This window comes from Euprymna scolopes, chromosome 12 (assembly GCF_053919585.1).
Source record: "Euprymna scolopes isolate OS-2025 chromosome 12, ASM5391958v1, whole genome shotgun sequence".
NCBI classification, from domain to species: Eukaryota; Metazoa; Mollusca; class Cephalopoda; order Sepiida; family Sepiolidae; genus Euprymna; species Euprymna scolopes.
Window position 1 is genome coordinate 152,741,591 of NC_136493.1, and position 135,750 is coordinate 152,877,340.

At 34.7% G+C, this 135,750-nt stretch overlaps 2 protein-coding genes across 2 annotated transcripts in view; one reads left to right on the forward strand and one right to left on the reverse strand.

Annotated features, from left to right (window-relative positions):
• Nucleotides 1–10,271, reverse strand: part of LOC145291561 (snRNA-activating protein complex subunit 1-like) — a 46,157-nt gene extending 35,886 nt beyond the window's left edge. Inside the window, exon 1 of the mRNA XM_080137624.1 lies at nt 10,026–10,271. Coding sequence (XP_079993750.1) covers nt 10,026–10,223 — 198 coding nt within the window. The 5' untranslated portion in view covers nt 10,224–10,271. The remainder of the gene's footprint in view (nt 1–10,025) is intronic.
• Nucleotides 10,272–21,724: 11,453 nt separating this feature from the next.
• LOC145291562 (integrator complex subunit 4-like) lies at nt 21,725–121,403 on the forward strand. Its single transcript, XM_080137625.1, has 19 exons — nt 21,725–21,858; nt 26,998–27,307; nt 29,792–29,898; nt 35,728–35,898; nt 40,889–41,028; nt 44,535–44,655; nt 48,023–48,094; nt 52,606–52,780; nt 54,318–54,523; nt 66,564–66,706; nt 67,907–68,022; nt 80,363–80,496; nt 90,348–90,502; nt 93,992–94,085; nt 96,944–97,015; nt 98,757–98,944; nt 112,813–113,110; nt 118,065–118,185; nt 121,209–121,403. Exons 1-19 carry the CDS (start codon nt 21,805–21,807, stop codon nt 121,349–121,351), a joined length of 2,820 nt encoding a protein of 939 aa, XP_079993751.1. The 5' UTR covers nt 21,725–21,804; the 3' UTR covers nt 121,352–121,403.
• Nucleotides 121,404–135,750: the final 14,347 nt, after the last annotated feature.

Consider the following 135,750-nt stretch of genomic DNA (forward strand, 5'->3'; position numbering starts at 1 on the left):
TTTTATATTATTTTATTATATTATTTTATATTATTTTATTATATTATTTTATTATATTTTTTTATTATATTATTTTCTTATATTATTTTATATTACATATTTTAGGGGTTAAAAGCCATTAAAAACCCAAGGCACTAGTATCTAATAAATCATAATTTTACAATAACAGATTTTTAAATTGATCTTGATATTTTAAAAATATGGTCATTTTTACATTATATTAGCCATACTCGGCCATACATTGCTCAGTTTGTTTAAATCGAATCCCTCTCTGCCAAAAATATGCAAAATTTATGATTTTTATGGGAAGGAATTAGTGTGGCAAACTGTTTTTTTTTTTTTTTTTTTCATTATAAAAAAATATCCTTAAGTTAATAAATAAATGACACAGTTTATTTGCGGACTGTTAACCTCATTTCTTATAGTTGTTGATTCATGACAATCTTTGAATATGTAAATAAATGCGGAATGTAAATTAGATTGATGAATTTTTTTTTTATTTTGTTATAGCAATTTATCATAGTGAGCTGCATGGTAAAACAAACACACAGACACAGAGACACACAACAGAAATAATAATCGGAGTGAGAGAAGAGCAAGCGAACGATATAGAGAGTAAGAGAAAGAGGAAAAAAAGAGTGTTGAAAAGAATATATATATATATATATATATATATTCTTTCTAAATAGAGAGAGAGAAAATAAAAACTTTGTTAGACAGTGTCAACGCCATAAAAACAAAAAGAAAGCAACACCTTCCTCTGAGTGTAGAAGCATTCATTTACTAAAAATAATGTGTTTTTTTATGTTTTCAGCATAAAAAGAAATCTAGAAAAGGTTTCATTTCCGCTCTCTCTCTCTCTCTCTCTCTCTCTCTCTCTCTCTCTCTCTCTCTCTCTCCCTTCCTCTCTATCTTTCTCTCTTGCTGTTGTCTCACACTGGTGTTTATTTCTCTTGCGTATTTCTGTGTCCGTGTGTTCAGCATCTACCTAAATTTGTCACAGTAGATGTAAATAGCGAAAAATCACATAAAAACAAAAAGAAGGCAACAATTTATTTTGAGTGTAGAATATTTAAAATAATGTTTTGTATTATTGTTTTCAGCATTTATTCCCCCCATCCTCTCTCGCTCTGTCACTCTCTCTCTCGCCACATGTCTTAACGTTCGTTTATGATGCGAATGCCGTTAATCCTGAATATAAGAATGATCAGAACTTAGCCAATCAGAATGGATGGATTCAGGCTAGGGTGACTTTATTATTTGTGAATCGGAATATGGAAAGAGTATATTATGTGTATGTATGTAATAACCAGTTAATGGCGGTGCAAGTACAATATTGTCAGAAAATGTAGAGTTTGTCACAGTGTCAACTGGTAGTGGTAAGAGCACTAAATATTGAAAGAGAAAAATAGGAACTTCTTCCTCTGTAGATGTGATGATTGTGATGGTGTTGCTCATTGGATGAAATGTAGCATTTTATTATCACAAGTGAATGTGGCAGAAATGGTGGTTGCAAGCTACATAAGATAATGACTATCAGGGTAGATGTATTGAATTTGTATGTGGCATCTGTTGTTGCAAAACTCTAGTACTTTGGTCCAGAGGGGAATTTCTGCAATCAAAATATTATATATGAAGATTATATGTGGTTAGAAATTCTCAGCTTAAATCAAAACTATATATATATATATATATATATATATATATATATATATATATATGACTTGATGCCATCATCTAGAATCGAGACCACAACATACAACTCTCCACTTTCATTCTTTAGTCTCTGAACCATGCACAGATGTACATATATATATAAATTCACCTGTAATCCCTTTTTTAAAAGATGGAATCACCCGATTGTTGGAGACAAGATGCAAGCAAGTAAGCAAGCAGGCAAAGTTCAAAGAATTTTATAATTATATAGATTACGATTTCAGACACACTGGATCCAACTGTGGAACTGTGGACTTGATAGCACTGGAAGGTTCAGTGTTTATAACAAATCCAGAAATAATAGTTTCAATAATAAATGTTATGGAAGGTTTTCCTTTTTTACAAATACTGAATGTTTTTAACATACATTTTTATTAAAGAAAACCTGTATTTGTCTAAAAAGTGTCACTTTTTCGTGCTTGTTAAGATAGAGTTGACAGATCGATTTTTTAAATATATCGTTTTAGGCAAAAACAACAGTACTTACTTGGCATGTCGAAAATTGTAATATATCCAAAAATTATAAAAATTCATCAAGTAGAACAACTGCTATTGTATTTTTAGTGAAAAAAAAACAAAAAAAAAAAAAACAGTGTATCCCTATATCTACAAATGTTGGAAGCCATTAAAATGTCAAAAAAGGAGATAAGTATGTCCCCTGCATTTGCAATCTTCAAGGTGTTTATATCTAGGGAAGATGCAATTTCCCCAATTTTCTGCAAAATTGTTTTAACTATAAATAATTTTCTACTTGATGTATTTTCGTAATTTTTGGATATAATACTATTTTCGACATGACAAGTAAGTAAATTTTTTGATTTTGCGTAAAACCACATCTATACAATAAGCACTTTTTTTTAAATTAAAAAGCTAGTATTTTTTTTTGTTGTTTAAATGTCACAGAATGTTTTCTAACTCAAGTGAATGTTTAACAGTGACTAGATAGAATGTGATATAGCAGGGAGTCGGGGTTCATACATTCAAGTTATATCGGTGAGGCATTCCAACATTTTTCTCAAGACATTTCATTGTTTCATTACTTCTATTATCTTCCAACAGATATTTTAACTGAAGAAATTTATCCCATTTTTAGACAAATTATTATTATGCTTACTATTATCAGTAGTATTAGTAGCATTCGTATTATTATTATAAGTAGTTCGCCGTAAAAAAAATATGCTTATTTACTTTTAAGAATGTTTCCCATAAAAAACTAAACTTAATTACAAGAAATAAATATTACACGTTTATTAAATAAAAATAAGAATTGTTCACATTGTTCCAATTATTTTTATATAAAATGTTAAGAAAAAATAATATTATATTACATATTGTGTATTACTAGCAAGACGCCTAGCATTGCCCAGTCTTGAGGAGAGAAACAAAACTAGAATCAGATGACCAGGCTTTTATGTGCTTCAGACTTAACATGCAACATAACATTAGCTACTTATATTTTCTCTACCGCTCTCCTTCGACCCAGGACTGTACCCTAATAAACAAAGTCTCTGACAGCATAGATATAGCACTCACCTTCAATACTAGCACACAAGTACATATATTTGATGACTTCAATGTCCACCACAATAATTAGCTTGGATTCTCTACTTACTCAGACGTAGCTGTTAGCACAACACATAGCTTCTCTATATCTCATTCCCTATCACAGACGTTTACATTTCCAACACATTTCTCAGACCAGCAAGATCAACATGCCTCACTTCTAGATCTATTTCTGACCACAGTTCCTGATGATTGTATAACGAATGCCCACAGCCCACTCGGGAATGCTGATCACGCTTTGATGATGATAGAAATCACCCTAAATTCTCAACCCAAAACTGAAGAGCCACTGCTCAAAACAACAAGGTATTACAAGATAATATTTCCCTAGATGAGTTCGTAATTAAAGGATACTCTAACTTAACTTCCAAATCTGACCCCCAAGATTGCCATGGGCATGGATTATGTGCCTATATTAAAGATAGCTTTCCATGTGGTAGGGGCATCTCCAGAGAAGATCCTAACTTACCCTATATGTGCTTCCGGGTTGCCTTTGCTCACACTACTGCATTTATATTTACTCTCTATCACCCCCACAACAGTAGAGTTACTATCTTTAAGAGCATATCTGAGAAACTTGACCACATCCTGTCTGCTTAACCTTCAGCTAATATTCATGTCTGTGGAGACTTCAATGTTCACAATGTGGAATGGTTGACCCACTCAAACAAGACCGATGATGAAGGGAGATTCTGTCATGATTTCTCCATTGCTTATGACCTCACTCAGATTGTTCACGAACCCACCTGTGTGCCCGACAATGACGGCCAGTATGCGAGTCTCCTAGACCTTTTTCTCACAACTTGTTCTGAACTATGTTCAGTTTCCATTCTGTCTCCTCTTGGATCTTCCAACCACTCTATTGTATCAATTAGGATAAAAATGAAATGTAATAAGTCTTCAGATGTACCTCTCCATCTTACAGTATATCGATACACTATGGCTGACTGGGATAGCTTCCGTACATTTATATCAGATCTACCTCTGTGTTCCATGTTTAAAAAGGATGTGTCTTCTATAGTATCAGACCTGACAGAATGGTTAATAGTAGGTATAGACCATTTCATACTCTCAAAAAAGTTCCAGCAAAAACCTAACAGCCAGCCATGGTTCTCTCCAGAATGTGCTGTTGCCATTGTGCACAGAAATCACTTTTTCCACTGCTTCCAATGTAATAGATGTATGGAAACTAAAGCCGCTTTCAGGACTGCCAGCAACCATTGTAAGAAAGTAATAAAGAACGCAAGAGAATTGTATGCTCAGTCCGTCAAGTCCAAAGTAGCTGAGCAGCGGCTTAGTTCCCACCAATTTTGGTAAATAGCAAACAGAATCCTGAGCAGAAACGTGTGCTCTATCCCAACTATCATCAATGGACCTGAGGTAATCTCGTCAGCATCAGACAAAGCCAAACTATTTGCCAAGAACTTTGCAGCTAATTCTACCCTTTGCGACCAAGGCCGCCAACCTCCAATATTTCCTCCTGTATCAGAAAACACACTATGTAATATACAAATAGCTGTATGTGATGTTGCCAAGCTAATCAAAAAACCTTGATTCCAGTAAAGCAACCAGCCCTGACGGTATTCCAATTATACTACTCAAAAAACTTCAACCAGAAATAGCGCCCTTACTTACAAAACTATTTAAACGTTGCCTTAAGGAGAATTGCTTCCCATCACACTGGAAAATCTCATCAGTATGCCCTGTATTTAAGAATTCAGGTGATCGTTCATCCCCCTCTCAGTACAAGCCAATAAGTCTCCTGTGCGTCATGAGTAAGTTGCTGGAATCTGTGTTAAATAGAGAAGTAATCAACCATCTCAGCAAAAATAACATTCTTAGTGACTCACAATATGGTTTCCTTTCTGCCAGATCTATAACAGATGTGCTTACAGTTATATATCATAGGATTAGTGAATCTCTCAACGGAGGCAACCTTTCTAGGGCAATTGCTCTTGACATATCAAAGGCCTTTGATAGGGTATGGCATAAAGGTTTACTTCACAAGATCTCTAGCTATGGTATAGCTGGAAATATCTTCTCAATTATTAAATCATTTCTCTCTGATAGGTTCATAAGAGTAGTAGTTGATGGGCAAAAATAAGAAGCTCACAGTATTAATGCTGGAGTCCCTCAGGGGTCCATCCTGGGCCCAACTCTCTTCCTGAACTACATTAATGATCTTCCAAATCACATCCTTACATCATTCGTAGACATTTATGCTGATGACACTAACATCTATGGTAGCACATCTAAGACTGTAAAAGACCAAGTTCTCTCCAATTCTCACTCCTCTGATCTTGGGCATGTGCTACAATGGGGAAAGGAGTGGCTGGTTACTTTTAACGCATCTAAGACGAAGCTTCTATCTTCACATCATCAACGTTATGATCTCCATCTGGCATTAATTGAAATGAATGGCTCTCATCTTGGGGAGGCCTCATGTTTTGACAAGCTTCTGGGCTTGACCTTTACTCCTGATCTTAAATGGAATACGTACATCAAATCTGTTGCCAAGGCCGCTGGAAAAATGGTAGGATCTTTCTATTGATCCAGTAGATATCTCACTGCTGATGCTATTCTCTATCTATATAAGAGCCAGGCACGTCCAAGGATGGAGTACTGTTGCCATATCTGAGCAGGAGCTGCTAGAAAGGACTTGTCCTGCCTTGATAGAGTTCAAAATAGACTTCATAGCCTTGTAGGAGATGTCCTTTTCTCTTCCCTGCAACCTCTTTCTTTATTGTTATTTTCATGGCAAGTGCTCGACTGAGTTTCAATCTATGGTCCCCCCTTGCCAAACTTTCACAAGAAACACTTGTCTAGCTGAAAACACTATCAATAATTCCCCCCCACTCTTTATCTGTGCCTAAACTTAAATGTAGATTCCATGAACAAAGCTTCTTTCTTAGAACCGCACGCCTGTGGAATTGTCTTCCGTTTTCCTGCTTTCCAGCTGATTACAATATGGTTGTCTTCAAGTCCAACGTAAACAAGTTCTTGATGAGCCGTTCCACTTAAGTTAACAAATTTACCGAAATTCCATTACTAACGATTACTATATTGTCCAATTGACTACTGTACACTCTTAACCCTTATCCTTGAGTGGTCTCTAGGCCTTGATAAGTGGTTATGCCTATGTAAAAAAAAAAAAGGCTGACTGGGAAACAATTGGGATCTCATCAGAGATGCCCCGTGGAGAAATATCTTTTCTCTTCCAGCTGAACAGTGCACAAATGAGACCACTGAATGGTTCAAAACTGCAATTGAAGCACATGTTCTCACAGAAATTCTATAGCAAGCCCCACTCTTCCCAATGGTTTACTTCTATTTGTGCAGGTGCCATTAATCAAAGGCAGCATGCGTACCGCAGATTTAACCGACATAAGTCCAGTTCAAACAGACAGAAGTTTATAGAAGCTAGAAGTAATTCTAAGAAAGAAATAGCGACAGCTAAGACAGAATACACTGAAACCACCAGATTTAACCGACATAAGTCACAGAAATTAGGAACCCGTGATTTTCGGAAAATCTACAACACTGTAGTTAATAATGGGCAGTCAACGATTCCTCCACTACCAAACAATCGTGAGGTTGTTTTCACGGCAACCGAGAAGGCTAACATGCTTGCCAGTCGGTTTGCCTCAAACTCCACATAGGACCCGGTAAACCACTCCCTCCTTGACTTTCCTTTGCGGACTGACACCACACTAGATGATTTGAAAATCACCCCTTCTCAGGTACATGGTATCATAAAAATCCTAGACCCCTCAAAAGCATGTGGACCCAATCTCATCCCGGCTGTGCTATTAAAAAAATGTTCCACTGAGGTTGCTCCAATTCTCTCCAAACTTTACAAAAAATGCCTTAACAAATCTTGCTGTCCTGACTGCTGGAAAACTGTTTCAGTCGTACCAGTTTTCAAGAATTCTGGCGAAAGAACTGACCCATTAAATTATCGCCCCATTAGCCTCCTCCTGCTTTTCGCCAAAATATTTGAGTCCATAATTAATCAAGCTTTAGTCCATCACCTTACAGCTGCTAAACTTCTGACCAACCAACAATATGGATTTAGAACAGCCCATTCCACAGCAAATATCCTAACTGTAATCTATGAATGTATATACCATTCACTTGACAAAGCAAGGGAAAGTAGAGTGGTAGCCCTTGGTATATCTAAGACTTTTGACAGAGTATGGCATGATGGTCTTCTCAGGAAAATTAGATCATATGGTATCACTGGAAGAATACTTAACATAATTAAATCCTTCTTACATCTAAACAATATGATATAAATGCAGAAGTACCTCACGGATCTATCCTTGGACCTTCATTATTTTAAATATTCATAAATGACCTCACTGATAAAATTGTTTCTGAGATGGGCATATATGCTGATGACACCACACTCTATAACAGGCACGAAGAGAAAACAAATGAACACATTTCTAAAGAAATGGCAGAAACACTAGAGGATGACCTCCAATCTGTAGTAGAATGGGGACAAAAATGGATGGTCACATTCAATGCTGCCAAAACTAAGCTTGTTTCCTTCAAGAAACTTTCTCTACCACCAATAGCAATGGCCAAAAACACATCATCTGAAAGTACTTCTTTTAAACTCCTCAGCCTAATGTTCACAAGGAACATGAGTCGGAACAGATACATTGAGAGCATTACTAATGCTGCTGCAAAGAAGGTGGGCTCTCTCTACCGTGCTAGAAAGCTACTTACGTCTGAAAGTATCCTGTACCTCTATAAGGCCACTATTCGCCCATGTATGGAGTATTGTTGCCATATTTGGGCTGGTGCATCTGCTACTAGTCTCTCACTCCTGGACAGGGTTCAAAAGAGAATCACCAATCCGATAGGTCCTGAACTGACATCTCATCCCCTTTCATAATATCCCTGCAACTCATGTCCCCAATAGTAGCCCCCTACTTCAAAGTGGCACTGTGCCTTGTTTGGGGTGAAAATTGAATAAAAAAAAAATTCAAACTGACATAATAAGTTGTACTGATAGATCGCGATATCAGTTTAATAGAATATCAGTTTAATAGAATATCAGTTTAATAGAATGTTATAACTGAAAAGTGACCCCCCCCCACGTTAAAAGTCATTAAATAAACTTTTTAAAAACATTTTCCTGTTAATAAGAAAGTTAAGTCTGTTATCAACGATAATCCGCAGAAAAAAAAAGAAGAAAGCGTGAAAAGGAATTAATTTTACGGGGGGGGGGGGGGGGTAGGCTCATTCAATCCGTTAATTCGAAATACAAGTTGGTAAGTTAAACCGATAACATGTCGTCTTCAGAGTGTCAATAATGGCTTAAAAGTCGAAAAATAAACAAAATACTGATAAAAATTCACCCAATATGTGTCAGTGAATTTTTTTACACATTTTTTCGTTTGTTGTTGGTTTTTCATACGTTAAGAATTTAAATTAGGTATTACTCTCTGATAAAATTTAATAAATATTAAATTTTATCTAAATTATAGTCGCATTTTTAAATAGTCGCATCTTTCTTTTGTTACAATGCCTCGAAGTTGGTTTTCTTAATAAAAATGTAGTAAAAAAAAGTCCTCAAAAAAGCTGTTACTGAATACTTACTGAATAATAATAATTTTTTTAAAAATTGTATTTCTTCAACTGCACGTTAATTGTTTGATACTGAAAGTGACTATTCTGGGTTTGTATTACTGTACACATAGATTCGAAAAAGTTGTCAAAAAACAAATATATAACAAATAAATGTTATCAAAGGCAAGATAAGTTACTTTTCTACCAAACTGGATATAATTTTCGTGTTTTTATTCAATTTAACATGTTTATTCAGCTCGAAAAACATGCAGTGTTTACCGATGTATTGGAAAATTCAAAATGGCGCCCGACTCTCTCTTAAACACGGTAAGTTTGGGAAAAGGTGTTATAAATAATAAACTAGACAAAATACTGTTAGAAATTCGCTCAATATATATTACCGTGACATAGGTTGACATATATTCGGTGTTTTCTTAATAGTATTTTGTCTAGTTTATTATTTATAACACCTTTTCTCGAACTTACCGTGTTTAAGAGAGAGTCGGCCGCCATTTTGAATTGTCCAATACATCGGTAAACACTGTATGTTTTTCGAGCTGAATAAATATGTTACATTGAATAAAAACACAAAAAATATATCCAGTTTGGTAGAAAAGTAACTTATCTTGCCTTTGATAACATTTATTTGTTATATATTTGTTTTTTGACAACTTTTTCGAATCTATGTGTACACTGTACAGTAATACAAACCCACTATTCTTTCTAAAATGGTGCTTCTACAGAATTGGGACGAGAATTTGTAGTCGATAAATGAAGTTTTCAGATTAAAAAAAAAACAATGGTTTCAACTGATTACAGTGGTAGCTTCCAAATTATGCAGTCGAAATTACCCGAATATTACTGAATTATTAAACAAAATAACTTTAATCATGTTAGCAGGTGAAAGATTGCCGCCATCTTATTTAAATTAAAACGGAAATTACCGCTCTTGTCTTACGATTGTTTTCATCGATTTTTTTTTGGGGGGGGGGGTTCTTTGATAATTTTCTACCTATCGATTCTCGTAATTTTTTAATATAATCATCTTAAAAATACGAGGAATACATAGATACCATTGTTTTCATGTGAAATTCAGTTTTACGATTTCCGAAATTTCGCCCCAACAGTGTAGAAGCACCCAATGTTTATCCTCTGAAAATACAAACCTGTCTGGCTTCTCTTTCGGTGATTTTCCCAGCTGAAATCAACGACATTTTCATTTCACGCCATACCTGAGAAAAAGCCGGAAATTCTAAAGAATCGCATGCTTTAAATTTTGTCAACAAGCAATCAAAATCGGCTTTTACACAATGCTTAGTACTATCAGGTGCATCAAAAAGGTGAATTAAGCTAGATTTCTCCATCGTTTTGTCGTTTTACTCTCCGTCAACAAATCGATAGAATTATCTCCCTTGCTTACGCTAACAAAACCTAAGCAAAGGGAGATAACGATCGTTTTTTCCTTGTTTAGTGAACAGGGGAATTTCAGAATTTCTTCATGCGGGAAATTACGTTTGAGTTAATTTGAAGTTTATATGTATAAATAAATAAATAGGTAAATAAAAAAAATAAGACCAATATCTTTAGATTGACACTCTCCACTGAATACGCCCATCAAAAAAAAAAGAAAAGAAAAATGAGATTCTACATTTTTAGGGGTATTACGTGTAAAGCACCCTCGAAAATTAGTCAGAAAAAATAAAAACAAATAATAAACGAAAAAAATAAATATTTTAAAATTAAGAATGATAAATGAGCTTTGTATATAAATTTGGTGTAAAATGACCACACATTTTCTGGCCAGTGTAAATTTTTTGGAGTTAACATGTGAATAGGAACATAGAAATAAGACAAGACAGGTTGGTTTGGCAGGCAGGCTTTAGAAGATTAAGTTCTGGAATTCCATCTTGTGCTGAAAAGGAATGAGGAAATGATTTTAGCATCTTGTCTCCACAGCATCTGTTCATTAATTTTTCACGCACACACGGTTGGCATAAACAGAAAATCATGATGTGCAGAAGGGTTCAAATTGCCCGATGTATTTTTTTATCATCAGTGTTTATGTACAAAATCAAAATATATTGTCTACACATATGTCGTGGTTTCATCAAAAGAAACCGCTTATCAAAAAAAGATCCGAATTCCAAACATAAACACCACAGCTGACGACCCTTCGACAAGCACTTTGACGTGAATAATTATCTGGTGAACACTATAATAGTACAATTCCCGCTAGAATAATATTCACAACTTTCCCAAATTCAATTTGATATGACACATGAATATAAACCTCAAACAGATGACTTCCTACAGTACTTTAAAACACACAAAAACAAACACAAATCAAGAACGAAAACGACTACCAGCGCTACAAACTACATCTGCTGGATGAGTATAAATACAGTGAGTTATTTCAACCAGAGGCAGACCAGCCTGGCTCGTCAGGCAGTGAGGATCATCCCCACCAACAGCTCAACCCAACGCAGCATCAGCAACAGCCAAACCATTATAGAACAAGCTTGGCTAACTCCCCAGTTAGCTGTGCTAGTTCAAACACCAGTTGGACTCCAACCCTCAGCCTGAGACCTCCTACCACCATTCAATTTCTTTTTGTAAACTAAACCTGAATAGATTTATGTTCATTCATGACGGTACCTACTGCATTTGTCATCTCTTCTTTGCTATTGTCGTTTTTCATCTTTTTCTTGCCTGTATCATCTTTTAGTTGTAGGGTTAATTGCCACATATTTGGCTCCGCAACGCATACACTATCCTGAATAAAAACAAGTAATTATATTTTAGACCAATCTGAAAACTTTCTGAATTGATTTGAAATGGTCTTTCTGGAAAATACCCAAAGTCTTCAAAAGCCAGATTTTTCTTCAATAAACTAGTGGAACCCAGTTGACCCGAATTGAAATATTCTTTCATTGTTAAGAAGAAAGAAAAACAAGACGCTTGATATAGTCAAGGAGTCGTGAGATGACCTCCATTTTTATTTTTCTGTAACCCACCCTGAAAGGGTTGTATATAATAACTTCTGTCGATTAGAGAGTTCTCTAAGGGGAGGTAATGGTTACATACCATCAAATGAATCTGTAAATCAGTGTTGCTAGCATCCCATTTTGAGTCTCATCTTTGCAAAATTCCCTTCACTTGCACACACAAACATTAATGAACACACTGACACACACATAACTCATCAAATATTGTCTGTCAATCTATTAAACCTTTCTACTGAAACTTATTCTGTGGTTTATAAAAAATTGTCGGAAGTAAATAACCTGAAAAAAATGACAACATGAAATAAAAGGGGGAGGTAAAGAATAAAATATAAAGGTCTTGCTTTGAAACGAAGAAGAGATTTTATTCACAATAAAATTAGTTGCAAAGTTTTCCCTTTGAAGGCATTAAATTTAAAAAACGCCAACGTAACATATAATGAAAAAAATAACACGGGTTCTCATAATGAAGATGTCGTATCCATGAACAAATACAATAATAAGATGACAAATAGTATCTCCTAATCACACTCTCATATGTAATAAATTTTAGGAGCGTACTCACAAATTGAAAGCCAGTCAGGCACGTGCCTTTTTCTTTTTTTTTTCATTTAAAGTCCTTTTAGAATTTTCTCTCCTCCATTTGTGTGCAAACCGTAGACACGCAGATGGATTTCAGAAGTATGGCCGCGTCGCATGTCCGGGGTATTCTTGCTGGGTTTTCTTCTTTGTAAGAGGTTCCAAAATTCCTTGTCACATAAAATAAGGTCTTTTCTTAAAATAATTACTCTCCTTCAAATTACGTGCAAAACCGTAGCCACGTAGATATTTTTCAGAAGTATGCCTTGTCGCATACCTGGGGTATTCTTGTTGGGTTTTCTTCTTTGAAGGAGGCTCATCAAAATTCCATTTTCAGCGCCAGGCAATGAAACGAACGTCCAATCTCCACGTCGGCTGAATTTCAAAAGAGACCGAAATCTGCGCTGCTGAGCTCGTGACATAATCACAGAGCTAGCATTTCCCTTTTCTCCAAATTAAAGGGAGTTTCGTACAAACCCAAAATGTACGAAACTAAGAATCAAAAAAGATACGAAATACAAAAATCGAATACAAGAACCAGATAAACAATAATAAATGTAAAAAAGGAGGGATGCACCATTATTGGTACAAAAAAAAATTCCAACATTCTCCCTCAACAGGAAATGACAGTCAACCTACAGTTGGATGACACCTGTAAAATTTACAATACAAAAATTTTTTTCTTTTTATATATATATATACCACACAATGTATGGTCAGAAGAACTCCAGGAAACACATATCAGAACAAAAAAGCAGAAAAATTCAAATAGGTTTATTCTATAAAAATTCACATGAAAACCTTCATGTTTTAGGTTCGAACAGAGGAGTACCTAACCAGATTCATAAATTTAAAACTAATGATCAGATGCAAGGTTGCAACAGAAGTTTGAACTGAGAATATTTCGCCAGATAATTAACTATTTGCATATAAAAGAGTGTAAAGACTTGAGAAGTTCACATAATTTACCATCCAACCTCCTCATCCCTATATTATCTCTAGCAAACACCAAAATATCTCAGCTCCCTCATAACCACAAGAGCCCAGTGAGATTAACACCGGTGCTACAAGAGGGAAGAATCCAATCAACCCTATGTTTTGATGAGTTCTTCAACTTGGTGGAATGAAATAAAACTGAAATCCAAATCCTGCACAAATTATGCAAGGTAATCACAGTTTTAAACGTTTGTATAGCTATATATATATAGCCAAACAAACAAAGTTGAGTATAGGTGTCAGAAACACCCAGGTAATACTTATGAAAGACCCCTATGAAGGAGAGATTCAATCTTCTTGAGTTCAGCATTGCAAAAAACATCCCAGCATCAAAAAACTCACTCCTAAGTATAAGATGGTCCTGAGCGCCTCAGAAACACCCCTGGACAAATCAAGAGCTTGACTTCAATAGCTCTTGCAATACTGCCGTAAGTTATGCCAAGGCAGAACTTCACAAAACATTTAAAAACAATAACACCTGCATGTGACTCCAAAGCAGGAAGTGCTCTACTTAAAGGAACAACTTCATAGAATGAATGTTCTACAAGCGTTCTCTGCACAACATATCCTACATTCTCCTAGGAACTCAGAGAAGCTGAACTACACACCATGTAGTCAGCAAATTCGACAGGCTCCCTCATCGGATTGTTTATCGAGTTACACTCAACCTGAATCTGGACGCCCCAGTCCAACTTGAGTTCACGTAACTCTTCAAAACCATTCTCCTCTTGGTTTTTACATGTTCACAGGTGGATATAGTGCTTTCTGCCCTATACCCTTGATGGAGAATTTCTCTCCCAGTGCTAACATTAGCACTTAAAGAAGTGCACAAAACTTGCACTTTCACACAGGATTGACTCTTGTCCTTCAACCACTGACCATTGTCAGAACTACATAACTTGAGTAATATCCCCCAGTCATGATTAAGTTCCTCCTTATTCTGACAAGGTTGTGGTAGATAACCACACATGCAAGTTTTCAAACTCACATGGTTAGAGGGTAAAACAATTCCAACATTCCATGGAAATCCCTCCATGAATTTTACAATATTCATGCCCATATTTAACAAGTCGTGGGCACAAGTGGTATCATTCATGATACCTAGGAATCTCACTCCCAATACATTTTTCTTTAAAATATTACTGGCAAACTGCCTGCCAGAAAAATCAAACTTTAGTGCCTGACTACGCAGATCCTCTGAAGTGGCACTTGACACACTGCTTTCAGACCGTGATGCAACATTTTCCAAGACAAACTTGCCAGCACTCAGCAAACAGTTTTCAGAGTCTGGACGTTCTGGCTTAGTAGTTGGTAACTCGCCAAGCATCTCCCTAGGGGTTTCGAATATCACAGGGTTACACAAGGAATCACACTCCAGTAGTCATCGCGTTTTAGGGGAGCATAAACAGATGCACTAAGTTACAACTTAAGTGGGAAGGGAATTTGGTAGCTAACTTGAAAGAAAACGAATTAAAGCGTACCTGGATTAGAAAAAGGTACACTTAATTTTCAAAGTGTCCCAAATAAGGGACAAAAATTTGCCAAACGTATTTAATGGGGGAAAACAATTTGCAAAATGCATTTAATATAGGGAAAAAATTTGCCAAGTGCATTTACAGAAAGAGAATTAACACATATCTCGATGAAAAAGGAATATACTTCATTTTCCAAGTGTTCCGAAAAAGGGAATAAAAATTTGCAAAATGTCGGAATTTTATCTTGCTTCCAGATAAATTTGATGCTAAAGTAACTAACATTAAAAAATGACAGCATGAAATAAAAGGGGGGGGGTAAAGGATAAAATATAAAGGTCTTGCTTTGAAACGAAGAAGAGATTTTATTCACAATAAAATTAATTGCAAATTTTTCCCTTTGCGGGCATTAAATTTAAAAAACGCCAACGTAACATGTAATGAAAAAATAACATTGGTTCTCATAATGAAGATGTTGTATCTATGAACAAATACAATAATAAGATTCAAAATAGTATCTCCTAATCACACTCTCATATGAAATAAATTTTAGGAGCTGCGCGAGCCTTTTTCAAGTCTCACACAAAAACACACGTTCACATTTCAAGCTATATTACTTGTCGCATACTTACGCGCACACAAACATATGCGCCCACATCCACACATGTACATATATTCACGTTCGCGTATATACACTCACATTCACGTGTATATACACACGCGCTAATGTACACACATGTACTCCACATGCACACATGGATGACGTCACTTCCTCTTTCAAAGGAAATCCACACATGCGCAAAAGACACTCCGGAAACGAGTATAAAAGAAAGAGCAATAAGCGGCTCCTTCTTTTAGGCCCAGCTTTCGAGCTGGTCGGTCTACGGACCGACCGCGCGTACCTCAAGCCATTTACTACTATGTGGGACAAAAAGCTAACAGACCGTATGTACACCTTTACACTCTTTCTCTCTCTATCTACCACTGTTCCCCGAGACCATCTTCGCGTAGCTGACTGCTAACTGACGTCAACCCTCTATCCTTTTCTTTGTCTACACGATGGACTGCCATTTCTCGTTCTATTACATTACTCACTTCAATTCCTATGCGCGAACAAACGATAGTGACCCAAACGTGAGATGAAAACACATTTCCTTTTTCCTTCTATAATACCAATCCCGCAACAAACGATGGTTACACCCGCACAGACATGAACACATGTCATATACTTAAAACATCCATTCTATCTACAGGAAAATGAAATGGATGAGGTTGAACGAAACACGCATACACACACTCACTCTCTTTCTCTACAAACTATACACTTTCCCTCTCACCAGCTAACAACAAGAGACGCATGCCAAACTTTAGACCTTCCTCTTCACCAGTTAACAGCAAGAGACGCACGCCAAACTAAACACGTGTGGTACCCTTTTTTTTCATTTGTTTCTTTCACGAAAGAAATTCCTGTTCGTTTAATTCAATTTAACACGTACTTCGTTCGTTTCTTCCTCGAGACAATTCATTTTCCCTATTTTGCACCACCACCACAAAATGGTAACAACCGAACGCAAAACGAACAAGCATTGCCTCCTATGCCACAAGTCCACAACAAACTGGTGCCCAACTGACGCAAAACGAACAAGCATGGCGACCCTACCGTTTTGAAATTAATTGTTTTGAGCGAGACGCGCGTTTTATTTGATAAAGAAAAAAACGAATTTTTCAACAAAGAAAAACAAGTGAACTACTACCGACAGAAATAACAACTACGAACTACAATGCCGAAACCCCTCGTCAGACTCGGCAGAAAAATAAACACGGAGCTCTCGACTTCATACCGAATTTAAAGAAAAATTCGAGCTTGACAAACATTTTTCACGGTTTCCTGACATTACCCTGCAACAAACGCGAGGAGCAAAATCACATAGGCCTATACACATTCTCTCCCGCACAGCAGACGCAACAAAAAAGTAACAATAACAGGACATCCTTATCAACACATAGGAAGAAGCTGAATTAATAATGAGTTGAGATGCACCACGCACACGGATAAACTCACAACTGGAAGTTTCGTTGACAGCGGCAACTGGAAACTCGTTCAACATGAACGAATGCACAACAAACGCCTGTACAGACAATGTACACACACTACCGCAGACTCACATGCGAAGACAAGGCCAACCAAACACCTCGTTCAACAAGAACGAATGCGCAACTAGCGCTCGTCCAAACAATGCACACACTTCCGCAGACTCACATGCGAAGACAATGGCAACTGGACACACGACGTCACCACGAAACAAAAAAAATTTTCCTTCCAAACAAACAATTCACTTCTCTGTCCAAGCAACTCATTGCACATGTCAGCACACAACAAAAACCAAACAAACAAATGTCAGCCTAAAAAAAAAAAAAAGTAAACGCTTTTCCATGCGTAAGTAAATACATTCTTTTACGAACACACTCCGTTTTTGACATTCCGTTTTTTTTTACGTTTTTTTCAAACAACCACAACAACAGCAAAAAAAAAACAGGACGAAAAATCAATTGCCGAAAACATTACTTACAAAAAAAAAATATATATATATATAAATATATATACACTGCATATATTTTTTTTCCTAGGAAGGGGAGTATTGTGCGAGCCTTTCCTAGTCTCACACAAAACACACGTTCACATTTCAAGCTATATTACTTGTCGCATACATACGTGCACACAAACATACGTGCCCACGTCCACACACGTACATATATTCACGTTCGCGTACATACACTCACATTCACGTGTATATACACACACGCTAACGTACACACTTGTACTCACACACGCACACATGGATGACATCACTTCCTCTTTCAAAGGAAATCCACACATGCGCAAAAGACACTCCGGAAACGAGTATAAAAGAAAGAGCATTTCTACTATATTACTTCTTTTCCCACGCACGAACAAATGATAGTGACCTGAACATGAGATGAAAACACATTTCCTTTTTCCTTCTACAATACCAGTCCTCTACAAACGATGGTTACACCCGCGCGGACATGAACACATGTTATATCTAAAACATTCATTCTTTCAACAGTAAATAAACGACACGTTTATCTTATCCCTCAATTGAGTCTTTGTTTCCTTCAATTACATTCGTTTCATTATTTTCTTTTGTAACGGGATTAGGATTTATATGTCCTAGTCCCCTACAGAGCATACTCACAAATTGAAAGTCAGTCTGGCACGTGCCTTTTTCTTTTTTTGTACTTTCAACTAGCAATTTCATTTTAAAAAGATATATATTTAAAAAGATAATTTGAATTTAACTTGAAGTATTACGGTATCTGTTCAGTGCACGTTTACCTATAAGTATGGCAAACAACTTATAATTCAATGGCTGTAAGTTTTTTTTTTTTTCAAAAATAAACAATTCTAAACAGAACGACTTATAGAAATCTGTCTATAGTCTTTTTTTATTTTAATATATTTTCATAGAAATGTTTGTGTTACGTCACAAAAATCTATTTTCTTTACGTCACAATATATATATATATATATATATATATATATACTTCGGAGTAGTTTTTATTTAACAATCAGTGGTTATGTAAACGTGAGATTGTAGGTTTACAAAATATTACTGGCAGTAATATTCTATAAGTTATCCCATCACCCCACCTCCTGCCACTTACCATTGCCTACTCTCCCTAACACTTCCCCCCCCCCCCCGCTAAAATAATATAAGCTTCCAATGAAAAGGCTTCCACCAGACTTTGAAATTATTTTCGGCTGGACCCAAGACAAATTTAAACAAGCACTTGCCCGATTCGGATACATACACAGCTATGCGGATTACCCAGGATATAACTTGGAAACTATTACCAAACGGATGTAAAGAACATATAATATGGATTTTACCAAACAAGTTGGATCAACAAAAACATTCATATCCTTTTTCTACAAATACTCCTGCTACAGAACTTCTGATAAATATATTATTTTCACTTTGACTTTTCATGTCTCACTGACTTTAGCAAATAGGGTGCATACCTTTATAACTATTTGCTAATATTTTCACTCCTCTGATGAGATGGTAGACATCGAAACCCTATAGGTTAAGGAGATAAACTTTCTAAAACATTCTTTGTCTTGCTTAGAATAATAAAAATTCTTTGATATGAAACTCAACCACTTCCTTTCATTTCAATGAGAGTTTTTTGAAATTCATTGAATTACAATTTAATATATATATATATATATATATATATATATATATATATATATATATATATATATATATATATATATATATAAACAAAAAATAAATAAATAAAAATTTGAGGTTGCTGTGTTCCAAAGCTAGGGTAACCAGTGAAATGAATTTAGGAAAACTTGTCCCGGGGAAAACTCGACCCCGGAAAACTCGTACCCTTTCGCTAGGTAGGAAAACTCGTCCCTTATTGAATAAATATCGATTGAAAACACATTTTATAATCGTTCTTGAAGGAGATATTGTTTTTTAAAATAGACTATAGCCCCCATAATATTTTTTAAAATATTTTTACATGTTTAATGTTTTTTTTTGTTTTTGTTTTTTAAATAAAATCGATTTTCTAAGTGTCCGTTTTCTATCTAACTGGCTAAGTTCTTTGTGGTTTCACTTATTTTAAAGCGTTTATTATGTTCATAAATGAGACCGCATATTTTTTTTATATTAATATAAAAAGAATTTACTGTTGTTTATAAAATGGTAAAATCGATTTTTCTACCTCGCCGACTATGTTGTTTAATTTATTTGGAATCGTTTATTCGGTAACGAAAAAAAAAAAACACAGCATGTCGATTGTTACGTGAGAACGAGAAATAATGTCCGGTATGGTGCCCGGAAAACTCGTCCCGGGAAAACTCGTCTCGGGAAAACTCGTCCCGGGAAAACTCGTCTCGGGAAAACTCGTCTCCGGAAAACTCGTCTCGGGAAAACTCGTCTCCGGAAAACTCGTCTCCGGAAAACTCGTCCCCTTTTGCTAGACTGGTCCCGTATTGAATAAATATCGATTGAAAACACATTTTATGATCGTTCTTGAAGGAGATATTGTTTTTTAAAATAGACTATAGCCCCCCATAATATTTTTTAAAAATATTTTTACTTGTTTAATGTTTTTTTTTTTTTTTTTAAATAAAATCGATTTTCTAAGTGTCCGTTTTCTACCTAACTGGCTAAGTTCTTAGTGGTTTCACTTCTTTTAAAGCGTTTATTATGTTCCTACAAAGTTAATTACAAATTTTTTGTTTGTTCTTATTTTAACGATGTTTTTGGAGTCATAAAAACAATAATAAAAAACAAAACCAAAAAATTAAAAAACAGGGAGCGATTCGATTTTTCGTTACTTTTTGTTTTGGTTTTTTAATCATGATAGTTTTTTGTTGTTATGTTTTTTTTTCTCTCATACCAAATGCACTCATGCGTTATTTAAAATTATGATTTTATCAATTATCGACATTTATTGTTGTCCTGTCAAATTTTGCAAAAATTAACTAATAAATTAAAAACGAAATATTTTTTGGCGCGAGAGATGCCATGTGCTAACAATCTCTCGTTAACTCATTTTTAATTTTTTAAAATTTTTACTTCAAAATTCTAAAATCAATCATTAACAGAAAAAGTAATCACTAAATAAATTTATTAATCAATTTTATTGAAAACTCCACTATCGTTTATCAAGAATCTGTTTAATTTCATTTTTTGTTGGTTGTTTTTCGGAGGGAGATATAGTTTTATCCCCCCCCTCTCTAAATTATATTTAAAAAAATATTAAAATTTATTATTTTCTTTTTAATTAAAATTTATTATTTTCTTTTTAAAACCAAATCTCCCTCAGTAATTTCTTTAATTTTCTATTTTTTAGCGATTATCAAGACCCCTTACCGGATATTATTTCTCATTTTCACGTAACACTCGACATGTTTTTTGTTTTTCTGTGTTTTTTTCTTTACCGAATAAACGATTCCAAATAAATTAAATAAACAACATAGTCGGCGAGGTAGAAAAATCGATGTTATCCTTTTATAAACAACAGTATATATATAATTATGCGGTCTCGTTTATAAACATAATAAACGCTTTAAAATAAGTGAAACCACAAAACAAATAAAAACATTAAACAAGTAAAAATATTTTTAAAAATATTATGGGGGGGGGGCTATAGTCTATTTTAAAAAACAATATCTCTTTCAAGAACGATCATTAAATGTGTTTTCAATCGATATTTATTCAATAAGGGACGAGTTTTCCTACCTAGCGAAAGGGGACGAGTTTTCCGGGGGGTCAAGTTTTCCGGAGACGAGTTTTCCAGGCACACAGTGAAATATAACGAGGTTCATACAAGAGTGCTCAATACAGAAGTAGAGCAGGGTACATTTGTCTTTACATAAGCAGTAGTTTGTTGCTACACAGTCATGAGCATGTTTCGCTCTACTAGTATTTACTAACTAGAGACCTCATCGGGCAACAACCCTTATTTTCGAAAACGGAATTCTTCGAATTTTTCGAAAATAAGGTTGTTGCCTGATGAAGTCCCTAGTTAGTAAATACTAGTAGACCGAAACATGCTCATAACTGTGTAGCAACAAATTACTGCTTATGTAAAGACAAATATATATATATATATATATATATATATATACATATATATATATATATATATATATATATATATATATATATATATATATATATATATATATATATAGTTTTTTTTTAAAGTTGCTAAGGGTTTCTTTTAAAAAGGGACATATTTTATAAACACCGTTTTTTTAATTATATTGCAGTAAAAAAAAAAAAAAAAAGATGACTTCCGCTTCCGGAATTTCTTTATCTTCATTGTTTGTATTCTAAACAAACATGACGGCGCTTCTAAAGAAACGCGCTTTGGCTGAATATAGCCAAGTTATTCAGGTAAAAGGGATTATTTTTCGTCTGTAATATTTTTTATTTCCCTTTGTGGCTTTAATAGCCCGTACTATAAATTAACTTGAAATAGTTCTTTGATTTGAATTTAAGTCATGAAAGTATCCTATTTGTATTATGGTAACATGAACTTGTTTAGTTTGAGAAATGTCCATATTTACTTGCCTCCCAACGAGGACAGAGTCAGACACAAAGTTGGTTTTTAATGTGTGATAATTCAACTGCCAAAAATATAGCATTATGCACGAGGCAGAAAATTATTAAAAAAAAAATTATTTCAGTCTAGAAGGATTGTCTCCTTCACTGATAATGGCCATTTACAATCGACATAAGCACGAAAAAGTTGTCAAAACAAGGTATTTATACACTTGTGTTACCGTGCTGAAATAATGACGTTATTATTTTGAAAGCCATTCTTAACATGTGGGAGCTTGTTTTCTAACTATTCTGTGCTTCCACCTAACAATTTAATAGGGTTTGTATTACTGTACACATAGATTCGAAAAAGTTGTCAAAAAACAAATATATAACAAATAAATGTTATCAAAGGCAAGATAAATTACTTTTCTACCAAACTGGATATAATTTTCGTGTTTTTATTCAATTTAACATGTTTATTCAGCTCGAAAAACATACAGTGTTTACCACCGATGTATTGGAAAATTTAAAATGGCGACCGACTCTCTCTTTAACACGGTAAGTTCGGAAAAAGGTGTAATAAATAATAAACTAGACAAATTACTGTTAGAAATTTGCTCAATATATGTTACCGTGACATAACTTGACATATATTCGGTGGTTTTTTAATAGTATTTTGTCTAGTTTATTATTTATAACACCTTTTCCCGAACTTACCGTGTTTAAGAGAGAATCGGCCGCCATTTTGACGGTAAACACTGTATGCTTTTTAAGCTGAATAAACATGTTAAATTGAATAAAAACACGAAAATTATATCCAGTTTGGTAGAAAAGTAATTTATCTTGCCTTTGATAACATTTATTTGTTATATATTTGTTTTTTGACAACTTTTTCGAATCTGTGTACAGTAATACAAACCCATTTAATATAAAAAAAGATATCGTGAAACTTGAATTTAATCTGAAAAACTATTTAAAAATTGCGCGGTAACAAAAGTGCATAAGCACCGAAAATATATAACAAATAAATGTTATCAAAGGAAGTTACTTTTCTACCAAATTGAATAAGTTTTTAGTGTTTTTATTTAATGTAAAATGTTTATTCAGTTCGAAATACAGCTAACATTAAACGCTACCGGAAAAAACAGAAAAAAATGACAATTTTTCTTACATCTGCGGATTGTAATAAAACCCCAAAAGATGAAGTTTTATTCCTTGCCATGAAATTCAATTATCTATATATTAAAAAAAAAAAAAAGTATATTTTAGCTTTATGTTCGGCAATCTTTGTTTACTTCCGTTTTCTGCTGACATAAACGAAAGATGCCAACGCTCGTGGCCAATCAGACGACAGTTTGCAATTGTAATTTGAGAAAATCGCAAAATTTATTAATAACGAATTTCTGTGCTGTTTTACAATTTGTCACTATGCAGAGGGAGACAACTCTCGTTTACTAAAAAATTCGTTCATTTTTTTTCATCTCATAATTTAGGACGCGATATTTTTATTAAATCAAAACATTAAAAAAAGAAAGATGCAGCGAATTGTTTTTTTTTTTTTTTTTTAATCTAACAAAGTTATTAACATTAATAATACAAAATGTAGTCTTTACGCGAATACGAAGATAAAACCAACGATATTTTCATTAGATGAAAACATTTAAAAAAGAAGTTCGGCAACGTTTTCTTTTCTTAATTAAAAAGTAAATGTTGTGGTAAGGTTATTAAGAAATTAGTCTTGAACCTTAAAAAAAAACACCAGGAATGAAACTCTTTAATAAAACAGATGAAATTTTTAAAGCTGCAGCGATATTTAAATTTTTTTTTTTTGTTTTTTACTGTAACAAAGCTTATAATATTAATAACACCAACATCTCGTTTTTAACATGACAAAAAAAAAAAAAATGAATATGAGACGATAGTTGTAAGCTGTGATGTTTAATAAAAAATTAGAAGACCTCTACAACTATCGTCGCATTTTTATTTTAATAAAAGAAAATATATACGCGCTTGCACATACAACAATGGCCACCACTTATAACATAAAATATTGCATGTAGATTTTCCGCAAGTAAGTAGTTTTATGGATATTAAGTAATATAATTCTTTGTTATAAGTGGTGGCCATTGTTGTATGCGCAAGTGCACATATTTTTGTGATATTCGTTTTTAGCATACCCGAAAACCTTTAAAAGTCATTTTAAAGGAAAACGTTAAGGTGGAAAGCAAATAAAATTTTACGAAATGGACAATATCTCCGCATTATTACTACATGAAACATGCGGAAAAGTATCTTTTCAGTATCGTAAAAACTAGTTGCCAGTCCCAATTTCAAATGCGATATTCGTTTTCAGCACACCCAAAAACCTGTAGAAAACAATTTTTTTTAAAGTAGGTTTTGTGTTGGTCTACCAGGTCACAATTACCAAAAAATGTAAAAAGCTGTTTTTTTATTCTTCACCTTAAACAAACCAAACTGTTCTTTTTCACCCTTCTCTACATAACAAATATTAACAAACAAATAAAAACAAAACCGAAAATTTTTTATTCTTCCTTTCCCTAGCCTAGTAGGTCTGGTTTAAAAGCTATACCCGTACAAATGTATATATATAAAAGCGAAAATGTGTGTGTGTATGTATGTTCGCTTTTTGTGTATGTCCGCTAAAGGCTTTTTTCCGGTGGGTTCTCGGGGGGGGGGGAATCGCTCATTTTAAAAACTTTTTATATGCTATCTAAATGATAATATCTACAAGTTAACAACGGGAGTCGCCTGTCTATTTAATTTGCCCGACTTTGAAACGTTAAATATTCCACATTTTCGCATCGCCGCATGTTGCTTTCATTTTTCGGTATAAAAAAAATGAAAATCGATTTGAATCCCTGGCCCACAGGCAGTGGTTTCCAGAAAGCAATGTAATGTTTGGTCAATATCGGCTTATCACTGTCATATCAGACGGTTGCTTTCATTTCTAGAACTGTCCCGCAGAAAATGTTAACTGCTGAATAGCTATTGCTTACGTCATAACGCTTGCACAAAGTACGACTTCCACTTGACGTCATTAAGTGTGGGCACCTATCAATTCTCTTCTTACTTAAATAAATTCAAACAACTTTCAGTAACTCATACTTGCTGGCCGAGCGGTTAACATGTCATGTTTTTTTCACATTTTATTTGTCAACTTCGTGTCAGGGCTTCAGGGTCGATCCTACCTACTTACCAAAACTTTTTTTAACCCCCACCCCACCCCCCGGTGTTTCTTTTTGATTTAAGAGCACACACACCTCGAAACACCCGGGTACCCCCGCTAGTAATAAATAAAAGCAAACCTGAAAAATCTTGCGCGCACACCCCCTCTCTATTTTTTTTTATTTTCGTCTTTGTTTCACTTTTTTCAATGGTTTATTATCGAATGTCTACCAGATTATCAAAAAATAAAAAAAAATTGAGAAAAAAGATCAATATTTAAATATTTTGTCGGGGGTACTCAGTTTCTAATACGTTATAATAAATTGATTACCCATCTTATACCCACTCAATGTTTTTAGGCCAAATTTAGTCTTTTTTATGTAGTTTAGCTTCTTTTTTTTTTAATTTCGCTTTTTAAAATAATCTGACAAAAGGCTAAACTTGCAAAATTTGGCCTAAAAACGTTGAGGGGTTATAAAATGGGTGATCAATTTAATAGAATGTTGCATTAAAAACTGAGGATCACTTACATTGATGCAAACATCATATGGTACATATAGAGAATGCCTAAGGTGTTTCTTTTACAAGGAATGACATATCTTATCCAAGTCACAAAAGACGTCACTCAATGCAACATCGAAATTTCAAAGATTCTGCAGATTTTCGAATTATTTCCACTTTTTTTTCTGTATAAATAAAAATATTCCTTTTATCTCCCTCACTCTCTATCTGTGCCTGAAACTAAATGGAAATTCTATAAATAAAGCTTCTTTCCTAGAGCTGTCCGTCGGTGGGACACAATATTGTGGGCTGCTTCCCAGTTGTCTATAAAATGGTCATTTTCAAGCTGAATATAAATAAGTTCTTGTTGAGCCATCCTCTTATATAATTAAACCCTGTTCCACCATTACTGATCATCACTGTGTTGTCTAGACACCTAACACTTCTTAACCCTACAGTGATCCTCGGGCTCTGATAAGTGTTGACTCCCTAAGTAAAAAAAAAACAACTTATTTATTTGCAATAAATGTAAAGATTTATTATTTTACATATTTACTATTACTAGATAAATTTGCTGCTGATGTCCATTTGAAAAATATTCCTAGTTGGATAAAGTACTTTTTTAAAGAAACTTAATCAAAAAAACACTTTTTTGGTTTCCCGACAAAGGAGGGATTGGACCTAGTAATTCACTACCGTTCGTCTGTTCATTTGTTCTCACTTTTCTCAATAACCAGACCTTGGATATTTTAAACATATTGCACAAACATTAGTCATGATGAAAGTAAATTTTTACCTGAACAGATTTTCCAGGATGACTCTAGTTGCTCTCCTCCCACTAGGGAGCTTTATAGGGATAGAATTGCCCCACAATTGCACTTTTCTCAATAACCACTCTATGTTTTTAAAAGATTTTACACAAATATTAGTCATGGTGAAAGAAAATTTTTGACAGAACTTTTTTCTGGGATAACTTGGGTTGTCCTCCTTAAGGGGCATAATAGAAGTAAAATTGCTTCAAATCGTTCATTTGTTCACACTTCTCAATAACCATGCCTTGGATTTTTTATAATTTAACACAAACATTAGTCATGGTGAAAGTAAATTTTTCACTTGTGCTTGCTTCTTATTTAAAAAAAACATGGTTGAAAAAATAAAAGTAGAATCAAATATCGATTTAAAAAAATTTTTTTTAGGTGTAATGTTATCACTGCCTATTTTCCAGAATTCAACGGATTTAGATAAATTATTTAACTCTTATGATGTTTCCACATATTACAGCAATATTATTTCTTTTTGCAGGAAGACGCCAAGCCATTGAAACGCCTTCGTTTGGTAAACAAAACCGTCAGTCCTTCTATAGAACTTAATTTTCAAGCAGCAACAAATTCGCAAGAAAGTCTTCAAATTCTACTCAAACTCGAAGAAAGCCTTCCTATCGATGGTGAACATGTCTGCGCCGTTTTACGAGAACTACTTGACTATTTCTCATGTGAAAAAGAGGCAATGGTCCGTTGCAAAATTGCCAATATAATTCGAGAACTTGCAAGGATTCCTGGTTTTAATCATGATCTTTACGCTAATGATGTCATAAGCCTGCTGAAAACAGAAAGTAAGGCTTTTACCATATTTAGCCCATTAGAAGTTGCAATAGGTCAACATCTTGGCTTTAATATCTACCTGGAAAATATTAAAAATATTTGGCTTTCTAAAGTTTCAAATTAACCTCATGAATAATGTTTTAAAAAATGTGAGCAAACATCTTTTATTAAAACTTGTGTCATCACGCAAACATGCACATCTTTTTCAAACTGACAACAACTGGACATATCCTTTTCTCTCTATACAAGGGGCTGACCCCTTGGGGTTAATACCACTAGCGAAATGCAGAGAAAAAAGAAAAGTAAAACATAAACATAATCTTCTTTGAAAAGGTTACTTTACACTGAAAGTCTCAGAAAAAAACAACAAATTGATTTTAATCATTTTATCCAATATATTTAACATAATTTGATTTTAATCATTTTATCAAATATATTTAACATAATTTGATTTTAATCGTTTTATCAAATATATTTAACATAATTTGATTTTAATCATTTTATCAAATATATTTAACATAATTTGATTTTAATCGTTTTATCAAATATATTTAACATAATTTGATTTTAATCGTTTTATCAAATATATTTAACATAATTTGATTTTAATCGTTTATCAAATATATTTAACATAATTTGATTTTAATCGTTTTATCAAATATATTTAACATAATTTGATTTTAATCGTTTTATCAAATATATTTAACATAATTTGATTTTAATCATTTTATCAAATATATTTAACAGAATTTGATTTTAATCGTTTTATCAAATATATTTAACATAATTTGATTTTAATCGTTTTATCAAATATATTTAACATAATTTGATTTTAATCGTTTTATCAAATATATTTAACATAATTTGATTTTAATCGTTTTATCAAATATATTTAACATAATTTGATTTTAATCGTTTTATCAAATATATTTAACATAATTTGATTTTAATCGTTTTATCAAATATATTTAACATAATTTGATTTTAATCGTTTTATCAAATATATTTAACATAATTTGATTTTAATCGTTTATCAAATATATTTAACATAATTATTTTCTAAAATTTCACACATTAACCTTTCAAAATAACTTTTTCAAAATAATTTTTTCAAAGATTTGCTCAGACTATTTCTATTCAATCATCAAAATATTCTTGCTATTTTCCATGAATTGTTGCAAGTTATCCTTCTCACTACATGGGGTGAGGGGAGATTATATAGCAACCGTGTTAGGTGTGTGATGCTGTATGGAAAATGTTGGTTCCCATCAAATCCTTAGTCATCCACCTCAATTGTGATGGCAAAGCAATTGATCAGATGAACATGTTTGATCTCATTGGATCAAACTCTGCACCTCAGTTTTGATAGCCTGTTGGTTGAATATACCAATGCTTGATGAACTTCTAACAATAAGTCAACTACTTTGATAACAAGATTTTTACATCAGACCAATCCTGAACGTCCAAGCAAAAAATAACTTTTGCTCAATTAAATTATAAAGAGATCAGCACACATCTTTGTAGATTTCATTCACTCTGATGAGTTGGAAGAGCCAACAGAATGTCCACCTAACGCACTACTGAACTCTAATTGAAAAAGGGGAGGGGGCAAGCTAGAATGTGTGGGTGCCATAAGTTCAACAAATTGAATTTTTAAACCAAAGGCTAATGGGCCAATTAGCTAGTAGCACCTGTCTATTTACATCAAGAGTAAAACAGATGAAAACAGGCGACTGCTACAGTATAGAGAGATATGTGCAGAATAATTAACCAATGGGTTAGTCATGGTAAAAGAATGAAGAATAGTTTTTTAAGTTTATAGATGTGGCAGAGTAAAGATACCAGGGTTAGTTTACAGTGCCTGGCAAGGAAAACTTTGGAGCTAAGTGAGAGGAAGAGAGCTAAATAAAAATCTGACTAGAAATAAGTTCAGAAGTCCATTTTTGAAAGTGCAGCCTTATAAGTTGGCGTTGTGGTTGAATAACTGCAGAATTGTTCATTGCTAATCCATCTTTCCCTTTTCCATACATATACAAGCAACCTCTCTCTCTGATGTTTTTTAAATAAACCTTTTTAGAAGCATTTGCCTCTGAGGGAGTTCATCATCAGAGAAAAAACCAAAATTGGGTTCATGGTGACAACACAGGTGTATATCACTTCATACAACCATTGGTAATGGGAAAATGTAACAGCATTTCTTTAGTAGCATATCTTTGTATTTATGTGAATGAATAAGAAAGAGCTTAAGTTTGAGGTAACAACAGTTTTATCTTTTTCTGATTGATGAGTTTTGTTTTAGGTGGTGAGTAGGAATTGCGAAATCATGTCGATTGGGCAAAGTCATTTCATAAATAAACACGACTTATTATAATATTGTGTTTTTGTATTAAATAATTTAAAAGGATTAATATGTCGTAAAATCAGCAAACCAATCCTATATATGATACCAGGTTTTTTAATAACATTACCTTTCTTTTTGTTTCCTATTTTTTTAGAATCACATCGTGTCATCAGTCAGCTGATTGAAGCGTTAATCGTGATTGGTCAGGTTGAATACAATAACTCGGACATGCAAGAAAGGCTAATTTCAATTGCTTTTAAGGTAAGTAGTTGAGTAATTGCGAGCAAGGGAGTTGACTAGAGCCCAATATTTTAGCACGTATTTCGATCTACATGTTGCTGTGTTGATGACTGAAAAGCATTGATATTGACAATCACTCAAAAACAAAATTCCATGTTTTATTATTATTTTTATTTTATTTTTTTCTCACTACAAACAATCTTTATTGCCATTGAAGCATTCATGGCTACTGTGATGGAGGCCAGACTTACAGAGGTTACCTGGGTTGGGAGTTGAATAGCGAGATGATTGTTCATATTTCATTTAAATTTCTGCATGTTGCTAAGATCAGGGAAACAAAACAGAGAGAGAATTCCAAAGGCAAGTTGTCGAGGGAAAAAATCATCCAGCATTTAAATAGCTCTTCATAGGAGTTTGATTTTGCTGCTGGGGTTTAGAAGTTTTTATATTGAGGAAGTATAAGGGCAGTAAGTTCAACCGAGTATATTTCGTCAAAGTATTTGTTAAATAAGGACAAGGGATGTAGCACTGCTGCAACGCAACAATCAGTGGCTGGACTTGTTAGTCACTCTGTCCGAGAGAGAGAGAGAGAGAGACTAGTGGTTGTTCTTCAGATGCTGCACTTCCATTTCTTGTTCTCTTTCGGTGGAGGAGAAATCCTTCACGACTGAGACAATTTTTATTTTTGTACCTTTTTTCCACGTTAAAAAACGACCCTGGTGTCTAACTCTGTCCCGTGGGGAGGCATAGTAAATAGGTACATGAGCAGAGAGATGTAGATACTGCAAGATGTGAGAAGTTTTCTAGCTTGGTAAAGAAAGCCCACCTTCTTTACAGCAATCTTGGCAGTATCTTCAATGTACTTATTCCACTTCATGTTACATGAGAATAAAAGACTGAACAGTTTAATTTTTCAACTTTTGGGAAAAGTGCTATCAGCCATGACAATCAGTGCTGGATTTATTAAAAGTCTGACATCATAGATTGGGTTGACCTTCCTCTGATAGGTTGAGGGTACCAGATTAACAGTTACTGGATGCTGTTTCCGACTGGTAGTACAGGTGCCCTAACTCTTTGGTAGCACTTAGAGTGGCTGCTCCATCAACAGTTTTATAATATCGGGATGTTTGTAGTACCATGTCGCACATGGAAAGGGACCCTGCACTCATCCGCAGTGGGCTTTCCTGAGGCCACAGTACTAGTTGAATAATGGTCAGCTGATGGTCTACTTGTGATGCATGTCTGATGCTCTGCATAACCTCTTGTTCAGCTCCCCCTTACCTAAACTGAAACTCTTTAAAAAAAATATGACGACAGTACAATCTAAAAATAAACTTAAATCAGGCTTAGGGTCAAACAAATCCAACTTGCCTCCTCCCTTGAGGCTTGCATTCACAAATATCCGTGGGCTTAGAACTAATTTAGCTGATGTTGAAGTATTTCTCCTAACAAATACGCTGGATATCTTAGCACTAAGTGAGACTAACCTACACTCCTCCATCTCCTCTAACTACTTTAACATGCCTGGATATCTCCCACTCTGCCGTAAGGACTCTGACAGACACATGCACAAACTTGGAGTTTACATTCGTAATACCCTTCCCTTGACTAGAGAAACAAACCTAGAATTGGATGATCAAGCCTTTATGTGCTTTAGACTAATCATCCAACACATATTTAGCTACTTTTACTTTCTCTACCGCTCTTCCTCGACCCAGGACTGCACCATAATAAACAAAGTCTCTAACAGCATAGACGCAGCACTCTCCCTCGATACTAGCGCACAAGTACATGTATTTGGTGATTTTAATGTCCACCACAAAAACTGGCTTGGATCTGTACTTACACAGATGCAGCGGGCAGCACAACTCATAGCTTCTCTATATCTCACTCCCTATCTCAAATTGTTACATTCCAACCCGTTTCCCTGACCAGCAAGAACAACACGCATTACTTTTAGATCTGTTTCTGACCACAGTTCCTGATGATTGTATAACGAATGCTGACAGCCCACTTGGGAACGCTGATCATGCAATGATAATGGTTGAAATTGCCCTAAACTCTAGAGCCAAAACTGAAGAGCCAGTGCTCAAAACAACGAGATATTATAAAAAGGCTGACTGAGAAGCCATCAGGGAACAAATCAGAGATGCCCCATGGGGAAATATTTTTTTCTCTTCCTGCGGTAAAGTGCGCATACGATGCCACTGAATGGTTCAAAACTACAATCGAAGCACATGTTCCCATGCGGAAATTTTATAGCAAACCCCACTCTCCCCAATGGTTTACTTCTACTTGCGCAACTGCCATTGCTCAAAGGCAGCATGCATACCGCAGATTTAACTGACATAAGTCGAGTTTAAACAGACAGAAGTACATAGAAGCTAGAAGTAACGTTAAGAAAGAAATACCGACAGCTAAGAGAGAATTTACTGAAACCACTAAAAAACACATCGAAGCACAAAAACTAGGAACTTGTAACTTCTGGAAAATCTACAACAGTGTAGTAAATAATGGGCAATCAACAATTCCCCCACTAACCAACAATCATGAGGTTGTTTGCTCAGCAACCGAAAAGGCTAACATGCTTGCCAGTCAGTTTGCGTCAAACTCCAAACTGGACCCTTCCAACCACCCCCTACCTGAATTTCCTATGCGGACATATGCCATACTAGACGATCTGAAAATCACCCCTGCTCAGGTGCATGCTATCATAAAAAACCTTTATACTTCGAGAGCATGTGGACCCGATCTCATCCCAGCTGTGCTATTAAAAAAGTGCTCAGCCGAAGTAGCTCCAGTTCTCTCTAAACTATACAACAAATGCCTTAACGAATCTTGCTTTCCGGGCTGTTGGAAAATTGCTTCTGTAGTACCAGTATTCAAGAATTCTGGCGAAAGAACTGACCCATTAAATTATCGCCCTATTAGCCTCCTCCCACTTTTTGCCAAAATATTTGAGACCATAATTAACCATGCTCTAGTCCGGCACTTTACAGATGCTAAACTTCTGACTGACAAACAATATGGATTTAGACAAGCCCGTTCCACAGCAGACATCCTTTCTGTAATCTCTGAACGTATATATCATTCACTGGACAGAGCGGTAGCTCTAGATATATCTAAGGCTTTTGACAGGGTATGGCATGAGGGTCTCCTCAGGAAAATTAGCTCATACGGTATCACTGGTAGAATACTGAACATAATTAAATCCTTCTTAGATAAGAGAAAAATCCAGGTTGTCCTCGATGGTCGTACATCTAAACAATATGATATTTTTTTTTTTTTTTTTTTTTTACACAGTGATCACCACTTATCAAGGCCCGGAAGCCACTCAGGGATAAGGGTTATTGCAAGTACATTAAGTTTGTGTGGAGATTTGATGAAGTGTTTACTTAAGGGGGCAGTTCATTAGGAATTTGTTAACATTGGACTTGAAAATATGGGAGTGTCCCATAGGTCTATCCTTGGACCTCTACTGTTCCTGATATTCATAAATGACCTCCCCGACAAAATTGCCTCTGAGATGGGTATATATGCTGATGACACCACACTCTATAACAGGCACGACAGGAAAAAAAATGAACACATATCTAAAGAAATGGCAGAAACACTAGAGGATGACCTCCAATCTGTAGTGGAATGGGGACAAAAATGGATGGTCACATTCAATGTCGCCAAGACTAAACTAGTTTCATTCAATAATTACAAGAAACCTTCTCTGCCACCTATAGCAATGGCCAACGACTCTTTATCTGAGAGTACATCTTTCAAACTCCTTGGCTTAACGTTCACAGCAAACATGAGTTGGAACAATTACATTGAAGGCATTGCCAGGGCTGCTGCAAGGAAGGTAGGCTCTCTCTACTGTGCTAGAAAACTAACACCCGAAAGTATCCTGTACCGCTATAAGGCCACCATTCGCCCATGTATGGAGTATTGCTGTCATATTTGGGCGGGTGTATCGGCTACTAGTCTCTCGCTCCTTGACAAGGTTCAAAAGAGAGTCGCCAATCTGATAGGCTCTGAACTGGCATCTAAGCTTCAGCCTCTGTCCCATCGACGAAATGTTGCATCCCTCTGCCTGTTCTACAAGTATTTTAATGGTGAATGCTCTAACGAACTGCAAGCACTTGTGCCCCCACAACGTGAACACTCTCGACAGACCCGACAGGCTGTAAAATCCCACCCCCACACTGTAGAGATCCCTAGATGTAAAAGATCTTTCTACTCCAGTAGTTTCTTCCCCAGAACCGCTAGACTCTGGAATTCCATTCCAGGTCCCTGCTTCCCCAACTGTACTGATGTGCAGAAGTTCAAGTGCAACGTGAACCGACATCTTGCTGCCCAAATCCCTACATAGTACCCCAGTAGTTGTTGCCCCTGATAGTAGCTCCCTACACCAAAGAGGCAATGTGCCTTGTTTGGGGTGAAAATGTAATAAAAAAAAATCAAAAAAAATCATATAATCGTTACATTTTGAGGAGTTTCTTCTTTAACCATCTACTTTAATCAGTCTATTACGCTTATGTTTTAAATAACAATTTTGTTTGTTACACTTATATTTAAACTGCATTAATTGATCTAATCAATTGATTTGAGCATTGATGGTTGAAATGGTATTCAGATGGTACATAATCTAAGCATGGATTTAATATAATCACATTTGTATTGGAAACTAGTAGTTCAGCCCGGCTTTGCTCAGGTTCTTAACTTTATGTGCATATATATATATATATCTTAAAAAGTTTAACTGCTGTCCAGGTAACCTACATCTAAAATTCAGTGTTTAGACCAAAAATTGGCAGAGGAGTTTGGTAGAGTCTGCAAAGGCTAACTCTTTCAATTTTGACCTCTTGGCAGCCAAATTTTCACCCAAAAACTGATTAAAAAGCTTGCTGCATGTCTGAATACTCTTTATGTAAAATTTCAAATGTTTAGACAAAAAATTAGCTGAGTAATTTGGTGGAGATCGCAGAGGTAAAATTAAAAATTTGACTCCAATTCCTACCCCTGAACATTTATAGTTTTGGGCTCAAATCAAATTAAAAAGTTTGATTCACGTCCAAGTAACCTACATCTAAAATTTCAAGTGTTTAGACCCAAAATTGGCAAAAGAGTTTGGTAGAGTTTTTAGAGGTCAAATCGTTGAACTTTGACCCTTTTATAGCCAAATTTCTGTTCAAAACCTGATTAAAATTTTTTTCCCAAATCTCAATATCCTTTGTGTCAAATCTCGAGTCTGTAGACTGAAAATTGACAGAGTAGTTTGGTAGGGAAATGTACACACACAGATAATTTCACTTTTATAGATATATAGATTTGTCAATGTTACTCAGGTTTATAATACTCTGAAACTATAACAGTTTTGTCCCTTGAACCATATGTGAAGAGTTGCCTCTCCTTGTTTGGGTTTGGCCGTGTAATTTAAGCTGCTAAGTAAGTTGAAGTTATCTCCTCTTTTAATATAAACAAGTGCTTACGTGTACTTGTGTCTTTTCATGGTTGATTATGTAAATAAAAGCGGACTTGTCTCTCTTCTCTCTGTGTGTAAAACTAAAACATGTTATGTGTTAATTGATTTATCATGTTTTATGATGTTGATATGACTTCCAATATGAATTTTATTTGAAACATGCAAGGTATGTTTTTTATTTAATTCATAATTGACTATCAAAAGATATTAATTAATTAACCTACAATTTGGTGAAAATAATAGCAGTTTTTTTGTCAAATATTACAGTCGAATAACCTGTTAAATTAAAAAAAAATAATAATAATTTATTAAAACAAATTTTTTTTTTTAAGTCGTAAGGTTATGGATTTGAATATATTTTTTTATTATTTCAGCATTTATCTGATTCTGGTCATCTTGTCCGAAGCAGTTGCCTTGAGTTGTTGGGTAAGTTAGGCACAGCTGATAGCCAAACTGGCACCAGCAGGCTACCTTTGCAAAAAGTCATGGTTGATCATATGGAGGATCAAGATTCCAGGGTACGGAGAAGTGCTTTTTTGGCTATCGTAAGTATAACGTATCTGACTTTTATTGATAACCTTTGGCTAGTTGTTATTTAAGATCTTTCGTATTTTAACTGTACTAACATTATTATGTACGTACATATATTAACTGTACTAACATTATTATGTACGTACATATATTAACTGTACTAACATTATTATGTACGTACATATATTAACTGTACTAACATTATGTACATACATATATTAACTGTACTAACATTATTATGTACGTACATATATTAACTGTACTAACATTATTATGTACGTACATATATTAACTGTACTAACATTATTATGTACGTACATATATTAACTGTACTAACATTATGTACATACATATATTAACTGTACTAACATTATTATGTACGTACATATATTAACTGTACTAACATCATTATGTACGTACATATATTAACTGTACTAACATTATGTACATACATATATTAACTGTACTAACATTATTATGTACATACATATATTAACTGTACTAACATTATTATGTACATACATATATTAACTGTACTAACATTATTATGTACGTACATATATTAACTGTACTAACATTATTATGTACGTACATATATTAACTGTACTAACATTATTATGTACGTACATATATTAACTGTACTAACATTATTATGTACGTACATATAGTAACTGTACTAACATTATTATGTACGTACATATATTAACTGTACTAACATTATTATGTACGTACATATATTAACTGTACTAACATTATTATGTACGTACATATATTAACTGTACTAACATTATTATGTACGTACATATATTAACTGTACTAACATTATTATGTACGTACATATATTAACTGTACTAACATTATGTACATACATATATTAACTGTACTAACATTATTATGTACGTACATATATTAACTGTACTAACATTATTATGTACGTACATATATTAACTGTACTAACATTATTATGTACGTACATATATTAACTGTACTAACATTATGTACATACATATATTAACTGTACTAACATTATTATGTACGTACATATATTAACTGTACTAACATCATTATGTACGTACATATATTAACTGTACTAACATTATGTACATACATATATTAACTGTACTAACATTATTATGTACATACATATATTAACTGTACTAACATTATTATGTACATACATATATTAACTGTACTAACATTATTATGTACGTACATATATTAACTGTACTAACATTATTATGTACGTACATATATTAACTGTACTAACATTATTATGTACGTACATATAGTAACTGTACTAACATTATTATGTACGTACATATATTAACTGTACTAACATTATTATGTATGTACATATATTAACTGTACTAACATTATTATGTACGTACATATATTAACTGTACTAACATTATTATGTACGTACATATATTAACTGTACTAACATTATTATGTACGTACATATATTAACTGTACTAACATTATTATGTACGTACATATATTAACTGTACTAACATTATTATGTACGTACATATATTAACTGTACTAACATTATTATGTACGTACATATATTAACTGTACTAACATTATTATGTACGTACATATATTAACTGTACTAACATTATTATGTACGTACATATATTAACTGTACTAACATTATTATGTACGTACATATATTAACTGTACTAACATCATTATGTACGTACATATATTAACTGTAAGAATGTTGTAATTAGTGCTTCTGCAGTATGAGATTTCAAACAAATTCACTTTAGGTAAAAACATTATTATGTACATACATACATACATTCCAAAAATTCCAGAAATGATATTGTAGAAGATGTGCTAAACCTGTTTTACACAAAAAAATTCTTAGATCCTAGTGGTTTGACATTTTCTATTTTGAAATAGTAGATTTACATTGAAAGCAAGGAAAATAATTCAGAAATGATAGATTGCAGTTACCTCCCTTGGATTTTAAGAATTCTTCTACATTAAAACATACAATAAAACTATTTTGATATATTTTATTTTTACTTGTAATTATTTTTCTACTGGATCATTATTTTAAAAAATTTATATTAATTTTGACATGGCACATAAATACATAATGTTTTTACGTGAAATGCATTTGTTTGAAATCCCATTAGGAGCACCACCTAATCCTTTCTTTTCATTTAGGGATCACGGCTCTAATGATGTATTTTCACTTACTGGCATGTGCATGAGTCATTATGTACTCGTGTTGTTGTCAGAAACCAGGTTCTTGCTTGTATGTGAATAAATTGACTTGAATGCCAATGTTTATAAAAATGGTTTATTATAAAGAGAACTGTCATAGAAAACATCAAACAGGCTACTTTTGTACACGTGGGAGGCAGACAAATGGATGACTCGTCCTACTACACTCAGTTACATTGAATTGTACGCACCTGCTCCCCATTGAAGACAGCTGCTTGGGCACATTTTTCCGACTGAAAGTTACATGATTTCTGTGACTTCCATTCTGCAATCACCTCTGATCCTTAAAGTGTCATTCAAAAGTTCCGTTCAAATAATTGTCCTTGTTACATAACACTATTTAAACAAATATGGCCAGTGCGTGTCATTCCTCCACATTGAGTTGCAGTATTTTTCCCCGCAGTCGTCAGAAATGTGTAGCAGTGTACAATCAAGCTCAAGTCCACCACCTCACAGCTGTTAAACTTCTGTCCGACCAACATTATGAGTTTGGGTAAACGTGTTCTACCGCAAATGTCCTAATTGCAATCTCTGAACATATCATGCACTGGATAAAGCAGGGGAAGTTAGGGCTTTATTGGAATTGAGGTTTTTGATTAGCTTGGCAACATCACGCACAGATATTTGTATGCCACATAGCATTTTTTCAGACACAGGAGGAAATACGGGGGGTTGGCGGCCCTGATCTCATAGGATAGAATTGGCTGCAAAGTTCTTGGCAAAAAGTTTGGCTTTATCCGATGTTGATAGGATTACCTCAGATCCATTGATGATCGTTGGGATAGAGCACACGCTTCTGTTCAGGACCCTATTTGTTATTTGCCAAAACTGGTGGGAACCAAGCCACTGCTCAGCTACTTTGAACTTGACAGATCCCAGTGGAGACAGAACAGGGGATGAACATAGCTCAGGGCAAGTTGTGAGAAAAAGGTCTAGGAGACTTGCATACTGACCGTCAGTGTCGGGCATATGGGTGGGTTTGTGAACAATCTGAATTAGGTCATAAGCAATAGAGAAATCGTGACAGAATCTTCCCTCATCATTTGTCTTGTTTGAGTGGGCTAACCATTCCACATTGTGAATATTGAAGTCTTCACAGACGTGAATGTTAGCCAAAGGTTGAGCAGACAGCATGTGATCAATTTTCTCAGATTTGCTCTTAAAGATTGTAACTCCATTGTTGTGGGAGCGACAGAGGACAAATATAAACACAGTGGTGTGAGCAAGTGCAACCTGGAAGCACATAAAGGGCAATTTAGAGTCTTCTCTGGAGATGTTATTACCACATGGAAAGCCATCTCTAATTTAGACATATATTCCATGCCCCTAGCCATCTTGGGGGTTAGATTTGGATGTTAAATTAGAATATCCTTTAATCATTAACTCATCTAGGGAAATAGTCGGTCCAATGCCAGTTTTGCTTAGGAATAATAGGTCTGGTTTGGTCTCTTGTAATTGGGGTTCAATCTCTAAAAGGCCCCCTGATGTTGGAGAAGGAGACATGGCAGTAAGGGTCTATATTGAAAGTTGAAGTTTTGGGTTTAATCTTGTATTTTTTCTGGAGATATTTTATGATGGAGTCTTGATATTTATGAAACAGGTCAACAGACTTGGTTACAATAGGGCAGAGAGGGAAAGTAAGAGAAAAAAATACTTTTTTTTTTGTAGCACATAAGGTAAAGCCATAACAATTACCCACTAATATAGCATCAAGAAGCCCCACCCGAACACCAGAAACTATTATCTAGAATCGATTCACCAAAAAGCAATACAGCAGCCCCAGTATTTTGCATCTGCTGATAGGACAGCCTTCTTAGTAGTTAATCTAAGGTTTGGGTCCCTGACTATCAGGCGGATAACGTCAGCCCATTAAAATGTTCACCTCCCGCACCCTTATTAGTGACATGGCTACAAGAATAGAAATAGAAAACAAAAATTTCCGGCATCTCAGGCACCTGCTCATGCAAAAATAGTGCCGACCTAGAATACAGCATTTTTTTCTCCCTTTGTCAGAAAAATCACTCGTCCTAAACGAGAACTGAGAGAAAAATAAGGAGTGTGAGTTACAGGAGCTGCCGATAATGCATCCACAATGCATTGTCTACTCTATTAAAAAAAAACATAAGTATTCTACTTAATATAAGTTCAATATGTTTAGAAGAAAGTATGGCAATAGGTTCCTCTCTCACTAACTGAAATAAAGAATTCAGTTGCCAAAGTTTACGTATGTAATTCTTGAGCAACTTAATTGTTTTTTTCGAGTCATTCTGCATGCCTGTGGAACTCTGTTCCGTCTGCCTGCTTCCCACCGGACTACAACTTGGATGTCTTCAAGTCCAACATTAACAAATTCCTAATGAACCGCCCCCTTAAGTAAACACAACTGCAGAGAGCTTCCCTTTTTCACTTCATGTGGCTAGCATCAGATTGAATTTCCATAATTTTTGTTTCTTTCCAAGAATATTTCCTCCTTGGAAAACATTACCGTGGAACTGCTTCTCTACAGATTACAACATTGAAGCCTTTGAATCTATTGTCAACAAATACTTATCATAAACAGTTTCCATAAGTAATCAAACTTCATTCCATTCATTGTTGTCAATCCTCTCACAATATTCTTCATCCTTCAACTGAGAATCCATCCATCTTAACTTTTCTTCTTAAATGGCTTGTGGCCTTGATAAGTGGTGACTCATTAGTAATAAAAGAAAAAGAAAAGCCTCTGATATTTGTATTTTTATGATTGTAAATTGTTTTTTGTTTCAGTTAAATTTACATCAACGAGGCATTCAAATCGACCTAACCATGTACGACCACTGTTGCCGTTCTCTGAAAGATGATTATGAAGGAGTGAGAATGTCTGCGGTGAAACTAATTTGGGTTCTCTGCAATCTTTACCCAGAAAGGTAATCTATTATTGAGATTTGGAATCTGCTTGTCTGAAATCGAAACTATTTTATTAAATTGTACTGTTGTGCCACCTTTTAATGCTTAATCCAGTTTCCCATTGTATTTACGCAATAGTAAACTTTAAAAAAAAAATTTTACTCAAAAATTATGTTTCTGTCATTAATTCCTAAATAATAAATTTCATTTGTTTTAAGTGCGACAAAATATACATGACATAAAATAAATCCAAAGTAATTTTTAGATTTAAATTAAATTTTTATACATTTGAGAAGTTTATAAAAGTGCATTTTGAAAATTGGCGAATGGTGGCCTTATAGAGGTACAGGATACTTTCGGGTGTTAGTAGTTTTCTAGCAAAGTAGAGAGAGCCTGCTTTCTTCGCAGTGGCCCTGGCAATGCTTTCAATGTAATTGTTCCAACTCATGTTTCCTGTGAACATTAGGCCAAGCAGTTTGAAAGATGTGCTCTCAGATAAAGAGTCACTGGCCATTGCTATTGGTGGCAAAGAAGGTTTCTTGTAATTATTGAAGGAAACCAGTTTAGTCTTGGCAGCTTTGAATGTGACCATCCATTTTTGTCCCCATTCCACTACAGATTGGAGGTCATCCTCTAGTGTTTTTACGATTTCTTTAGATATGTGTTCATTTGTTTTCCTGTCATGCCTGTTATAGAGTGTGGTGTCATCAGCATATATACCCATGTCAGAGGCAATTTTGTCGGGGAGGTCATTAATGAATATTAGGAACAATAGAGGCCCAAGGATAGATCCCTGAGGCACTCCGCATTTATATCATATTGTTTAGATGTACGACCGTCGAGGACAACCTGGATTTTTCTCTTATCTAAGAAGGATTTAATTATGTTAAGTATTCTACCAGTGATACCGTATGATCTAATTTTCCTGAGGAGACCCTCATGCCATACCCTGTCAAAAGCCTTGGATATATCTAGAGCTACCGCTCTACTCTCCCTCGCTTTGTCCAGTGAATGGTATATACGTTTAGAGATTACAGTGAGGATGTTTGCTGTGGAATGAGCTTGTCTAAATCCATATTGTTTGTCAGTCAGAAGTTTAGCATCTGTAAGGTGATGGACTAGAGCATGGTTAATTAAGGTCTTTAATATTTTGGCGAAAAGTGGGAGGAGGCTAATGGGGCGATAATTTAATGGGTCAGTTCTTTTGCCAGAATTCTTGAATACTGGTACCACAGAAGCAATTTTCCAACAGCCCGGAAAGCAAGATTCATTAAGGCATTTGTTGTAGAGTTTGGAGAGAACTGGAGCTACTTGGTCTGAGCACTTTTTTAATAGCACAGCTGGGATGAGATCAGGTCCACACGCTTTTGAAGTATCAAGGTTTTTTATGATAGCATGCACCTGAGCAGGGGTGATTTTTAGATCGTCTAGCATGGCGTTTGTCCGCAAAGGAAAGTTAGGTAGAGGGTAGTTGGAAGGGTCCAGTGTGAAGTTTGAGGCAAACCGACTAGCAAGCATATTAGCCTTATCGGTTGCTGAGCAAACAACCTCGTGATTGTTGGTTAATGGGGGAATTGTTGATTGCCCATTATTTACTACACTGTTGTAGATTTTCCAGAAGTCACGAGTTCCTAATTTTTGTGCTTCGATGCGTTTTTTAGTGGTTTCAGTAAATTCTCTCTTAGCTGTCGCTATTTCTTTCTTAACATTACCTCTGGCTTCTATATATTTCTGTCTGTTTGAACTGGACTTATGTCGGTTAAATCTGCGGTATGCATGCTGCCTTTGAGCAATGGCAGTTGCGCAAGTAGAAGTAAACCATTGGGGAGAGTGGGGTTTGCTATAAAATTTCCGCATGGAAACATATGCTTCAATTGCAGTTTTGAACGATTCAGTTGTTTCATTTGCGCACTGTTCAGCAGGAAGAGAAAAAATATTTCCCCATGGGGCATCTCTGATAAGATCTCTGATGACTTCCCAGTCAGCCTTTTTATAATATCTCGTTGTTTTGAGCACTGGCTCTTCAGTTTTGGCTCTAGAGTTTAGGGCGATTTCATCCATTATCACTGCATGATCAGCGTTCTATGCTGTTAAAGACTTTGTTTATTATGGTGCAGTCCTGGGTCGAGGGAGAGCGGTAGAGAAAATAAAAGTAGCTAATGTTATGTTGTATGTTTAGTCTAAAGCACATAAAGGCTTGATCGTCCGATTCTAGGTTTGTTTCTCTAGTCAAGAGGACGATGTTACGAATGTAGACTCCAAGTCCATGCATATGTCTGTCAGAGTCCTTACGGCAGAGTGGGAAATGGCCAGGCATGTTAAAGTAGTTAGAGGGGATGGAGGAGTGTAGGTTAGTCTCACTTAGTGCTAAGATATCCGGGGTATTTGTTAGGAGAAATGCTTCAACATCAGCTAAATTAGTTCTAAGCCCACGGATGTTCGTGAATGCAAGCCTCAAGGGAGAAGGCAAGTTGGGTTTGTTTGTCCCTAGGCCTGGTTTAAGCTTATTTTTTTTATTGTACTGTCATCATGTTTTTAGAGTTTCAGTTTAGGTAAGGGGGAGCTGAACAAGAGGTTATGCAGGATATCAGACATGCAACACAAGTAGACCATCAGCTGACCATTATTCAACTAGGACTGTGGCCTCAGGAAAGCCCACTGGGGATGAGTGCAGGGTCCCTTTCCATGCGCGACATGGTACTACAAACATCCTGATATTATACAACTGTTGATGGAGCAGCCGCTCTAAACGCTACCAAAGAGTTAGGGCACCTGTACTACTAGTCGGAAACAACAGCCACGAACTGTCAATCCGGTACCCTCAACCCATCAGAAGAAGGTCAACCCAATCTAATTGCACAGGCATGTGTGGTACTCAAGCACTCCCAAGTGCCCAGTTTTTAGGGGGGGGGGATGTGTCGGGAGTAGGGAAAACAGCGTTCATTGCCCTGGACAAGAAACAAGATCTACCACTAAGTGTTTTGTCGAATTAACTGCATCATTCCGATAATTACTAGACTTGTGAAAATGTTTTTCAAAAAACTACCTGGCAAATATACTTAGTGAGCCAAGTGCAAAAGAGATTCAAACAATTGTACTTAAAGGGATAGTTAGAATCTTAAAAAGATCTCTCGGTTGAAATGTCTGAGATAGCAGGTTAATGTCTGGCATCCAGTAGTGCCTCATCCCTAAACAAAATGATAAAATTAATAAAGACAAAGTTAAAACTATGTCGTCTTTTAATACACAACCCCTCCAAAAATAAACAAAGAAAGATGTGAAGAGTCATAATATCTTGTTCTTATGGTATTATTTTTGTCACAAAGTAAAGAAATTTATAATGCTATGTTTGTTAAATCCACTCTATCATCTGTCTAGAGAGCTCAATTCTTTTTACAAAGAGTGAAGCTTAGTTGTTGCTATTATGTGATCTGTTAAGATGTTCACAATTTTAAACTTTATTGAAGAAAATTCAAAATGGTGGTTTGATTTATTTATTGAAATTCTGTTTTCTATTCTCTTGAAGCATGGTTCCAGTTGCTGACACTGGTGAAGAAATTCGACTCGTGGATGATGGTTTCGTGAAAATCTGCAACACGATAAATGATTTAGCCATGAAAGTACGCAAGGAAGCAGCTAGCTTATTGGTATGATTTTTTTACCTCCGAGTTAATATCTTAACGATTTGGATGAGCTTTGAAGATATGTGTAGCATGCTGAGAAATTAAGGTGCTTGTCCAGAATTTCCCCTATATTAAAAAACAAAAATAAAGAAAAATCTGTATAATGTATGTAACCATCACAAAATATTGTATACCAAAAATCATGAAAATTGGTCAAGTAGTTTTATTTTTAAATCAGAACATCAAATTTTCTGGCCAAACAAGCGATGTCGTCTTGAAAATAGGAAGAAGGGAAATAATTCCAAAAATATTAAAATTTGTGAGATTTTGAAAAGCTATTCTTAACATGGGGAGGGAGAGTCATTGGAAAAATCTCCAATTCTCTTAAAAAATGAATTTCTTTGATTGATTTACATGACTTTTGGTATACAACATTTTCTTTCAATCATAGGTACGTACGTCATACAGATTTTTCTTTGATTTTAGTTTTTTGATATGGGAAATTCTAGACAAGGACTAAAATCATATGCAGGAATTCTGCTTTTGGTACAAGTGTACCAGATCGGTTCAAGGACAATCTGAAGATCTCCCTCAAACACTTGAATTTATATTCTAACTCTTGGGAAAAACTAGACCAAGACAAATGTTCCTATCATGTTGCAACTCACAAAGCAATGAAGAACATTAGGCGGGGAACATGGGTTGGAACAGATACATTGAAGGCATGGCCAAGGCTGCTGCAAAGAAGGTGGGCTTTCTCTACTGTGCTACTAAATTACTTACGCCTGAGAGTATCCTCTACCAATACAAGGCCACCATTCGCTCATGTATGTCACATTTGGGCTGATGCATCTGCTACTACTCTCTCATTCTTAGACAGGGTTCAAAAGAGAGTCGTCAACCTAATAGGTCCCGCACTGCCATCGAAGAAATGTTGCATCCCTGTACCCGTTTTAAAAATATTTTAATGGTAGGTGCAATGAACTACAAGCCCTTGTACCCCTTCAACGTAAATATCCCTCACAAACCTGACAACAAAATCCATGGTAGAAATTCTCAGATGTCAGAACGCCTTCTACTCTAATAGTTTTTTCCCTAGGACTGCTAGACTTTGGAATTCCCTTCTGGGTTCCTGCTTCAATGACTGTACTGACATGTAGAAGTTCAAATGTAATGCAAACAAACACCTTTCTGCTCAACTCCCTACACAGTACTCCTGCAAATTACGTCCCAGATAGTAGCCCCCTACATCAAAGTGGCACTGTGCCTTGTTTGGAGTGAAAATACAATTAAAAAAAAAAGTGACATTAGAAAAGACAGAGCAGTCAACATCTCTGCTACAGAATTATCGAACAGGTGTCCAACATGCGAGAAATACTTCAGAGCTTGAATCGATCTAACAAGCCATCTTTAAACCTACAGAAAAATTGCATGATCACGGTCATCTTTGCAAGCAATGGACGAACATCATCATCACCAGATCGGTACCAAATTTCTGGCCTCAGAAAATTAGGTTGCCTGATACCACTAGTGTCACTTCAAATGACATGGTTTCGACTTTTTTGATCCATGGGGTCTTTAAATTAACCCCCCCCCCCTCATATGCACCAAAAGATCCGATTTTATCAACAGATCTTAAAATGAATGGAAAGAAATTTTTCTTATAAAAGAAAACTTAAAAAAAAAAAATTAATGTTTAGTGTTTTTCATATTTCAACATTTTATTTTATTGATCTGTTGAGTTAGGATTATATCAAACGTTATTTATACAATTTATACAAATATTTATTACAAAGGATAAAAGTAATCAATTAAAAAATTGGATCTTTTGGGGAAGTGATTAAAAAATCAAAAAACAAAACCATGTCATTTGAGATTACATTGGGCATATAATATCACGTGACCTAAATTTTTCAACATCAGAAATTTCGCACTGATTTTGTACACTAGGATGCATTTTTTTTAAATCTAGAAAAGGTGAGTTCCTGTATAAATAGCTTGAATTCTGAGTGCCAAAAAATGGTTCTGAAAGTTATCAGTACTGTTTTCTAACTTTCCATGCATGTCCATATGGGTTTCACATACATCGAGATAAAAAAATGCTTGAGATTGTTAGCAATTTGGTTCATGTCCGAAATTCCCCTTTTATTAAAAAATCAAAAATAACGAAAAATGTGATAAAACCAAAATATCATATACCAAAAATCATGTAAATTGATCAAGTAGTTTAATTTTTTTATAAAGATTTTTAAGCAATTAATAGTAATTAATAGCGTAACATTAATCTTGCAAATTTTTAATTGAGTTATCTCCCTTGTTTTTGAAATTTTTTTCAAAATGGTGGGCAAGATAGTTCATCCTCTGTTACTCTTTTACTCATGAAATTTGATGTTTTTATTTAAAAATTTAACTACTTGATCAATTTATGTGATTTTTGGAATATGATATTTTTGTTGTTCACAAGTATGTACATCATACAGATTTTTCTTTTTCTTTTTTTTTGTTTTTATATGTAAGGTGAATTCTGGATATTATTGGACAAGAACCAATAATTTTTTGTCTATGTTTACCAAGTCAGTTGTTAGACATTGAAGCTTTAATGAACTTGGCCAAGAATTTTTTCCCTTGGAACCAAAGCTAACAGAGTTTATGCCATTTCTGAAATAGTTTTTTTTTTTAGTTGAATGCGCTAAGTTACTTGTCCTTTAGGTTTTTGATTCTGCCTTCTTTCCTTGAGAAGGAGTTAGTTTGTTACTAATTGCCTGAGGTCCCTTACTGGGAAATGCTGGCAGAGCAACCCAGGCATTATTTACAGGCAAGAGTGCTCTTCCTTTAGGGCACTGACTTTTCAATTTCACTTTCTAACCCTTGTGTCACATCTTCCAGCTGTAAAAGGGAAATAAATCATATTGAATGAATCCAAGCTCAGGGAAATAAAATGCTCAGATTATGGCAGGTGTCTGATGGCAGGTATTCACTCGATTACAAATGCCTCTGAATGTGAAACAAAATTTAAATCTGCAATATTTTAAAATGTTTAAATCTGCAATATTTTAAAATATTTTAAAATGTTTGACTCTTTTATTTCTTGCTCTTGTTTTACATTTAATCTTGACAATGTCTTTCATTAAATGAAAAACAATGTCTTTCATTAAATGAAAAATAATGTCTTTCATTAAATGAAAAACAATGTCTTTTATTAAATGAAAAATAATGTCTTTCATTAAATGAAAAATAATGTCTTTCATTAAATGAAAGCAAAAACATGTTCACAGGATTTTTTTCCATTTTTTTCTTGTTTCGTCCAATTTTTATCTGTTCGCTCGGATATTCTCACAATTTGTTGATCATCATTTCATTCCATGTCATTTTCATTTTTTTTAATTTTTAGGGATCTCTTCATTTAGTCAGCCCCAGATTTTTAGAACAGACATTAGACAAAAAATTAATGTCAAATATGAGGGTAAGTTTTGATTTTATTTTTAAATTATTTAAGTCTTTAAGAATCTAATTAAGCGATAGTGTTTTTTGAGTAAAGGTTATTTTCTAAATTTCTTCTATATTAAAAACAAAAATAAAGAAAAATGTGTGTGATTTACATACTCATGATGAAACGAAAATATCATATTCCAAAAGTCACATAAATTGATCAAGTACTTTTATTTTTAAATAAGACAATCAAATTTTATGAGTAGCACAAGTATAGCTGCCTTGTCCGCCATTTTGAAAACATTCTAAAGGAGGATAACTGAATTAAAACTTGTGAGATTTATGTTGTAATAATAATAATAATACAAATTCCTGTTAATTGCGTTAAAATAACTTTTACACTGCGTATCAAATTATTAACAAGTTTACAGTTTTTTAAATATTAAAGGAACGAGTGAATAAAAATCCCTGAAACTTAGAGAAAGTGCTTACAATACTATTCGGCTACTTCAGTCAAAAAATAAAAGTATTTAAAGCAGTATTAGCGAAACTATGGCAGAAGATAGGAATATCTGTTTTTTTTTTTTTTACACGGTGGTCACCACTTATCAAGGCCTGGAGCCACTCAGGGATAAGGGTTATTGAAAGTACAGTACATTAGTGTGGAGATTTGATGAAGTGTTTACTTAAGGGGGCGGTTCATTAGGAATTTGTTAATGTTGGACTTGAAGACATCCAAGTTGTAGTCAGGTGGGAAGCAGGCAGGCAGAACAGAGTTCCACAGGCATGCAGTTCTAAGAAAGAAGCTTTGTTCATGGAATCCACGTTTTGATTTCGGCACGGATAAAGAGTGGGGGAAATTTTTCACAGTGGATTCAGCTAGATGGGTGTTTTTCGTGAAAGATTGGCGAGGGGGGGACCAGAGATTGGAGCTCAGACGAGCACCTGCCATGGAAATAACGATAAAACAAGGATAGGCTCACAACGTCTCTTCTGTGAGAGAGGTTGCAGGGTAGAGAAAAGGGCATCCCCCACTAAGCCACGAAGTCTATTTTGTACTCTGTCAAGGCAGGATAGGCTGTTTTTAGCAGCTCCTGCCCAGATATGGCAGCAGTATTCCATCCTTGGACGTACTTGGCTTTTATTGTTGATTTCAGTGTGTCAAGTTATTAGCAAGGTTGAGAAAAAAAACACAATATACCCATAACTTGTTTATTGAAATAATTTTCAAACATTAAATGAACTAGGAAAAATGCTTAGAACACAATAACTTCATAGCAATTTCTATGTTGACATAATTAGTAGAGCATATGCAACCCTTTTTATGAATGACTTGTAAAAGACGTTGGTCTACAGAATTAGTCAAATTTGTGATTTCGTCAACAGTTATTCCTCGTGATACCTCTTGGAGAGCATCCCACAACTCATCTTTGCTCTTAAATTGGTATCCACTTGCATAGAGACGTCGCTTCATGATACTCCAAAGGTTCTCAATTGGGTTCAAATCTGGTGAATTCACAGGTCACTCCATTTTCCGTAGCTCAGAGAACCCCAGTTGTTGCAAATACTCTTTGCTTTTGTTTGCTGTATGCGAGGGAGCATTATCTCGCATAAAAATAATAGTTCTTCTGAACGTCAACCTTTGCTTCTTCAGCCATGGTTCAAAGTGCTCCTTCAGAAAAGCTACGTCATTTTTATGCCTTCTGGGACTCTCCATGGGCCAACTGAAGTACCTCCGATAATCCCTGCCCAAGTCATTATCCCACCACCACCTTGTTGGCGCCTTAAATGCTGATGACAATGTCGTCCATCTGGGACCCATCCCTTGCTCCAGCCATCTGGGCCATCAAGAGTGACACGCATTTCAACCGTGAACAAAACTTTGGAAAAATCCGTTTTCATGTTGTCTTCTGCCCATTTCAATCGGTTGCTTTAATGGAGGCTTTGTCACAGGTTTAACAGACTTTGCCACTTCTTTCAGAAGGCAACAACGAGTACTTTTTGAGACATTCTTCAATCCGGTTTGGTCAAAGACATCTCGAAGGAGATTTAATTTGGAGTAGAGAACGGCGTGAAACAATTCTATATTTACCTTTATCAGCTCTCTTACATACCTTTGTAGGGTCCTTGACAAATTTCTTCAGTTTTATGGTACCTTTTTCTAGCTGCTCTGTAATAGTACTCTTTTCAGAACTACTCAAACCACCTTTACGACCCATTTTATTGACGAAACAAACTGCCTTGTTAATAATTTGACACGCCTCAAATACCATGGATTCAGCAATTACGATGGCAAGTTGTTTACATTGTGCGGAACAGTACGAAAATTTCAGTGTACGCACAGCTGAGCATTCAAAGCTTTTGATACAAAATTACCGAAACTGGTAAAAGAATGTTACCTCGTTAATAATTTGACGCGCAGTGTATAAAATTAAAACTACTTAATAAGTTTACATAATTTTTGGAATATGATATTTTTGTTTTTCTACCAAATCGCTAGAGCTTTGCTCCGTTTTATTTCTTTCTTCTCTTTCACGTTATCTTTTTTCTCTTTTTTTTTTTTTCTATTTTTTTTTATTTACATTTTCGCCCCAAACAAGGCACATTGCCACTTTGGTGTAGGGGGCTACTATCAGGGGCAACAACTACTAGGGTACTATGTAGGGATTTGAGCAGCAAGATGACGGTTCACGTTGCACTTGAACTTCTGCATGTCAGTACAGTTGGGGAAGCAGGGACCTGGAATGGAATTCCAGAGTCTAGCGGTTCTGGGGAAGAAACTACTGGAGTAGAAAGATCTTTTACATCTAGGGATCTCTATGGTGTGGGGGTGGGATTTTACAGCCTGTCGGGTCTGTCGAGGGTGTTCACGTCGTGGGGGCACAAGTGCTTGCAGTTCGTTAGAGCATTCACCATTAAAATACTTGTAGAACAGGCAGAGGGATGCAACATTTCGTCGATGGGACAGGGGCTGAAGCTTAGATGCCAGTTCAGGGCCTATCAGATTGGCGACTCTCTTTTGAACCTTGTCAAGGAGCGAGAGACTAATAGCCGATGCACCAGCCCAAATATGACAGCAATACTCCATACATGGGCGAATGGTTACCTTATAGAGGTACAGGATACTTTCGGGTGTTAGTAGTTTTCTAGCACAGTAGAGAGAGCCCACCTTCCTTGAAGCAATGCCTTCAATGTAATTGTTCCAACTCATGTTTCCTGTGAACATTAGGCCAAGAAGTTTGAAAGATGTACTCTCAGATAAAGAGTTTTTGGCCATTGCTATAGGTGTTCTTTCTCTCTCCATCTTGTTTTGTGTCCTTTTCCTTTCTTATGATAGTTCTCTATGAAAATGTTAATTTGGCCATACTTTGAATGATTCATGCGCATGTAAAGAGAGATAGTAGAAGACTTTTGTTCCATCAACGAATGCCTTCCTGTCTTCTTCCCTCATTCACACTTAGCATCTTTGTATTAATTTTGAAGTTATAAGCCAAGAAATTGCAACAATTGTTTTTGTGAGATTGTAACATTCATTCAATATTTTAATTGCTGAGGTCATATTTTTTCTTGTTTATCACTTTGATTTTTAATGTTATAAAATTTTATTACACATATGATTTTGAACACTATCTTTACACTGAAAGCTAATTTTAACAAATTTAAAAGCAAAAATGAAGTTAAAATATACTTTTAGAATGGAACAAAAAAGTTATTGTAGATTAACACTCTTCAATATATATATATATAAGGCTGTGTCTATGTCCATCCAAAAGTCCAAAACTACTCATCAAAGATCCACAAAGTTTACATTCTTTCCTGATGTATAAAAAAAATAAAACAAAATTATTGTTTGTTAACTGGTCTAGGTTTTGCCGTAAGATGGAACAGGGTGTCAGTTTTTCATCTATTTCCAGTGTTACTGTTTATATAAAGGAAAGATGAAGGAGGAAGGGAGGAAAATAGAAAATAGACACAGATTGAAAGAGATGAAAGTTTTAATATAAAGATGTTGCATACACTTTATAATGCTTTTTATTTTGTTTCTTTCTGGCGCAGGCAATGTTGGGTAGCCCTTTAAGTGTGTGGTGTGTGTGTGTGTGTGTGTGTGTATATATATATATATATTGTAATTTATAAAATATATATGGCGATTAAGATACACTGAATATTCCGCGTTTCATCCACTCTAGGACTCTTCAGGCTTATGCGCCCTAGAGTCCTAGAGTGGATGAAACGCGGAATATTCAGTGTATTTTAATCGCCATATATTTTTTATAACTTACTAACTAGCTCTACCTACGTATTGAGCACTTTTGAAGTAAATACTTAAAGTTTACGCATAAATTTATACTTTCGTATATTAATTTTATGTGAGTAAATGAAGTAGTTATATATATAAAAACTTAATGTCTCTGTATATGTGTGTTCCCTAAAGAAAGACAAGACTATCTACACAAACTTTAAAAACCTTTACTCATACAAATTTTGTTAATAAAATGATAAATCTTCAATATTTATTAATTTTTTTTTTAAATCTTTCTTTAGAGAAAGCGAACGGCTCATGAACGTGCCCGTGACAACTACATGTCTGGAGAGTGGTCGACTGGACAGAAATTTGGCGATGATGCTCCTAATGAGGCAGTTAGTCCTGAGAATGTCAGTCTGATGAACAGTGGGGCATGTGGGGCTTTTATTCATGGTCTTGAAGATGAATATTTAGGTAGATTTATTTTTTTTATATTCTTCATCTTTATCTTCAGACATACATAGAAATCTGAGTCATAAAAAATATAGAGAAAATCAATTAAAAATTTCAATGATCATGTCAAACTGGCCTAATGGTTATTGTACTTGCTGTTTTTTTTTTCTTTTAAACTTACAAGAAGTGAACTGTTTAGTAAGAGCATAATACTTGCATGCACATGTCTCAATTTCTTTTTGTTTTTCGTTTTTTAATTTTATTGTTTTCTGAAAGGAATTAAAGGTTATGTTTATTACTGGGCAATGCCAGGTACATCTTCTAGTTTTCTATAATTTATACCTTTTTTTTTTTTTTTTTTTAGTAATGAAAATATTTCTATTGTGGAAATGCTTTCATTGCTGATTTGCATGTGCACACCAGAACACAAAACCATTAAAATCTGACATAAAAAATAGCCATCTTCGATAAGGACAGAAAACTGACAATATGCCACATAAAATAAAAAGATTGTCTATTTTCCTGATGAAGACTCTTATACAGGTGGAAACTTAGAATTTAGATATGTTTATTGGTCCCCCAACAAAGGAGGGATTGTCTGTTTGTTGGTTTGCACTTTTCTCAATAACCACACCTTCGATTATTAAAAATTTTGCGCAAACATTAGTCATGGTGAAAGTAAATTTTTGACAGAATGGATTTCCCTGGATATCTCTGGTTCTCCCCACCCCCACGCCAGTATGCATTATAAGGGTAAAATTACCCCAAAATAGTTTGTCCGTTCATTTATTTGAACTTTTCTCAATAACCATACCTTGGATCTTTTTGAAATTTTGCACAAACATTAGTCATGGTGAAAGTAAATTTTTCATTTGTAGAGAGGAAATCGGCATGCTTGGCTTTTTTTATAAAAAAAAATCTGCAGATTGACTGGTTGCTGAACTGTAATAATTTTTTGTTTTAATACCCACTCCTAATATTAACTGACAGTATAACAGGAAAAAGTTATTTTATGGTACATAACAATAAGTATCACTTACCAGTTTTATGTGCATCAAGTTTAAAACCATCAACAAAAAAATATATCACCCGTTTGTTAAGTACAACCTTAAAATACTAGTTATTTTCCTTGAACTAAAGAAGGTAAAATTATCGCCTTTGGCTTCGACTTGACCATTTTGTTTGTTAATTTGTTACATAAAGGTTATACTTCACCATCTGCTCATTTTTGCGTTGATATTCAACCGATTACATGCATCATCAGATGTAGCACTGTCACATAAAATTAATTATTCATTTGAAGTAATCTCTAAAAACAAAATCTATTAATAACACAATTGTACATTTATAAAAAGAAAAGTTTAAATTTTGTTTACATGCAAATGTTATCAAAACAACAAAAAAAAACCCCTAAAATATCACAAGTTAAAATTAAAGGAAACTTCATTATATTTAACTCCTTTTTGGTTTTTTGACTTAGCTGAAGATCTTGCCTATTTTTTTTTTTTAAGAAAATCTAAACACAAAAAAAATTTACTAAAATTTCTTATGATTTCAGATGTGCGGAATGCAGCCCTGGATTCCTTGTGTGAGTTGTCAGCAAATTCTCCGAGTTTTGCTCGAATGGCTCAGGACAGTCTTATTGATATGTTCAATGATGAGATTGAAATGGTTCGATTGAATGCGATCAACAGTATGCAGAAAATCAGTGCACATGTTGTCCTGCGAGAAGACCAGCTAGAAGTTGTACTTGGTGTCTTGCAGGTATTTCAAGCATTCTTTTTTTAAAAAGGGACATTTCGGTTGGCGACGATATTTGTTTGCAAATTTCAACTGCCAATTTTATGCATGATTAGTTTGCTTTTTTGCTGTCTTTATTGTTTTTAGTTCACTTTTTTTTTGCTGTCAGTCTTTAGAAAAGCAATGATTATATTTTTATTGTTTTTTAATGGGAAAGCAATGATTATATTTTTATTGATTTTTAATGGGAAAGCAATGATTATATTTTTATTGATTTTTAATGGGAAAGCAATGATTATATTTTTATTGATTTTTAATGGGAAAGCAATGATTATATTTTTATTGATTTTTAATGGGAAAGCAATGATTATATTTTTATTGATTTTTAATGGGAAAGCAATGATTATATTTTTATTGATTTTTAATGGGAAAGCAATGATTATATTTTTATTGTTTTTGTAATGGGAAAGCAATGATTATATTTTTATTGATACTTTTATTGATTTTTAATGGGAAAAGCTGAAGTTCTTTACATTAAAGAATCAAATGGCAAAAGATGTAATGAACTGTAGTTTTAAATATAAAAAAAACTGAGATGTAGTGATACCAATTTAAACTGGCAACCTCCGAATTACAAATGCTTTGTCATTTCAAGCTCCATATATGTTGGATGATTTGCTTGTTTGTAAGTTTAACTCTGAATGTCCCAATCATTTTGTTGCTAGAATGTTATTTGCAATAAACGGTGTTCGTTTGAAGCATCGTGGGTTAGAGACATGCAGCTTTTGTTCTATTCAGCCATTATATTTCAGGATTTTTTTAATAACAAATATCCTCACCATTTCAACACCACGTTAAGAATGCTAGTTTTCTTTTTTTTTTCTTTTTTTCTTTTTTTTTTTACACAGTGATCACCACTTATCAAAGCCCGGAAGCCACTCAGGGATAAGGTTATTGCAAGTACATTACGTTAGTGTGGAGATTTAATGAAGTGTTTACTTAAGGGGGCAGTTCATTAGGAATTTGTTAATGTTGGACTTGAAGACATCCAAGTTGTAGTCCGGTGGGAAGCAGGCAGACGGAACAGAGTTCCACAGGTGTGCAGTTCTAAGAAAGGAGCTTTGTTCATGGAATCCGCGTTTTGATTTCGGCACAGATATAGAGTGGGGGAAATTTTTCACAGTGGATTCAGCTAGACTGGTGTTTTTCGTGAAAGATTGGCGATGGGGGACCAGAGATTGGAGTTCAGACGAGCACCTGCCATGGAAATAATGATAAAACAAGGATAGGCTCGCAACGTCTCTTCTGTGGGAGAGAGGTTGCAGGGTAGAGAAAAGGGCATCCCCCCCCACTAAGCCACAAAGTCTATAGTTTTCTATATAGCTTTACTAGACTGAGTATTAACCTTTATTTTGTTGTATCTGTGTTAATTATATCATGTTTATGTTAACATATGATGCAGGTATATAAGAAGGGTGTAATAGATAATGCCGATACCTCGCACCCAAAGTAGATGACAAAGAATTGCTTGTTTTTTATATTAAATCTTAAAATGAAAAAAGGTGTAAAGTACTGTAGTTTTAAATATTAAAAAGTGTCATTTTGAGCTAAATTAGAAGTGGATGATGTTCGTAAGTTTAACTCTGAACGTCTGTACACTGTCACATCATTTCCTTGCTAGAGCGTTGTTCGCAATAAAAGATGTTTGTTTGAGATAGTATCAGTTGGAGATATGCAGCCATTTTATTTCAGAACTTTTGAATTATAATGGAAAACAGACTATCCTACCCAATCTTTCATACGACAAAGGGGAAATGTTTAGAAAATAATTCAAACATGGCTTTTCAATAAATTTTCCCATTTCAAATAGATTAAGTAGACAAGAAGTGTAAGATAATAATGGATGAGAAAATATATGATGTCAATTAAGGTTGTTCCAAAGTCTTGTAACTTTGGTAATACCATCGGAGCAAACAAAGGAGTTGGAACTGGTGTAATAAAGCTGATCCCCTCATCTCCAAAGTAAATGATAAAGAACTGCCTGTGCAATTAAAGCTTCAAATAACAAGGGTTCTAATGTACTTTTAAATAACAAATAACAAGGGTTCTAATGTAATTTCAAATATTCAAAAACTAAGATGGAGAGTTTAACTCTGAATGTCTAATGTCCACATCATTTTGTTACTAGAGGGTTGTTCGCAATAACATTATTTTGTTACTAGAGGGTTCGCAATAACAGATGTTTTTAGCTGAGGTAATTATTAGCATTAAGGGAATTAAAGATGACTTATTTGAAATAGATAAAACTTTCTTTAGTATTTCTTTTTTAATGAATATCTACAATACCTGATGGGGAATGCTGAGTATTAGCATTTTATTATTTATTATTATATTAGAATTTACTATTTTGTTGTATCTATAGTAATTATTATTATTTTTATTATTATTATTATTATTATTTTGTTGTATCTATAGTTATTATTATTATTATATTGGCATTTATTATTATATTAGCATTTATTAATCTTTTGTTGTAACTATAGTAATTATTATTATTATTATTATGTACTTGCAATAACCCTTATCCCTGAGTGGCTTCCAGGCATTGATAAGTGGTGATCACTGTGTAAAAAAAAAAAATTATTAGCATTATTATTATTTTGTTGTATCTATAGTAATTATTATATTAGCATTTATTATTTTGTTGTAACTATAGTAATTAGTATTCTTATATTAGCATTTATTATTATTATTATTATTATTATTATTATATTAGCATTTATTATTATTTTGTTTTATCTATAGTAATTATTATTTTTATCTATAGTATTATTATTATTATATTAGCATTTATTATTATTATATTAGCTTTTATTATTTTGTTGTATCTATAGTGATTATATTGCATTTATGTATGTTTACAGATAATATAAGAAGGGTGTATTATCTAAAGTCGATTTCATTTCCCCCTCCCAATAAATGAGTAAGAATCAACTGTGTCATACAGGAAGGCTTTGAATTGCAAAATTTGTAGTAGTACTGCAGTTGTAAATGTTCAAATATGTGATACAGTAAAGCTGACTCAGATTGTCAGTCTCTGGATCATAAATGATTTGTCATTTCATCCATGATGGACATGTTTGATAGTGAACTCTAAACGTCATAAGTACTCACATCATTTGAGAATTATTTGTGATAGCAGATGTATTTTGAAACATTTGTAGACATGCAGTTGTTGGTCTATTCAGCCATTATATTTTGGGACTTTTGGATTATTGTAAAAATAAGAATATGAGCAGTATTCTGTTCAAATTTTCACACTTTTTTCAGAATAATTGTGGGCTGACTCTTGAAGGTTTTTAATCGAACTTTCATATTTGTTGAAGAGACAGTTCTTGAAAACTACAGGAAAAACGATTAAGGAGATTGGACTTTCTCAGCATTAGCAGGAGAATGGTAGAAATGATGAGAAAAAAAGTTTTTAAATTTTACTACGATTATACATTTGTAGGAAAAAAACGTGGATTAACAATTTTACACTATCATTGCTGAAGTTGAGGAGATCATCGACAATGAATTCAGCAAATCAGTCGATGCCATTGCAGGGAAGAAATGCACAGATTCCAAGCTCCTTATGCTGATGGGCCATGAGAACATCTGTTACATTTTCATAAAAGATAAAGGACAAATACTTTCAAAGACAATGCCAGAGAGTGACTGAATCATGTGAAAAAACTGATCAACAAGTCTAAGCAACCACTGGAGTGCGAGACATGCTGTGATTTTTTTTCTGACAAAAAACACCTTTTAGTAAGATCAAAAGGTTCACAGAACAATTGGTTGCTCATCGCCTCATTCAAAGATGCACTCAGTTATGCAGACAAAGTTTCCAGCAACAACTATGGTATTTGGTGTTGTTAGCAGTGAAGGTGACATCATGCCACTTCACCTCCTACTTGAGATGTGTTCTGAGTGGGTTAGTGAAACCGGAGATTAACCAGGTAGCGACAGGTAGGTCATGCATGTGGCAGCAAAATTGCTTTGTCATACGTGGGAAGATTATGGCCTTGCTGTCATTTAACATCTGGTCTCATAGTTTGCCTGACTGCAATCCCCTTCTATGTGGTAGAATGGGACATCAGATATTACAGAAATGATGAATTAAAGGCTAAAACCACTTTGGAGGTTTAAGTCTGGGACAATGACATGATGATCTGACCTATGTTGAAACCGCTCTGTACCTGTCATCGAAGCCAGAGGTGGGTGAAATCAACAGAACAAGTCATGAAGACAAACTGACCCAAGTTTGATGAATCCTCTGAGTCAGTATTTTTGCATAAAAATATTGTCTGCACCTGTATGTGTGTATATATATATATATATATATATATATATATATATATATATTCAGTTGGAAATAAACTTCTCTGTTTCTTTTTTTAATAAATTTAAGATTTAATAAAATAAAAAATAAATGAATTTAAAAGATAACATCTCATTAATTAATAATGTATTATTTCTAGTATTACTTGTTTTGATCGGACTATTATTTTCATCTTGAATGCTATTTTTGCAACGTTTCAGTAGGTGTAGACTTCAACCTTCCTCAGGCATGTTGGTTGCCATCTTGGAAAAGGGAGAAAAGTTACTAGCTACGTAGATAGTTTCGTATTCTTGGAGTTGTTTTTGTTTTATTTCGCTATGGTTTCGTATCGATTGAGCATAGATATCAGTAATGTATGGGAACCTCTGATTATAAAGAAAAACAAAAATTGTACAATCCCTCCTTAAAATTTCAACATAAAAGGGGGATAATCCCTTGTCAAACTTTATTAAACTTACCTCCCTTTATCAACCCCTAATTTTTTCACACATACGAAATCACTGCAAAAAAAACAAAAACAACCATCTACGTAGCCAATAGCTACATCGACCAAAGCGTTTCACAAATAACACTCAAGATGAGAACAATAGTTTTATTAATACAATTAATACAAGCAATCATCTCTCCTCTAAAAAATTAAAAACTTTATTCTTTCTTGTTTACAATTTCTTTTCAATATTTAACAAAATTTTCAATAGTTTGTAGAAATCAAAAAGCAAAAGATGTTGAAAATGTTAATTTATTTTTTAACTTTACATTTTAATGATCTGAAAATAAAGAAATTAACTTAAAAACATGATTCCAAAATAAAATTACTCATCCAAAATAGAATTACTCATCCAAAATTGAATTACTCATCCAAAATTGAATTACTCATCCAAAATTGAATTACTCATCCAAAATTGAATTACTCATCCAAAATTGAATTACTCATCCAAAATTGAATTACTCATCCAAAATTGAATTACTCATCCAAAATTGAATTACTCATCCAAAATTGAATTACTCATCCAAAATAGAATTACTCATCCAAAATTGAATTACTCATCCAAATTGAATTACTCATCCAAAATTGAATTACTCATCCAAAATAGAATTACTCATCCAAAATAGAATTACTCATCCAAAATTGAATTACTCATCCAAAATAGAATTACTCATCCAAAATTGAATTACTCATCCAAATTGAATTACTCATCCAAAATTGAATTACTCATCCAAAATAGAATTACTCATCCAAAATTGAATTACTCATCCAAAATTGAATTACTTATCCAAAATTGAATTACTCATCCAAAATAGAATTACTCATCCAAAATTGAATTACTCATCCAAAATTGAATTACTCATCCAAAATAGAATTACTCATCCAAAATTGAATTACTCATCCAAAATTGAATTACTCATCCAAAATAGAATTACTTATCCAAAATTGAATTACTCATCCAAAATTGAATTACTTATCCAAAATTGAATTACTCATCCAAAATAGAATTACTTATCCAAAATAGAATTACTCATCCAAAATTGAATTACTCATCCAAAATTGAATTACTCATCCAAAATTGAATTACGCATCCAAAATTGAATTACTCATCCAAAATTGAATTACTCATCCAAAATTGAATTACTCATCCAAAATTGAATTACTCATCCAAAATTGAATTACTCATCCAAAATTGAATTACTCATCCAAAATAGAATTACTCATCCAAAATTGAATTACTCATCCAAAATTGAATTACTCATCCAAAATTGAATTACTCATCCAAAATTGAATTACTCATCCAAAATAGAATTACTCATCCAAAATTGAATTACTCATCCAAAATAGAATTACTCATCCAAAATTGAATTACTCATCCAAAATTGAATTACTTATCCAAAATAGAATTACTCATCCAAAATTGAATTACTCATCCAAATTGAATTACTCATCCAAAATTGAATTACTCATCCAAAATAGAATTACTCATCCAAAATTGAATTACTCATCCAAAATTGAATTACTTATCCAAAATTGAATTACTCATCCAAAATAGAATTACTCATCCAAAATAGAATTACTCATCCAAAATTGAATTACTCATCCAAAATTGAATTACTCATCCAAAATTGAATTACTCATCCAAATTGAATTACTCATCCAAAATTGAATTACTCATCCAAAATAGAATTACTCATCCAAAATAGAATTACGCATCCAAAATTGAATTACTCATCCAAAATTGAATTACTCATCCAAAATTGAATTACTCATCCAAAATTGAATTACTCATCCAAAATTGAATTACTCATCCAAATTGAATTACTCATCCAAAATTGAATTACTCATCCAAAATAGAATTACTCATCCAAAATTGAATTACTCATCCAAAATTGAATTACTTATCCAAAATTGAATTACTCATCCAAAATAGAATTACTCATCCAAAATAGAATTACTCATCCAAAATTGAATTACTCATCCAAAATTGAATTACTCATCCAAAATTGAATTACTCATCCAAATTGAATTACTCATCCAAAATTGAATTACTCATCCAAAATAGAATTACTCATCCAAAATAGAATTACGCATCCAAAATTGAATTACTCATCCAAAATTGAATTACTCATCCAAAATTGAATTACTCATCCAAAATAAAATTACTCATCCAAAATTGAATTACTCATCCAAAATTGAATTACTCATCCAAAATTGAATTACTCATCCAAAATTGAATTACTCATCCAAAATTGAATTACTCATCCAAAATAGAATTACTCATCCAAAATTGAATTACTCATCCAAAATTGAATTACTCATCCAAAATAGAATTACTCATCCAAAATAGAATTACTCATCCAAAATTGAATTACTCATCCAAAATTGAATTACTCATCCAAAATTGAATTACTCATCCAAAATTGAATTACTCATCCAAAATTGAATTACTCATCCAAAATTGAATTACTCATCCAAAATTGAATTACTCATCCAAAATAGAATTACTCATCCAAAATTGAATTACTCATCCAAAATTGAATTACTCATCCAAAATTGAATTACTCATCCAAAATTGAATTACTCATCCAAAATTGAATTACTCATCCAAAATTGAATTACTCATCCAAAATTGAATTACTCATCCAAAATTGAATTACTCATCCAAAATAGAATTACGCATCCAAAATAGAATTACTCATCCAAAATAGAATTACTCATCCAAAATAGAATTACGCATCCAAAATAGAATTACTCATCCAAAATTGAATTACTCATCCAAAATTGAATTACTCATCCAAAATTGAATTACTCATCCAAAATAGAATTACTCATCCAAAATTGAATTACTCATCCAAAATTGAATTACTCATCCAAAATTGAATTACTCATCCAAAATAGAATTACTCATCCAAAATTGAATTACTCATCCAAAATAGAATTACTCATCCAAAATTGAATTACTCATCCAAAATTGAATTACTCATCCAAAATTATCTCCCACTCTACCGTAAGGACTTTATCTCCCACTCTACCGTAAGGACTCGGACAGACATATGCATGGACTTGGAGTCTATATTCGAAACACCCTCCCCCTAACTAGAGAAATAAAACTAGAATCAGAGGGCCAGGCCTTTATGTGCTTCAGACTAAATATGCAACACAATATTAGCTACTTATATTTTCTCTACCGCTCTCCCTCAAACCAAGACTGTACCCTAATAAACAAAGTCTCAGACAGCATAGATATAGCACTCTCCCTCGATACTAGCGCACAAATACATGTATTTGGTGACTTCAATGTCCACCACAGTAACTGGCTAGGATTCTCAAATCACACAGACGTAGCTGGTAGCGCCACATATAGCTTCTCTATATCTCATTCCCTATCTCAGATGGTTACATTTCCGACACGTTTCCCAGACCAGCACGATCAACATGCCTCACTTCTAGATCTCTTTCTGACAACAGTTCCCAATGACTGTACAACAAATGCCCATAGCCCACTCGGGAATGCTGATCACGCTGTGATAATGGTAGAAATCAGCCTAAATTCTCGCCCTAAAACTGAAGACCCACTACTCAAAACAACGAGGTATTACAAAAAGGCTGATTGGGAAGCCATCAGGGAGCTCATCAGAGATGCCCCATGGCAAAATATCTTTACTCTTCCAGCGGAACAGTGTGCAAATGAGACAACTGAATGGTTCAAAACTGCTATTGAAGCACATGTTCCCGCACGGAAATACTATAGCAAGCCCCACTCCCCCCAATGGTTTACTTCTGCTTGTGCAGCTGCCATTTGTCAAAGGCAGCATGCGTTCCGCAGATTCAACCGACATAAGTCCAGCTCAAATAAACAGAAGTTTATAGAAGCTAGAAATAATTGTAAGAGAGTGATAGACACAGCTAAGTCAGATTACTCTGAAACCACCAGAAAGCGCATCGAAGCACAGAAATTAGGAACCCGGGATTTTTGGAAAATCTACAACAGCGTAGTTAATAATGGACAGTCAATTATTCCCCCACTAACAAACAATCATGAGGTTGCTTGCACGGCAACTGACAAGGCTAATCTGCTTGCCAGTCGGTTTGCCTCAAACTCCACACTGAACTCGGTACACCACTCACTCCCTGATTTTCCTCTGCGAACAGACGCCACACTTGACGACTTGAAAATCACCCCTTCTCAGGTACATGCTATTATAAAAAACCTAGACACCTCTAAAGCATGTGGACCAGATCTCATCCCGGCTGTGCTATTAAAAAAATGCTCTGCCGAGGTTGCTCCAGTTCTGTCCAAACTTTACAATAGATGCCTTAACGAATCTTGTTTTCCCGACTGCTGGAAAACCGCCTCTGTGGTACCAGTCTTCAAGAATTCTGGTGAAAGAACTGACCCACTAAATTATCGCCCCATTAGCCTCCTCCCGCTTTTCGCCAAAATATTTGAGTTCTTAGTTAATAAAGCCCTAGTCCAGCACCTAACAGCTGCTAAACTCTTGACTGACAAACAATATGGATTCAGGCAAGCCCGTTCAACAGCAGATATCTTAACTGTAGTTTCTGAACGTATATACCGTTCATTGGATAAAACAGGGGAGGGTAGAGCGGTGGCCCTTGATATATCTAAGGCTTTTGACAGGGTATGGCACGATGGTCTTCTAAGGAAAATTAGATCATATGGAATCACTGGAAGAATTCATAACGTAATTAAATCCTTCTTAAGTAATAGAAAAATCAAAGTTGTCCTCGACGGACGTACATCCAAACAATATGACATAAATGCGGGAGTGCCTCAGGGGTCTATCCTTGGACCTCTATTGTTCCTGATATTCATAAACGACCTCCCTGATAATATTGTTTCGGAGATGGGTATATTTGCCGATGACACCACTCTCTATAACAGATATGAGGGGAAAACAAATGAACACATATCCAAGAAAATGGCAGAAACACTAGAGGATGACCTCCAATCCGTAGTGGAATGGGGACAAAAATGGTTGGTCTCATTCAATGCTGCTAAGACTAAGCTTGTTTCCTTCAATAACTACAAGAAACCTTCTCTACCACCAATAGCAATGGCCAAGAACACATTGCCTGAAAGTACTTCTTTTAAACTCCTCGGCCTAACGTTTACAGGGAATATGAACTGGAATAGATACATTGAGAGCATTGCCAAGGCTGCTGCAAGGAAGGTTGGCTCCCTCTACCGTGCTAGAAAACTACTTACGCCTGCCAGTATCCTATACCTCTATAAGGCAACCATTCGCCCATGTATGGAGTACTGTTGTCACATCTGGGCTGGTGCATCTGCTGCTTGTCTCTCGCTCCTGGACAGGGTTCAAAAAAGAGTCGCAAACCTGATAGGTCCTGAACTGTCATCTGGGCTTCAACCTCTGTCCCATCGACGAGATGTTGCATCCCTCTGCCTGTTCTACAAATACTTTAATGGTGAATGCTCTGACGAACTGCAAACACTTGTACCTCCCCGACGTAACTACCCCCGACAAACCCGACAAGCTACTAAGTCTCATCCCTTTACAGTGGAGATCCCTAGGTGCAAGAAAGCCTTTTACTCCAATAGTTTCTTCCCCAGAACTGCGGGTCTTTGGAACTCCCTTCCGGGATTCTGCTTTCCCAACTGCAATGATATGCAGAAGTTCAAGTGTAATGTTAACAAACATCTTTCTACTCTTCTCCCTTCATAATGACCCCGCTAATTAATTCCCTAATAGTAGCCCCCTGCTTCAAAGTGGCACTGTGCCTTGTTTGGGGTGAAAATTGAATAAAAAAAAAAAAAAAAAAAAAAATTGAATTACTCATCCAAAATAGAATTACTCATCCAAAATTGAATTACTCATCCAAAATTGAATTACTCATCCAAAATTGAATTACTCATCCAAAATTGAATTACTCATCCAAAATTGAATTACTCATCCAAAATTGAATTACAAAATTTGAAAACACAATTTATAAAAAAAAGTGACGGGAATTTAACTGGCACTCCAATTTAAATATTTATGAACTCGGTTACATTAAATATCGTTTTTGCTTTTCATTTTATTGTATATATTGGTATTTAATTGCTTCCCCGTGAGAGCAATATGTGGCACAAGATCGTTTTTAATGTGGGGAAAAATAGTAATATGAAAGGGTTACTCCTACATTAACTAAGGACAAATTAACTAACATCAAAACAGATATTGGTTGATGAGCAGAAATCAGAAGCTCACAGTATTAATGCTGGAGTCCCTCAGGGGTCCATCCTGTGCCCAACTCTCTTCCTGATCTACATTAATGATCTTCCAAATCACATCCTTACATCATTCATAGACATTTATGCTGATGACACTACTATCTATGGTAGCACATCTAAGACAGTAAACAACCAAGTTCTCTCTGATTACTTCTGATCTTAAATGGAACACGTACATCAAATCTGTTGCCAAGGCCACTGGAAAAATGTTGGGATCCTTCTATCGATCCAGTATATATCTCGCTGCTTATGCAATTCTCTATCTATATAAGAAACAGATGCGCCCAAGGATGGAGTACTGTTGCCACATCTGGGCAGGAGCTGCTAGAAAGAACTTATCCTGCCTTGATAGAGTTCAAAATAGACTTTGTAGCCTCATAGGGGATGTCCTTTTCTCTTCCCTGCAACCTCTATCTCACAGAAGAGATGTTGCGAGTTTGTCTCTGCTTTATTGTTATTTTTATGACAAGTGCTCGGCAAACTTTCACAAGCAACACCCGTCTAGCAGAAAACACTATCAATAATTTCCCCCACTCTTTATCTATACCTAACCGTAAACGTAGATTCTATGAACAAAGCTTCTTTCTTAGAACTGCACGCCTTTGGAATTGTCTCCCATTTTCCTGCTTTTCAGCTGACTACAATATGGTTGTCTTCAAGTCTAATATAAACAAGTTTTTGATGAGCCGTTCCATATAAGTTAACAAATTTACATTACTAACGATTACTTTATTGTCCAATTGTCTACTATACACTCTTTAACCCTTATCCTCAAGTGACCTCTTGGCCTTGATAAGTGCTGATGCCTTTATAAAAAAAAAATAAATAAATAAAATACTACACTTGGACCCTAACCCAATCCTATTTTTTCTATTTATTGTATATATTTTAATTATATGTATCCTATTTTTTTTTTTTTTTTTTTTTTTTTCAGGATTTTAACTTCCTAGTGCGAGAAGCATTACGAGAAATGCTTGGCAATATGAACTTGGCTACCAGTTCCTGTTTAAATCAATGCATTTTGCAACTTCTGGATAATTTAAAACGCTATCCCCAAGACAGATTATCAATTTGGAGGTGAGAGTTAGTTTGTGAGATGCAATTCAAATTTCTATGCTTTGAGATTTGGATATTTCATGAAATTTTTTTATTTAAAGAGTGAAACTTGTCATATCAGGGAAATAACTTTTCTTAACTTTTTTTATCTCAAATTTTCTTTATTTCTTCGGAGTTTATTCTTTTTATCTTATTTTTAGATTGTTTTTCAATAAGTGATTTTTATTTTTGAAAACAGTTTTTTGAATGTGCTTTGAGATACAAATAAAGATGGTATTTTTTCTTGGTTAAAATAAAACAATTTTTCCATTTAACGAAACACAAAAAACAATGCTAAAAATACAATTTCACTGGAATTTAACATCCTTTGAAAATTAAAAAAGGAATTTTTTTTATGGAAATTGTTGCTGACATGTTATGAAGCTACTTTATGTAAGGAGCTAAAAAGAAATAAAAACACGTCAAGGTCAAAAACTAAGAATAAATGATCTAGTTTGGTGGAAGAAACCTGCCTTCTTAGTGGCAGACTTGGCTGCATCTTCTGTGTACTTCTTTCACTTCATATTTTCTGAGAATTGCTTGGCATATCAACTTTTCTTTGGTTATTTAATGTTAGAACAAAATATTAATGAATCGTTACTTTACTCATTGAGTGGAATCATATCTTGTCCCCATCCCCCCCCCACACTTTTTTTTTTTTTTTTTTTTTTTTTAATGGAGAGTAGATAATACAGTGGATGTGTTATCGGCAGCTCCAGTAACTCTCGCTTCTCCTATTTTGTCATTCAGTCCTCATTCAATGAGTGATTTTTCTGACAAAGGGTGAAGAAAAAGCTGCTTAAAGGTCGGTAGTACTTGGTGACCAGTAGTCTGAGATGTCGGAAATTTTTCTGTTCCTGTCTTTTTCTCTCTTACTTTCCCTCTCTGTACTGCTCTAACCAAGTATGCCGACCTATTCCACAAATCCCCAAACCTCAACATGAAATATAACTTGCAATAACCCTTATTCCTGAGTGGCTTCCGGGCCTTGATAAGTGGTGATCACTGTGTAAAAAAAAAAAAAAAAAAAGAGTTTGTAATTGAACATAAAGTCTTGTATATGACTCTTGTTTTTAATTTGAATCAAATTCTTCAAAATTAAAAAAAAATTAGTAAAATTTCAATAATAAATAATTTTTTTGTTTTTACGAATGAAAATATTTTCTCTCTTATCAATCACAGGTGCATGAAAAAACTTGGCCATAAAGTTCCAAATTTAACGCTGTCTCTCATTCCGGATTTATTGTGCATCCAACCATATTTCTCCACACCAGAACCAGACATGGATGATCCAGCTTATATCCTTTTGTTTTGTTGAAAAGCTTCTCCATTCATTTTTTGATGACCTTTATCTAAGCTTTATATGACATTGTTATTTTCCAGTTTGTTAAGAGTACTTTTAGTTTGCAAACAAAAAAGAAAGCTTCTTTCTTAGAACTACCTGCCAGTGGAACACTGTTCTATTGGCATGCTTCTTGGTTAACTACAATATGGTAACCTTCAAGTCCCATGTAAACAAGTTCTTGTTTAACTGTCACCTTAAATAATCAAATTCTACCCAATTTATATATACCATTAACAATTACTACACTACCATCTTACATTAACACTTATCGTCGAATGGTTTTTGGACCTTAATAAGTGGTGACTCCTTTATGAAAAATAAAAAACATGTATCAATCCAAAAGTGTCTCTTTCTAAAATGTGCCAGAGAACATAACTCTACTCCTCAAATCTCTGAGGCAGTTACTTCCTTTTTAATGTGTTCTCTAGAGGAACACCTGTTTCATCTAACACTGTGCAACAACCTCACAGTTAAAGGGATTCGATTCCTTGTTAGCATTAAACACTGTTATGTCTTTTCTTATGCCAAACTCTGGCATAACATTGGATGAAATTGGATTTTGGACAGATTGCTTAAGATAACCATTATGAACATATAACAATTTTCTTGTGTGATTCTTTATCCACTGCTATCAATGTATACCTCTCTATATATAAAGCTGGGGAAGTATGTGTGTATATATGTATTTTTCACTTTGTTTTGGGTTTCTTATTTTATTTTTGTTGGGGATAGGGCATTCTACCAGATGCCAAACATTCACTCTATTTCAATCAGTGCAACCAAGAGATATACACCTATGTACAGGATAATTTCTTTTATATTATTAACATTTATGGGATATATATATATATATATATATATATATACCTAACTTATATATATATATATATATATATATATATATATATATATATAAGTTAGGTATGTGTGTATGTTATATATATTTGTTGTACAGTATAAACTCCTAAATCAGTAATCCTGAATTTTCAAATATTTTTGGCAGTAAGCAGTATGGGCATAACATTTTTTTTTATAAACTTTACCATTTAGAAGGGTGGCACTGTAATCATACTATACCCCCACCCAATTGTAAAACATTAAAATTTCAAACCAATGCTGTATCCTCGGCTAGGTCTTCTACTAGTGTTTGTGTGTGTATATATATATATATATATATATATATATATATATCCATCAAGACAAGCAAAAGGTGATACATTTCAATGGAAACATCGGTTTTATTGATCATCTGTTAATGATGAGATGTTTCTTGAAACATGGACGGCTATTTATTTTTCGAAATTGAAACTTGAACATAAAAGAAAATGCTACATTTATGGATTTTGAAATTAAGATTCACTAAGCTAATTTTATTATTTATGTACGAATTGTTTGACAAGTAAAATGCATTTAAGTTCATATTGTTTGGATGTCATACTTAGTGATATACGCTCATTTACTTTTTTATGAATCGTTTTCTAGTGAGTTGCGGCCCTGTCAGTGGGACATTAGAATACGCCGTCTGCCCCCCTGCAGAGAGTAAAAGTCCCTCAATGGGGCCACCTGTTGGCTGTGGGTGGCAACCCGTAATGCCTAGGAAAAGGATCCTGGTGGCTGAGCAACTGATACCTAGAGAAAATAAAGGTATCAATTACAACACTCAACTTTGGCCTCGTACTAGGCTAGACGGGCGGTCGGAGAAGCCCGATCCGATCAATCGGCTGGTCAGGTCAAGCCCTAAGGTCTATCATTAAAAGCCCAGTCAAAATAAGAGAAAACCTAAAATACTAAATAATAATAATCTCCTCTTATCAAATACAAGACAGAGAAACAATCAAACATCGTTTCTATAATAGACGTTAGAAGGCGCTGGCTTAGGGTCAATTGGTAACTCAAATCCAGACATTAGGGCAGGTCGATTTGCAACGTTTTTAAGAAAATCAACATGGCACTGGTGATGATAGTTGGGATTTGATGTGATAAGAACATATACCAAAAATTAGATTCCCATCTTGAACAGAAAATTGAGCATTTAATTTAAAAAATCGTGTTGAAAAATGCTGAAAAATCCTTCATTTTCATAGCATTTTTCACAACACTGACTTTGAAATTTCACTATTTTTATAAAATATTCAATTAAAATTGATATATTTATATGAAATACATTGAAAGAAAAATAAATACATGAATTATAATTTTAATTATGAATCACAACTAGCAAAATATCTAAAGTTTTACTGCATTGATTAAACAAAAATTGTAAAAAAAGCTAATTAGCAACTAAGTCTTTTAAATTTCACAATTCAAAAAGATATGTGGAGATGTATTACACAATATAACAACTTGATACAAGTTACAGAACCATGTATTTTAATTTTTATTAGAGGTAATAATATAAACTTATAATAGAACTAAATTGTTCTGTATAATTTCCTTTTGAGGAAAATGAAGGTCTAATTTGCTGGCACAATGACTTTGTAATAATGTGTCTATGTCTTGCTTTCTGCCCATATACAACTTTTTGAGAAAAATCAATCAAATTTGACCTGTGTGTGGCTGCAAAATTGATAGCAGTAATCCTTTTCATTTTTTTTTTTTTTTTTTTTTTTTTTTAGTTGTTCACTATTTCTGGAAAAAACAACACAAAAAACCCCAAATTATTTGAAAACACTTATTTTTTATATTTTTGCGAACTAATATGAATAAAACTAACTATTGTTTGGGTAAATTAAGAAAACTAATAAAATTTAATGAATAAATATTTATTTACCTAATAGACAAAATCGTTTGAATGCCCTCTTCTCTCACATCCAATTCATCTAAGTTTATCATCGATATTATATTTTCCGGAAGTAGTGCAAAAGCACTATATTTTGAACAATTTAAAACATTAATTTGGATTTCAGTTAACTGTTTTGTTCTCTGAATCATATTAAAATATACTGTTGTTGGTTAAAAAAAATTATTGGTTTTGATCTCAAACAAACTAACTGCATACACTTGGATGATAAATTTGACCAAAATGTTTAATTTATCATAGTGTTTGAGGATAGACACCTCTGGTCCATAAACACATTAACCTTGTGGCTTATGTTAGCCATCTTCCTTGATTCAAGGGCCCAATTTTGTAAGTTAACTTCTCCACAAAAAATACCAAAAATCAAAGTCTTAACTTGGAGAAAATGAAAACATTCCAAAACATAACGTAAAAACATCCCCGCATAAAAATCTTGGTGCCGAAAATGAAGTCGGTTACATGGAAAATCTGCAAAAAAACAATATAACGTACGTACTTGTCATTGTAGTTTTTTTTTATTTAAGAAAATCAAATATTAAAGCACAGTTAATCGAGAATAAGTCGAGCGCCATGTTGGATCGACACTATGTCAGCTAACGCCACCTAACAGCCAAATGCGATCCACGGATCAAAGAAGGGGGAGATAATCGCCTTTTTTTTCATGTCCGCTTAAAGTCTATTTAAAAAAAACTGATTCGGACATGAAATCAGTATTTGAAATTATTAATTTGTTGACTCTTAGGAAAAGAAGTCGTCTTATTTTATCAGTTTATTTTTTTTTTCATTCCAAATAAATAACTGATTCGGACATTTTATTTCAAATAAATAACTGAATCGGACATTCCTAAAAAGGAAAAGAAGTCGTTATTTTTACTTTATTAATTTGTATTTGTAATAGGAAAAAGTTTGTTTTCGGCATTTCAGGAAAAAAAATAAAAAAATAAATAAATATGTCAATTATCTCCCCCTTCTTTGATCCGTGGATCGCATTTGGCTGTTAGGTGGCGTTAGCTGACATAGTGTCGATCCAACATGGCGCTCGACTTATTCTCGATTAACTGTGCTTTAATATTTGATTTTCTTAAATAAAAAAAAAACTACTCGATCGATTTACGTGATTTTTGGAATATGACATGTACATGCAATGACAAGTACGTACGTTATATTGTTTTTTTGCAGATTTTCCATGTAACCGACTTCATTTTCGGCCCAATAATAGACTTGCACCAAAATCTTAACCAATCTAAAGGAATAGTTCGCAGCAGAGAATTAGCACTTGCCTCCCCTGAAGAAATACAAAAGGAGCTACATAACCAAGGAGTTATCAGTCTCAAAAGAATAACTATTAAAAAAGACAATGAAAAGATAGCAACTAACACATTTACATTCAATACCCCTAAAATACCCTCCAAAATTAAAATTGGTTATACCATTGAACCAGTGGAAATCTACATACCCGACCCTCTGAGATGCTACAAATGTCAGAAGTTTGGGTATCATAGAGATGTATGTAGAGGACATCCCACGTGTGCTAAATGTAGCACCAAAGAAATAAATCATAACGAACAGGAATGCCAGGAGACAAAATACATTAACTGCCAAGGTGAACACCCCGCTTTTTCAAAAAGAAATTCTAGCCACTAAATACAAACATAACATCCAGAGGCAGAACAAATCGTAGAAGCACTTACCAAAAACCAAACCTATGCAAAAATTACTGCAAAATCAAACACCACCAATCAACCCGACAAATACCTTGAACTTATTGAAAAACTTTATAAACCTCGAACCTAACGAATTGTCTAATTTTCAAAAGAAACTAAAAATAATTTACTCCCAAAAAATAGAAAAAACTAAACCAGAAACAAACAAAGAAAACAATAAAATACTTATTTCCACCCAAACCACCCCTCTTCAAAACCAAAACTTCAAAGAACAAATGTTCCCAAAACCAAACAACAAACCATCAAAAAAAAACAAAAAAACGAAATACCTCTAAAAAATCAAACTGAACAGGAAGACGAAATGGAAACAGAACAAATAGAAATCGCAAAACAAGAAACCCCTCATCAATCACTGCCCAAACAAAAGCAAAAACAAAACAATAACAAAATAGATAACAGGTCCCGTTCAAATTCCAGATCTAGAACCCCGAATAATAAAGCCAAAATGAAAGACCAAACAGAAGATAAATCAAAAACGGAAAAAACCAAAAAAATATTAGAGCCAAAGAGAAACCCTCAACAACCTGCACATAGTTCTCAACTTTCATCAACCCAAAAGGCTAAAACCCAAAACCAAGTCGAAGCAACAAAAAAAAATGATCACAGATAATCAAAACCTCAACAAAATGACCCACAAACCAATCTTCATCCAATGGAATATAAGAGGTAAAAAGACGAACGTTGATGAACTACACCTTCTCATTTGCATCTTATCGCCCAGCAGTTATAGCTCTCCAAGAAACCTACAAAAAATCCCAGAAAACACTCTGCATAAAACAATATACCTCATATGACTACATACATAAACAAGGAAATAGGGCATCCGGTGGAGTATCCATCTTAATAAACAACGATATAACTCAAAGTGAAACCAAGTTGAATACATTTCTCCAAGCAGTTGCAGTTACCATCAACCTAAAAAAAACACTAACAATCTGTTCCCTATATCTACAACCAAATGAAAACTTAAATAAAACAGACTTAAATAAACAGCTACCCAAGCCATTCATTCTCATGGGCGATTTCAACAGCCACAGTCAACTATGGGGAAATGAAAAACAAACAGAAAATTTCTTAGATGAAAACCATCTATGCCTCCTCAATAATGGAGCAAACACTTATCTACAGCCAGCTAACAAACAAGCCTCACTCTATGCGACCTCACTCTATGTGACCCGTCCATCTTCCTAGATTTTAACTGGAGAGTGTATGAGGATACTTGTGGAAGTGATCATTTCCCTATTATCCTCAAACTCAAATCCTCATTCCGAAAAAAAACAAAAACACGCTGGAATATCCATAAAGCTAACTGGGAAAATTTTCAAAAATTATGCTCATCAAAACTAAACCCGAATCTAATCCCAGTAATGAAGACCATCTTCTCTATTTCACTAAAACCTTAACATCTATAGCAGAGAAATGCATACCTAAATCTTCTCCCTCAACAAAATTTAACAACCCCTGGTTTAATGACCAATGTAAAGAAGCTATAAGAGCACAGCGTGCAGCTCTAAAAAAATTCAACTCTCAATCAAAGAAAATTTATATTTCTTCAAAAACTGCAGAGCCAAAACCAGACAAATTATCAAAGAATCCTAAAAAACTATGTGGAAAAATTATATTTCAAAATTAAATTCAAACACTAAAACAATATGGGACATGATCAGAAAGATATCAGCAAAATATGACAGTAATCCAATAAAACACCTCACCATAAACAATGTAAAACTCACAAATAAAAAGGACATTGCAGACCACATAGCAGATACCTTCTCACAAATTTCATCCTCCCAAAATTTAGAAAGAACTTTCCAAAATATTAAGCAAGAAAAAGAAAAGAAAAATATCAACTTTCAATCAGAAAATACGGAAAACTATAACCTGCCTTTTTCGATTACAGAACTCCAAGACTCACTAGCCAAAACCCGTAACACAGCTGCTGGCCCAGATGAAATTTCCTATGAATTTATAAAACAATTGCCAAAAATTTCTCTTACATACCTACTTAATATATACAATAATCTATGGATAACTAGTAACATTCCTACACTCTGGAAACAGGCCACTATTATCCCTATTCCAAAACTCCAAAACACAACAGATCACCCAAATCAACCAAATCCGATGACAAACCAAACAAACTTCCGACCAATTGCTTTAACCAGCTGTATTAGCAAAATACTAGAGCGTATGATCAATAAAAGATTAACATGGTAACTTGAAACGAACAATCTAATAACCAGCCTACAAACAGGATTCAGAAAAGGAAGAGGGACAATTGACCACCTTGTCCGACTCGAAACATTCATATGTGAAGCTTTCCTCCAAAAAGAACATTTCACTGCACTTTTCTTTGACCTTGAAAAAGCTTATGATACCACATGGAGATATGGTATAATGAGGGACTTAAAAACACTCGGCTTAAAAGGAAGATTACCCCTGTTAACAACTTCCTAAAAAACAGAACTTTTAGAGTCCTTTTAAATGACACTTTCTCAGACTCGAAAGAACAAAAAATGGGAGTTCCGCAAGAATGCATCTTTTCTACCACGTTATTTAACATTAAAATTAATAACATCCCAAAATGTCTTACCCCTGGTATAAAAGACTCACTATATGTGGATGATTTCTTGATCTGCTATAGATCAAAACACATCCATACTATAGAACGTCAACTTCAACAATGCCTAAACAAAATAAGCAAATGGACCACAGAAAACGGCTTTAAAAAGAAAAAAACCAAATGTCTACATTTCTGCCATGTACACAAAATGTATAATGACCCAACTCTCAAACTCTTTGATACAGAAATCCCAATAGTCAAACCACATAAATTCCTTGGCGTTATATTTGATCATAAACTCTCCTTTATCCCACATATAAATCATCTGAGAACCAAATGCAACAAAGCCATCCATCTCATAAAGACTATAGCCCACACTGAATGGGGAGCCGACAGAAAAAAAACTCATTAAACGTTACCAAACATTAATACGCTCCAAACTAGATTATGCATGTTTCATTTACGGATCAACTAGAAAATCTTAGCTACTAAAATTAGATACAATACACCATCAAGGTCTAAGACTCGCAACAGGGGCTTTCACTACCTCCCCAGTAGAAAGCTTATATACAGAAACAAATGAGCTCCCACTAAACCTAAGAAGGCAAAAATTGGGAACACAGTACTATATAAAACTTGCTTTAAACCTCGCTTACAAAACTATCTTTGAATCCCAATTTAACCTACCCCTCAACATAAAAGAAAACACTATTAAACCTTTCAGCTTTCGCATAAAAGAACTCCTCTATGAAATACAAATAAACATTACCCACATATACAAAACTGTCACTTCAAAAACACTCCCATGGCTACAAAAACCTCCAACAATTATATTAGACGTCACTAAACATCCCAAAACTAAAACAAACTCGATCACCCTCCAAGAAAAAACCAAATCCATCATAAATGTTTTTTTGTGACTACTTACACATATATACTGATGGATCCAAAAATAAAGACAAAGTAGGGTGTGCTGCTGTACTTAATAACACACAACTGCAACGACGAATTCCGAACAATGCTTCAATATATAGTGCTGAAATCCTGGCCATCAACTTAGCCCTAGACATCATCACAGCAAACCAATCCAACAAGTTCATCGTCTTCTCAGATTCCAAATCAACACTTTTATCCTTATTAAACCAAGAATTGACAAACTCATTAATCATCAAACTCTTACATAGAATAAACCAATTATCCACAAGCAAAAAAAATCATATTCTGCTGGATACCTCGTCATATTGGCATCTGCGGCAATGAAAAAGCTACAAAGCAGCAAAAAAAAATCACTACACCTAAATATTTCTGATTTCAAAATCCCCCATTCAGACCTCAAACCAATAATCAACAAGTTTGTTAGAAATAAATTGCAAGAAATATGGAACAATCAAGCAAGCAACAAACTTCAAAATATCCAACCTAATATCGAGGAATGGTATCGAGGATAACGGAAAATAAGGAAAGAAGAAGTAGTACTAACCAAACTCAGAATAGGACATACCCATATTACTCATTCTCATCTTCAAAAAAATGAGTTACCCCCAACATGCATTACTTGTCATGAACCATTTACAGTAAAACACATATTAATCTACTGCCATGATTTTAACTCAATTCGATTAAAATACTACCAATCAAAAGACCTGAAAGACTTATTCAACAATACAGACCCAAACAAAATCTTGAAATTCTTAAAAGAAATAAAACTATACAACAAAATTTAAATCTTCCCATCCTATAGAAACATTAATTACTACACCATTAACCAAGCAAACAACAAACTTCAAAATATCCAACCTAATATCGAGGAATGGTATCCTGGATATCGGAAAATAAGGAAAGAAGAAGTAGTACTAACCAGACTCAGAATAGGACATACCCATATTACTTCTTCTTCTTAGATAAGAGAAAAATCCAGGTTGTCCTCGACGGTCGTACGTCTAAACAATATAATATAAATGCCGGAGTGCCCCAGGGATCTATCCTTGGTCCTCTGCTGTTCCTGATATTCATAAATGACCTCCCCGATAAAATTGCCTCTGAGATGGGTATATATGCTGATGACACCACACTCTATAGCAGGCACGACAGGAAAACAAATGAACATATATCTAAAGTAATGGCAGAAACACTGGAGGATGACCTCAAATCAGTAGTGGAATGGAGACAAAAATGGATGGTAACGTTCAATGCCACCAAGACAAAACTGGTTTCATTCAATAATTACAGGAAACCTTCTCTACCACCTATAGCAATGGCCAACAACTCTTTAGCTGAGAGTACGTCTTTCAAGCTCCTTGGCCTAACGTTCACAGGAAACATGAGCTGGAACAATTACATCGAGGGCATTGCCAGGGCCGCTGCGAGGAAGGTGGGCTCTCTCTACCGTGCTAGAAAACTTCTAACACCCGAAAGTATCCTGTACCTCTATAAGGCCACTATTCGCCCATGTATGGAGTATTGCTGTCATATTTGGGCCGGTGCATCGGCTACTAGTCTCTCTCTCCTTGACAGGGTTCAAAAGAGAGTCGCAAATCTGATAGGCCCTAAACTGGCATCAAAACTTCAGCCTCTGTCCCATCGTCGAAACGTTGCATCCCTCTGCCTGTTCTACAAGTATTATAATGGTGAATGCTCTGAAGAACTGCAAGCACTTGTGCCCCCACGACGTGAACACCCTCGACAGACCCGACAAGCTGCAAAATCCCACCCCCACACTGTAGAGATCCCTAGATGTAAAAGATCGTTCTACTCCAGTAGTTTCTTCCCCAGAACTGCTAGACTTTGGAATTCCATTCCAGGTCACTGCTTCCCCAACTGTACTGACATGCATAAGTTCAAATGCAACGTGAACCAACATCTCGCTGCCCTAATCCCTACATAGTGCCCCAGTAGATGTTTCCCCTGATAGTAGCCCCCTACACCAAAGTGGCAATGTGCCTTGTTTGGGGTGAAAATATAATTAAAAAAAAACAAAAAAAAAAAAAAAAACAATATTTAATCTAAAACTAAACATATCACCAATAGCCAAACAGAACCCGACATTAAATAACCTGTAACGGTTGATATGCCGTTAAACAAACCAATCAATCAATCTAGTGAGTTGCTTAGAATTGTTGGATGTTCTTTTAGTATTGATCATATTTTTGGACAGAACATAGGTTTTTTGGGAGAAGGAAAGATCAGGGTGGAACTGAATGTCAATTTCTTACTCTTTTTAGATAGATTTAAAGTATCTGAGTTTCAATTTAAGATGCTAGTGCTTATGTCGATGATTAAGTCAAGGACAATAAAATTTGTTATTTCTTAAGATATGTTGTGTGACGCATGCATAGCAGTGAATGTTTGATTTTTCATGAACACATGGTTCTACAATTTAGTTGTACATGGCAGTGAAGTAACAAATCATATTCCATATGCGTCAAGTGGCAAAGTTCATTAGTGTACTCTACTTATGATTCTAATTTGTGCACTTTTCACATAATTAACTTTTATTTTTAGAACAAACCTAAGTATAAGATTAATGTCATAATATTTTACTATATTTGTTCTTTGTGAATATAGTCTTGTGTTTTTTTGAGAATGACAAGATATAAATCCAGAAAGAGATTAAAATACAAAAATAACACATTACTTTTAGGTGTTAATAGTTTCTGTTGAGATATGTATATATATATATATATATATATATAAATAAACTTTTCACACCTAGTACATATGTATATATATATATGTATATTTAGTATTTGACTTTCCAAGTACCATAGAGTGGCAAAATTCCTTCAATAGGATAGCATAAACATATAAAGACAATACGTGTAATAAAAATGGAAGAAAATCGATTAAGTAAGAAAAAATATTTAATTTTCATCATTTTTTACACACATGCGACATTATTTTTCGGACATTGTTGAAAAACTGTTAATAGTCTGTAATATCAACCTTTCTTTTCAATAACTTTTATCAATCTCTCTTCATAATGATCAAATATATGCACAATAACATCTCTACGTGTTTCTATTAGTTGTTTTTTGGCATCTAGTATTTGTTCCCATAGTTGAGCCTCTTTCGTTATTTCAGGTCCATCATAGACAATTTGCGCAAGCATTTCCAAACATTTTCCATTAAATTTAGATCTGAGCCTTTTGCAGGCTATTCTAAAGTAGTCATATTCCCCATCTCTCTTCTTATCCTCGGTAGGACTTTCTCGTCCAGCAACTGTTTATAGCTTTTGCTGTTCTGTTGTCCTTTCAGCCACTCCAACCATATATTCACATTTCTCCTTCACTTTTCTCTCTGTAACTTTTTCTCCAGATGTCAAAAGCCGTGTCACAGTCCTCTTCATTCTCCTTTCAGTCCTCTTGCCAATTGATTTTTTCCGTTCTCTCTTTTTCCGCTCGGAGTTTGTCTTCAGCATGTATTCGACCATTGATTTCAACAGCTTCAAATACATGGTGATCCTTCTGATGCTGAGGCCATCTTTCCGCTTCTTCTGTGCCAAACAAACGACTTTTGAATGCATTTTACCTCATTAAACTTAATTATTTTGCCAGTAGAATAGCAAAGATAATTGATTCTAATGATGACAGAAAATTTGCATAGAGCAACATATACATGAACATAACTCTTAATAAAATAGGATTTTTTGTCCGAAGAATAGTGTTGTGCAAGTTTTCGCAAAAATCACAAAAAACTAAAATTATCAAATCCAAACTAAAAAAAGTGGATTTTAACTCCTCAACTACGTACTTAGAATCTCAAAAGTTTTTGGCACTAGTAACCACCTTGAAGTACTTTTTTCAAAGAGCCCGAAAAATATTGTCGGCCCCTGAATGTGTATATATGCTTAAATAATAGATAGACGCAGCCTATTGCTTGACTTGTATTTCTTCTTTGTCTGTTAGTCAGGCACAGAGATACTATTACATGAAAACTTCCGATTCTCAAACTGGCATTTTATTTCTTTATCTGTTTGGCACTTGGTTTCACATGATGAGTCTGAGCCGCCTTTGCTCTGACATGTTGAGAATACATGTTTTACAGCATGTCTGTCTGCTGTTTCTGGCTGGTAGTACAGGAACCCTAACTATTAAGTAATGCTAAGAACAATTTCTGTATAAGCATTAGTTATAAGTAATATTTATAGATGTTATTCCATGTAAGTATTGTTTAGAACATAATTTTGTGATTTCCTTAACAATTTTTGAACATATTGGTGTTCTTCTGCTTGTGTTTAATGCCTCAGAATCCAGTCCGACAATGTTACCAATGTTTCATGATTACATTTGGCGCCACTACAGTTATTTGAGGAGCAGCATACCTGATTTGGTTCCTGTCTTACCTGTAAGTTCCTCTTTATATTCTACTACAACAAAGAAAAATAATTACTAAATTCAATCCATCCTTATATATATATATATATATATATATATATATATATATATATGAGGTTAAATTATTATTAAAATAGGTAGTTAGGTGAAACAGCATTAAAAAGTAGAACTACGTAAATGGGTTGATTACTAAATCGAAAAATTGAAAAAAACAAAAAGCAAAATAAGCGAGGTAGAGGTAGGTCCAACTGCTTGTTCTCTTAAAATAGAGATTATGAAAATATTCATGTAAATATTTTATTTTGCCATCTGATAATAGTTGTCTTCATATATTTTTGAATAACAAAATAATTAAATTTGTCCGATGGTCATGAAACAATTGTAAATCATATGAAAATACACAATATAATGTTTTCATTTTATATTTTGTTGTGTTGAATTTTGCGAAAAGATTGTGTATGTATGTATATATATATATATATATATATATACACAAGTTAGAAAAGCATTTCATCCAAGGCATAAAAATTGTTAAACAAAATGTGTTTTACTATAGGCTTTAAAAATAAAGGTACAAGATTCAATTTGAAATTTATTTATCTTCAAAGTGCACTTTTATACATTTTACAAAGTAAGGTATTAAATTTTCATACCTTACTTTGTAAAATTTATAAAAGTGCACTTTGAAGATAAATAAATTTCAAATTGAATCTTGTACCTTTATTTTTAAATAAAACTGAGAAGGCTAACATGTTTGCCAGTGGATTTGCCTCCAACTCCACACTGGACCCTGCCAATCACCCCCTCCCTGACTTTCCTTTGCGGACAGACGCCACACTAGACAATCTGAAAATCACCCCTTCTCAGGTGCATGCTATCATAAGAAATCTTGACACTTCAAAAGCATGTGGACCTGATCTCATCCCGGCTGTGGTATTAAAAAAGTGTTCCACCGATGTAGCTCCAATCCTCTCCAAACTTTACAACAAATGCCTTAATGAATCTTGCTTTCCTGCTTGCTGGAAAACAGCTACTGTAGTACCAGTTTTCAAGAATTCTGGCAAAAGAACTGACCCAGTAAATTATTGCCCAATTAGCCTCCTCCCACTTTTCGCCAAAATATTTGAGACAATAATTAACCAAGCTTACAGATGCTAAACTTCTGACTGACCAACAATATGGATTTAGACAAGCCTGTTTAACAGCAGACATCCTAACTGTAATCTCAGAACGTATATACCAGTCACTGGACAAAGTGGGGGAGGGTAGAGCGGTAGCTATAGATATATCTAAGGTTTTTGACAGGGTATGGCATGAAGGTCTTCTCAGGAAAATCAGATCATACGGTATCACTGGAAGAATACATGACATAATTAAATCCTTCTTAAATAAGAGAAAAATCCAGGTTGTCCTTGACGGTCGTACATCTAAACAATATGATATAAATGCGGGATTGCCTCAGGGGTCTATCCTGGGACCTTTGTTATTCCTAATATTCATAAATGACCTCCCTGACAAAATTGCCTGTGAGATGGGTATATATGCTGATGACACCATGCACTATAACAGACACGACAAGAGAACAAATGAACACATATCTAAAGAAATGTCAGACACACTAGAGGATGACCTCCAATCTGTAGTGGAATGGGGACATAAATGGATGGTCACAATCAATGCTGCCAAGACTAAACTCGTTTCCTTCAATAATTACAAGAAACCTTCTCTACCACCAATAGCAATGGCCAATGACCCTTTATCTGAAAGTACATCCTTTAAACTCCTCGGCCTAATGCTCTCAGGAAACATGAGTTGGAACAATTACATCGAGAGTATCGCCAGGACCGCTGCGAAGAAGGTAGGCTCTCTCTACCGTGCTAGAAAGATACTAACGCCTGAAAGTATCCTATACCTCTATAAGGCCACCATTCGCCCATGTATGGAGTATTTGTTGTCGTATGTGGGCTGGTACATCTGCTATTAGTCTCTCGCTCCTAGACAAGGTTCAAAAGAGAGTCGCCAATCTGATAGGTCCTGAACTGTCATCTAAACTTCAGCCCCTGTCCCATCGATGAAATGTTACATCCTTCTGCCTGTTCTACAAGTACTTTAACGGTGAATGCTCTGACGAACTGCAAGCACTTGTGCCCCCTCGACGTAAATACCCCCTGACAAGCAACTAAATCCCACCCCTTCACAGTAGAGATCCCTAGATGTAAGAGAGCCTTCTACTCCAGTAGTTTCTTCCCCAGAACCGCTAGACTTTGGAATTCTCTGCCGGGTCCCTGCTTCCCCAGCTGTACTGACATGCAGAAGTTCAAGTGCAACATGAACCAACATCTTGCTGCCCAACTCCCTACACAATACCCCTGATGCCTGTGTCCATGATAGTAGCCCCCTACAACAAAGTGGCAATATGCCTTGTTTGGGGTGAAAATGTAATAAAAAAAATTTTTTTAAAGTTTCAGATTTAACCCAAACATGACATCAATTTTTGTTGCATTGTAGAGGGTGATGACATATATACGAACATGACGTATTTACATTATAGGTGCTTTAGTAATATGTAATCCCTCCGAAGCAGTGACACCACCACCACCACTAGTCATAAAAACAAGCTTAAAAGTTTGGCTGAATGGCTTTAAAAATGTAATTCTATGCATAGCTACTCTAAGAATAACTTGAATAATCAAATCATCTAGGAACGCTGATGTCACTGATGTTCTCGATTTTGTCGTGTCATCTGGCTCTATCTTCCATCACATCAGCTAGGTTTTCATAGATGTATTCTACGTCTTCTATTAGTTGCTTGATGTAACTTCTGTAAGGTCTCACCATTGAACCACGTCACCATTTAGGTATTCACAAAAGTACATTGCTGATAATTTCAACTTTAGCCCTTCAAAATTGACCAGCAGATCTGATTTTTCTCTGATCAGTTAGGATCTGAGGAAGATATCCGTAGAGTTGCATTTTAGCATTCTAGTGTGTAAAGTTTATTTTGCCATCTTTTGATGAAAGTCCAATTGCTACTTTCATATACAAGAACTTATGTAACAATGTCACCTTTGTAGTCGCGCTGCGATAAAACAATACAACACAAATACTTGATGTAAATCAGTTGAGCTCTGTGTGCATGATGTCATGTAGTATAGAAAAAAAGGAACCCCAAACATTGTCCGTCTCTGTCTGGTCGCATCAGTCCTCAATGATTTTCTTCTCAGCCTAATCTACTCTCGTCTGACTTTCACTCCAATTTCTCCAATCTCTCTTGAAGACCTCTGCATTGTCAACTGTCTCAAACTTCTTCCTATCAGTATTTCCTCAACTGTTGCAAACTCAAGACTGTCAATAAACTCCCTGTCATAAACTGTCGCAAAATTCACTCCTAAAACTGTCAGTAAACAAACCCTAAATATATGACTAGTATGTTTGGTCCTTTGTCTCTGTCACACCTTGATTAATAATCCTATTTCAGGTGCTTTTGTGAAAAACTTCCCCTCACATTGTCTTTTTACTAACTTCTGCTATCTTTGTTTTGCTGATAAACTTATTCTTTCTTTTTATCACTTCCTTGGGAGAGGGGAAATGTCAATAGTATCGTAATGGCTTCAGGTAGTAAATTTTCACTTCCAAATTATTTTCACCGGGTTTTGCTGATTTGTACATTTAGTTTATTCTTTGTGCGATTTTGCTGTCGGATAAAATCATCAATTTTTTTTTAAACAAATCCCATTTAGCTGAGAAATATTTCGATGTTAGTTTGGGAGAATGTTTTCTCCGTTGCAATATGGCAAAGTGAAATAATTTTTTTTTTTTTTTTTTTTTTTTTTAATTCAATTTTCACCCCAAACAAGGCACAGTGCAACTTTGAAGCAGGGGGCTACTATTAGGGAATTAATTAGCGGGGTCATTATGAAGGGAGAAGAGTAGAAAGATGTTTGTTAACATTACACTTGAACTTCTGCATATCATTGCAGTTGGGAAAGCAGAATCCCGGAAGGGAGTTCCAAAGACCCGCAGTTCTGGGGAAGAAACTATTGGAGTAAAAGGCTTTCTTGCACCTAGGGATCTCCACTGTAAAGGGATGAGACTTAGTAGCTTGTCGGGTTTGTCGGGGGTAGTTACGTCGGGGAGGTACAAGTGTTTGCAGTTCGTCAGAGCATTCACCATTAAAGTATTTGTAGAACAGGCAGAGGGATGCAACATCTCGACGATGGGACAGAGGTTGAAGCCTAGATGACAGTTCAGGACCTATCAGGTTGGCGACTCTTTTTTGAACCCTGTCCAGGAGCGAGAGACAAGCAGCAGATGCACCAGCCCAGATGTGACAACAATACTCCATACATGGGCGAATGGTTGCCTTATAGAGGTATAGGATACTGGCAGGCGTAAGTAGTTTTCTAGCACGGTAGAGGGAGCCAACCTTCCTTGCAGCAGCCTTGGCAATGCTCTCAATGTATCTATTCCAGTTCATATTCCCTGTAAACGTTAGGCCGAGGAGTTTAAAAGAAGTACTTTCAGGCAATGTGTTCTTGGCCATTGCTATTGGTGGTAGAGAAGGTTTCTTGTAGTTATTGAAGGAAACAAGCTTAGTCTTAGCAGCATTGAATGAGACCAACCATTTTTGTCCCCATTCCACTACGGATTGGAGGTCATCCTCTAGTGTTTCTGCCATTTTCTTGGATATGTGGTCATTTGTTTTCCCCTCATATCTGTTATAGAGAGTGGTGTCATCGGCAAATATACCCATCTCTGAAACAATATTATCAGGGAGGTCGTTTATGAATATCAGGAACAATAGAGGTCCAAGGATAGACCCCTGAGGCACTCCCGCATTTATGTCATATTGTTTGGATGTACGTTCGTCGAGGACAACTTTGATTTTTCTATTACTTAAGAAGGATTTAATTACGTTATGAATTCTTCCAGTGATTCCATATGATCTAATTTTCCTTAGAAGACCATCGTGCCATACCCTGTCAAAAGCCTTAGATATATCGAGGGCCACCGCTCTACCCTCCCCTGTTTTATCCAATGAACGGTATATATGTTCAGAAACTACAGTTAAGATATCTGCTGTTGAATGGGCTTGCCTGAATCCATATTGTTTGTCAGTCAGGAGTTTAGCAGCTGTTAGGTGCTGGACTAGGACTTGATTAACTAAGGACTTAAATATTTTGGCGAAAAGCGGGAGGAGGCTAATGGGGCGATAATTTAGTGGGTCAGTTCTTTCACCAGAATTCTTGAAGACTGGTACCACAGAGGCGGTTTTCCAGCAGTCGGGAAAACAAGATTCGTTAAGGCATTTATTGTAAAGTTTGGACAGAACTGGAGCAACCTCGGCAGAGCATTTTTTTAATAGCACAGCCGGGATGAGATCTGGTCCACATGCTTTAGAGGTGTCTAGGTTTTTTATAATAGCATGTACCTGAGAAGGGGTGATTTTCAAATCGTCAAGTGTGGCGTCTGTTCGCAGAGGAAAATCAGGGAGTGAGTGGTGTACCGAGTTCAGTGTGGAGTTTGAGGCAAACCGACTGGCAAGCAGATTAGCCTTGTCAGTTGCCGTGCAAGCAACCTCATGATTGTTTGTTAGTGGGGGAATAATTGACTGTCCATTATTAACTACGCTGTTGTAGATTTTCCAAAAATCCCGGGTTCCTAATTTCTGTGCTTCGATGCGCTTTCTGGTGGTTTCAGAGTAATCTGACTTAGCTGTGTCTATCACTCTCTTACAATTATTTCTAGCTTCTATAAACTTCTGTTTATTTGAGCTGGACTTATGTCGGTTGAATCTGCGGAACGCATGCTGCCTTTGACAAATGGCAGCTGCACAAGCAGAAGTAAACCATTGGGGGGAGTGGGGCTTGCTATAGTATTTCCGTGCGGGAACATGTGCTTCTATAGCAGTTTTGAACCATTCAGTTGTCTCATTTGCACACTGTTCCGCTGGAAGAGTAAAGATATTTTGCCATGGGGCATCTCTGATGAGCTCCCTGATGGCTTCCCAATCAGCCTTTTTGTAATACCTCGTTGTTTTGAGTAGTGGGTCTTCAGTTTTAGGGCGAGAATTTAGGCTGATTTCTACCATTATCACAGCGTGATCAGCATTCCCGAGTGGGCTATGGGCATTTGTTGTACAGTCATTGGGAACTGTTGTCAGAAAGAGATCTAGAAGTGAGGCATGTTGATCGTGCTGGTCTGGGAAACGTGTCGGAAATGTAACCAATTGAGATAGGGAATGAGATATAGAGAAGCTATATGTGGCACTACCAGCTACATCTGTGTGATTAATCGATATAAATCTACGATTAATATATATTGGTTTTATTTTTTCTTTTTTTTGTTACTGTAATTTATGTTATGCGTCACAAGTGTATGACTTGTAATGCAGTTCTAAATTGTTTATATTATTTCGATTTATTCGACTACTTTTTGCATCTTAAGTGTCATTTTCACATTTCAATTGATTTCGTCAGATCCTGGATATGACCTTAAACTATATCCAGTGGTGAGGCCCCAGCTTGCGTGCTTTGGGGAGTGTGGAGCCACCCTTTAATTGCCATTGCTCCTAGGTCCACTCTGACCCGGAGTGGTAATACCTGTTAGGGTCCCAACTATGGGTTAAATAGAAACCGACTAGAAAACAACAAATATATTCTATTAAAAAAATGTTTCTTCAATATCTTTGGATTCGGCACTAAATAACCTGAAAAGGGTTGATATGCTGTAAAACAACCAACCAACCTGACCTCCTTCAGATGTATCTTGTCGAACTTGAGAAATCTTTCTGTTGAACTTAGAAATTTGCAAGAACCTGTGGCGTAGTAGATAAAGTATTTGGTAAAATTTAGTTGTAAGCTACACTCTTCTTGAGGTTTAAAATTCAATCCTCCGTGCAGGTAACACACAAAATTGCAAATTACTGTCATGGCTGACAGAATGAAAGCATACTATCCCCATGAATTAAATAAACGGTTCCGTTTGAAATTCTATACAGATTCCTAATTTCGACAAAACGATTATTATTGTTTGTACATGAAACGTCATGAATGCTATTTCATGTACAAGATTGAGCTGACTCCAATCATCTTTGTCGCTTCACAAAACCTGATTTAAAATCAATGATTCCATGATCTCGAGCCATTCAGTGTTCCAACGTCAAATTCTGTAGATTCAGGTTTGCTATCAGGTCAGCTTTAATCAGCCAGATATTTTTTGTTTATCGCATCCCTTTGTTAGTCCATCGACAAAGGAGAGATTAGAACTAGTAATTCATCCGCGTTCATTTGTTCACACCTTTCTCAATAACCATGCCTTGGGTTTTAAAAAATTTTGCACAAACATTAGTTATGGTGAAAGTAAATATTTTGCCAGAATTAATTTTCTGGGATAACGCTGATTTCCCACACTAGGGGGCAGTATAGGGGAAACTTGCCCCCAAATCCTTCATCTGTTCAGTTGTTCACACTTTTCTCAATAACCATGCTTTGGATTTTTTTTAAATTTCGCACAAACATTAGTCATGGTGAAAGTAAAGTTCCCACTCATGGAAGGAGATCCTGCATGCTCGGCTTGTTCAATCCTGTAAAGGAAATTGGGCAATTACTTTACTTTGTAGGTGAACTCTCCTAGTTGATGGCAAAGGACATAATCGAACCAGCATAAACATTTTGTGTGGATGACTTGTCAGAAGGTGTTAATTTTGCAGTGGAAACAAAGTGTGTTGTTTGAGAGGAACTGCTGCTGTACAATGCAGACAGTGGTGATCAAAAGTTTCCAATCACTTAATGTCTTCTTGTCATTGATCAGGACTCTCTGCTGTAAAGAAGAATCGTTTGTATTGTTGCTTATGGATCCTTACTTTAGGATTGCAGGTTTGGACCAGAGCCAAGAATTGACGTGCAAGGTCAATGCATACTTTGATATCAGCACCACCCAGACTTGTAGGTGAGATGATGACATCAAGATGATATGTGAAACTTTCAATATTTTCAAGAATATCACTATTGAAGATAAAAGAATATCACTATTGAGGATAACGTTTTATCTGTTGAAGCAAGCTGGGCGAGTATTTTTGTCTTTGTGGGATTTATTTTCATCCCAATCTCTGATGCAACAAGTTTCACCAAATAGCATAATATAATCTGTACTTGCTGACAAAGTTGTAACTAGAGTTAAACCAAGAACATTTTTAAGGCATTCGAGGTAACCTAGTCAATGGCATAATTAGTGTTAGTGAATGTCAGATCATCTTATGAAGGGTTTTGAAAGGGTTTTGCATGCATCGGATCAGGTTGAACTGTAGTATGTTTTAAGAAGATTGAGAAGTTTAGGTGACATATCAATTAGTTGCATGACTTCCAGAAGATTCCATAGTTGACAGTTGAATACAGCAGCAAAATTAATGAAAGAGATGTCTGTCCTTTTGCTGGAAATGTGAACAATGTTTCAGAATATGTCTCAAGATGATTTCATCGGTGCAGTCATGGCCTGCACAAACAGCCACATTGATTTGACCTTGTTCAGGAGTTGCATTCTGATTAGAATCTATTAAGAATCAAAGTGAATATGTTAGCAAACACATCAATCAGGCTAATTCCACCATAGTTAGTGCAGCAACACATATCACTTTTCTTAAACAATAGTATCAATTTTATGTTGTTCCAATTTTGGGGGAGAAATTCAATCTCACATACCTTGTTAATAATACGATGGACAATAGGCATACTAGAGTATTTGTTTGTGCTGTATTTGAGGATTTGTCTGCAAACTTGTTTGTTCTTATTTGTGAGAATTTTGATAACAGCAACATCTTCAAGTTTTGGAGGAATTGTTTGGCAGTCATAACGAATTGGATTGCCATTATTCACAGGAGTTGATAGGAGCTTTTGGGTTGTGGTTTAGCAGATTGGCAAAGTAATCTCTTCACCGAATGTGGTGTTCATTTTGGATCAAGATGGTCTGGTTACTACCTTAGCTTGTCTGTACTCGAAAAAAGGAGGCTGTAAAGTTTATGGAAATCCTCAACAGCTCCAGCACATTCTATGATTCTGCTGCAGAATGTATTTTGATATGTGTGATCAGAATGAGTTGTTTCATGACGAAGTTGTCAGATATGTTTGAATCGACTTGATTTGCTTTTTCAGTAATTTCAATTGCTTTGACCAAGATCCCACTTTTGCCTTTTTACTCGGTTCCAAGCATCTCAAAAAACATGATATTTAAGATTTCACTTGATATTTTGTGATGTAGCGTCTTCTGATTGGTGTATTTTGAAACCATTTTTTCACTTTTTTTTTTCTTTTTTTGGGGTGGGGGGGTGGGGTACTCAAATCTCCCATTTATTTTTGCTTTCAGTTATATTTTAGGAATGGGGAATAAATAAAAATGACCCCCCTCCTCCTCCAAAAAACTTTCTTCTGCAGACAGGACTCTCCAGTGGCAAATTCTTTTTTATCACTTTTTCAAATTGTTGTGAATTGTAAAACAAACCCAAAATTTTGGTTGGAAAACTTGAATTTTGTCTGGAGAAGGACTCGAAAAACTTTGAAAATGGACATTGAAAATCTGTACAAACCGTGATATACGTTAAAATAGTTAAAAATATTAATAGGAAAATGCTGTCTTTCTTTTGTAAAATAAAGACCTGTCTGTAGTAATAAGTTCATAATTTGAATAAAAAAAAAAAAGAATCTGATAAAGATGAAAGGGAAATTATAATACCGTGTGATTTATATATTTTTTTTTTGATATATATATTTTTTTTAAATATATATATTTTTTTAAATATATATATTTTTTTAAATATATATATATATATATTTTTTAAATATATGTATATATTTTTTCCATTTCTAGTTTCATGGAGGTCAATCAAAAGCATTGGAAGTAAAATCCATATCTGAGACTCCAATTGACATGTTAGCCTTCTTCAGTGAAACATCTGCACGCTTGGAAAATTTGAACCATCTTGATGCTGATGTGGCCGAACAGCTTCTTGAAATGACTGTACTGTAAGTTTGCAAAATTACGTTACCTGATACTACTTGTTTTCATGATAGTATTGTCTTATAGCGGAGTGTGGTTGCCTATATATATATATATTTATCCCTAAAAGCTTTAACCTTGGAGGGGAGACTAAAACTTGCTGCTATGATTTCAAATGATCTGAAATAACAGCAAGGGGAGACTTGATTCCAAATATTTCTCATATGTTATATCTCCCCTCTTTTGGAAATAAGATACGATTATGAATATCTCCAGTATCAAATAATCCTTATACACTGTCAAATTTATTTATGTATGAAACCCAAAGAGGAGAGATATAACATATGAGAAATTGGAATCCAGTCTCACCCCCTGCTGTTATTCTAGATAATTTGAAACCATAGCAGCCAGTTTTAGTCTCCCCTTCATCAAGGCCAGCAGTTTGGGGGAAATATCAGATATTTTGTAATTCATATGCAAAACTAGGAAAACAAATGACTCTGATTGAAAATTTTATGTCTGTAAAAAAGTGCCAAAAATAGGCTCTGGATGATGGGTGGTCTTCTTAAGGTGCGACCTTAAGGGTAAATGTCACATAGTCCACTACATAATCTAGGTCATTACCTTTCCAACGAGCCTTCATTTGTTAAATTCTGATCAATAGTCGCTGAGATTTGGAATTTATAAAATTGCCAAAAAATGTGGTATATCTATTTCTCTCTCTCTCTCTCTCTCTCTCTCTATATATATATATATATATATATATATATATATATATATATATGTGTGTGTGTGTACACTTGTAGCCAAATTGGATATTTAAATGCAATCTTTGGTTCTATGGGATGAAACAACATGAAAATTTGTAGGCTTTTTGAAGATTATAATGCTATTCTATTGTTAAATTTTATGCTGATTAGTCAAAAAGAACCTATATTTTCAAATCAATAAGATATGCCCAAATTTGCTTACATTTGAATAGTGTCCAGGCAGACTAGTTTTTATTTTGCTGCTTCGGTTGTTTCCCCTGTGGCCTTGCTAGGCCACTAATATGTGTTATAAGACAATTCCAATATTTTTCCATGATTCCGATACAATTATCAATTCTGTTCTAAATTCTTGATTCTAATACAATTACCGATTCCGATTCCTTTTAGATTTCTAAATATAAAGTTGTTTTGTGTGTGTTGGATCACTGCAAAAACCCGTAGATGTTAATTAATCGGACTATTATTTTCGTCTTCAGTGTTGTTAGCACAATGTTTTGGTCGCTGCAACTTGCGATCTTCTTCGGGTTACAAGAATTAAAACCGTGGGTTTAAGGGTGAGTTACCTCCCTTGGATCAGAAATCTTAAAGAGGCAGCACATGATAAAAAATAACATCATCCCAGCATAGAACTAAACTGCATTTGGATGCCCTAATCACAAAATCACTGAAAAAGAGGACATGACATATGCCCAGTCCAAGGGAGGTAATTTCACAAAAAAAATAACTCTTTTTTTTTCCTTGGAGTTGCCCCCCCCCATGCATTGTGTTTTTTTTTAAAAACAAAAATATACATGAGTATCGATCCTCTGTTTCGTGAAACAGTTTCCACTAATTAGTATAAATATCCCGAAAAATTGAGTCATAGGAAAGCCTTTAAAAAATATCTTAGTGACCCCTGAAGATTGAACCTCCTTTATAATCTACAGACCCACCCTCAAACCCACAGTTTGAATTCTTGTAATGCAGAGTCAACCCTCTTTATATATATATATATATATATATATATATATATATATTGGAATAAATATAGCCATGTGACTTGGTTTGTTCTTTTTTTCTTGTAATGGAGCATGTAATCAACAACCTCATTGAAATTAAATGTTTTTTTATTTTTGTATATTTCTAACTTGGAATAAATGCATATATACTAGAAGAAACCAATGTTCCTACCAAACATGTTTTACGTCAAATCATGTATTTGGGACATTGTGCACTTTTAAAGGAAAACATACCCTTTCTTTTTGTTTATCAATATATCATAAAAAATTTAAATTTTTTATTTACTTTAGGCAATCAACCTATTTTAGATTTATACAGAAAGTTAAAAAAAATAATCCCACGCTAAATAAAGCATTTGCCTTAAGTTTCAATGAATATGGGGTTGAATCTCACATTAAACAATTTTTTAATGAATCTCACATTAAACAATTTTTAAATGAATCTCACATTAAACAATTTTTAAATTTTTAATAGCCATGTACTTCAGCTAGTATTAGGTTGATGCAAAAGTTCTTGCAAACTTTTAAATTTTTATTTCAAATGATTTATTTTCAAATAAGTTTCCGTTATAATACCTTTATTTTATATATTATTTTAAAGAGTGGTTTTTGCTCTATCTAATCGTTTAAATTACAATCATTTTAAAACAATTATGTTTTCTTTGCAGAACGTTGAATACAAGATGGAAAAAAAGCAAATTCGCACAATTTTTTTTTATTTCAATTCAAGCTAGGCTGAAAAGCTGCTGAAACAGCTTGCGATATCAAAGAAGTGTTTGCTCCAGGAACCACTATTAAATGCACAGCACAATGGTGGTTTAAGAAATTTCATGTCGGCAACAAGACTCTTAAAGATGATGAGTGTAGTGATCAGCTATCAGATGCTGACGACGATCAATTAAAAGCTTTAGTCAAAGCCAATCCATGCACAACTGTTTGAGAATTTCTGAAATAGACGTAATCGATTTCCAAGCACTTGAGAAACAAAAAAACCTGATAAATTGGTGCCTCACGAATTGAACGAAAACTAAAGAAACGTTATGAAGTTTCATCTTCCTTCATGCAATAAGAATAACCTGTTTCTCTACTGGATTGTGACTTGAGATGAAATGTGGGTTCTTTACGACAACTGGTGATGCTCAGCTCAGTGGTTAGATGCCAACAAAACGCCACAACTTTTCCCAAATCCAGAGTTGTAGCAAAAGAAGGTTATGCTGACTGTTTGTTGATCTGCAGTTTCATCCGTTACAATTTTTTGAGTGCAGGGGAAACCGTACTGTTAACAAATGGATGAAATGCACCAGAAACTTCGACAACAACACCCAGCATTAGTCAACAGAAAAGGCCTAATTCTCCTCCACAGCAATGCCCTACCGCTAAACCAACCCTGCAGAAGTTGAACGAATTGGGCTATGAAACTCTGCCTCATCCACCATACTCTCCAGACCTCTCATCTAGTGGCTACCACTTTTTCAAGCATCTCGACAATATCCTGCATGAGAAATGCTTCAAAAACCAAAGCGATATCAAAAACGCATTCAGTGACTTTGTCGCCAGTAGCAATATTTTTACATTATTGGCATAAAAATACACTTGTTTTTCGTTGACAAAAATGTGTTAATTCTGATGGTGCTTATTTCGATCAATAAATTTTTGGTTGGGCCGAGATATGTTCATTTGAATTTTAAAGTTAAAACCGCAAGAACTTTCTTGTCAACCTGACATATTTATATTATTTAATTTGCAGAGATCTTCAGCGAGTGTCTGAATTGGATACCAAGTTTTCGGCCACAGCAGAATTCATGTCTATCTTTTTGCAAGCCCAATTACTATTAACAAAGGTAACTAAAACAATTTTATATATTGATTTTTTTTTTAATTTTTATAATGGTTATGTTATGTTACATCATCTTAGTTTAGTCATCCAACTGGTAATTCAGAGTTGAAACAGAAAAACACTTTTTTTGGCCACACGACTGACCTACGTACATCAGTTTGGAGAGGAATCTCAGTATAACGATTGCAATGAAGGGTTAACAATAAAAAATATATTTAAAAAAAATGCATGCATATGTATGTTGCAAACACCCAATATAAAAAAACATTATTTAAAAACACTTCTCCAGATTGTAATGTTATACCAACACATTTAATAATAAAACCAAAATAACACCTGGCAAATGAATACCAATTAAGCTGCAGAAAAATCCTAATTATTTTATTACCAAGTAAACAACATAAAAAACTTTAAAAAAGAATGACTGAAATAATTCTTTTTAATAAGAGTGGTTGTAAAAGTGATTTAAAATGAAATACAAAAGCATGTTTGCAAGATTTTGATTTTCTTTCTCTTGTATATGGTGTGCATGATAATTCTATTCTGTTCCTTGCAGGAGAATGGAAGCAGCTCTCCAAAGTCTAACTTCTATAATAAAGAAAAAATGAGGAAGATTTCATCAGCTTATCGACTTTTAACTTCCTGTTTGACACAATTCCTGACATGCAAATAATGTTACAGAAAAAACAAATGAGATCAAAACTGGTGGCAAAAAAACAAAGCTGCTTTTCTTTTCACAATTATTGGCAAAAGGTTTAATGAAAAATAATCAATAATTAAATCAATAATTTTTCCTGACAATCAAAAATATTTTCAATACCTTGTAAAAAATCTGAAAATACACAAATTAATTAACTAAAAAAAATGGATTCCAATTTGGTGCTTGCTAAGATACTGTCGACAGATCAATTTTTAAAAAATATCGTTTTAAGCAAAAACAATATTACATACTTGTCATGTCGAAAATAGTAATATATCCAAAAATTATGAAAAATTGAGTAGAATTATAGTTATTTTTACAGAAAATTGGGTAAAATTGCATTTTTCTTAGATGTTATAAAGTAAACAGTAGGAGTCTACAGAGGGGACATAACTCAGAAAGGAATATTTAAAATTACTTGTGTCATGGGTGCAATAGTTGTTGTCTAGCAATAGACTTTTTAGTAAAAAAAAACAACACAATAGCAGTTGTTTTACTCAATGAATTTGCTTAATTTTTGGATATATTACTATTTTCGACATGACAAGTATGTAATATTGTTTTTGCTTCAAACAATATATTTAAAAAAATTGATTTGTCGACGATAGCTTAACACGCACCAAAAATTTAAACTAAGGCAGCTTAAGTTGCCAGCTCAGTATAATAAACCTTTCCAACCATTAATAGTCATAACCAATCGCACTCTTCCAATATTTAAAATAACATTCTTAGAGAATATGAGCTACATAAGATATTCCTGAGTTTATTGCAAAGCAAATAGCTTCCCTTCTCACACCTACCAATTGCCTGAAAGTATCCTGTAACTCTATAAGGCCACCATTCGCCCATGTATGGAGTACTGTTGTCATATTTCGGTTGGTGCATCTGCAGCTAGTCTCTCACTCCTGGACAGGGTTCAAAAGAGAGTCGCCAACCTGTTAGGTCCTGAACTGTCATCCAGGTTTCAGCCTCTGTTCCATCGAAATGTTGCATTCCTCTGCCTGTTCTACAAGTACTTTAATGGTGAATACTCTGACGAACTACAAGTACTTGTACCCCCTTAACGTGAATACCCCCAACAAACCCGACAAGCAGCCAAATCCCACCCCTTCACTGTAGAGAGATCCCTAGGTGTAAGAAGGCCTTCTACTTCAATATTTTCTTCCCCAGAACTGCTAGATTTTGGAACTCCCTTCCAGGATTCTGCTTTCCCAACTGTACTGACATGCAGAAGTTCAAGTATAATGTGAACAGACATCTTGCTACTCATCTCCCTTCATAATACCCCTGCAACTTATGTCCCCGATAGTAACCCCCTACTTCAAAGTGCCACTATGCCTTGTTTGGGGTGAAAATTGAATTAAAAAAAAAAAAATATATATATATATATATATATATATATATATATCTATAAAATCACTATGCATGAAAACTGTACATCTAGGCTGATCCACCAACAACTAGTCCTTCTCTATTAGAAAAAAAGAATTTCTTAACCCCATAGGAATGTGCTCCAATGAACTTATTGCATTTGTACCCTACTCAACATAAACATCCAAACCTGACTAGCAGCAAAATATCACCCCTTCTTTGTCTTGCAGGGAGATTTTCTATTCTAATAGCTTTCTTTCCTCGGAATGTTCGTCTTTGTGATGTTCTTATTCTGCCGTGTTACTATGATTTAATCACCATGCAGAAAACTTAAATGTAATCCACAACCGATGTTGGAGAACTTAAAAGCACATACAGTTAACAACAGAATGAAAATGTGTTAAGATACGTATTAACCCTGTATTTTTTTCAACTTATCTGATGAGATGTTTACCACGAAAATTTTTAAATAACATAAAATTTAAAAATTGTCTGGTTGATGGCGAAGCAATTGAATATATTCGAAAAAAAAAATACAAATATGATGTTATTTTTCTCCTTGTTGTTTTTGTTTTTGCAAGTATAACAAACGGACTTCTACTGATTCTATGTGCTAACAACAACATGGCAAAAGAAAAAAAAAGGAAGACATACTGAAGATGAAGTCTAACTTCGAAATATATTTATGAATTTTAAACAAAATAAATATTTGTTTATTTTATAATAATGTGTTGTTTTGGCTTCAAACATATCTAATACGTATTTTAGTTTATATTTGTTTTCCATTTCAGGTTGTTTCAAAGACGTGTGGGTTTTTGGCTGACATGTCAACATCAGAGAATGTAAGGACTTCTCTTGATAAGGTAGGTTATTATTCGACTCTCCTTCTATGAGTAGTGTGTGACACCAAGTCAGTTCAAAATTGACAGCCTCCGTAATATATCTAGAGGAAGGAGAAGTGGAGAATGTAAAAATAAGTTGATGTAACATAGTGGGGTATTTTTTGATCCCAGACAACACCAAACATCACTAATCTTGTTCTGTTGACATCACAAATTTCACTCTTTGCTTTTTTTTTCTTTCCCTTCTGGTAGCTGTAACAATGGGAGGAATCTGTAGCTGACAAATCAATTTTTTTTTAAATGTATCATTTTAAGCTAAAACAATATTACATACTTAAGTGTCATGTCGAAAATAGTAATATATCCAAAAATTACGAAAATTTATCGTTAAACAACTGCTTTTGTATTTTTAGTAAAAAAAAACGTCTATCAACAAATATTGCCGCCATGACACAAATAATCTAAAATATTCTTTTCAGAGTTATGTCCCTTGTGTGTAGATTCTTACTGTCTACTTTTTAACGTCTAAGAAAAATGTGATTTTACCCAATTTTCTGTAAAAATTACTTTTAACTATAAACAATTTCTACTCGATGATTTTTCGTAATTTTTGGGTATATTACTATTTTCGACATGACAATTAAGTACATTATATTGTTTTTTCTTAAAATCGATCTGTCAATAAACACCGTTTATTTTACCCAACGTGATGGATTTTGAAAATAAACATTTGCTCACTTTGATGTCATAACCTAAAATAGAAAGTAAAATTGATGTCACCTGTTTTGCTACGTACTTAGGCTGAGATGCAATCAAAACTCTAATCTCTCGTAATGGAATTTTCCACTATTCTAGCCTTGTGTGAAAAACTCCTGTTCTCAAAATTATTTTTAAATATGTGTCACTAATCTTGTTATATTGACATCTTTCTTGGTATTCACTCATCATGGCAGCATCTAACCTTTTCCATTTGGCTGACGAGTTTTCTCAAGATGTGTCTGATTAGTATTTACTTGTAAAATCACGTCATGAATTGCATTTTCTAAATACATAGGAAGACTATTATGTTGGAAATATTCTGAACAAGATGTTTAGCAATTTGCATAATTGAGTTTATTATAATTTATGTTGCGTTTTGTACACTTTACATAAGAGGAGAGGTTCTATAAACACTCTCACAAAAGAAATTTCAAAGGTAGGAACTCTCAAATATTGGAGGAAGTTAATTTTGATTAACAAAAGAAAAAAGAGAAGAGCACTTCACCTTTGCTAAACTGATTTTCTAAAACTTTCCAGAACAAATTTTTGAAATCGCACAAGAAACCGACTAAGTATCTCTTTGTTGTATTTGGAATTGTAAAATATATTTGATTGAATGCGATATTTACCTTTGTTTGGTTTGTCACAACCTTTATCCAAAAAAAAAATGATTGTTCTTAAATAAAAGTGTTTTTGCATTTACTGTACAAGTTAAAAATAACCTTCCAAATAATTTCTAACATGTTCTTTTTGAAAACCTATATAAGTCAATGAGTGTATATTATAGAAATTGGTTTGTTAACAGAGCATTCAAGTAAGTTTCAGTAAAAGTTACATTTTTTTCTGGAATCCAACGACACCATTGAAGTTTATATTAATTGGAATTCATTATTGAGATGAGTATAATCGTCTGCAATAAATAAAATTAATACCATTGAAATTTTCCTTTGATTCCATTTTGGATTACTACGGCCAATTTTGATGCATTTTGTTTTTGTTTCAGATTGGGAAGCTGATTGAAAAACTAAAGCATTTATTTCTTGGCGTTGGTGCCACTGAGTTAGGACTTGTCCATCAGACGCAGTTGAAGGCAATGGCTATCAAACTGAGGTTGATTCTTCGAAAATGCAATGACATGGATGGTCTGCAAGCATGCCAAGTCTTTATGCAAACTATGCATAATGCGCAAAGGTAATGAATGACTTTGTTGCTGTTGTGAATTTGTCTGAATCTTTTTGTACTGTTTTTAGTAGATTTACAATCAAAGAAACAGAAAAAAGTTAGATTAGATACATATATTTTATTTGTTTTAATGTGTCTTCATTCCTATATAATTTATTTTATTCCATATATGTATATTATATATATATATATATATATATATATATATATATATATGTGTGATGAGAATAATGGAAATAATATTCCGGTGAGATAGAGAGATAAAAAAGGAACAAATCAAATAATATGGCCATATTTATTAGGTTGTTGCATAAGTTCCTGCCGTTTTTGTTTTCTTTTAATTTTTTTAATACAATCAAAGAATTTTAACAGCAAAATTAAGTTTGTGTGGGACCCAAGTTCCAAGTTTTTGTGTGAATCCCATGGACTGAAGGTGGCGTGAAATTGTCACAACATCACACTTCATCTTTTCACCCAATTCTTTATATGTTTGATGGCCATCTTCCTTCAAAAGAACCCCGAGTTCGTCTTCGTCTATCTTGATTGGTCTTCTGGGATGAGAAACATCATTTAGGTCAAAATTACCGTTTTTGAATCTGGTAAATTAATCTCGAACAGTTCTCTCAGCTATAGCGTTTTCTCCGTATACAGCACAAATATCCTTGGTCACTTAATTCGCTTTTTGACCTCGATTAAAGGCGTAAAGGAGGTGTTGAAAATGTAATTTTTTTATCTATTTGATAATCCATTTGACGATTCTAAAAAACGAGAAAAAATATATGAGCAAAAAACGATGACCATTATCTTGTAGAACAGAACACATGCTTTTTAATGATTTATAACATTTTAGCAAATATTAAAACATGTTTTGGAACAAAAGTTTGTTATGAAACGGCAGGAGCTTATGCAACAACTTGATATTAAAAAAACATTTGGGGATAAATATGGCCGTGTGACTTGTTCTTTTTTTTTATCTCTCTCTCTCTCTCTCTCTCTCTCTCTCTCTCTCTCTATATATATATATATATATATATATATATATACTCCTATAAATTCGTTTTTCTTTTGTGTGTATTGATATTCGTATTAAAAACCCTCTTTTCTATTTATTTAAACAGAAAATACAATTTTCTTATATATGGTCTGTGGAATTGCATTCACTAGCAAAAGATCTAGCTAAATTTGCATATTCTTTTCAAAATTCATTTTAATTTAAGATAATCATCTTTAGTTAACTATTACATGTAATTATATTCATGCAGATATTCTATATGATTTATACTTGCATAATATTTGCGTAAAAAGTTTATAGTAAACACAAAATTGTTTCCATATATATTTATGTATGCATATATATTTTTGTTGCACAAATTTTGCCTGCCAAACTCCCCCAAGAGCTTTTGGTCTACAGACATGAAACTTCATATATAAGGTATTTGAATCCATGGAAAACTTTATATTTTAGTTTTAGCCCGGAAAAATCGGTGGAAAGGTGTGAAAGTTAAAAAAAATTAAATTTGCCAGGTGAAGGTTGAACGCCGGCATTACGAATGCATAATGTAGTTGCTATTGGTTAATGTTTTAATTTTTAGCCTTGCAGTAAACATGTTTTCATAGCCCAGTCATTTACAGCAGAGGCAAAATAAATCGTGAAGTGAACGTTTTGGTTTCGATTCTCGGTGCTGGCGCATGAGTCTTTTTTTTATACTTTTTAAATCATTATATATTGCATCCAATCTATCTATCTATAAAAATGAAAACGTTTGTCTGTCTTTTCTCTATGGTAGTTAAGGAAGACTATTATACAGAAAGGAATTACTTTACATATTCACTTTTTAATATATACATATGCACATAATGTTATGAACAGTACATCGGGCCTGAGCAAAGCCGGGCGGAACTACTAGTATATCTATAAAAGTGAACGTGTCTGTGTACATTTCCCTACACAATAACTCTGTCAATTTTGAGGTTACAGACTCGAAATTTGATATACAGAGTACTGAGATTTAGGAAAATCTATGTGATTGGTTTTTGGCCAGAAATTTGGCTGTTAAGGGGTCAAAGTTCAACGATTGGACCTTTGAGAACTCTACCAAACTCCTCCGACAATTTGGGCTCTAAACACTTGAAATTTAAGATATAGGTTCCTTGGACATTGATCTAACAGAGTAACTTGATTTGAGCCCAAAACAATAAATGTTAAGGGGTCATAATAGGGGTCAAAGTTAAAGCACTTTTTTCGCCGATATTTTTGAAAGTAATCCTCTCCTTTAGATTGTCTAGCCTTAATTTTTAAAAATGTCGCTTCCGGTTTGGCAGTGGTCATAACAGTATAAACGTTAGGTTTTACCCTGTTCTTTTCCTCCTTTGCGGTACGGGTTTGAGCCTGCCTTCCTACTACCACTTTTTTTTTTTTTTTGCTCAACATACACATCCAAACACCCGGGCAACGCCGGGCTTAAATGCTAGTATATATATATATATATATATATATATATATATTACTAGCAAAAGTACCCGTCGTTGACTGGGTTCAAAAACAGCCTACAGAAAATGGACTCTGATTTATGAAAGTATGATAGGTTATGAAAAGGAAGGGTTGTAAAAAAATAGCTTCGAATTTGGGGGTATCAAAACCGAAGCAAAATATGATGAAAGTAAAAATAGATAAACCCCATAATTTATTATACCATACCTGTTCACACTGAAACACTTATCTCAATATTCTGTGGATCTATATTAAAAAACCTTGTTAAACTTTGTGACATATTTCCATTCTATGGAGGTTAGGTGCGAACAAACATCCCATAATTTTATTATACCATATTTCTTCAAACTGAAACATAATTATCAAAGCATACTAACGCACATAGATATGAAAAGTCTTTATTAAAGTTTGTGCCTATTTCCATTCTATGGAGGCCAGGCGCGAATGCAGACCTCACAATTTTATTATACCAACCCTGTTTAAGTTAAAACATACTTATCAAAGTATTATTATGTACATCTATATCAAAAACACTTGTAAACATGTTTTTTTTAAATTTTTAAATTGTTTATTTCCATACTTTGTGGACCAGGTGCGAATGCAGACCCCACAATTTTAATGAACCACCATTCTGCCAGATCAAACATACCCATTCCTGTGTCTCGATACATCTTCTATCATATGTGATCAATTTTCTATACTAGTCAACCATATTTATGACCAGACACACACACACACAGACATTCAGCTTTATATTATAGATTTGTTTTAGTGCGTTTTTATTCCAATCTAATTTTATATCCATACATACCACAAAGTAGTTCTTAGGTCTAATGGAATATCCGTGTTCTAAAATATTTTGAGAAAGATCTCTTCGTCAGCTATGTGTTTGACTTTGGTTAAAATGTGCTTCTATAAACAGTCTCACAGCAAACAATGGCCTCAAATGTGTTATTTAGTATTTTATTTTATTTTAATATAAGATTTTTTTTTTTTTTTAGTGAGAGACTTTTGTAAATTCAGGAATTATTTATATTTATTTGTGCACTTATAAATGATTTGTTATTGTTTATTAATTTGTTTGTTTTTATTTTCTGCGTTCTAGTTGAGAAACGGTTAAAACAATTGAATTTGAATTTAAGTTAATTAATAAAGGGAGATTACTTAGTGAGCTGATCTAAGTGCGATAACCATGTTATCAATCTATCTATCTATATATATATATATATATATATATATATATATATATATATAAGCGAAAATGTGTGTGTGTGTGTATGTATGTATGTATGTGTGTTCGCTTTTTGTGTATGTCTGCAAAAGGCTTTTTTCCGATTTTCGCTCATTCTTAAAACTTTTTATATCACATCTAAATAATATCTACAACTTAACAATGAGGGTCGCGTATGTATTTAACTTTTACCAAGCAAATGATGGGGTGGCTGGCTTGCAGTGCAAAACTAGGTCAAATATCACGCCACTTCCTCGCACCTGTATATTTCAGTTTATAAACTTTAACTGAACACATTTACCAATTTCTTTCCTTCGTGGCCGAGATGTTTGGATGTCCGGCTTTTTTTCCCTTTCGTTTCCACCTTCGCGTCAAAGCTTCGGGGTTCAATCCTACCTTCTGACCAGAACTTTTTTTTCTTTTACACCTCCAAACACCCGGCCAACGCCAGGTACCCCCCGCTAGTATATATATGAGTCAAAATGTGTGTTAGTGTGTCTCACAAAAAATTTCCACACAGGCAACGGATTTTCACTAGATAGTTATCATTTTGAAGCTCAACCCTTCGGACGACAAATATGGAAAAATTGGCTAAAAACATTCATTCCTTCACCCTCAATGAGACGCTTTTCTACAGAGGGGGGTAATAAAAAAATCGTTCCTTCATTTTCCTTTTCTACGACGACGATGGCGTGATGTTTGACCTAGAAAACGTTGACGTTCGTTTAACCACCTGTTTTTTTTAACATTTCATTTCGTCAGTTCTCTGTCTCTTTAGCGTCGGGGCAACGTGTCACTGCTTTTTCCGCCTTAGCCTCAAGGCTTCAGGTTCGAACCTACCTCCCTACCAAAACTTTTTTTTTTCTTTTACACCTCTAAACACCCAGGCAACAATTTTTTTTTTAAATTATTTTAAACAGGGTTATTACTTCGCCCATTTTGTTTTGATCTACCTTCCCCCCTCTCCCCAACACACATACCTCCAAACACCCGGGCAACGTCGGGCAACCCCGCTCGTCTATTATATAAAGGGCAAAATGGGCGTGAGCGTTTGTGTCCACGAAAGGCTTTTTACATCAGGTTTCTTGTATCGGTCAGATTCCGTGAGAAGTTTTCACATACTTCCCTGATCATAATATCTCGCATTTGCAAACGGACATCCTTTCTTTCATTTTTTTGATCGAGTTAAAAAAAATTTCCACCGTGGCGTCATCTTCAGTGTTTGTTTGTCTTTTTCGTATAAATAAAGCGAAACTATTCAAACGCTAAATTATATTATTTAATTTATAAAGTACTATTATATTAATTATTATTATTTACTCAGTGTGTTATGGTAAAATAGATTGAAATAATTTCAATCTGTTTAGTTATTCAAATTTTTGTATTCAATGTATTACGACTTGTGTGCAATTATTATTATTACTAAACTTATTTTGAGAAATCAATTAACCCATATAAACTTGCATGAGCATATATACATGTACTCCTGTACTATTTTTTTTTGTTTTTTTACAAAGGAGTCGCCACTAGAGGATAAGGGTTAATGGGTATACATTAGTCAATGTGATTATAGTGTAGTAAACATTAGTAGAGGGAATTTTGTAAATTAGGGGGACGGTTCATCAAGAACTTCTTTACGTTGGACTTGAAGACAATCAGATTGTAGTCAGCTGGAAAGCAGGCAAACGGAAGAGAGTTTCACAGGCGTGCAGTTCTAAGAAAGAAGCTTTGTTTATGGAATCTACATTTAGGTTTAGGCACAGGTAAAGAGTGGGGGAAATTATTCATAGTGGTTTTGGCTAGACGAGTGTTTTTCGTGAAACTTTGGTGAGGGGGGACCATGGATTGAAGCTCAGACGAGCACTTGCGATGAAAATAATGATAAATCAATTAATTAAACCACATGTATGAGTATACCCATATACATATGTGTGCTGGTCCGCAGGATGCCCACATGCCCACACCCATCTCACTTACCCATCATGAAATCAATATTTAATTTTTATATAATGCAGAATCTGTGTATAAAATATATATTTATAAAATTTATATATTAGTAAAATAGTAACTGGATTGTGTCTACATTTTCTTATTGAGGAAGTAGTATTTTCCACTGGAGATGAATTAATTTAACAGCTATCCTGTTTTTAAATCTCTGAAACAGCAACATGGTAAACAGTTAATGACAGTTTTTTATTTAAGATTTATTTTTTGTTTTTTTTTACTTTTTTTCTTTCACTGTATTTCAGTATGAAAAAATGAGATTCTACTTTTTTAGGCGATTATGTGTGAATGCACTGAAAAATTGGAAGAAAATTATTATTTTAGAATTTAGAATGGAGGATAACTTTTGCATATTAATTTACCATAAAATTATCCTCTATTTTTAGGGCAGTTAACCATTTTATTTTTTCTATGGGAGACAACAGCATTTTATTTTGAAGAGGACGATTTTTTAGATGATTAGTTTGGTTTTACAAGGATTTTGTTTAAAGGTAGGCTTGCTATTTAGAGTTAGGGTTAGTAATTAGGTTAATGGAGTAGGTGTGGAAAAGACTTTTCACTGAAACTTGAGGTTAGCGTTAAGGTAAGGTTTTTAGGGGGATTGCTTATTGCCACTCTCACAGTGGTACGTTTAAAAAAGGGGATTTTAGAGGGTTTATCACTCAGATCGAGGGATTATAATGGTAATTGTTTTTATTGCCCCCTCCAAAAAAAACCTTGCAAATTTATCTTTTTAAAATGAAACAATGAATCGATTGTTTACACATGCATGATTAACAGTGTTAAAACCAAGAATTTTACCTGACCGCCCCCCCCCCAAAAAAACCACACAAAACAACATTTCTCCATAAAATAATAAACGATTTTTTTCTAATTTTGCAATGTTATGTGTCCAAGAGATTGTTCTTTCTAATGATATCTGATTCATTTTTTTTTTTTTTTTTTTACATAGAGGTCATCACTTATAAAGGCCCAGAAGCCACTCGGGGATAAGGGTTATTGTGTGTACAGTAATCAATGGGATAGTATCGTAATAATAGTTAGTATCGCAGGTTTGATAAAGTGTCATTACTTAAGGGGGCGGTCCATCAAGAATTTGTTTATGTTGGACTTGAAGACATCCAAGTTGAAGTTAGGAGGGAAACAGGCAAGCGGCAGAGAGTTCCACAGGTGTGCAGTTTTAAGAAAAAAGTTTTGTTCATGGAATCTACGTTTTGATTTAGGCACAGATAAAGAGTGGGGAAAATTATTGACAGTGGTTTCAGCTAGACTGGTGTTTTTTGAGAAAGATTGGCGAGGGGGGGACCAGAGATTGGAGCTCAGAAGAGCACTTGCCATGGAAATAACGATAAAACAAAGATAGGCTCGCAACATCGCTTCTGTGGGAGAGAGGTTGCAGGGTAGAGAAAAGGGCATCCCCCACCAAGCCACGGAGTCTATTTTGTACTCTGTCAAGGCAGGATAGGCTGTTTTTAGCAGCTTCTGTCCTGATGTGGCAACAGTACTCCATCCTTGGACGTACTTGGCTTTTATATAGATAGAGAATTGCATCATTAGTGAGATATCTTCTGGAGCGGTAGAAGGATCCCACCATCTTTCCAGCGACCTTGGCAACAGACTTGATGTATGTGTCCCATTTCAGATCAGGAGTAAAGGTCAAACCCAGAAGCTTGTAAAAACACGGGGCCTCTCCCAGACGAGAGCCATCCATCACAATTGATGCCAGATGGGGATCAGAGCGTTGATGATGTAAAGGTAGGAGCTTAGTTTTAGATGCATTAAAGGTAACCACCCACCTCTTCTCTCCATTGTACCACGCACTCAAGATCAGAGGAGAGAGAATCAAAGAGAACTTTGTCATTTACGGCCTTTGATGTGTTGCCATAGATGGTCATGTCATCAGCATAGATGTCAACGAATGATTTACGTATGTGTTTTGGGAGATAATTGATGTAGATCAGGAAGAGAGTTGGGCCCAGGATGAACCCCTGAGGACTCCAGCAAAAACCATCCTCTCATGGCAAGATCGGTTCTACGCATGCATCAGACGACGTCATAACCTGATTTAGTTTAAATATTTGAAGAACTGACACAATTTCATGTGCGTCATGTTAGCTCAGTTGGTTAGAGTGTTGGGTCATTATCCAAACGTTTTGGTTTCGAATCGTGGTGTGAAATGTCTTTCTTTCTTTTTTTTTTTTGATTTTTTAAATTTTAAACTTATGAAAACTATGTAAATATAACAGCGAAAATGTATGTATGTATGTATGTGTGTTCGCTTTTTCTGTATGTCTACAAAAGGCTTCTTTCAGCGAAGCGGTTGGTCTCTTCACAACTTTTTAAAACTTTTTATATCACATATAAATCATAATATCTCACAGTTAACAACGAAGCTCGCCTGTCTATTTAATTTGCTCGATTTCGGGAAAATAAATATTCAACATTTGTTGCTCGCCACATGTGGGTTAGTCTTTTTCCTATAACATCTTGGGAAAATAAAAATTAAAAAAAGCATACCGCAGTAAATACTATCCCGCAATCAAACTTGACCTCATTAACTCATTAAAACGGGCACCTTCTAAATCCAACTAATTAAATAAATTCAAACGTGTTTCCCTTAGTATCTCGCAGTGGGGCAATGATTAACGCCGCACTTTTTTTTTTAGCACTTTAATTTACAACTGTGCCTCAACGGTTCGGGTTCGATCCTCATACTTACTATTTTTTTTTTAACCCCCCCCCCCCCCCCCGGAGTTTCCACACACACCTCCAAACACCCGGGCAACGCCGGGTACCCCTCGCTAGTCTATATATATAAAAGCGAAAATGTATGTAGGCATGTGTGTATGTTTGTGTGTCTGCTAAAAACTTTCGACAGACAGAACAAAAATTCACAAACTCGGTATCATATTGAAGCTCCACCATTCGCTCGAAAAATATCGAAAAATTGGGCAAAAACGTTCATTTTTTCACCCCGAAATTGACAATTTTCGACAGGGGGGGGGTCAACAAAAACGGTCCCCTTGTGACGATGACCGGTTCTACGCATGCGCCAGATGAAGTCATGACCTGATTTACTTTAAATAGTTGAAAAACTGAACAAGTTTCATGTACGTTGTGTTAGCTCAGTTGATTAGTGCGTTGGTTCATTATTTAAACATTTTGGGTTCGAATCGTGGTGTGAGATGTCTTCTTTTTTTCTTCGATTTTTTAAATTTTCACGAAAATGTATGTTATGTATGTACGAAAATGTATGTATGTATGTTTGTTTGTATGTATGTGTGTTTGTGTGTCCGCTAAAAACTTTCGACAGACACGACAAAAATTCTCAAACTCGGTATCATATTGAAGTTCCATCCTTCACTCGAAAAATATCGAAAAATTGGGCAAAAACGTTCATTTTTTCACCCCGAAATCGACAATTTTCGACAGGGGGGGGGAGTCAATAAAAACAGTCCTCTCATGACGACGACCGGTTTTACGCATGCGTCAGATAACATCATGACCTGATTTACTTTAAATAGTTGAAAAACTGACTAAATTTGATGTACGTCGTGTTAGCTCAGTTGGTTAGCACATTGGTTCATTATCTAAACATTTTGGGTTCGAATCGTGGTGTGAGATGTCTTTTTTTTTCTTCGATTTTTTTAAAATTTTCATCAGTGTTATTTAAGCCATTTTTCACATAACGTTCGTTTTTCTGGGTTTTTTTTTTACTTCACTTATCCACCCCCGACCACACACCCAAAAACACCCGGGTACCCACCGATTTTTTAAATTTTAATATCGAAACGGGCTTATTCAAGCCATTTTTCACGTGTTCATTTTTCTGTTTTCTTTTTCGTTTTTTCAATTTTTACATTTAACATCGTTCGTTTGTCTTACGCTAGTTTTTTTTTTTTTGATGTTTTTGATCCCCCCCCCCCGCTTAAGTTTTAACGTTCGTTTTTGTTTTCTTTTTTTACTTTATAACAAACAAACCTGGTCATTGACCTCATTTGCTGAATAGCTTCCGTCGTCGTCTTCCGTGCGCGCACCTGTCAATTTGGTTCTTACTTAAATAAATTCAAACATCTTTCAGTAACTCATTCTGGCTGGCCAATTTTATTTTCAAACTTCGCCTCAGGGCTTCAGGTTCAATCCTACCCCCACCCCGGTTTCTTTTTTATTTAACAGTACACACACCTCCAAACACCCCAGCAACACCGGGTACCCCTGCTAGTATATATATAAAAGCCAAAATATGTGTTAGTGTGTGTATGTGTGTCTCACAAAAAATTTCCACACAGGCAATGGATTTTCACCAGATAGGTATCATTTTGAAGCTTAACACTTCGGACGACAAATACGGAAAAATTGGCTAAAAACATTCATTCCTTCACCCTCAATGAGACGCTTTTCTACAAAGGGGGGTAATAAAAAAATCGTTCCTTCATTTTCCTTTTCTACTACTACTACGACGATGGTGTCACCTAGAAAACATTGACATTCGTTTAACCACCTGATTTTTTTTTAACATTTAATTTCGTCAGTTCTCAGTTCTCTCTCTCTTTAGCGTCGGGGTAACGTGTCAGACTGTTTTTTCCGCCAGCCTCAAGGCTTCGGGTTCGAGCCTACCTCACTACCAAAACTTTTTTTTTCTTTTACACCTCCAAACACCGGGGCTTTTTCTTACCCCCCACCCCTAGACACACAACGTTATCTTAAGATTGCATGTTTTTTTTCTGATTTTTTTTTTTTGGTTTGGTTTTTCCGATTTTTTTAACAGGGTTATTACTTACCCTCCCCCCATATACACACCTACAAACATTCGGGCAATGCTGGGTACCCCCCCCCCTAGTATATATATAAAATGCAAAATGGGTGCGAGTGTTTGTGTATGTCCGCCAAGGGCTTTTTGCATTGGGGTTCTTGTGTTGGTCAGATTCCGCGAGAAGTTTTCGCATACTTCCCAGATCATAATATCTCACATTCGCAAACAGACATCCTTTCTTTCCTTCTTTTTGATCGAATTCCCACCTGGGCGTCATCTCAGGTGTTTGTTTGGCTATTTCGTATAAAGCAAAACTATTCGAACGCAAACAACAGAAAGCGGGAAATTTAACTGTTCTGATGCTTCACTTAAGTACTTGGTCGTTGGTTAATGTAAGGGAAACCCTTCATACTGAGACAATTACTATTTATTTGGATACTGCCAGAATGCCCTCTTTTTGGAGGAGCTGGTTTTCCCCCCACATTAAAAACGACCTTGTGTCCAATTTGCTTTTGTGGAGAAGCAAATAAATACCTTACCTGGCCCCCGGCCAGGTTTAAAAGCAACATTCATTTCTGCGCATGCGTGGCGACTCCTATGATTCTTGAGTTAATTACCAACTCATTGAATTCACTATCCTCTTTGGTCTAATGATTAACAAGGAAGACTAATTACCCTACGTTTTCGAGTTCGATCCCACCTCTCTCTATCTTTTTTATTTCAACCTTGTGCCAATATCCTTCACTCGAGCAAAAGTTAATTACCAACTCATTGAATTCACTAGCATGGAAAACTAATTACCCACCTCTCTCACTCTCTTTTTTTAAATTTTACTTAACCACGTCGAAGCCATTCTTAACATTGCTTCATCTTTGTACCAATATCCTCCATCCGGATAACGCCGGGTACTTCCCGCAAGTTTATAATATAAATCTCTCCTGTCTGTTTAAATGTATGTATAGATGTATATATGCATGTTTCACAAGATCAGTATCGTTTTGAAGCTCGACCCTTCGGACAACAAATATCGAACAATTGGCTAAAGACATTCTTTTCTTCATCCTCAATTGGACACTTTTTTCTACAAGGAGGGGTCGCTTTTTCACCGATATTTTCGAAAGTCATCCCCTCTTTTCGATTGACTAGCCTTAATTTAAACCTTTGCCACTTCCGGTTTGGCGATGGACGCAACAGCAAAGACAACATTTTTTTTTTTTTTTTTCATGCTTTTTCCTCCTTTGCGGTACAGGTTCAAGCCTGCCTGCCTACTACCACTTTTTTTTTTATTTTTTGCTCAACACACACCTCCAAACACCCAGGCAACTCCAGGCACCCAGGCTAGTATATAATAGATTGTCTTGATTAATTTTGAATTTTGTCTTAAGTCATCAAAGCAAAAATATTTGAGTTTAACATTTGTTTTACATGCTGTCATGTGTTCAATTTCAGAAATTGATTTGCAAACTAATATATCTTTGGTCAAGTCTTTATCCTTCTCGCTCTCAAATCCAACCTTATAACTTCCTCCCATGGTTTCTTTAGCCTTTCCCTGCCACCTCAACTGTTATACATCTACTAATCCAAGCACTCTCAACTTCTTTCCATGTGACCAAACCAAGAAACCCTTGTGTCTGCACATATCTTCTTATACTATCAAAATTTAATCTACCTCTGATGCCTTAAAAAAATTTTTTTCAAATTCTTTTTAGCATCAAACAAGGCATATTGCTACTTTGATGTAAAAGGTTACTATTTAGAAATATGTCTAACAGGGGAGTGTGGGGAATTGAGCAGCAAAATGTCCATCCACATTACATCTAAACTTCTGTAAGTTAGTATAGTCAGGGAAGCAAAGGGGGGGGATTCCAAAGTCTAGCAGTCTGAAGGAATACATTATTTGAGTAGGTGTTCCAGCATCTAGAGGTATCCACAATGAAGTGGTGGAATTTTGCTGCTTGTTGGGTTATTCAGGAGAATATACATCAACAGGACATAAGTGAACATCCTATTAAAGTGTTTGTATTGTAAAACAGGCAGATGTAATATTGCAGAGGTTAGAGCTTGGCAGATAGTTCAGGACCTATTAAAATTGAGACTGGGGGGGGGAGGGCTCCGAGGGAGAAACTTGTGGCAGATGCACCAAATGTTGCAATAATACTTCAAGCATGAGCGAATTGTGGCTTTGAAAAGATATAGAATATTCTCTCTGGTGTTAGTAATTTTCTAGTATGGTAGAGAAAGCCCACTTGTTTTGCAGCAGCCTTGGCAATGTCCTCAATGTATTTGTTCCAATTCATGTCGCTAGAAGCAGCTTATCCTGCCTTGACATAGTTCAAAATAGACTTTGTAGCTTAGTGGGGGGGGGGCTTTTCTCTTCCCTGCAATCTCTTTCCCACAGAAGAGACATTGTGAGCTTATCTCTGCTTTATCGTTATTTTCATGGCAAGTGCTCATCTGAGCTCCAATTTATGGTCCCCCACCTCGTCCTGATTATCACAAAAAAACACTCATCTAGTTGAAACCACTATCAATAATTTCACCCACTCTTTATTTGTGCCTAAACCTAATGTAGATTTCATGGACAAAGCTTCTTTCTTAGAACTGCATGCCTATGGAACTCTGTTCCGCTTTCCTGCTTTCCAACAGACTACAACATGGTCATCTTCAAGTCCAATGTGAACAAATTCTTGATGAACCATCCTCTTAAGTAATCCAAGTTATCAAATTTCCACTACTAACGATGACTACAACATGTTCCCTTTAACCACTGTACACGCATTAACCCTTATCCTAGAGTGGCCTCCGGGCCTTGATAAGTGGGTGACTCCTTTATAAAAAAAACAGAAAAACTTATTTATACACATATGTGGGTGTGTTGTATTGTCTCTCTGTAACAATTTATCTGTTTATTGGTCACGTATAATCATGTTTGTTGCATTTCTACGGAGATGCGTGCTGCTAATATACACTCTGGCTTATTCCAGACGTTTGACAATCAAACACAGACGGTTTCATAACAAAATTGTTTTTTTTTTTTTTAATCATTATTTTTGCCTGCAGTTGTCATCAGATGTATCGAGGAAGAGTGAAAGGTCAGGTTGGTCTAAGGACGTAACGATCGTGCGTCTCTCTCTCCGTCTCTCACTCTCGTCTGCTCTTATTTACATTATTAGATGGAGAGAGCGATCACATATAAACAATCAAAGGCGAAATAACTCCAAGTTATTCAAATGCTTAAATGATACATCACCTATACCCAGAAAAGGGAGGCAACTCTTCACATATCGTCCAAGGGATAAAACTGCTACAGGCTTCACACTACCAAAAACCCAACTAACATTGACAAATTTCCAATAAAACAATATGAGTTCATTTTTTTGCTCACTTTTGTGTTTCAGGTTTTTGAAGGCGAACGAATTGGAACCTGATCGATTTGTAAGTGAATTATTTGCTTCTTTGGCAAACATTGAAGAGCCAAAACCGACTGTGATGTGTAAATTGATCCAAGCCCTAATGTTCCGTATCCACCCGCTACCCCTCACAGTTTCTAACCAGGTGCGCAAAGTACAAGCTATCATTCATGAGCCCACCGGCACTTCAGACACGCCCATCAGATTTATGGCAGGACTCAGTGCGTCCCTCTTTTTGGATGCAAGTCTGGAAAATGTGCAGGATATCTTTCGATTGAGAATTCGGGTAGGTAAAAAAAAACATCACTAAAGTTTTATTTTGATCTTTTTTTTTTTTTTTTTTTTTTTTTTTATTACATTTTCACCCCAAACAAGGCAAATTGCCACTTTGGTGTAGGGGGCTACTATCAGGGGCAACAACTACTGGGGTACTATGTAGGGATTTGGGCAGCAAGGTGTCGGTTCACGTTACACTTGAACTTCTGCACGTCAGTACTGTTGGGAAAGCAGGGACCTGGAATGGAATTCCAGAGTCTTGCGGTTCTGGGGAAGAAACTATTGGAGTAAAAAGATCTTTTACATCTAGGGACCTCTACAGTGTGGGGGTGGGATCTAGTAGCCTGTCGGGTTTGTCGAGGGTGCTCGCGTCGTGGGGGCACAAGTGATTGCAGTTCATCAGAGCATTCACCACTAAAATACTTGTAGAACAGGCAGAGGGATGCAACATTTCGTCGATGGGACAGAGGCTGAAGCTTAGATGCCAGTTCAGGGCCTATCAGATTTGCGACTCTCTTTTGAACCTTGTCAAGGAGCGAGAGACTAGTAGCAGATGCACCAGCCCAGATGTGGCAGCAATACTCCATACATGGGCGAATGGTGGCCTTATAGAGGTACAGGATACTTTCGGGTGTTAGTAGTTTTCTAGCACGGTAGAGAGAGCCCACCTTTCTTGCAGCGGCCCTGGCAATGCCTTCAATGTAATTGTTCCAACTCATGTTTCCTGTGAACGTTAGGCCAAGGAGTTTGAAAGATGGACTCTCAGATAAAGAGTCGTTGGCCATTGCTATTGGTGGTAGAGAGGGTTTCTTGTAATTATTGAATGAAACTAGTTTAGTCTTGGCAGCATTGAACGCGACCAACCACTTTTGTCCCCATTCCACTACAGATTGGAGGTCTTCCTCTAGTGTTTCTGCCATTTCTTTAGAAATGTGTTCATTCGTCTTCCTGTCGTGTCTGCCATAGAGTGTAGTGTCATCGGCATATATACCCATCTCAGAGGCAATGTTGTCGGGGAGGTCATTTATGAATATCAGGAACAATAGAGGTCCAAGGATAGAACCCTGGGGCACTCCCGCATTTATATCATATTGTTTAGATGTGCGACCGTCGAGGACAACCTGGATTTTTCTCTTATCTAAGAAGGATTTAATTATGTTAAGTATTCTACCAGTGATACCGTATGATCTGATTTTACTGAGGAGACCCTCATGCCATACCCTGTCAAAAGCCTTAGATATATCTAGAGCTACCGCTCTGCCTTCCCCCGCTTTGTCCAGTGATTGGTATATACGTTCAGAGATCACGGTGAGGATGTCTGCTGTGGAACGGGCTTGTCTAAATCCATATTGTTTGTCAGTCAGTAGTTTAGCATCTGTAAGATGATGGATTAGAGCGTGGTTAATTATGGTCTCAAATATTTTGGCAAAAAGTGGAAGGAGGCTAATGGGGCGATAATTTGATGGGTCTGTCCTTTCACCAGAATTCTTGAATACTGGTACAACAGAAGCAGTTTTCCAACAGCCCGGAAAGCAAGCTTCATTAAGACATTTGTTGTAGAGTTTGGAGAGAACTGGAGCTACTTCGGCTGAGCACTTTTTTAATAGCACAGCTGGGATAAGATCGGGTCCACATGCTTTTGAGGTGTCAAGGTTTTTTATGATAGCATGCACCTGAGCAGGGGTGGTTTTCAGATCGTCTAGTGTGGCGTCTGTGCGCATAGGAAAGTCAGGTAGGGGGTGGTTGGAAGGGTCCAGTGTGGAGTTTGAGGCAAACCGACTGGCAAGCATGTTAGCCTTGTCGGTTGCTGAGGAGACAACCTCGTGATTGTTGGTTAGTGGGGGAATTGTCGATTGCCCATTATTTACTACACTGTTGTAGATTTTCCAGAAGTCTCGAGTTCCTAGTTTTTGTGCTTCGATGCGCTTTTTAGTGGTTTCCGTAAATTCTCTCTTAGCTGTCGCTATTTCTTTCTTAACGTTATTTCTAGCTTCTATATACTTCAGTCTGTTTGAACTGGACTTATGTCGGTTAAACCTACGGTATGCATGCTGCTTTTGAGTAATGGCAGTTGCACAAGTCGACGTAAACCATTGGGGAGAGTGGGGCTTACTATAAAATTTCCGCATGGGAACATGCGCTTCGATTGCAGTTTTGAACCAGTCAGTGGTCTCGTTTGCACACTGTTCAGCAGGGAGAGAGAAAATATTTTTCCATGGAGCATCTCTAATTAGTTCCCTGATGGCTTCCCAGTCAGCCTTATTATAATATCTCGTTGTTTTGAGCACTGGCTCTTCAGTTTTGGGTCTAGAGTTTAGGGCGATTTCAACCATTATCACTGCATGATCAGCGTTCCCGAGTGGGCTGTGGGCCTTCGCTATGCAGTCATCGGGAACTGTGGTCAAAAACAGATCTAGAAGTGATGCGTGTTGTTCTTCCTGGTCAGGGAAACGGGTTGGAAACGTAACAATTTGTGATAGGGAGTGAGATATAGCGAAGCTATGGGTTGTGCTGCCCGCTGCATCTGTGTGAGTAGAGAATCCAAGCCAGTTTTTGTGGTGGACATTAAAGTCACCAAACACATGTATTTGTGCGCTAGTGTCGAGGGACAGTGCCGTGTCTATGCTGTCAGATACTTTGTTTATTATGGAGCAGTCCTGAGTCGAGGGAGAGCGGTAGAGAAAATAATAGTAGCTAATACTGTGTTGCACGTTTAGTCTAAAGCACATAAAGGCTTGATCATCTGTTTCTAGGTTTGTTTCTCTAGTCAAGGGAAGGGTATTACGAATGTAAACTCCAAGTCCGTGCATATGTCTGTCAGAGTCCTTACGGCAGAGTGGGAGATATCCAGGCATGTTAAAGTGGTTAGAGGGAATGGAGGAGTGTAGGTTAGTCTCACTTAGTGCTAAGATATCCGGGGTATTTGTTAAGAGAAATGCTTCAACATCAGCTAAGTTAGTTCTAAGCCCACGGATATTTGTGAATGAGAGCCTCAAGGGAGGAGGCAAGTTGAATTTGTTTGTCCCTAATCCTGGTTTAAGCTTATTTTTAGATTGTACTGTCGTCATATTTTTTTTTAAGAGTTTCGGTAAGGGGGAGCTAAGCAAGAGGTTATGCGGAGCTTCAGACATGCATCACAAGTAGACCATCAGCTGACCTTTCTCCAATTAGGATTGTGGCCTCAGGAAAGCCCACCGGGGATGAGTGCAGGGTCCCTTTCCATGCGCGTCATGGCACTGCAAACAACCCGATATTATTCAACTGTTGATGGAGCAGCCGCTCTAAGCGCTACCAAAGAGTTAGGGCTCCTGTACTACCAGTCGGGAACAGCAGCCAGGAACTGTCAATCCGGTACCCTCAACCCTTTAGGAGAAGGTCAACCCAATCTAACTGCTCAGGCATATCTTATACTCAAGCACTCCCAAATGTTCAGTTTTAGGGGTGGGGCATGCTGGGAATGGGGAAGAACGGCGTTCATTGCCCTAGCCAGGAAACAAGATCTACCGCTGGGTGTTTCTGTCGAATCACTGTTAAGGAATGTGAGTTTTTCCACTTTTCAGTCAAAATCCACTTTTTTTGCTTTACAAACGTATCGCGTCATTATGATTAAAGTGTTGTTTAAACATTAAGCAAAATCCTTCCAAATTGTACAAAAATCACACAACTTTGATGTAAAATCATTTTATTATCTAACACATCTTCATGCAATTCATAGCATTATATATATGTATATATATATATATATATATATATATATATATACACACACAATAAATCAAATTATTTTTCAACATTTTCAACTTAAGTTTTGTTTTTATTAAAGACAGCTTAGAGGTCCTAAGCTGTCATCTAAGCTTTGACCTCTGTCCCACCAACGAAATCTTGCATCCCTCTGCCTGTTTTACAAGTATTTTAATTATGGTGGATGCTCCAACGAAATGCCTTGGCGTAAATACCCCTGTTAAACCCGACAAGCAGCAAAGTCCCACCCCTTCACAGTTGAGATCCTGAGATGTAAGAAGTCCTTCTACTCTAATAGTTTCTTTCCCAGAACTGCTAGACTTTGGAATTCCCTTCCAGGTTTCTCCTTTCCAACTGTACTGACATGCAGAAGTTCAAGTGTAATGTGAACAAACCAAACATCTTGCTGCCCAACTCACCACATAGTACCCCTGTAGCTTATGTCCCTGGTAGTAGTCCCCTACATCAAAGTGGCACTGTGCCTTGCTTGGGGTGAAAATGTAATAAAATAAGAAAAAAATTCAATATTAAACGAACTATATTTATGAGTGATCGTTTTTCTTTAAGATTGTTTCACATACATAGAATATCCTGCACATTGTTGAAAAATATCGACATAAAAAATATCGACATAAAAAATGTCAACATAAAAAATGTCAACATAAAAAATGTCAACATAAAAAGTATTAACATAAAAAATGTCAACATAAAAAATGTCAACATAAAAAATGTCAACATAAAAAATATTAACATAAAAAATGTCAACATAAAAAATGTCAACATAAAAAATGTCAACATAAAAAATGTCAACATAAAAAATGTCAACATAAAAAATGTCAACATAAAAAATGTCAACATAAAAAATGTCAACATAAAAAATGTCAACATAAAAAATGTCAACATAAAAAATGTCAACATAAAAAATAAATTATGAAATAAAAAGTGAAATTATCACTCAAAACTGAAATATAAAAAAAAAATTTGATACACGAAAAACAAATTGTATTTTTATAGAAAGATTAATTTTGTTTACATCCAAATTTTATCAAAATAAAAACTAAATGAATATCACAATTTTAATTTGAAGACAATTTCATTATTTTCATACATTTTTACTGACACGATGTGTTTGTGATACCTAATATAAGAAAAACACTTAAGTGCTGATAAGTTTCCATGCAAAATGAAACCTATTTATCGATTTGTTTCTTTTCTTTCTTTAGGTCAAGTATCCTGACTTGCATGTGCAACTGATCAGACCCAAACTAAATGATTTCCGAAAGTTAGGTCCTCTGCGTTCACATCTACTCACAGAAGTCATTCTCTCTCATTGGCTTTGGTCGGGTAAGGAACTTTTTTCATTTGATTCATTTTCAAAATTTTTTTGTCATGAGCAATTCTATTTGTTTGCAAATAATTTGTCATACTTTGTTTTTATTTCATCAAGCAATTAGTGATTGCAATCGTTTCTTTAGGTAATCAGTCAAACTAGCGAGACCTGAGGAAATTCCACAATTTCATCTTTCATATATTGCTGCCATGTTTGAAACTATTTCCATTCAATGGACGTCTGTATTCATACCTGACCCCATAATACAATGGTACCACTTTTGCTCAACCTAAAACATACTTGTCCATATACTCTGTTGATCTATTTTCAAAATATCAATCGTTATGGAGCTGTCTCCAAAAACGTTGCAGGTGTTTGACATATTTCTATTCTGCAGTCAACCAGCACATATGCCGAACCCTACAATATTATTGTAGCATTTTTTGAATAGAACAAATACTGCACTTTGATCCTAACATGAAAGTGTATTTCATTTTGTTTCATGTTTGGCACAACATGAATATCAGATTAAATTTTTTATTGTAACTTCAGCAATTAGGCAATCGCAACCTTCCAAAAAAGCGGAAGGTAATAACACCTGCATGAACACGAGATGCTCAAAAATGACGACGAGATAATGATTTGATTTCAACATAGAAGAATACATTCACATTATTTTGATAAACATTTACAAATTTACTCGTTATAAAACCAACAAGTGAATATACACAAGTGAGATGATGAGATTAAATGGAGTTCGCAGTTTATCTTGCACATTATATTGATTTAAACCTTGTTCTCCTTAGCCGACATTATGTAGATGTCTCGTTACAAAATTGTCAAACATATATGAAAAAATCTTTACTGCAGAAAAGTGCAAAAACAGTTAATAAAAGATGATTTATTTCTTATAAAATTATTTTGTATTTTTTCTTTATGGAAGTTAAACTATCGTTAAAACTAATAATGTTCTATGATTGAATTTCATAAAAATTTTCCATGATCTCAATTGAAAAAGAAAAAAAAGTCCAATAAAATCAAATAGGAGCGAAAACGAATGAAAACGAATGAAGCAGAAAGGTGCATAAAAACGCATGACAAAGAAAGAACTGGATTTTAATTAAAAACATAAAAAAAAGATCAGACTAATAAAAATAAATTCAGTTATATTTGTTTTGAAGAAAAATAAAATTTTCTTTAAATTTGCTTCTCTTTAGAAGTTGATGCTTAAATCATTTTTTTTTCTCCAATACGTATTAGCATAATATATAAAATCATTTTTTTTCAAATACATATTAGCATAATATATAAAATTATTAGCAGGCCAGCAGCATATTTCATATCAGTTCAAGTTGGCTTCTGCAATAATCCTGACATGCCAGGGGGGACTGGCTGAATCCTATAAAGTAATCCCTCCTAGGCTTGCCTCCTCCTTTGAGAATGGAGAGTTAGTTTACTGTTGCTTTTCAGCCTTATGTCATATGTTAGTGCAGTTGAAAATAATTCGGTTGCTAAAATGAAGAACTCGATATAATTATTGTAATCTACTGTTTTTATTTTTGTTCTCCCCAAATAAGGTGTATTGCTACTGTAGCATAAGAGGCTCCAGTGATAGGGACCAATATGTTTGTTCACATTATATTTAAATTTCTGCATGTTGATACCATCAGAGGTGAGTAGAGGAAGAATTCCAAAAGTGAACAAGACGAATAGAATATTTTCCAACGTCTGAAAGCAGTGAAAGAATATATGATTCCTTTGGCAGCATTTCTAAGAGGAAGAGTTTATTGGTAGATGCACCAGCCCAGATGTGGCAACAATATTCCATGCGTGAACGAATGATGACTTTGTAGAGTGTGGAATAATAAAATTGTTGCCCTAGAAAAGATGACATGATTCCATTTCCATTTAATGGAAACCGGTTTTCTTTTTTTGTTGCAAACCATCTACTAGTTGGCCAGTTGTGTACAAATTCCAAGAGTGATAGGAGTATTCTATCATGTCTGAAAGTGACACAATGTTCAACGAGTGAGATCAGAAATGCTCCGCTGTACAACTCATGCTCTCTACCGATCCAAGTTATGACAACAGGACCATTGCCAGCACCCTCAAAATACAAATTTGGGTGGTTCAATACTTGAGGGCACATCTCAACAAAGTTTCCGGTCATGGTCTTTGGTGTGGTTTTAAGTGAGGGCCACATTATGCCACCTCACATCTTTGAAGTTGGCTTGAAAGTCAACACCAAAATGTATCTGGATGTGCTGAAGAGTGTGTTGATCCCCTGGTGCAATCAGGTGGCTGCTGGCAGACCCTGGGTGTGGCAGCACGACTTGGTGCCAGCTCACAAGTCCAAAGAAACTCAAGCTTGGCTTCAGAAGGAGTGCTATGACTTTGTACTTTTCTCTCACTAGCCCTCCTCCTCCTCCTTTGACCTGAACCGGCTTGACTACTTCGTTTGATCATACGTCGAGAACATCACCAACATGACCTCCCATAATACCAAAGCCAGCCTGGTTGTCGCCATCTGCTGAGTATTTGGCAAGCTCCTACTGGCACTTGTGAAAAAGGCATGCTCCCAGTTCCAGATCCATATCGAAGCAGTGATTGAGGCTGAAGGCGGCTACATTGAATAGATGTCAGTTCTACTACATAATCAGATTACTTAAATTGATTTTTTCAATAAAAGTTTTAAAATAAAGTTGTAGTGTTGTTTTTTTTTATGACGACAACTTTATCGTTTCACCCTGGATAGATACAGGATACTAGCAGGAGTCAGATGTTTTCTTGACAGGTAGAGGAAGCCTGTCTTCTTTGCAGCAGATTTAACAGCATCTTCTGTGTACTTATTCCACTTTTTACCTGAGATTGTCAGTGGAATAAGATCTAAATTCATTCTGCTGGTCAGGAAGCGGTTTATCATTTTAATGTCGATTCAATAATGATTTTAACATTTCAGCAAAGTACGGATCTTTCATGTTTCAATTTTTTATCTCAACCGACACGTTTGAATGTAATATTCTTTTCTTTCTTTTAGAACCGTGTCCCGTGGAAATCTCACTTGTTTTATGTACCCCATCAGATACACAACTGATGCCGCAAATTGATGAGGATGCTAATAGCATAGAGTTGTGTAAACCTGTCCTTGTGCTCGTGGCTACAAAACCCGTGAAACGATAGAATCATCGTCAATCGATTTTAATTCAACAAAATAAAATATTTTCCATTAAAATTGTTTTTTTTTTGTTTTTTTTTGTTTTTTTGACTCACTACTTATCAAGGCTAAAAGTCACTCAAGGATAAATGTTAATGGGATAAATAAGTTTTTAATTTAACGATGAAGAATATCATGAGAGGATTAAAAATGAGAAATAGAATTAACAAAATTTGATTTCTTTTCAGGACACGTTATGAAAAATATTTGTTGACATTAGATTTGATACTCGTTCTGATATCAATAACTAGATGATTAATAACTTTTTCTTGTCAGGCAATGGATAATCATTCAACATTATATTTATATATTAAAAAAATCATTTAACGTTATATTTATATATTAAAAAATCATTTAACGTTATATTTATATATTAAAAAAATCATTTAACGTTATATTTATATATTAAAAAAATCATTTAATGTTATATTTATATATTAAAAAATCATTTAATGTTATATTTATATACTAAAAAAATCATTTAATGTTATATTTATATATTAAAAAAATCATTTAATGTTATATTTATATATTAAAAAAATCATTTAATGTTATATTTATATATTAAAAAAATCATTTAATGTTATATATAATGCTATCAGGGACTTAATTAGCGGGGTCATTATGAAGGGAGATGAGTAGAAAGATGTTTGTTAACATTACACTTGAACTTTTGTATATCAGTGCAGTTGGGAAAGTAGAATCCCGGAAGGGAGTTCCAAAGACCCGCAATTCTGGGGAAGAAACTATTGGAGTAAAAGGCTTTCTTGCACCTAGGGATCTCTACTGTAAAGGGGTGAGACTTAGTAGCTTGTCGAGTTTGTCACGTCGGGGAGGTACGAGTGTTTGCAGTTCGTCAGAGCATTCACCATTAAAGTATTTGTAGAACAGGCAGAGGGATGCAATATCTCGTCGATGGGACCTAGATGATAGTTCAGGACCTATCAGGTTGGCGACTCTCTTTTGAACCCTGTCCAGGAGCGAGAGATAAGCAGCAGATGCACCAGCCCAGATGTGACAACAGTACTCCATACATGGGTGAATGGTGGCCTTATAGAGGTATAGGATACTGTCAGGCGTAAGTAGTTTTCTAGCACGGTAGAGGGAGCCAACCTTCCTTGCAGCAGCCTTGGCAATGCTCTCAATGTATCTATTGCAGTTCATATTCCCTGTAAACGTTAGGCCGAGGAGTTTAAAAGAAGTACTTTCAGGCAATGTGTTCTTGACCATTGCTATTGGTGGTAGAGAAGATTTCTTGTAGTTATTGAAGGAAACAAGCTTAGTCTTAGCAGCATTGAATGTGACCAACCATTTTTGTCCCCATTCCACTACAGATTGGAGATCATCCTCTAGTGTTTCTGCCATTTCCTTGGATATGTGTTCATTTGTTTTCCCCTCATATCTGCTATAGAGAGTGGTGTCATCGGCAAATATACCCATCTCCGAAACAATTTTATCAGTGAGGTCATTTATGAATATCAGGAATAATAGAGGTCCAAGGATAGACCCCTGAGGTACTCCCACATTTATGTCATATTGTTTAGATGTACGACCGTCGAGGACAACTTTGATTTTTCTATTACTTAAGAAGGATTTAATTACATTATGAATTCTTCCAGTGATTCCATATGATCTAATTTTCCTTAGAAGACCATCTTGCCATACCCTGTCAAAAGCCTTAGATATATCAAGGGCTAAAGCTCTACCCTCCCCCGTTTTGTCCAGTGAACGGTATATACGTTCAGAAACTACAGTTAAGATATCTGCTGTTGAACGGGCTTGCCTGAATCCATATTGTTTGTCAGTCAGGAGTTTAGCAGCTGTTAGGTGCTGGACTAGGGCTTGATTAACTAAGGACTCAAATATTTTGGCGAAAAGCGGGAGGAGGCTAATGGGGCGATAATTTAGTGGGTCAGTTCTTTCACCAGAATTCTATTAAATTATTATTAAAAAAATCATTTAATGTTATATTTATATATTAAAAAATCATTTCATGTTATATTTATATATAAAAAAAAATCATTTAATCTTATATTTTTATATTAAAAATATCATTTAATGTTATGTTTATATATTAAAAATCATTTTATGTTATATTTATATATTAAAAAATAATTTTATGTTATATTTATATATTAAAAAATCATTTTATGTTATATTTATATAAAAAAAATAATTTAATGTTATATTTATATATTTAAAAAATCATTTAATGTTATATTTATATATTAAAAAAATCATTTAATCTTATATTTATGTATTAAAAAGAATCATTTAATGTTATATTTATATATTAAAAAATCAATTGATCTTATATTTTTATATAAAAAAATCATTTAATGTTATATTTATATATTAAAAAATCATTTAATGTTATATTTATATATAAAAAAAATCATTTAATCTTATATTTATGTATTAAAAAAAATCATTTTATATTATATTTATATATTAAAAAATCATTTAATGTTATATTTATGTGTTAAAAATATCATTTAATGTTATATTTATATATATAAAAAAAATCATTTAATGTTATATTAATATATTAAAAAATCATTTAATGTTATATTTATATATTAAAAAATCATTTAATGTTATATTTATATATTAAAAAATCATTTAATGTTATATTTATATATTAAAAAAATCATTTAATGTTATATTTATATATTAAAAAATCATTTAATGTTATATTTATATATTAAAAAATCATTTAATGTTATATTTATATATTAAAAAAATAATTTAATGTTATATTTATATATTAAAAAATCATTTAATGTTATATTCATATATTAAAAAAATAATTTAATGTTATATTTATATATTTAAAAAAAATGATTTAATGTTATATTTATATATTTAAAAAAAATAATTTAATGTTATATTTATATATAAAAAAAATAATTTAATGTTATATTTATATATTAAAAAATCATTTAATGTTATATTTATATATAAAAAAATCATTTAATGTTATATTTATATATTAAAAAATCATTTAATGTTATATTTATATATAAAAAAATCATTTAATGTTATATTTATATATTAAAAAATCATTTAATGTTATATTTATATATAAAAAAAATCATTTAATGTTATATTTATATATTAAAAAATCATTTAATGTTATATTCATATATTAAAAAAATAATTTAATGTTATATTTATATATTTAAAAAAAATAATTTAATGTTATATTTATATATTTAAAAAAAATAATTTAATGTTATATTATATATAAAAAAATAATTTAATGTTATATTTATATATTAAAAAATCATTTAATCTTATATTTATATATAAAAAAATAATTTAATCTTATATTTTTATATTAAAAATATCATTTAATGTTATATTTATATATAAAAAATCATTTAATGTTATATTCATATATTAAAAAATCATTTAATATTATATTTATATATTAAAAAATCATTTAATATTATATTTATATATTAAAAAATCATTTAATGTTATTTATATATTTAAAAAATCATTTAATCTTATATATTTAAAAAATCTTTTAATGTTATATTTTTATACTAAAAGTCAATGTTAAATTTATATACTAAAATCAACACTTGTGTATTTTATTGATTGAAAGCAATTTTTTGTTGTTATTCATTTTATTGTGTGACGTCATTAGTTCAAAAGTTAAATCTCTACAGAACTCTACAACAACCAACTTATTTCAAGCAACTGAAACAATTTCTACTGAATTTTTACAAAGGCTTCATTTTACACTGAATATCCTTGTTCATTTAACTCAACTAAAAAAAAGAACAGGAAAAAAAATGCTACAACATTAAACAACTGCCAGTTAAATGCCTTAATGAGGCAGAAAAAAAACCTTAAGCTTGTTAACCCATCTATACTCACGTTTCATACATGAAGTTCAAATTTGGTAGCGGACGTATTTCATTCTGCACTCTGTGCAGTTTTACAACAGCAGCAGCAAATTCAACGATTGTCTTCATCAATTTACACCTGCAGAAACTCGATATATAACTTTTGACTATTTATCAATTAAACATTTTTGCTACAAACGTGTGAATTTAATATCTGTATGAATCATCATCCGTTCACTTTCATGTTAAACCGGACAAATGCTGGATTTTATTTCCCAGTTTCCCAACAACACACGACTCATATTCTATTATTCATACAACACTGCTACAGATGCATTCCTGGTCAGTGATCTTGCGTTGCGTCCAGATTTGGATGCGGGATTAGCCCCATTAACTAAGCAGTTTTAAAGAGAAGAGGCTTTAGATATGGAAAGTATAAGAAGGCAATAGCAATGCAGGGAATCGGCTTTTTTATTGGTGTGACGTATGAACAAAAATTGACAAACGAAAAAAGGTTTTATTTGTTTTATTTTATTGAATTTCTTACATCCATTTATTTTTTAAGATAATCACAACAGAAATCAGTAAATATGAACTTAATGTTTGATGTAATCGGGATGGTCTTAATATTTCGAGAATATCATCTCTCTTTCAAGAGAAAAGGGACCAAAGAATGTCCTTAAAAAAAGGGAAAATATTGAAATATCGTAAGGCAGAAATGGGTGTGGGAATGGAACAGCTGTAAAGCAAAACAGGGTTTCTGCATAGGTGTCTTTATCATCGCTATTATTATATTTTCATTTTTTTAATTTATCTATTTAATTTAATCTTTTTATATATAGAGTATCTCTTTTCTATATTTGTAGAATTTTTTTGTTTAATTTTTGCGAATCAGATATTAGTTATTTAAATTCTTACTGGAAATCACATGTCAAACCCATTAAGCCGTGCGTATCGATAAAGTATGTTTTTTATAGACATATTAATATTAGAATCGTTTATCTCTTATTTATTTTTTTATTAATATCCTATTTTATATAGAATTGTAATATGCTACTTAATGTTTATAGTATGGGCGTTGTCATGGCAATGCATTATGAAATTAATTTAATCTATAATATAAACATCACCTGTCTGTTTAAATGTATGTTTCGCAAACACTTTCGACAGAGGCGACGGATTTTATTAAGATCAGTATCATTTTGAAGCTCGACCCTTCGGATGACAAATATTGAAAAATTGGCCAAAACCATTAATTTCTTCATCCTTAACTAGGCACTTTTCTACAGGGAGGGGTCGCTTTTTCCGCCGATATTTTCAAAAGTCATCGCCTCTTTTTGATTGTCTAGCCTTAATTTAAATCTAGGTCACTTCCGGTTTGGCAATGTGTGCAACAGCTAACGCGTCACATTTTTATTTTTTTTACTTTCTTTTCCTTTGCGGTATGAGTCCGAGTCTGCCTGCCTACTACCATTTTTATTTTTTTGTTCAACAACACCCTTACACAGACCTTACACAGACCTCCACTTTCTTTTCTTCATTTGCATCATTGGTTTGAGCCTGTCTACTACAACTTTTTTTTTTTTTTTGCTCAACACACACCTAAAAACACACTGGCAACGCCAGGCATCCAGGCTAGTCTGTAATATAAATCTCGCCAGTCTGTTTAAATGCATATATGTATGTCTGCCTAAAACTTTTGAATGAGGTGACGGATTTTCACGAGATCGGTATTAATTTGAAGCTCGACCTTTCAAACGACAAATATAAAAAAATTGGCTAAAAACATTATCTCCTTCACCCTCAACTGGGCACTTTTCTACAGGGAGGGGCCGCTTTTTTCGTCGATATTTTCGAAAGTCATCGCCTCTTTTCGATTGTCTAGCCTTAATTTAAACTGACGTCACTTCCGGTTTGGCGATGGGTGCAACGACAAAGACATCCCTTTTTTTTTTCCCCCGTTCTTTTCCTCCTGCCTACTACCCTTTTTTTTTTCCTGTTCTTTTCCTCCTGCCTACTACCCTTTTTTTTTTCCTGTTCTTTTCCTCCTGCCTACTACCCTTTTTTTTTCTTTTTTTTTTTTTTTTGCTCAACACACCTCCAAGCACCCGGGCAACTCCGGGCACCCAGGCTAGTCTAATACAGAAGAGACTTTGTTGGTTTGGTCATGTCGTAACACAAGTGTTCATTCACAAAATCACGCCAAGATTGGCAAAGACACTTGGGAAGCTAAATGAAGATATGATTACACCTTAAAAACAATTATCAAACTTCACATCTACCGTATTCACCACTGGTCTTGAGACTGACTGTCCATAATGCTGATTGTCATGTGTGGTTTGCATTCATTCAGGATATTGTGTTCTATGGGAGAGGCCAGCTGACTCATCCTGGGCGAATGCTTCCTTGTCAAGTCAAGCAGTGCCATTTTTTTCGTCCAAGTGCATCAGTTTTTGTCAAATGATTTTAAATCATTGTTGAAGATTTTAAATTTTTTAGCACGAGAAGTTGTACTCCTAAATTTCAGTAGATTCCTATTCTTACAGTGAATAAACAAATGTGATGTGAAACCTCTATGAATCCATCTCACCCCTTCATTCTTGATACTCCTCACAAAACTGTCTTTTCTTCTTTGCACAATTTGGTTTGCAACTGAATTTCTGCCAAACTGAAGCTTATTTCAGTTCGATTCTTATGAGACTGACTGAATCTATTCTTGTTTATCCAGTCAAAAATTTAAAGTGCACACACATTTACAAACTCTCTCAGAACTTTCAATACTTCTGATGCACGATTTAACGGTATCCACAATGACCTTGATGGACATTGGCTGGTCAGCTAAGGCTACTACCTGTTTTTCTTGTTAGCCTTGAAGCCATTCCTTTCAGTGATATTTCTGCGGAAACAATGACACATGAACTAATTGTAAGCTGGATTTTGCACTACCGTGTCTATGCAGCAATTACCACTAATCATGGTTTGAAATATGGATCCACTCTAAAGAACTTTCCAAAATTCTAGGCAGTAAATGCACTTGAGCATCTACCTGTACAAGAGTCAAATATGTCCTAAGATGGAGTACTGTTGCTACATCTGAGGTGAAACTCCTAAGAGTACCCTTTTCCTACCTTGAAATTTAGTGGAAATTTAGGAGTACTTCCTTTTTCTCACAGAGGAGATGTTGTGAGTCTTTCTCTGCTCTATTGTTACTTTTATGACAAGTGCCCGACTGAGCTTTGATCTATGGTTTCCTTTGTAAAACTTTTGCAACAAATACTCGTCTAGCTACAGCAGCTGTCAACAATTTCCTTGGGCAGAGTTTCTTTCCTAGAACTATCCATATGTGGGACAATACCGTGGGGCTGCTTCTTTATAAGCGGTGCCTTCCAAGTAAAATCAAACAAAAACAATAAAAAAGAAAATGCTACTTATCATCCAGTTTTCAATGGTTTGATCGAACGCTTTCATCACCAATCGAAAACTGCTTTACATACATCCTCTGATCTTCAACGATGGATTGAATATGTAACTATTGTTCCCATTGGTTGCCATGCTGCTACCAAGGAGGATTTATTAGGTCGTGAAGAAAGTTCTTGCGGAATTTTTAATTTTGATTTCAAATACGTTTTCATTATAATATAAGGCGCCAATCAGTCACTAAAACAGCAATATAATCCTAAGGTTACAAGTGACAGCAGGTTACACCCGGTTACAAGTGAAGTTCTTGCTGGTTCAGTTCGAACACCAACTAAAGACCAACGATGCAGTCTCAGCCGATTCTACGATGACAGAGTTGATATGACGCTACGGCCCGGATGCTGAATGCGGTAGGTTGACGATCCTCTCTCGTTGGCTGTTCGTTAAAAAAGATCAATTCACTATGGTTTTCTGTCTCTGCAGTTTTCACAAGTTAGTAAACATTGAATAATCGACGATGAGTTTAGTTTTCGTTGTAAGGATTAATTATTAAAAAAAAAAAATAAAATAAAAACAAGTATGTTCAATTATCAACAGATAAAAAAAATATCGATTATATTTTCTTTCTGGCATTACTCGATAGTTAATAAAAGGGACATTTTTCCTATTTTTATCGATTGATTTTCCTTGTTTATCGATCGTGAGGAGGGGGTAGTAAACGATAACGCAAGCGCTCAATTCAAATTCAACTAAAACTCCAAACGCTAAACGAACTTTTTGTTTCTTGCTCTGCAGGAGGGGTAGCGTGAGGTCTGGCTGGTCTAGGGTTCTATCCAACCAATCCGTGCTCCTTACGTCATAATCTAGTTTGCCCTGATTGGATAATTAGCTACATCACCCATGCTTATTTGCTAGGTGAAATTCCGTTGGTAGCAAATATTTCCACCAACTTGTTTCTCACACAATGGCCGACATCGGCTCTGACCTTTGAACTTTAAGGTCACTTCTAGACTAAACACAGATACTCCAAAATAATCATTTTCACAGCCATATTGTTTAATGTTCCCGAATTTCTTTGTTCCTTTTGAAAGAAATGTATTTCAGATCAGCGATAAATCGTTTTCTGTTTTCAGCCAGCAGGGTTACCTGGTATTACCCCGGGAACATTCACATAAAAAAAAGCCCAGTCAATGCAGTCAAAGCACTTGGACTCACCACCTCCAAAGAAGGCAAGGGTGCAGCCCTCCGCTGGCAAGGTCATGCTCACAGTCTTCTGGGACCAGGATGGAGTAGTGATGACAGATTTTCTGGCAAAGGGTACCACAATTACAGGAGCCTATTATGCTTCACTTTTGAGGAAATTAAGGGAAGCTATCAAAATCAAAAGGCGGGGCAAGATCAGCAAAGGTACCCTCCTCCTGCAGGACAACGCTCCGGTCCACAACTCGCATGTCGCCAGATCAGAAGCACGGGCGTGTGGTTATGAAATCCTTCCCCATCCTCCTTACTCTCCTGACCTTTCATCCTCTGACTTTCATCTCTTCCCAGCTATGAAGTTGTTTTTGAAAGGAAAGCGTTTCCCAGATGATGCAGCCTTGATTTCTGAAGTCACGTCGTGGTTGGAGGACCAACCTGGGGTGTTCTACAAAAACGGTCTCCAGAGCTGCATCAAACGATGGGAGAAATGCATAACTCTGGGTGGTTCCTATGTAGAGAAAGCCTAATAACTGTGCCAAGTTTTGTTGCTCTACTGCTATGGGAAGTGGGTCAGGGGCATTATTTATTGCACGCTCCTCGTAAGAGCTGAATCGATGCCAATCCATGCACAACTGTTCGAAAACTTGCTGCTATCAAGGGGTCTTTACGATATACCCCAGTAGAAATTGTTTATTGAATTCCATTAGCCAAATGCTCTTGCCCACGGATTCCACTGTGATTGAAACAGATTAGTACATAGACAGTATTACAGTTTAAAAAGTTATCTCCCTTGTATTAGTTGCTGCTGCTGATATTGTCTGATATCAAAAAAACATTCTGCTTACATAGAAATTTTAGTAATTATAGTTGAACACGTGAAAATAATTTACCACCAGGAAGAGATGAAATTTTGGTATATTTTGTGCCTCTCAGTGTATTTTCCATTTGTTTAATATATTCTGTTCTTTAGTATTGTCTTCATTAGGTTTCTTTGTTTTAGTGTACGGTGATATTTATGGTGTATGTATTGTACGGTGATATTTATGGTGTATGTATTGTACGGTGATATTTATGGTGTATGTATTGTACGATGATATTTATGGTGCATGTATTGTACGGTGATATTTATGGTGCATGTATTGTACGGTGATATTTATGGTGCATGTATTGTACGGTGATATTTATGGTGCATGTATTGTACGGTGATATTTATGGTGCATGTATTGTACGGTGATATTTATGGTGCATGTATTGTACGGTGATATTTATGGTGCATGTGTTGTACGGTGATATTTATGGTGCATGTGTTGTACGGTGATATTTATGGTGCATGTGTTGTACGGTGATATTTATGGTGCATGTATTGTACGGTGATATTTATGGTGCATGTATTGTACGGTGATATTTATGGTGCATGTATTGTACGGTGATATTTATGGTGCATGTATTGTACGGTGATATTTATGGTGCATGTATTGTACGGTGATATTTATGGTGCATGTATTGTACGGTGATATTTATGGTGTATTTATTGTACGGTGATATTTATGGTGTATGTATTGTAGAAGAAATAAAGCATCTGTTCAGTTGCAGCTTGTACAGACTCCGATGCTATCGGCCAAATTACGATTGAAGTGCAGACACGTAGTCTCGTAATAGATTTCATTGGATTTGAAGACCGATTTACTGCGTTAATTGCTTTGAAAATCTGCGTTTTAAAATTTGGCTTTCAGTTTAAATCAGAACATTGACACGGAAAGACAATTTCTTTCTTCCTAGTCTGAATCATTATTCAAGTAGGTGCGGTTATTGCTAGACAAACTGGTGGAGAAAGAGAGAGAGAGAGAGAGAGAGAGAGAGAAGGGGGGAGTAGCGTGGACGGAAGGGGGGATCATTTTTATTCAAATTGATTGTAAGTAATCTGTCTCAAATGTTAAATTTATTAGACTGATCTGTGGTATTTTAATTGAGATAATATACATCAAAGCTATATATATATATATATATATATATATATATATATATATATATATATATATATATCTTAGCAGGGAGACCCGACGTTGTCCTGGATTGCATGAGGATCAACAATTGTTCCACCCTCCGATACTTTTATTGTCATCAAAATCAGTGAATTTGCACAGTTTTAATTAAATTGTTTACTCCAGTTCACTGTGCACCGAGAGGAAGCTACACATGCCTCCTTTGTTCACAATATATTGTAGTCTACGTTGCACTGTAGAGAACCTATTGTTGATTTTATAAAATTATCTGTAAATAATGACTTAAAATTTAAAATGCAAAAGTCAAGTATTATGGTTCAATTGTGCTCTAAACAGAAATATTTATTGTGAACTGTTGCCAAAATTGCCATCATAAATACGTTGGTGAAAACCAGCGTAAATTGGAAAAAAGTCTCAATGAACACAAAAGAGATATAAAAAACAGCAATTCTTTAAGTGCATTATTCTCTCATTCATTGCAAAATAACCACACCTTTGACTTTAAACAAGCAAAAGTAGTTAAATTTATTTCAAATAAACCACGCCGGAGACTTCTTGAATCTGCGCTTATCGCAATTTCAAGCACAATTAAACAACGTGCAGGTTTATATAACATGGCGCCATTAATAAGTAAACTTTTATTAAAAGAACATAATTTAACTGTAGACACAGGTTAACCTTCTCACATCATTTTACACTCCCTGTAATAATTAATACATATAATCTCAATCATTAAATTACAAAACAAAAAAAAAAACCCACCCATTTCATTTCTGTTACAAACCTATATTTGAATTTCAACAGATATATTTCTTTCCAGTAAGAATATTAACTGCATTCATATCTTTTAAAATTACATTAACGACTATATGACGTCACTAAGATTTCCCTCTCTTTAACAGCGCAAGCCCCCCCCCCTCATTTTTGAATTTCCAACGTCTTTTTCCGTTTTTCTGAAATAGAACAGCGTCACACTTTGCACGTGAAACATTTTCAAATATTTTGTACTGGTGTTTTTTGTTTCTTAATCTCATTCATCCAGAGGAAGTCTCGAAATAAAGACGAAACGTTGATGAACACAATACGGTTTGTTCCTTTTTATTTCTCTCTCTCTCTCTCTCTCTCTCTCTCTCTCTCTCTCTCTCTATATATATATATATATATATATATATATATATATATATTGTTACGTTTCCAATCCAGTCTCAAGTGCTCTGGTTTTCGTCAATCTTTGCATGGAGATTAGTATGATCTGCTCTGTTCTGGCTTAGTCAAAGATAGGAAAGTCCACCATCGAACATGCGGCTTTATTTCACCAAAGTTGAAAAATTCATGAGGGAAAATCTTTGAAAAATGTTACCAAACCTGAGTACTTGTATCCCTCTGGAATCACGATTACAATTTTCTATCCCTTATATAAAGAACGGCATGAGATGAGCAGGTTATTTGACAGGTTAGTAAGAAAGCATAAATGTTCAACAAAGGCAGAAGTGGAAAGGAGGACACAAATTCAAAGAATTAAATTTTATAATGTTTGGGGTTTGTTTTTATTTTTATTAAAATCAACAAATCAGCGAAATTGAAAAGAAAAAGCAAAAATCAAAGTCTCTTAAAATTCTCAATTGCAAATAATTTCCTCAGTCAGGAGGATTATTCATCGAGTCAGAGCATGAACATGAAAGTGAAGCAAAGTTCAAATTGTCAAACGCACATGAATACGCCAATTCCAAAGTCATTACAGTTTGAGCTGGCAGTCATTAAACAAAAACACAAGAAAACCACATAAGATATTTAAGAGAAAATCATGTCAAAAATAGAGAATAAAAATGACTCGCCACCGAGGAAACTTCATTCACATACGATGGCCTCATGCCATCCATGATGCTCTCTTTTTCTCTTTTTCTCTTTCTTCTATTGTTCCTTTTTTTTAATCTTTTCTTATTCCTTCTTTTCTTTAATAAAGAAGGATAACCACGACTCGCAAGATTTAGGGCCTGACGCCGTATTTAGTTAAGTTGAATCCATAGCTTGCAAAACTTAATCAAGTAAAATTCAACGCTTGGTAAAACACGATTGCAGGGCATCGTTGTTGGGAGACGCGTACTTCCAACTCAAGTTGCACCAAATTCAAAACTTTATCTCCGTTTGAGATACGGTATCTTTCCATTTATTCTTGTTGCTTCTGTGAAGTAGCGCTCTAAACTTGAAGTCTTGTGCCACCCACCTTGAGTGTAGGAAAGATCACATATACGTAAAATTCTCGTCTCGATGGTTGATTCATTTCACAACTCACTTATCGTGTTTAATCCAAACTGTCATTTCCTGTCCGTCAGACATTGTTGTTTTTTTTCGGCACGGCAAAATTTCGTGCCATGCTTTTCCCTTGGTGATGCAAACTGCAGGGGACTTCTTTAATCTTTCCTGCTGCTTTCAGAAGTTAAAATTTCCTTTTTTTTTTTCTCTTTTTCGCGAGCAAATCTCTTGTTCACACACGCCTACATATTACCCGAAAAGGGTTAAATGGATTACCCGATTTCGATCATCTGATTCAAAGTTTCCTGAAGGCTCTGGCTGCTTACATGATGCAGCGGCTTATGGTACCTATTTACAATGCCTCCCCACGAGACACAGTTAGACACCAGGGTCGTTTTTTAACGCGGAGAAAAGGTACAATAATAAAAATTGTCTCAGTCATGAAGGATTTCTCCTCCACTGAAAGAGAACGAGAAATGGAAGTGCCGCATCTGAAGAACAGATACTACACTTTGATCTTGGCTAAAGCGGCTTATGGTAGGGTAATCTAATGATGCCCGAAACTAGAAACGTCACAATATATATATATATATATATATATATATATATATATATATATATATATATATATATATATATATATATATATATAAAGAGAGAGAGAGAGACAATAATAATTATTAAATATCCACAGACACTAGTATATTATCCTTTCAGGAGTCGTCAGTGCAGGGTGTCACGATTAACACCAGTCGATAGATTCGAACCCAGTGACAGAAGCTATCCCTGGCTTCATTAGCAAGGACCAAATCCATTCAGCTACCGTTAACCGCGGGAAATGCTGTTGAATTTAAACATTTATTTTTTTAATGCTTTTTAACGTCTGTCAGAGTGATCTAATCATTATATGATGATCTGCGCATACGAGCTAAATTAGCCGACTTTAATTCAACTGAAAGTGCTCAACAATAAGAAACGAATTTCTTAAAGGGGCTGATATATATATATATATATATATATATATATATATATATATATATATATATATATATATATATATATATATATATATATATATATATATATACAACGGTACAAAATTTATAAATTTCTTTAAAGAAAATGGCCGGCAAAACCATGAGGCCCCTTTCGTCAGCAAACCCATCAGGAGTTAATCGTTGAACTGTGCAAAAAAATAAATAAAAATATCACGTAAAAAAAGTGACTTATAAGGGTGTGCGTGTAAATTTTTACCGAGAGAGAAAAAGGAAGGACGGGTTGGAATAGGAATAAAATAAAACATTTACAATTATATAAAATATATGTACAAGTGGGGGCAATGGAGAGAGTTAAAATATATCTCCAAACAAGTCTAATGACTTGACGAATTCTTTCTGTCGACAGAGAGAGGGTCTACATAATAGAATGAAGACTGACTAAAAAATCCGAAAGTGATTCTGACAGTCAGCCTGGTGTAAAATTCTAAAACAGCAGATTTTTTTTATTTCCTAGAACTGCTCATCTGTGGAACACAATGCCATGAAGCTACTTCCCGATTGACTATAACATAGTCGTTTTCAAGTCCAACGCAAACAGGTTTTTGATCAGCTGTCCACTAAAATAGATTTACATCCAATT

What these genes read in the sequence shown, in the direction of transcription:
- LOC145291562 (XM_080137625.1), top strand. Translation starts at nt 21,805, where the DNA reads ATGACGGCGCTTCTAAAGAAACGCGCTTTGGCTGAATATAGCCAAGTT. An exon ending in AAGCCTGCTGAAAACAGAAA is followed by an intron (nt 27,308 to 29,791) that starts GTAAGGCTTTTA and finishes CTATTTTTTTAG; the next exon opens with AATCACATCGTGTCATCAGT. An exon ending in TAATTTCAATTGCTTTTAAG is followed by an intron (nt 29,899 to 35,727) that starts GTAAGTAGTTGA and finishes TTATTATTTCAG; the next exon opens with CATTTATCTGATTCTGGTCA.